We start from the raw sequence: 141,149 nt of genomic DNA, 5'->3' as shown, positions 1-141,149 counted from the left end.
GCCACTGGAGCTGGGAGCGGAAGGGCCCACTCCCCCACGGACAGCCAGGCTGGACAAGGGTAGGTATTCCAGGCCGAGGGAACAGCAGGTGCAAAGACAGCAGGGACCACAGGGCTTTGGTTTCATTATCCTTAAAATGGGGACATTGGGACATTGGGAAGTGCTGCCTCTGGGGGCTGTCGTGAGAATTAAAGTAAGAAGGCCTAAAGTGCTCAGCGCGTAGTAAGTGCTCAATAAATGTTGGGCCTGCTGTTATTATTATTAAGCTCTCAATTAACAGGGGCTGCTGTAATGAGCCCTGGGACCTGCCACCTTTCTCCCATGCAAGGACCCAGGGGCCAGGTGACCTGGGTTCCAGCCCGGGCTCTGTCCTTTGCAGCAGTGTGACCCCAGGCAAACCCTTCATCACTCTAGTCAGTTTCCCGGTCTGTAAAATGGAGATTGGCAGAGCGGTGCCGCCTCCTGGCTGGGCTGCTGTGTCCTACTGTGGGCGACAGTAGGAGCAACAATATGGGCGGCCCGTGTGATGGATCAAGAAGGCGCTCTGCAGCAGGCATCTGTCATCTCTTGTTTTAGTTCTTGAATTAACTTTATGGCGTAGAAGACTGTTATCACCCTGAGTTTCCGGATGGGGATACTGAGGTTCAGAGAGGTTAAACACTGTGTTCAAGGTCACACAGCTGGTCGGTGGTAGGCTGGAAAATAAGCTGAGGTCCACCAGCCTTCCAGATCCTGAAGAGGTCAAAGCCCCTCTCGGACCTCTCCATGCTCCCACCTCCATTCCTGCCCCTCCTTCACAACTCAGCCACCACCATTGGACCACATGAGAAAAACAGAGAGCGACCTTGTGCATCATCACACAGCACATGAAGGCAGTGAGTGCCAGAACTCCCTTCCTCAGCCTCCAACTCCAACCCCGAGGCCCGGGCACTCACGGCAGTGGACGTCCCCCTCGGAAAACGTGTAGTGGTAACGGTCCCAGCGGCGACGGCATTTGTGGTACTTCAGATGAGTATAGCAGCAGTCATGGGCATGGCAGCACCTGGAGGGAGAGGACAGAAGGTGGGACAGGCAGAGAGCACAGCTTCACGCTCCTTGGCTGACTCAGGTCTCTGGCTGCCCCTGCTCCAGAGGAGAAACCTTGGAAGAGCTAAGTCCTGCAGAGTTCTAGTCCTCCTTATGGTCATGCTACTTAACACTTATCGAGTGCTTCCTGAGCATCAGGCACCTCCTTTATGTCTGAACTTTCTCTCAATCCTCGCTACTCCCTATAATAGAGATGCTAGTATTATTCCCATTTCACGGATGAGGAAACTGAGACTCAGGGAGGCCAAGCCACTTGCCTAAGGTCACACAGCCTGTAAGTGGTAGATCAGAGAAGTGACCCTGGGCCTGGCTGGCTTTCATCCTTCCTCTGGCTCATTCCCAGGTTCGTTGTGAAGATCACATCAGATAATGGCAAAAAGAGGTGGGACTTTTTAAAGACAACATGCAATGGCAGTGGGGAGTGTGTGGGGGTATTCTATCTAGATTAGAGATTGGAGTGCAAGGGGGTCCTTCAGAGTCTCTGGGGAGCCCTCTAGAAGGCAAGATCCAAGAGAGATGGAACTGTGCCGGAGCTCAGCAGAGTTCCCAGCACAGAGTACAAAACGAATTTGTGGAATGAACAAATGAACAGAGAGGAAAGGGGAGAGTCCCGGGGAGGGGGCAGGACAGGATTGCCACTGTGGGCCTGCCTGCGAAGGGGTTACCAGTCCGTGGCGTCTTTGGGCTGGCCTTTGCCACGGAGTCCACAGTGACAGCCGTAAAACCAATAAGAGAAGAAGGGTGTCTTCCCGGTCACTTGGCGGACCATCTTGTTCAGGTCCAGAATTCCTCCCTGGGTTGGAATCACACCTGCCAAGGAGCCCAGCAACAAGGAGAGGACATGAATCTCAGGGGAGGCCAGTGGGCCACAGGCCTGGCACCTCTGTTCTGCCCAGCTCAGACTAATGACCTTGATTAATAAAATAACAACACACACAATAGATATTAAAAATATAATGACAGTTGGTGAGTGCTTACTATGGGTCTTTTCATGTTGTAATTTATTGACTGCATCAATCCCATGAGGTAAATTCTTTTTTTTTTTTTTTTTTTTTTGCTAAGGAAGATTCACCCTGAGCTAACATTCACTGCCAATATCCTTCTTTTTGTATGTGAGCCACTGCCACAGCATGGCCACTAACAGATGAGTGGTGTAGGTCTGTGCCTGGGAACCAAACTGGGGCTGCCAAAGTGGAGCATGCCGAACTTAACCAACAGGCCGTGGGGCCTGGCCCTAAATACTACTTTTTAAAAAATAAATAACCTTTTATTTTGGTGTATTCTAGATGTATAGAAAAGTTGCAAAGATCGTGCAGAGAATTCTCATATACCCCTCACCCAGTTTCCTCTAATGCTATTATCATCTTACATAATTGTGGTATATGGAGGAAAACTAAGAAACCAACATTGGTATGATAAATAATATTTTTAATCCCCATTTTAGAGATGAGCAGACTGGCGCTCAGTGACTTGCTCCAGGTCACAGTGGCTGGTAAATGGAGGAGCCAGGACGAAACCCAAGGCGGTTTGGCTCCATTCCATGTCTCTGGGCATTGAGTTCCCATTCTATTATAGGAAGGATAATCAGCCTCACCCTTCTTCCTACACTCCCCACACTCCCCCTCTCCCCCCTGCATCCCATAGAGAAGTCCGCTTATTAAAAATCGTGCACAACGGTCCTGGGAGGCAGTGTGCTTTAGAAATCAATCATTTTCATGGATGTTTTTCCATTTCAGTTATAGCAGCTGCGGTTAGAATTGATCATAAGGGAAATTTGTTTTATTGGGAGAGAGGAATGCATTATGCTGAGTTAGGAGGAATAAAGTATATTAAGTCCATGAATTCAGGGGAGAGTTTGGGAGAAACAGACAAGATAAGAAGGAGACGGCAATGTGTGTGTGCAACCACAAGAGATGATTCGAGAACACAGATGGAGCCGAGAGTTTCAGCGAGACTGGGCTGGGGAGGTCCCTAGTTTTGGAAGACACGCCGCCCCCCACCCCCAACCTCTGGGAAATGATGTTATAATGAAAGCTCCTCACACAAATGAAATAGGGTGAGCCCCACATTGGGGGTCATTGGGGTGGGAAGAGGGGGTTGGGAGGGACTCGTACAGTGGACTCAGGGTGAGATCACAAGCAGGTGGTCTCGAGCTGCACCTCCAGGGACTGGTGGTGTCCGGTACTTGCAGGCCTGTGTCCCCAGTGTGTCCCTTCAAGGTTAGGGAATACACGTCGTCACTCCTTTGGCTCTAGCTGCACTTGATATTAATGGAAAACCTTGCTAAGCTTCTGCAGTGCTAATGACCGATCCCAGGCCCTCTGGATTCCCAGATTCAGTGATAAGAAACCCAAAGGCAACCAATGGCAAAGAGAGTGACAGTCCCCTGTGCAGGCCAGCCAGGGACCTGGATTCAGAATCTTGTCTCATTGGTATTCCTCTACCCCCTTTTCTGCCCTAAATCTAGCCCTTTCCATTGCATCTCAGAAATACCCACACAGATAAACTCACACCTGAATGGTGCAGCTCTCTCTTTCCAGGCAAGCAATAAATTCAGCTTTGATTCAGAATACTTTAAGATGGTCTTATTTCTAACAATTTTAGAGTAGGTGAACCCAGCCCTGAGAAATTGAGGCACTCAATCTGTGGATATGGGGCCTTTGGGGAACTGGCTTAGCTCGTCAGCAATTCCTGTCTTGGTATTTTCCCAACCTTGGCTGCCATCGGAAGGGGATGGAGCCCCTTCTCCCAAGGGTTAGTCGCAGCCATGGGAGGCAACAGCGCTCCCACCTCTTGCATGTGCTGCGTGTTAAGCTATTGCTTGCTTAATATTACTCACACTTGCTAAACACTTTGTATATATTTTCTCATTAGAGTCCTTCTAACAATCCTGTGGAAAAGATGCTATTGTGCCCATTTTACAGATGAGGATATAGAGAGATGGGGTGACTTGGCCAAGGTCATACTACTCTGAGATGGTCGGGCTAGTGTTTGAATGCAGGTTCATCTCTGTATTCTATCTCTACACTGTATTGCCTCTTTACGTCTGAGAGATGAATTTCGGTAGCTGGATTGCAATTTTCCTAATGGTTTTTAGTGTAACCCTGGAGATCAGCTCCTCTCAAGAATTTGGGAACCCCAAGATAACATAAAACCACATTTAAAAATGTCAGTCCTTCCTAAAATCACATATTTTGAGATGGGTCAAGAAACAAAACTGCCAGCTTGCTAACAACCACATTCTTTTTTTTTTTTTTCTGCTTTATCTCCCCAAACCCCCCCCGTACACAGTTGTATATCCTAGTTGCACGTCCTTCCAGTTGTGGGATGTGGGACGCCGCGTCAATGTGGCCTGACAAGCGGTGCCATGTCCGCACCCAGGATCCAAACCCTGGGCCGCCGCAGCGGAGCGAGCGAACTTAACCACTCGGCCACGGAGCCGGCCCCTAACAACCACATTCTGACATTTGATCTGCTAAAGACCGAATGGACACTGCTCCATCTCCCTCTGACAGTCAACAGAGCCCTCTTCCCAGGGTCAAGGGGAAGAATGAAGACGAAAGGATTCTAGAAAGAGAGAGAGCTGTGCCTATGCCAAAGGTCGCTATTATTCAGTCAAATGAAGAGAGGGGTGCAGGAGGCGGTGGGAGATCCATTTCTGTAATTTGTGTCCGTGGTACTATAGGGATCAGCTCAGCAGGCCCCCAGTTTCTGAACCTCTAGCTCTCCCCTTCACAGCAGTCCAGGGGCATGCCACATAGCTTGGCTGCCCAGAGCTCTCTGGCTGGAGCCCCCATTCTAGGTGCCTGGGAGCCGCTGATGGCTCCTTACAGGAGGTGGAAGGGTTGAGGCCTGGGGGGCCAAGGTAGTGGGGATCGGAGCAGCAGCTCAGTCCAGGAAAGAGATAAAGGACCTCCTCACATCCTCCCTCCCCTTCTCAGCTGTGGGTCCTGCCTCCACTCACCAGCAAACACCACCAGCACGCACAGCAGGGGAACCTCCATGGTCCCAGCGCAGAGCGATGGAAGCAGCTGCTGGAAGTCCCCTTCTGTGTGGGCAGCTCCTTATATCAGCTGCACCCCCTGCGCCCACTCCCACTCGGCCCAGCTCCAGCTCTGGTGCAGCCCACTCCTGCTCTGTCTATTCCTCTTTTCTGCCCATTGGGAACTTCTTTCTTTTTGAAATATCTGGTTTCTGGGCTTTTAAAAAATTTTTCGATTACAAAACAAACATACATTCAGTATAGAAGATTTGGAAAACATCAACAACAAGAAAAAATTTAAAGTCACTGTGAATCCATTAAGCACCATTAACTTTTTAAAATCGAAATATATTTGACATATAATATTGTGTAAATTTAAGGTGTACAGCATGTTGATCTGATACATTTGTATATTGTAACATAATTGCCATGACAGCAACAATTAGCACCTCTATCACTTCATATAATTATAATTTCTTTTTGGTGGTTGACATGATTGACATCTAGTCTCAGCAAGTTTGATGATTACAATACATTGTTCCTTTGTTCACTGTACTGTGCGCTAGATCTCTAGGACTTATGTATTACTTGTTGCAAGTTTGTACCTTTATACAACAGACATCCTGTGCCCTCTCACCCCCCCCATCCCCAGGTAACCACAATTTTATTCTCTGTTTTTATGAATTTACCTTTTTTAGATTCCACATGTAAGTGATGTCACACAGTATTTGTCATTCCCTGTCTGACTCGTCTCACTTGGCATACATAATGTCCTCAAGGTCCATCCACGTTGTTGCAAATGGCAGGATGTCCTCCTTTTCATGGCTAAATAATATTCTATTCTAATATAGTATAATTATATATGTATATATATATATATATATATATACACCACACCGCATCTTCTTTATCCATTCATCCATTGATGTGCACTTAGGTTGTTTCCACCATTAACATTCTGGTGTATGTTCTTCTGGTTTTATTGTTGTATGTACAACAATATATATTTCCATACTTTTCCCTGACTAAATTAGGAAAATGTTATAGGTCTTTGCAGTCTGTCTTCTCATTTACCAATATATTGGACACATTTCTAAGTTGTTAAATATTCTTCTGCAGTAACATATTGAAAGGTAATCTTGTATTCCATTATACATCTATGCCATTCATTTAACAAATCCCCCATTGATGGATATACCTGTTGTTTTCGATTTTTCACTATTCGAGACCGTACAGGGAAAGGAATCCTTGAGGCTGAATCCAGTCCATTTCCAGAATTGTTTCTGTAGAATGTGCTACTGAAGCGGACTTGCTGAGTCAAAGCACAAGCCACTTTGAAGGCAATTGATGTGCGTCGACACCTTACTCTGCAGAAGTTCCGCCCCATTTCACGTTTAAAAATCCTGGTGAGGCAAACAGTGTGGACGCAGCCTAGCTAGGGTGGAGGTGCTGATGGCAGGACATACCGGCCTTACAAAGAGGCATCTGCCACAAAGGCTCCACAGGTAATCTTTCAAGGTTTAACAGCGAGTCCCTTGATAGCAGATATTGCTTTTCTTCCATGCCTGTTAGATGGCTGTTCAAGGACATGGTGCACAGGCTGACCTCTTTGCTTCCAGCTCATCGGTTCCCCCAAAAGAGTGTGCCAGCAAGAGCCCCTGCTGGGAGTTATTCCCTCTGTCCCTCTCAACTCTCTTTCCTCTCTCTGTTAAATCTCATTTTTGCCTTTATCCTTTGACTCAGTCACCAACTGACCACCTCATGTATGAGAAAACAATCTGCATACAAAATAAACAGCAGGCAAAGTAAATGTCTCCGGCATGTTCTTTGACATACCTCCCCCATGCACGCTCTTACCAGTGTAGGACCCTACCCTACAAGAGATCTTCCACGTCTGGGCCGTTGATAGGGGCACAGAGCTACTTCCCAGAGCCCCAGCTTCCCCTGATCTGGTACTGTTTGGGCAGGAGGAAAAGCAGCCAGGACCACTTGTTGACCCCAGAAGGATTTTCCCTAGGGGGAGAGAAGACAGGCTATGGATGCTGCAAAGGGACCTCAAAAACAGTTGTCCCTGTGCCTCAAGAGGCCCCAGGGCACATCTGAAAGGCTGGGTTTGGGCTCAGAGGGAACTGGTTCAAATTCCGGCTCCTTTTCAGACCAGCTGTGGGACCCTGGGCAAATCTCTTGACCTCCATGAGACTCGGTTTCCATATTTGCAGAATTGGGACAATATGGGGACAACAGTCCCTCCGTCCTCTGATTGCTATAGGGTTTAGAGGTCACATGCATACAGCACACTGCACCAAGCTTCACCTACACAGAGGATGCCATTGTGGTGACCACCACACGGGCTGTGAGCATCACGCGGAGGTGAAGAGGATGGGGAGGTGGGGGTCAAACCCAGGTCGCCTGGATTACGCTTGGGCTCCCTCCTTCCAGCTGCTTCACCTGGAGAAAGTTGCTCAACTCCGTCTTTCATTTCCTCATGCGTAAAATAGGGGTGGCATCAGTAACTACTTCACGGGCTTCTTGTGGAGATTAAACGAGATGGTATGTGAACGGGGCTTGGTCCATAGCTAGAGATCAATAAATGTTAGCTTTGGTTACTCCCATCGTCATCATCTTCATCCACACCATCACTGCTTAGAATAAATAGAATAAATGAGCATTTCTTCTGCGCTGCCCGATCTGCTGTTAATCCTATCTGCTGTATCTTTCATCTCAGGAGGTGTATTTTTTCTCTCTAGAAATTTGCTCCGGCTCTTTTTTACATCTTCTATGTTTTTACTTAACATTCTCAAGCTTTCCTCTATCTTCCTACATGTATAGAATACAGTTATAATAACTGTTTTAATGTCTTTATCTACTAATATTCCATCATTTGGGCCACTTCTGGGTCTGTTTCTAGTCATTGATTTTTTTCTCACTATGACTTTAGGTCACCAACACTCATTGCCATGGATAGCACTATGACGATACAGCTTTGTCTATTTTGAAAGGGTGGTTTCTTTAGGCTGGATTCCAGAAGTGAAATTGCTGGGTCAGAAGATAGGACTTGTAAGGCTCTTCCTCTCTCTGAAGTCTGTGGGAACTTAGACGCCCGTCTGCTTCTGCCTCCATCAGCAGCTCGTGGGTACTCCTTGGATGTGGTGGGTCCTTGAGACTTGTCAGCAAGTCTGTGTGTTTTTACTTCCCTAGAAAAAAAAAACACATGATGATACTGTTAGGCCACAATCTGTCAAGATCTCCAGGTAATGGATGGGAAGGAGCAGGAGGGAGCTTAGGTGCTGGAGTACAAATTCTATTAAGAATAGTCACGATCGGCTGCGCCTTGACCACATGTCCAACAGTGGATTGATTTTCACAACCACACCATGAAGGAGATACTGCTATTCCCGTCTTACAGGTGAGGGAACTGGATCTCAGAGAGATTGGAAACTTGCTCAGGATCACATGGCAGGTAAGCAGCAGAGTTTGGGTTAGAACACAGGTCGGCCAGAGCTCGCCCTCCCTCTGGGCTGGGCCTTGTTCTAAGTGGTCCCACATAGTACATGTGAGTAGAGGCTGCCCTAATCCCCATTTTACAGATGAGTCACTGTACCCAGGGGCTCTGCCAGACTTTCTTGCCCTCTCATTATAGATGGAGGTAGAAAGGAGAAGAGCTGGCAGAGCCTGGAAGCCTGCTGCCCCCATCCTCACTGCAGAAGAGAAGAAACAGGACGCTCATCATCGAGATACCCCGATGGGTGGGAGCGCGTCCTCTCAGCCAGCGGACAGAGTCCTCCCCCGACCCACCCCTCCCTGCAAAGCCCCATTTACTGGATGGTCCCACTGCCTGGACTCCGTGTATGACGTCAGCTGCCAGAGGGTATTGGAGATGAAGCTCAGAATTACTGAAGGTTTGCAGGATATGGGAAAGTAAAAGGAGCTGGGCTTCCCCAGGCGTTCTGAGCTTCAGATCTGAAACACGCTGGCAGGGGAAGAGGAGGGAGGAAGAGATTTGAGACGCCTCTGTGGAGAACGACCCACTTTTCTCCAGTTGCACCCAGGCAGAACCAAAGCCAGTGGGTTAAACAACCAGAAACCATCCAAATGTCTGTCACCTGCACAATGGATAAATGATGGCAGAGCCACTCCGCTCTTGCTAAGAGGGCTTTGGGGGTGCCGCTCATGTGTTCCTTTGACTGGGTGTTGGTTACACTGGGGTGTTCACATTGTGAAAATTCATCCAGCTATTTTAATTTGTGCATTTTCCTGTCTATATTTTATACTTCAATACATTTAGGTAATGATGACAATAATGATAAAAGCAAATGGGCTCAAACTTCAGCAGGAAGTATTTCAGATACCCTTCTAGATGATCAGACAGCCTTCCAGATTACAAACTGAGGTTATGTAGCAGAAAGAAAAGCCCAGCTTTGATATCAGGCGGATGTGGCTTTGAATTCTAGCTTAATAATGGCATCGCCTTGATTACATTACATTTGTCTCTCTGAGCCTCAGGTTTCCCATCTGAAAAATGGGGCAATGTTATGGATCCTCTGCAGGCTTGTTGTCATGATTTCAAGTGGAATGATTGGCACACTGTAGGTGGTCAGTAAATGCTTGGCACCTGGTGACCTCCCCCCCACCAGGAGGAAAGAGTAGAAAGTTCTGACCAAAGCAAGAGGCTGGGCCGGTGGACATCCCCCCCAGCCTCAGGCCCAGAGACTCTTGTTTCTGAAGGAGACGGAGCTGGTCCCCCACCGCAGGGGGATTTGCACTTTGACCTCTCAGTTCATTCAGAGGGATCCAAGTTCAGACACGAGGCCACAGAATGTACTTTCAAAATCACTTGACACTCCCACACCCTGCAGCTTCCAGATGGTCATTGCCCAAGGTTCTTCCTGTTTTGAGACGCCCCAGCCCGCCGCTGCCTTCCTCAAGTCACCTTGGGCTGTGAGGCAGCAAAGCCCGGGCGTTCAGAAAGAGACTTGGGGGTCAGACGGACCTGATGTGGACCCTGACTCCCCCTCTGCTTTCTCATTTGTTAAATGGGGTGGAGGAAAATGGGAAGGCCCAGTTGTGAGGACTCCTCTGAGGCTTCTGAGACATGGGGCAACATACACCGTGCTTGGCTTGTACACAGCAAGCTCTCAGTGATGGTAATGTGTGGTATTGTTATTAGTATTAGCTTACGGGAGGCAAAGACTACGCTTCCAAGAAATCCCACAGGAGCCAGCAAGTGATTCCATTCAACAGGCCTTTCCGGAGTGCCTACTACATGCCAGCCCCTAGGCAGACCCAGCACCCTGTGTACGGTGCAGAGAGGAAGCAGTCAGACCAGTCACTTTCAGGCTGGTTGGAACCTGGGCTGTGCAGACCCCCGGTGGCCTGTCCCGTGGGTGTGTGTGTGGGGGGGGGGGGCTCACACTGATTTGCACAAGTGGATTTGCATGGAGGTGGGTTGACCTGCCTGAACAGTCAGAGTGAGGGAATGAGTGTGGACAGCAGGATATTTGTCTGGTGGCTTTAGCCTGAGCCCTGCGGAGAGAGCCCTGTAGAAGCTCCAGGCACAGGCTAGGGTCACCCGGAGGGGCTCTGCAGGGCCCAGGGGCCAGCCAGGTGCAAACATGGCAGGGAATGGGGCTGAGAGCACGACCCTCCTCTGTGCAGAGCACAGTATGCTCTGAGGCTGGAAGGTGGGGGGATGCCACCAGGCCCCCAAGAGCCTGCAGCTTGGGGCGCCGAGTCCTCTGTGAGGGTGGGGGGGGGGGGCAGGGCAGAAGGCTTCTCCCAGGGCTTCTCTGCAGACTCCCAGAAATAACAGCAAGACTTTGTTTTGGGGGCCTAGGGGAGGTGCTGACTTGTGTGGGCTGGACAAGAACCCAGAGGTGTTTCTTACTGTGAATCTGATCCCCCGGGGGGCCGCAGCCTCTTGAGAGCTGGGAAGGGGCTAGCCGGGAGGGATACACCCCTGACTCTGCGGGAAACAACATGGTCAGGCTCACACCCAGCCTTTGATCTCACTCCCTCCTCAAAGCACAGCCTACACGGTGGTGGGTGTTATTTGTCACGTCTGCACGTGGGATTGGTGTGGCTCCAAAGGGTCAGCCACTGCTCAAGGAGAGGACCAAGCAGACTAAGTCTTCGCACTCCCAAGTCTGATTTTGGTCCAATGGGCCACAGCCATGGGCCATACGCCTATTGCTATGGGCTGAATTGTGTACCCCTCCCCAAATTTGTGCGTTGAAGTCTTAGCCCCTAGAACTTCAGAATGTAACCGCGTTTGGAGGATCTTTAAAGAGGTAATTAAGTTCAAATGAGGTCATTAGGGTGGGTCCTACTCCAGCATGACTCGTGTCCTTATGAGAAGAGGGGACTCGGATTCAGGTACGGAGGGAAGACCGTGCGGAGGAGACAGCCATCTACAAGCCAAGGAGAGAGACCTCAGAAGAAACCAGCCCTGCTGACACCATGATCTCCGACTTCCAGCCTCCAGGACCATGAGAAAATACATTTCTATAGTTTAAGTCACCTAGTCTGTGGTTCTTGGTTGTGGCAACACAAGCAAACTAACATAGGTGTTAAGAGAGCCCAGAAAAAATAAGGGATGCTCTGGCAGGCTTCCTGGAGGAGGTGAGCGGCTGTTAGTCATTGTCTCTTTCTTCTGCTTGCTCCCCTCCCCTCCCCCTCAGTGCACACACGGTCCCTGCAGTACAGAGACCTGGTCTGAGGGACTGGCCTGGTCTCTCGGGCCTCCTGACTCATGAGGCTGAGACACGTGGCTTCCCAGCTCGGTGCCTCAGTTTCCTCCTCCATCAAATGGCAATAATGTCCTTTGACGCCTCCCTCCCCCAGAGTCAACTGTTTAATGATTAGGAATTATTTGGCAAAACAATCATTATATATGTATATATAAAAATTTTTGTTATGAATGTTTTAACAATAGGTGTTTCTTATAAACCTGTTTTGTTTCTTTTAAAGTCAACTTTAGTGAGGTATAATTTATATAAAGTAAAATGTAACCATTAAAATTTGGTGAGTTTGGACAAATGTACACACTTGTAGAACCACTTGCCCAATTGAGATAGGAAACATTTCTGTTACCCAAAAAAGTTCCCGTGTGCCCCTTGGAAGCCAACTCTACTCTGAGTCCCAGCCCTAGGCAACCAGGATCCACTTTCCATCACTCTAGGTGAGTTTCACCTTTTTCTAGAATTTCATGTAGATGGAATCACACAGCACGTAGACTTTTGTGTCTGGCTTTTTTCACTCAGCAAAATTCATTTGCAATTCATCCATGTTGTTGTATGTAACAATAGTTCATTCCTTTTCATTGCTGAGTAATATTCCATTGTACGAATGAACTTAAGTTTATTTATCCTTTTTCCAACTGATGGATATTTGGATTGCTTTTAGTTTTTAGCTATTATAAACAAAGCTGCTATGAACATTTGTGAATGAGTCTTGTATGAACACATGCTTTCTTTTCCCTTGGGTAAATACCTAGGAGTGAAATGACTGGGTCATATGGTTGGTGTATGTTTAACTTTATAAGAAACTGCCAAACTTTTCTCCAAAATGGTTGTACCATTTTACATTCCATTCTCACCACAAAAATACAAAAGTTCTAATTTCTTCACCTTGCCACCAAAATTTGGTACGGCCAGTCTTTTTAATCTTAGACACTCTAACAGGCATGCGGTAGAATTTCATATGGTATTAATTTTCACTTCCCCAATGGCTAATGATACAGGGCCCCTTTTCTTTGTGCTAATTTGATTTATTTTAGAATTTAGACGTATCTTCTTTGGTGAAGAGTCTGTTCAAATCTGTTGCTTATTTTTAAAAATTGGGTTGTTTTTCTATTATCGAGTTTTGAGAGTTCTTTATATATTCTGGATACAAATCCTTTATCAGATATGTGATTTGTAGATATTTTCTTCTGGTCTGTGATTTGTCTTTTCCTTATCTTAGCAAGGTCTTTAAAAAAGCAGATGTTTAACTTTCACAAAGTTCAATTTATTGTGTTTTCCTCTTACATATTTTGTTTTTGGTGTTGTATTAAGAAATCTGCCTTATCTAAAATCACGAAGATTTTTCTCCTATGTTTTCCTCTGGAAATTTTATAAGCCTTGGGTTTTACATCTAGGTCTATGATCCACATTTTTCATATTTGTTTTTAAAAATTTTGGTAATACATAACAAAACACGTAACAAAATTTCCCGTCTTAACCATCATTAAGTACATTCACATTGTTGTGTTAGCATCACCAACATCCCTCCGTCCATGAGAGGGACACCTCTCATGGTGCAAAACTGAAACTTTGTACCCCTTAGACAGTAACTTATCATTCTACCCTCTTCCCAGCCCCTGGCAACCAGCATTCTACTTTCTGTCTCTGAATTTGGCTACTTTAGAGACCTCATATAAGCAGAATCATACATTATTGGTCCTTTTATGACTGGCTTATTTCACTCACTGCCCTCAAGGCTCAACCATGTGGCATGTCAGAATTTCCTTCCTTTTTAAAGCTGAATAATATGATCCATTTTTAAAACGGCCGTATTGAAATATCATTTGCATGCCATACCATTCATTCATTCAAGTGTAAAATTCTCATTAGATGGTTTTTTGTTTATTCACAGTTATGCAACCATGATCACAATCTAATTTTAGAACATTTGCGACATCTCCCAAAGAAACCCTGCCCATTAGCAGTCACTCCCCAAACCCCTCTTCCACACGCTCCCTCACCCTGGCCCTCGGCCACCACTAATCTACTTTCTGTCTCTATAGATTTGTCTATTCTGGACATTTCATATAAATGAAATCATACAATATGTGGCCTTTTGTGACTGGCTTCTTTCATTTAATTTAATGTTTTCAAGGTTCATCTATGTTGTAACATGTATCAATATTTTAATCCTAATCGTTTAATCCTTTTAATTGTATAGGTATACCACATTTTATGTATCCATTCATCAACTGATGGACATTTGGCTTTTCCCACTTTTCGGTTATTATGAATAATGCTGCTATGCACATTTACGTGCAATTTTTTTGGTGTGGATGCCTGTTTTCACTTCTCTTGGGTAGAGACCCAGGAGTGGAATTGCTGGGTCATAGGGTAACTCCACGTTTAACACTTTGAGGAACTGGCGAGCTCTCTTCTAAAGTGGCTGAACCATTTTACATTCTCATCAGCAATGAGATTTCCAATTTCTCCATATCCTTGCCAACACTTGTTATCATTTCTCTTTTTTATCACAGCCATCTTCCTGGGTGTGCAGTGGTATCTCATTATGTTTTTGATTTGGCCATTTGTTTATCTTCTTTGGAGAAATGGCTATTCAAATCCTTTACCTATTTTTAAATTGTGTAAACTTAACCGCTGCGCCACCGGGCCGGCCCCTCTTTTTGCTTTCTTGATGGTATAGTTTGCAGCACAAAAATTTTTAATTTTGATGAAGTTCAGTTATCTTTTTTTGGTCACTTGTGCTTTTGTTATAATATATAAGAAACCATTGCCTAACCCAAGATCACAAAGATTTACTCTGATGTTTTCTTCTAAGAGTTTTATAGTTTTAGCCCTTACACTTAACATCTATCATCCATTTGGAGGTAACTTTTGTGTATGGTGTGAGGAAGGAATCCAGCTTCATTCTTTTGCATATGGGTATCCACTTGTCTCAGCACCATTTGTTGAAGTCTTCTTTCCCTGCTGAGTTGCCTTAGCGCCCTTGTTGAACTATGATCCATTCTGATTAATTTTTGTATGAAAGATGAGAAATATGGATGGAAATTCTTTCTTTCCTTTTTTCTTCATATGATAGCCAACTGTTCTAACAATGTTGTTGAAACATGATCCTTTCTCCATTGAATTGCCTTTGCATCTTTGTCAAAAATAAATTTTCCATATATGTGTAGGTCTAATTATAGATCACCTATTCTGGCCCATTGATCTATTTGTCTACCTTTATAACAATCCACACTGTCTCTTACAGTGACTTTATAAGTCTTAAAAATCAGGTAGTGTAAGTCCTCAACTTTGTTCTTTTTAAAGTTGATTTGATATTCTAGGTCCTTTTCATTTCCATACGAATTTTAAGATCAGCCCATCAATTTCTACAAGAAAAGCCTACTAGGATTTTGACTGAGAGCGTACTGACTCTGTAGAGCAAATGGCAGAACTGATGTCTTAACGATATGGAGTCCTGATTCATGAACATGGTATATTCCTGCATTTATTTTCATCTTCCTTGATTTCTCTGAACATTGTTTTATAGTTTTCAGTGTACAAGTCTTCCAAATATTTTGTCAGATTTATGCCTAAATATTTCTTAGTTTTGGATGTTATTGTAAATGTATTTTTTTCAATTTCAATTTTCAGTTGCTCATTGCTAGCATATAGAAGTAAAATTATTTTCTTGTATTTTCAGCTTATATTCTGCATCCTCGCTAAACTCAGTTATTAGTTTTAGCAGGTTTTTTGCAGATTCTACAGGACTTTTTACATGGACTGTCATGTGCAGTTTCAGGTGTACAGCATGATTCGATATTTGTATATATTGCAAAATAATCACCACAGGAAGTCTAGTTAACATCCATCACCACACATACTTACAAATCTTTTTTCTTGTGACGTGAACTTTTAAGATCTACTCCCTTAGCAACTTTCAAACATACCGTACAGTATTATTAACGATGGTCACCACGCTGTACAGTACATTCCAGGAACTATTTATTTTATCTCTGGGAGTTTGTACCTTTCAATCCGCTTCGCCCATTTTGCCCACCCAACCACCAATCTGTTCTCTGTATCTATGATTTCACTTTTTTTTTTTTTTTAAGATTCCACGTACAAGTGAGATCATGCGGTATTTATCTTTTTCTGTCTGAGGTATTTCATTTAGCATAACGCCTTCAAGTTTCATCCACGTTGTCACAAATGGCAAGATTTCCTTCTTTTTTATGGCTGAATAATATTCCATTGCATGTATATATACATATATGTATATGTATATATATGCCACATTTTCATTATCCATTCATCCGCTGATAGACACTTACTTTCCTTCCATGTCTCGGTATATTGATCAAGTTCAATATAAAACCAACCTTTTGTTCCTGGGATAAACCCCATTGGGCCATGGTATGCTTTCCTTTTTACTTATTGTTGGATTCTGTTTGTTAAGAATTTTTGCATCTAAGTTCGTGAGGGATATTAGGCTGTAGTTTTCTTTTCCTGTAATGTATTTATCTGGGTTTGGTATCAGAATCATGGTGGCTTAACAGAATGAGTTGGAAAGCATTTCTTCCACTGAAATTTTCTGCAGGAATTTGTGTATAATTGCCGTTATGAACTGAATTGTGTCTCCCCCAAAATTCGTATGTAGGAGGCCTAAGCCTCAGCATCTCCGAATGTGACTGCAGCTGGAGACAAGGTTTTAAAGAGGTGAGTAAGTTCAGATGAGGTCATTAGGATGGTCTCTAATACAATATGACTGGTCTTCATAAGAAGAGGAAATTTAGACACATGAAGAAACAGAAGGGATGTGCATGTACAGAGAAAGACCATGTCAGGACACAGTGAGAAGGGGCCACCTGAGAGCCAAGGAGAGAGGCCTCCGAATGAATCTGCACCTGCCGACCCCTTGATCTTGGACTTTCAGCCCCTAGAACTGTGATAAAATAAATTTCTGTTGTTTAATCTACCCGGTCGTCGTCCTTTGTTACGGCAGCCCCCTAGCAAACTGTTACAGTTGGTATTATTTCTTCCTTAAGTATTTGGTTAAATTCACCAGTGAAGTTATCTGGAGTTTATTTATGAGAAGGTTTTAAACTACGCACTTCTTTAACAGACGCAGGGGCTATTTCCAGTTGAGTGAGTTTGTATCTTTCAAGGAAATTGACCATTCCATCTTCGTTGTTGAATATATTGTCTTACATTCATTTAAAAACAAAAAAATTACAAATAAGAAAATAAAACTACCAGTTATCCTACTGTCTAAAAATAGCCGTTACTAATATTTGGCTGTGTATCCTTCCACATAATATTTACATGTGTGCACACCAACCTCCTCACTACCCCCCCACCTTAATATCCAGACTTTTTTTGGTTTGGTTTTGTTAAAGCTTTGAAAACATGATTATGGATAGATGGTTAATAATTTGCCTAGCTAATTTGGGGGAGTACATAAAGAATGCCACAGTCTGCATCCTTTTTCATCTGTCTCTGGGAACAACTCAGGTTTGCATCTCGGTTTATCGTTCCCGAAGTGGAATTACTGGGTTGACCAGTTTACTATTGACTTCTGGTATTGAGCACCATGTGCCTGGTAGGGGGAGGGTGGGGAGATGGAAGAACGCATCCGCCCTCAGGGATCTACCTCTCTGCAGACCGGCCCAACCAGCTCAGCCAGCGGGAATGCGAGATAAGAACATGGCAACAGGGCTTCTCAAGGGCTCTCAGGGGTCCTGCGCTCCAGCCGTGCCCTCCTTGTCGTAGATCTAAGTGACTCCTGGTTACCTGCACGTTGGAGGCTGTATCTGCAGGGTGTGGGCTGTACTGGGCCCCACTTCTTGGTTCCTCCCCCTTTGGAGTGAGTGAGGTCATTAAGAGGCGTGTGGAAAAACTCAGGTGAAGACTGAAGCCAAGCTTTGTGCAGACAAGTGAAGGCAGAGCCCAGCCTTGCCCGTCCATCACTCTCAGTCCTCAGGGAGTTCCCAGTCTGACGAGGCAGGTGCAACCTCTGTCCCATGGGGAACCCCTGGGCTTTGGAAGGAAGTTACTGTCCCCTGTTCTCCGGGAGCCCCAGTCTGAGTGAAGTGTCAAGATCCACAAACCAAAATGTGTGCAGTCACCTACGAACGGCCGTACAAGCAAGCGCAGACTGACGCCTGCCGTGCAGGGGCGTGACTGCACGCAGGGGTGGTTTCCTAGGATAACTTCCTGGGAAAGAGAAGGGCCTGGCTCCAGAGAGAGGAAGCTGGGCGGGGGAAGGACGGGGCCTGGGAGAAGGGGGAATGACCGGTGGGATCGGCCACCTGGCTGTCTTGCCAGGGCCAGAAGAGGAAGTTGGGAAAGCTAGAGGGAGGATGGGAAGTCCCAGGGGGTCTCTTCTGTCCTTGTCAGCAAGTTGGGGACATTAGGAGAGAAGGGCCAGTGTGAAGGGGGGGATTGTTTGGAGTTTTAATTTCCAAGAGTACCTTCTCTCCACCTCCCTTGTTCCCCTTCCCACCACCTCAATTCACCTCAAGGCTGGAGAATGGGCTTACGCTCGACAACTATCAGATCTTTATCTGAACACCTACTCATCACAAGCCCCATGCCACAGGACACCTGCCACCTGTTAGCATAATCCTCACTCAGGAGGCCTGGTCCCATCCGTGCTACGGCGGAGGACACAGAGGCCAGGGAAGAGAATGATCCTGCCGGGATCTCACAGCCAAGAAGTAGGGGTGCTGGGATCAGAGTCCCTGCCAGCGCGACAGTGTGAACCTCCAGGGGCCCTGGGGCTCCAGCGCCCCCTGCTTCTCTCCTGTCTGTCTTTCCCACACACATGCCACCTGCCAACAAGAGGCAAAAGGCACTGACTCCCAGGCCACCAGGCTCTCAACCAGAGGCGACTGTGCACCTCAGGGCACATGTGGGCGATGTCTGGAGGCATTTTTAGTTGTCACAACTTGGAGAGGTGTGGGGAGAGAGAAGCATGGGGAGGGAGCTACTGCGGGGTCTAGTGGAGGAGGCCAGGGATGCTGCTCAGCACCCAGGATGCCTAGGACAGCCCTCCAACAGAGGGGTGTTGGGCCACAGGACAGTGGTCCCGGGCCCCTCCAGTCTCAGCCAGATGTGGGCACCAGCATGCTTGCAGATGTGGGCAGAGAGTTCTCTGCAGATTCTGGATTAAAGCCCTTCCAGATGTGGAGGGGTGCCTTACAGACACGGCACATCCACACGGAGGGCCTCCCTGACAAAGATTCTGTCCTGGACCACACTCTACTCAGGCTTCCTCGATCTCTTTTTCAATTAGGTCTCAACTTTTGGACTCTGGGTTCCTCTCTGCATTGTCTGATTTTAGCAAGAATCCTGCTGTCAGCTCAGCCAGGATCCTCCTCAACATCTGGTGGTGTTCTTCACTCGCCACCCACCGCAGGTGTTGTCTGATCACCCCGACCCACCACCAGCAGGAATCCTGGTGGGTGGGTTTAGCCAGAATCCCCTCTGCCACCGATGTTTTCTCTTGGTAGTTTTCTATCCACTGCCCCTCACCTGCTCCTTGGCTATGAACCCCCACTTTTCCTCGCTGTCTTTGGAGATGAGCCCAATCTCTCTCTCCCACTGCCAGACCCCGTTGTAGTGGTCCCCACACACATCCGACGGCCCCCCTTGAACAGAGTCTGCATCACTGTATTACTGTGCTTCAGCAAGTGTCATTGAATAATTTTTCTTTACCACCCCTTTCAGATGGAAATAGAGAGGCCTTTGGGCCAATTTCCTTCCAGATGCCCGGGGAACGGTCAACTCCTGGTCAGGTGCTTAAACTCGTACTCCCTGCAGGCCAGGGCACCCTGGTAGGACTGGACCAGGTCGCTGTGGGCAGGGTGGTGGTGGTGGGAGGAAGGGGGTGGAGCCTCCTTTTTTTAGGGTGTGTGTCACCTGCCTCCTACCCAGGGGCATCGCCCTGGCACTACTCTGCCAGTGTGCGTGGCAGCGAGCTGGGGCCTGCTCCCCAGGGCCTTCGGAGCAGATTGCGGACCTTGCAAGCCCTATGTTGCTGGCCTCTAGGAACCCAGAACATGGCAGATGGGGCGCAGGCCAACCCCAAAGGGTTCAGGAAGAAGGTGCTGGTTAGCTACCCCTCTGGGCGGAGGGGCCCAAGTCTCAGGGCCTCTTCGCCTTCGAGAACCTCCAGGTACGTGCCTGCTATCCTGGGACGGAACCTCCATAGAGTGGTGCAGGGATGGGGTGGGGAACTGACTCCCAGAATCCCTTTCTCCAGAAAGGAGAGCTCTGAGTTTCTGAGCGATGGCTAAGATATGTCACTGCAGCTTTAGCTCTAGAAGGGCCTTAGGCATCATCTAGTCAACCCTCAGAGGGCACTGGAGACCCAAAAAGGCTAAGGGATCTATCCACAGTCACACAGCATTTTGGAAGCAGAGCCAGGATTAGAACCCAGGGAACCGGGTCTCTTGGCTCCAGGTGCAAGACCTAGCCCCCAGATTGGGTCACGTGACTCCCTGCTACACATGTGGAAGAGAGGTTGGTTCCCATCTGCGACAGTGGCCCAACCCCGTGAGACAGTGAACTTCCTGTCTTGGACGCTGATGCACGGAGGGGATTCCTGCTCAGGGTGGGAGGGGAGGAGGCTCCTGGTGGCTCCTGGTTCTGCCATCCTGGGGGTGTTCCTCCCGGAGGTGCCGGGCAGGCGGGAGGTGCTCAGATCTTCCTGGAGGTGCTAATCACAGAGAGGGACAGCAGGGGAGCAGGACCCGAGGCATCAAGGGACAGCATTGATGGCACCTATAATGAGGCCCAGGAGGGAGCAGCAGGCCCACAACAGCAGGCAGGTGGAAGGGACCGACTCAGGACTTGGGTTTCCTCGTCTCTCAGATCTAGCCTGGCTGTGAAGTTCTGCGCCATTGCCCTCCTGGCCGGCTGCGGTGAGTAAAGGCTCTGGGGAGATTCCACCTCCTCTCCCCCCTCAGCCTTTCTCCCATGACCTTGGGCGCCCAGGTTCTCATTCCACTGACTGGTGGCAAGACCTCGGGCCTGTCGTTTCTCTCTCTGGGCCTCCACTTCCCCGCTCAACCCCTTGTCAGGCTTCATCCTCTCTCCGGGGCTGTTTACTCCTCCAGCCACCTGTAAACACGCCAGGGGCAGCCGGCTTTTATGAGCCTCAGGTGGGCAGGGCTCAGAGCTGAGCAAGCCTCATAAAGTGGTGCCATTCGCTGGGCGTCTGGGCACCACAGCAAACCTGGGTGTTTGCGTAGATGGGAATGCATGTTTGCATATGTGTGTTTGTGTAGACAGGAGCTAATGAGTCTGTGTGTGGATACACACATGTATCTATGTGTGAACAGGTGTGTCTGAGCGTATGGTGATGTCTCTGTGTAAACATGTCAATAAGATGTCTAAGTGTGTGTTAACTGCCGTGTGTATGTCTCTAGGGTGCATTTGAACCTAGCGGTGCACATACCTGCAGACAGTGTGCGTAGCAGCGGTGACTATGTGTGAGTGTACAAGAAGACGGTAGAGCAGGTCTGGGGACTCCTTTCCCAGGCGTGGTGCTCCCGGGCATGTGGATCCGGGAAGCTGAGGCTCCTGACACAAGTCTGACCCTGCCCACATCCAGATGTTCCAAAACAGGTGCCTCAGGTGGGCGCAAGGTGAACCGAGCCCCTCACTGACTTTTCACGGAGCCTGGTAAACATCACCGGAGCACGGCCGGGCTTGGGGGAAGGAAAGAAAGTCCAGAAATAAAAGAAGGTTAAATGTGGCCAGACGCGTTGGTTGAATTCAGGCAGTGTAGCCTGTTATTTACAGAATAACCACTTGAGTTCAGCCCAAACCACTGGCGGGGACAGAGCCTTCGGCCTGACTAGACGCAGATGTCATTCCTGTTGCTTGGAGTGGGAGTGCGGACGTGGCCTCAGCTTTAGGCCACGGATTCCACTCTGGGTGCTGTGTGTGTCTGTGTGCGTTTGTGATGAGTGTGTGCATACATGTGTACAAGTGTGTGGAGAGTGTGAGGTGGGTGAGAGTATGTTTATGTCTGTGTGCGTGTGTGAGTGTAAGAGCGTGTGTGCACGCATGTGCTCATATGTGTGTCCACCCTGTGTATGCCTGGATGAATTTCTTCTCGCAGCCTGGGAGCTGATCACTGGGGGACCCTGGGGGCTGAAGCTGCCCCTCGGGGGTAACACCTGCACAGTTAGCAGGTGGGTGGGGGGTCGGAGGTGGAGGGCTTCAGGCTGGGGGAGCGAGGAGGCCAGGACCTCACCGGGGGTGGTCCCTCCTCCAGGCACCCTCCCCGGGGTGCCCTGCAGGGGAGTGTCATTTACTGGCCGTCCTCAGACTTGGGAACTGAGGTCACAGAGGTTATGCAATGGCCCACGGCCTTAGGGTGCTGATGGAGAAACCTGTTGGTCTGCCAAACCCGGGTCTGTCTGCCTCCCAAGCTGCTTGCGCGTACATTTTCCTGCAGCAACAAGAGCCCCGCAGAGCAGGAGGAAAGGGTGGAGAGGAGCCAACGTGCCCGGGAGGGTCCCCTTGGCCCCTGTCTCCTTCTCCTTCAACAGCCATCAGGCCACATCTTCTGTGTGCAGCTCAAGACGCTCCGGCCCCTGGACGCAGGTCCTCTCTCCCTGCCCTGGACCCAACGTACACATTTAGATGGCTCTCAACCATCCTCTTTGATCTGTCATTTCTCCCTACTCCTGCCTCATTTCCTCTCTTGTTTGTTCCTTATTCTCTGTAATGATGAAAATCCCTAAGCCAACAGACAGGAAAACTCAAGTGGAGCAGGATTCCCAAAGTCAACCCACTGACAGGGAAGGCAGCCCTGGCGCAGGGTCTCCACAAACCCCAGGAGGTGGCGCCGTGGAGGGAGCGAGCATCTGGCCCAGACACTGAGCCGGCATTGGCCTGCCTGATCTCTGGCGGTCAGGATTGTTATTCCCATTTTACAGAGGGGAAAACAGAGCCCCCGGGAGTTTTAGTTATGGGCCCAGGTCTGTCTGACTCCAAAGTCTGTGCTCCTCCCTCTAAGGCATGTTGAGGTGGTGAGCTCCGCATCAAGAGAGATGTTGGACAACCACATCTCAAGAAGTGAGTCTCTGCAGTCTTTGGGGTTCTACCCAGATGCCAGTTCCTGAAATTCTTGGTTTCCTCCCTCTCACAGTACATTTCCTCTTTGGGGCCATGGAGGAGGGTGGGGAAGGTGGAGAGAGTAGGGGCCAGGATGCTGAACTGGGCACCGAGCCCTGTGCACAGCTGGTGGAGCCCCAGGGAGGGGGAGGCAGGAGGGAGCTGCACCACGTGGCGGTTAGCATCCCAGCCCTGGGGCACGCAAGCCAGGTTCAAGGCTGGGCTCTGCCACTTCCAGGCTGTATGACCTGGGCAAACCTTTACCTTCCTGAGCCTTAGTTTGCTCATCCGTAAAATGGGGCGAGAGAGGCTCTCCTGCCTGTGTGTGGGGAGGCCTCGCCCAGGTAAGGATCTAAGCACAGCCTCCGTGTTCACTCAGCAGTGAGCCAGGAGGCAATGTGGGGGAAGCACGGGCCGCCAGCCCAGGAGGCAGGGAGCAGGCAGGGGAGGCAGGCCTGCCAGGCACCGGGAAGCTGATTCTGCTGGTATGGGAAGCTCGGTTGCACTATTGTTTCCTGTGAGACGGGGACAAAGGGAGAGGCGTGTGTGCACGCACGCTCGTGTGTGTGTGGGGGTGTGTGTGTGTCTTCATTGAATGACCAGAGCATCCTATTGTCTCTAGATTAATCCTGAGATGCACCAGCCCCAGGACTGTGATGGGGACATTGAATCACCATGGGGGCAGAGGGACCAGGCCAAGCTGGAAGGGCCTAGAACAAGCCCCTGTGTTCAGAAGAGCACGTGGCCTTTGCAAAGCTCCTTACAGTTTACCGGGCTCTTGGGCTCTCTCTGCCCGGGTCCAAGCTCTGTCTCCACGGCTTTTGGACAATGTGTTCTTGAGCAAGTTACTCCGGGCCTCAATCTCCTCATCTGTAAAATGGAGGTGATAATGGCACCTGGTAGGTTGCAGTGAGTGCTCAGTGAGTTAATGCAGGAAGCGGCTGAGGACAGCGCCCGGCCAGGAGAAGCCCTCCCCAAATGGTAACTACGATTCCTTTCTCAGGGCCGTAGGGCTTAATGTGAGAATGTGGGTAATGCACCATACTCCATGCTTTGTAGGTTCCTTCCTTCCTTCCTCCTGCTCTGCCTCCCTCCCCCTTTCCCTGGCCCTGGGGTGTGGGGGGCCGGTCAGTGAGATGGCAGGGAGCTCACAGCACCCCTGTTCTCTTGCAGTCCTGCCCGCTGCCCACAGCAGCCTGCTCAACCTGAAATCCATGGTGGAAGCCATCACGGGGAGAAACGCCATCCTGTCCTTCGTGGGCTACGGCTGCTTCTGCGGGCTGGGGGGCCGCGGGCTGCCCATGGATGAGGTGGACTGGTAGGTTCCAGGGCACCTGGGCTGACGTTGGGAACCGGGTGGGGGCCGCGAAGGTCAGACTGATCTCCATCTCTAGGAGGCAGGAGAGGGCCCTTTCCCCAGAGGATGGGGCTCGTTCGATGAGTTAGTGACCAGGAGCCTGGCCTGTAGACACTTTCTGTTGTCCATCTCCAAGGTCTTGGGCCTGGAGACATTTGAACTCCCATTCTCATGGGAAGGAAACTTTGATCTGCTCCCAAACACATATGAGAGCAGCTGCCACCCAGCTCATGCTCCACGAAGGTGAAGGCTGTGATCCCCACCCCCTCCGACTGGAGGCTCTAGAGGGGGGACCATGCTTCCTCCATCAGACTGGGACTTCCCAGAAGCCATGGCTTGTCTTCTGCTCCTACTTCCCCAAAAGAAGCCAGCACCACGTCTAGATCACTGGGGCCTTAATAAATGCATGTTGACTAATTGCCCTCCCTCCACTGGAGGGGATGGGGACAGTTACATCACATTTGCTTCCTGTCCCCCACCCCCAAGCCCCACTCAACCCTCCAGACCTTCATCCTTCCCTGGCCATCGTGCACAGCTAAGCATGACCTCTGCAGATAGCTGGTCTCCTCTGATGACTTAACCCTAACCCTCCATCCCACCTGGACCACATTGCCTGACCTCCCCCGCCGCAGCTGCGGCCAGGGATCCAAGAGTTTATAAAGCTGGGAGCCTGGGCGTAGGACAAAGAGGCAGGATTGTGGACAAGAACCTGGAGCACAGGCCCAGCTCTGCCTGGCTCTGCGACCTCGGGCAAGCAACTGGCCCCCTTTGAGCCTTCGTCTGAAGGTCTGACTCATGAGGAACTGGAGCAGATGATCAGTATCTCTGCCCGTAGGAGAGGGGCCAGCCTGGCTACACCTGTCTGCTCTCCTCTACCCGCCCCCAGGTGCTGCCACGCCCATGACTGCTGCTACCAGAAGCTCTTTGACCAGGGCTGCCACCCCTATGTGGACCACTACGAGCACGCCATCGAGAATAACGCCACGATTGTCTGCAGTGAGTGTCCCGCAGCCGCCATCCAGTCCCAAGAGAAGGTCGTGGACCGCCAGCCCTGCCAGCCTGTGCTGGGGGCTGTGCGCAGGGTTGCCAGATGAAATACAGGATGCCCGGTTCGATTTGAATTTCAGATGAACAACAAAAAAATGTTTTCACATAAGGCTATCCCAAATATTGCACAGGACATACTTATACTAAAAATAAAATGTTAGCATAAAACTCATTAGTATAAAATTGAGAATTAGCATGAGTATGTGCGGTGCAAAATTTGGGGCGTACTTATGCTAAAATATTCATCATTTTCTGAAATTTGAATGAACCAGGCTCTTGTTTTGTTTATTTGTCTGCTACATCTAACAACCCTCGCCATGGTTCTAGCACTTCTCTGTGATGTGCTCTGGTCCTGCAAACTGAATTGGTACCTTGGTTCTCCAGTCCCCAAGATTCTTAAGCTTTGGGGAGCGATGCTGATTCAGCGGGTCTGGGTGGGCCCAGGAATCTGCTTTCAGCCAGATCCTCAGGTGACTCTGAGACTTTGTGACCCGCTTACCTGGGAGTCAGGAGACCTGGGTTTCAACCTGGGTCCTGCCAGCACCTCCTCATGTTGTAACCCTGGGCAGGGTCATTCCCCGCCTGGCCTCAGTCTCCCCATGGGTACATTGAGGGGGTGTGGATCAGAGCAGATCTGTCCCCTCTTCATCTGTCATTGGGGCCCCACCAGGCGGTAGCCCCACCCCAGGATACGCAGGGTCTCTGGGCATTGGAGGGATGGGAGCCCAGCCCGGTGGGGTCCCTCCTTTCCCACGAGCTCTTCATGGTCGTCCCCCAGCTGTGGGGTGCGGCATCCAATCTAATAGCCCAGGTGTCCCTGCCCTGTCTCTCCGTGCTGCCATGGGTGGCCCGGGGCTCCCTTTGTCTCCTTGTCTCTCTGTACGTCATCCATCCCTCACTGATAGCGAACAAGCAATGCCAGCTTTGCAAAGAAACTCTCCTGTTCTCTGGGAAAGAGTCTGGTGGGGAAGTGGGCACGCCTGGAGCTCCCTGGGAGCCAGGGCCCTGTGGTCTTCGTATTCTGCTGCTCGAATGTGGGGTGAAGGACTGGCTTGAGAGAGGGGGTGTCACCCCAGGAAAGCGGTTCAAGGAGAGAAATCTGTCCCCCGCCCCAGCAGGCCCTGGATGAACCCAAGAGTGGTTTTCATGCTGGTTCTGGGGATTCTGGGGCATTGGGTCAGCTGCTGCGAGATTGGAAGGGGTGTCCCTGAGTGGTCCAGTGGGCTCTGTAACATATACTATCGTTTAAGTGGCTTCTCTTTCTGTTTTATTTGATATATTAGCCTTACTGCAAGGAGTTTCGTTTAAGAGAAGGGATTCTGCTGATGGGAAGTTTGAAAAGTTGGCAAACCATGGGGCTAGTGGGTGATTCTCAAAGGGTGTTCCCCGAACCCACAGCACCAGCATCATGTGGGAACTCGTTAGAAATGCAGATTCTCAGGCCCTGCCCAGACCTGCCAAATCAGAAGCTCTAGGGGTACGGTCCACAGTCTCGGTCTAAACAAGCCTTCCAGCTGATTCTAAGCGCACCTAAGGATGAGAACTATCGGGTAGGTGATTTCTGAAGGCTGATAATAATACCACCAGCAACAGCAATGGCAGTTGCTAGTTATTAAGCATTTGCTTCATGGCAGGCACCGAGCCAAGCTCTTTATAGGTGCTTTTCTCACTCATCCTCACCACGAACTCCCTCCAGGGTGGGTGTTCTGTGATTTTGTGACTTAAGAGAGGAGGCCTGGGGTGGTAGAAAGTAACCGGCCCGGGGATGGGGCGTTCCTGACACCTGAGTTCCTGTCCCACCTCTGCCTGTGGTTCTGGGGGACATAGATAAACCCATCCTCCTTTCTGGGCCTCAGTTTCCCCAATTATACAATGTCCTGGTGGACTTCAGTGGTTCTCCAATTTTAACATTCTCCAGAGTCACCTGGAGGGCTACTGACAAAGACTCCTGGGCCCGGCCCAGAACTTTTGAGCCCCGCAGGTCTGGGGTGGGCCTGCTGATGCTGCTGGCCCCAGGACCACATTCCAAGGGCCCCTGGAACCTCAGGGTCCATGTGCTCCCCTCCCCATAGGTGAGCTCAACAAGACAGAGTGTGACAAGCAGACTTGCGAGTGTGACAAGAGCCTGGCTCTGTGCCTCCAGAGCCAGACGTACAACGAGGAGCATCGCAACTACCTCAACATCTACTGCCATGGCCCCACGCCCAACTGCAGCATCTACGAGCCGCCCCAGGAGGAGGCAGCATCCATACATATCTCCCCGGAGCCCTCTGCACCTCCCTAGTGCCTTCTGGGGTCTGAAGGAGAAGAGGGGTGGAGGTTCAGGCTCTGGAGACCAGAGGGATGGAGCAGGTGGAGTTGAGGGCAGATGGGGAGCCCACGGGCTGCCTTCACCTTGCCCTCTAGCGAGACCTGCCCCCAGAGGACTCAGGAAGGCCTGGGCCCTGACTGTGGCCTCCTAGCTCCTCCAGCCCAGCACTGGGTGTGGCTGCATCCTGGACTTGGCAGGGAGCGTGTGGCTTGTGTGGGTCTCTCCTGAGTGTGGAAGGGGAGGCCTGAGAGAGAGGAGGCTGGGGGCTTCTGTTGCTGGCCCTAGCTTGACTTGCTCAGCTTGGGCTTCAAGGTTGGGCCCTGGTGTCTTAGAGACCCAGACCCTGAGCGGCCAGCATAGGCCCAGAGCTTGGTGTGTCTGAGGACCAGGTTCCCAGGCACACAGACTGCTGGTCACGAGGCCTGGGTTCTGGGGGCCCCTTGGCTGCTCCTGCAGGATGAGTCAGGATGATCCCTGCTTTGGGGGCTTTGTGGCTCTTTTGAGCCCGATTAGACAGCAGGTGGCCTATCCTGGCCTTTGTCAAGGTGGCCCAGGAGTCCAGGTCCAGAAACCACAGGATAGCAACAGTGCTTAGTGACCCAGCTCTGCAGTCTGGCCTCAGTTATCCCAGTTATCTCAGAGCAGGCTCCTGGCACTGACGGAACCCACATGTGCACCTGTCGGTGCACAGGGACCAAGATGGGGCACACTCGCAGTGCCTCCCACACTCACAGGTCTTCCTCTGCCTCCCCCACTGACCCTCTCACATAAGAGTCACATCCTGGCCCTGCAACATTGCACTGCTCCGAGGGGCACCCCAACCCTAGGATTCCCGGGTCCCTGACAAACATGGGAGAGGGCAAGGCCCAGGCCCCTCCCCATGCACTTCTCCTCATGCAGCTGCTGGGCCAGTGGGTGGGAAGACCCCAGACTCTGCTCTCCCTGGGCAGGGAGAGGCGAGGCTGCAACCCAGCATCAGAAGCCCTCTCGACAGGAAGGAGGCTGAGGGCTGGGACCCTCCTCTGTGAAGAGGGAAGCAAAGCAAAGCAAAGAGACGGGGTCCAGGCAGGAGGCTGCATGGATGATTCAGGAAGGCAGGAGGGAGGGAGCAAGATGCAAAGAGGGAAGGGAGAGGAGAAGGTGGGAGAGAGGTGAGACGAGGTGAGGGTCGGACATCCAGACCAGAGTGGTCTTGGCAGGGGAAGCGGGGTAGAGGAGATTTGGGGGGCAGGGACCCCTGGGATTGTGGCCAGGGGTGGAGGAGGACAGGCCTCAGTGGGCCAGCTTTCTTGTCTCTGCCCAGCACTTGTTTCTCCAGGTGCGCCTCCCCCGTCCCTCTCGCCTCATCTCTTGACCTCAGGGTCTGTGGCCTCCAAGTAGCCAGTGTGCCTGCCTCACCCCCGCCTTCTGCCTTCATCTGGTGTCAACCTTGAGGACCTACTGACACAGCGCTGCGACCCTCCTGGACTCCATGAACAGCCACCAGGAAGCTCAGCCCACCCCGCCAGTGCCTCGTGGACCACTGTCACTGGGGGAGGGGCAGCCAAGAAGGACGGAGGCAGGGAGAGGAGTGGGGGTGGGGAGAGAACTTCTACGAAAAAGATGGCAGGACTGGACGGAAACAGAACACGGGCTTTGGGTACTGAGGGTGAGGCTGCTGGCTGACGTCAGCTGTCAGTGTGTGGGAGGAAGCCCTTCCACCGCTCACCTCCTGCCGGCTGGCCATGGTGGGATGGTTGGGTCCTCTATGTGCCCTGACCTGACCTGTCCAGTCACTGAGATCTTCTTCTTCTACCCTCTCAGGAGCCCAGTTAACAAACTACCTTCTTTTCGCCATTCTGGGCTGGCCCATCATCACTGAGCAAAGCCCCCACCAAGCAAGCGTGGAGCCAGCACCGTGCACCAGGCGTCCCCCCGGAGCAAGGACTGCGGAGGCCTCGGCCCCTCACCTGTGGGAGCCCGATTTCTGCTGTGCCCCTCCGCACGTGCACACATCCTCATCTCCTGGGAGTCTGGCCAGTGTGTCGGGATGAGACTCTGCTGCTAAGGAGTCCTGCTGGCCTGGATCTCACCCCAGACCCTCCCGGATGCTGCAACCCCCAGAGATTCTCCACAGGACTCGGCACCCCCTCCGCAAATGAATAAAGGCCTCCTGCCTCAACTCCCCACTGCTGGGTCCTCCTTGGCCTGCACTCAGTGGCCCAGCATCAGGGGAGGCTGCAGTGACTCCCTCTTGGGTCCCAGCTCCGGGGAAAGCAGGTTGGCTGACACCCAGCATGGCCTGTCCCCTCTTGTCCCTGGCCTGAGCGAAGTGGCCCTGCTCCAGCAGAGGCAAATGTTGGGAAGGTTGGAAAGTGGCACTGAGGCTACAGTCACTGTGGTCCAGCAGTCAGACAATGATAACAACTGCTAGGCTGAATGTTTGTCAGGCGTCAATCACCACAATGCTCTCCCTCCACCCCGCCCTTCGCTGTCGAACCCCTGAGGCCCAGAGAGGGAAAGTAACTTGTTCAAAGTCATACAGGTCACGTGTGGTGGGGCTGGGATCCGAATCCTCAGCATCGGACTTTGAACCGCCCCTCCTCACACCTTCATAATGATGACTTGGGCAGCTGGGGGCAGTGCCAGGAGTGACTGGGAGTCCAGCAGATCCTGGGTCCCAGTCCTGGCCCCTTCTCTGACTCGAGTCTCTTCCCTGTTATGGGCCTCAGTTTCCCCATGCGCAGAGTGAGCACAGCGGCTGTTTCAGATGCTCCCCAAGCCATGAGTTTCCCTGGAGACATCCAGGGGAGATCTCCGGGGAAGGGGAGGCTGAGCAGATGGGACCCTGCCTCCCTCAACTCAGCCTTCAGTGGAGCAGCCCTGCCGTCCCTGTCTTGTATGTGGAGCTTTCACCTGAGTTACTGTGAGAAGAAAAGAGACTCTTCAGCTAAAATTGTTTAAAAGTTTGAAAACCCTAGGACATGATTGATCATCCTTTAGTTCATTCATTCAACGGACCTCTATCGATGGTCTCCTATGGACCAGGCATGGTGCTGGGCTTCAGGGTGGATGCCACTAATCAGACACAGCCTCTGCCTGCGGGAAGCCCACAGCCTAGGGGGGGAGGCAGCCATGTGGACTGACAGCCTTGACACATGTGCCAGGTGGTGTCAGGGGAGCGCAGAGGATGAAGCCCCAGTGCATCCATGACAGTCCTGAAGGAGGTTCCTAAGAGGATACGGGGGGCGGGGGTGGGGGGTGGTGGGGGGGGTGGGTAGAGCTGGGATGGTGTATTGAGGTCCCTGGAGGTGGAGAGGAGGAGCAAGGGTCACATTTTCTGAGAAAGGGGGCTCTTTACTTCTATAGTCCGGGGGGCCTCTCCTTCCTCAGGGCTCCTTCCAAGTTAGTGAGATCTAAGGCATGAGTCTGTGCTGAGGCTTGAGGAGGGGGCCGTAGATGCTCTGGTCTGGGGGCTGCCGCTAACAGACTCCCTCTTTGACCAAAATTTAGTCAGGCTTCTCTGAGACCTTTTCTCAACTAGGCCTCAACCTTTGCGTTTCCACGTCCATCTTTGCATCACGCAGTTTTAGCAAGAATCCTGCTATGTCAGTTTAGCAAGAATCCCCACCCACTCTCTATATCTGATCAAATTCTTCATTCTCCATCGAACCTACTGCCTCCAGCAAGGATCCTGTTAGGTCAGGTTAGCAAGAATCCCCTCCCTCGTAGCAATTTTCCATCCACCAACCTCCCTCCCTGCTCCCTGGCTATGAGTCCTCACTTAAGAAAAGTCAGAATTTGGAATGGTTGTATTTGGGATTGAGGCCAGTTCTATATTGACCCGGATCGCAATAGTTCTTGAAAAAGATCTGTTTTTATCACTTAAACTAGCGTCCAGCTCTGGTTTTCTGAGAGTCATGGGCTGAGGCCCATGACTCGGCCAGGATCAGATTCATCACTGGCCCCCAGCCCTCTGACCCAGGACCCCAGTGCACATCTTTGACGCCTCTGTCATGGCTCCTGACTGACTGATCAGGGATCCCTTGATGAGTCTGACTCTGAGCCAGTGCTCTGGACAGATGTCTGCTGAGGCACCGTGAGAGCAGCTGTTGATTCTTGAGATTCTGCGTACACTTTCTGAAGCTGGGTTAGAGCTCCAGGCTGCTTTGTCTGAAAGGTATCCACTGGGCTGGAAGTCTTTCTTCTTGCCTCTGTCTTTTGAGTGAGGATTCAATTCCTGACTCGCTGGGCCAGAACAATTTCCTGGCTCTTTGGGAAGCCTCTGTTCTCTCTATTTGATTCGGTTTCTCCCGAGAGAACTTCTCGGCCGACTGAAAACCCTCTTCTCGAACTTCTGCTGAATTTGGAACTTCACTGGCTTCTTTGGGAAACCTGAGATCTCCCCAAAGTGGCTCCTGTAAGACCCCTTCCCTCCCATCTCCTCTGCTTACCACCTTCCACCTTCCCTTCAGTTCCCTTGAATCCTTTGATGTGGTGGAGGAGGAGGAATCTGAATCCTCGAGTCCTTGAATCTATCCTTTTCTGCCCCTGCCAGACATTTTCCCTGTCCGCTCCAGCCCCTCAACTCCCTACAGGCATTTGAACTCTAGGCTCCTCCGTCCCCCCTCAGGGCTCTCCAGGGACTCAGGGGCCCCTGAGAGCAACTACCTGAAGCTGAAAAGGGAAAAAAAGCTCATTGGAAACACATTGGATCCTGTGTCCACTCAGATGGACTTTGGAGACATCTGGGTGGCTGTTGGATGTCCCCTCAGTCCCTTGTCTCAGATGCAGGCCACAGCCTCCTTAAGGTGACCTATCAGGGCAAATGCAAATCTTAAAAGTCTCCTCCACAAATATTGGCACAAAGCTTTAGCCTCGCATTGAGTATGTTCCCTCAACTTGTCCCGCCTGGTAGAAACACAATTCAGATAAAAATATAAAGGGGAGCAAAGATGAGATCCAATTGTTTTATATAAACCAGTGAGTTTGCGTCACTCTGTTTTACTCATTCATGGTTAACATTTTAGAATGAAACCTATTCAATCTCTATTTGCATCTGTCAGTAGGCATATGTATATACGCATGTAACACATATGTGATACTTTTCTACTCAAGATTGTATTACCAAATTAATGTATGAAATCTCTTAAAGGAGTTCTATTCGAAACGGCTTAGAGATAAATAGCACTTAAATAAATTAAGTATTCCTAAAACACCCAGAAATAAGGAAACTAATCCAAATATTTTTCAAGTTCATGTGATTTGAGCAAATCTTTGATGAAGAAGACCAGTTTAACATCACTTGTTTAATGAAAACGGCTATGTCTTCTGAATTATCAGCATTAAAGTATCACGTGAGTACACGTCTTATTCTACTTGGGCTTAGTAACTAAATAGGGTAGTGTCACACCTACTAGAAGTTTACGATTATCCAAGTTATAAATTCAATCTGGGAACGAATGTAGAGACGAGGTAAGGCAGTAAAAATGAATTGCTTAACGTCCAACACATCGTACAGATCAAGCAAAGCGGTAAAACAGGAAATCCACGTCTTTAACTTTTTTTAGGTTTTTACTTTTATGAAACTTGCTCAACATGCGTGGGTTGTAAAAACAGGTAACAGGGAAATAGCCTGAGATGAGGGCTTAGCTTTGTTTAACGTTGTAATTATGTCTGCCTAAGGACAGTTTCCCAAATATTGTTAGTAACTCGCAACCCTAGAGTTGTGCTAAATTAAATGAAAATTAATATGAAATGAAAATTAAATGAAAATTAAATAAAGTAAATATTTATTACTTCATTTAATTTAGCACAACTCTAGGGTTGCGAGTTCTAGATCACTTCTAAGTAGGATAAACTACTGAAACAATAATTACTAAGCATAAGTTTAAGCTTACATACTTTTGGCTTCTTGTTTTTATATGGTATAGAGTAATATATTTGAGTATGTTAATAAACATGGAAAGTTGTACCAGAGGAAGCATTCGTTTCTAGAAATCGTGATATGGTATACCCATAAAACTTGCTAACTTACTATAGAATGTTGATATGTGGAAGACAGTTAGCAATTGTCTACTTTCTAATTTTCACTGAAAATTAAGGTTACTAAGGGTTAAGAATTCTAATCAATATATGTAAATGAAACTACAAGGAATAATAAGGATGAAGAAAAAAACTATATGTAAAATAGGCAAGAATGTAGGATATATTTTTGTTAAGAAAAAAAGAGTAATCTTGTCTTAAAGTAGTTGTTTAGAGGTTGTTTAAAAGTTGTTCTAGAATGAGAAAGGAAAATACAGGATGAAAAAATTTGAGTGGATATAGAAAATTGTAGAGGGTTTATGGAGAAAGAATTTTATGGGCAGTCAAGCTGGCTAAGAGTGATTTGTTTTTAAGGTTTTTAAAAATGAGCCTAGTAGCATACTGATACAAAACTAGAATTTGGTTTTCACTCTGTTAAAACAACAAAGTTTTCTTGGATTATTGGTCTGCTTTTAATAAGAAATTGCACAAGGTTTTTCTTTACTTTTTGATTTACTGCCTAGGACACAAAAGTTTTCTGTTTTAACAGATTAATTTATATTAATCATATCACATCATTGATTATTTAAGAAAACCCAGACTTCGCACTTTAAAAAAACTTGGGTTGGGCCGGCCCAGTGGCGCAGAGGTTAAGTTGTCACGTTCCGCTTTGGTGGCCCGCTTTGGTGGCCCAGGGTTTGCCAGTTCGGATCCCGGGTGTGGACATGGCACCACTTGGCATGCCATGCTGTGGTAGATGTCCCACATATAAAGTAGAGGAAGATGGGCACAGATGTTAGCTCAGGGCCAGTCTTCCTCAGCGAAAAGAGGAGGATTGGCAGCAGATGTTAGCTCAGGGCTAAGCTTCCTCAAAAAAAAAAAAAAAAAACACTAGGGTTTTTTTTGTTTCATTTTTACATCTTTGACAATTTCACCTTCCCAAAATCAAATCCTAAATGAAATCTTGATCTCAAACTGACCTTGATCTGGCCCTTTTCAGAGGGCCCCTGGAACATCTCAAAGGATTTGTTCTTTCACCTTGTACAAAGAGTGATGTTAAAAACAATTTAGTTTCCTTGACCTGTTGAATTGCATGACAGGCATTGTCAAATAAGAAGAGATTCTTAAACTTTTTCTGTTATATTTGCACGGGTAAATATTTTTAATTAATATAAATATTTTAGAAATTACATGAACTTCATAGAAACTTGTCAATGCCCTTGCTATCCATGAAATGTTCTACCATAATATTATCAGTCATAATTCCAGTTATTATCTTAATATGTTGTATGTGAGAGAGACAACCAAACTTCCTTGTCGATTGTATTGTAATGAACTCTGATCAGATCTTTAACCACAGCCATTTTAAGCCTTTTGTCATTCACAGATACTTACTGTTTTCCTCTGATGCTTTCCTGAAAACTAATGCAATCAGCTAGTTGGTAAAATGCTTTGTCTTCATCAGAAAGGACTATTTCAGAGACCAAGGGAAAGGACAATGACAGGTATTCTGGGGAACAGACTTCTGATGACACTGGATAACTCTGATCATACCATGACTAAGGATTGCTAGAACTAGTAGAGAGGCTAGTGGGTTTATAAAACTGCTAACCCAAGGTTAAGCAGGTCAAAAATTAATTACGTGGGACTGAATGAACCAATGAAGGATGATTTCAGTTTTGTGTGGAACACTGCTCATTCTTTAATGTTCTAGTGTCTGGATTTAAGAAACTCCTTTCCCTTTTATCTTAAGTTGTCTATAACTCATCAGAATTTAGTAGATTATACTTTTGTAAACATAAATGAGACATTTCTCTTTTCTCCCTGCCTGATCCCTCCAGAATTTGGAAACTCTTCTTGAGTATTCTTATTTTCACATCAATATAATTATTTGCATAAGTTCAATAAGAATATGCTTCCTTAGAATGTAATTGGAAACACTGATTGTGTTACCAAGGCTTTGACTGGAATATCATATTTGAAAATGATGTGCATGGAATATGATTTAAGCAACAAGGGTTGACTTTATGGCACTAGTGCTTACCAAGCCCTCTTGCAAAAACCAGCCTGGTATCTGGCTTACAGACTCCCAGCGTTACAGGTCAGGAAGGTCACTTCCTGGCCCGCCTAGGAAGGTTAGGATACCTTGAGGTCCTTGGGAGCAGAGGAATTCACCTGATTTATAGGTATTGCAAGAAAAATCAGGTGGTGAGTTCTTGGCTTGGCTTCCTAGCCCTGGGGGATTTTTAAAAGTCTAGTCTGAGATTCCTTATGAAAGGTTCCAGCAAAGCAAACTCAAAAAGACCTATGTGGTCAATTATCATTCTTACTGCCCTTAGGTAAATACTCATGCCAAATCTAGTGAGATTAGACTTATTTTGTAAACAGGAATCTAAAAGGGAGGTGATTATAGAGAGAAATTTTCCATTTCAAGGGGAAACTATAATGCACCCTTGTGGGTTATTAAATTATAGTCCTCTTCATTGTCTTTGAGCTATTTTTCACCTCTTGGTTAAACTCCATTCTCCTTTCTACTTTGTTATCTGCCTGTAAACTGGACTGGATCCTGCCGTCTTGCACATTTTCTCACTTCTTCTAGTTTCCTCCAAGATCTGGCTACAACTCCCCAAATCAGCATTTACAATTTTCCTCCCACCCTCCTGACTTGGAATCACTGAGAACTAAAACCCAACTGCCCCGATCCTTACTGGGACCATCTAAAGAGTCCCTATGAGCTGAAGCTGGACGCTTCCACATTCTTCTCTGAGAAACAAACCTGACTGTGACAATGATGACTGCGCCATCAGCAAAGACATTCCAACTACAAACCGGGAAGTCTTTTGGCCTGCCCCTGTGGTCCTCACTTCACCATCTAGAGATGCTTCCAGCTCAAAACTAGAAATCTCAACTGGCTGCCCTCTGGACTTAGAAACAGCAAGAGGGGGACTGAGAAAGACTCCCTCCTTGACCAAACATCAGTCAGGCTCCTCTGAGACCTCTTCTCAGCTAGGCCTCAACCTTTGGGCTTCTGTGTCCATCTTTGCATTGCCCAGTTTTAGCAAGAACCCTACCATTTATGTCAGTTTAGCTAGAATCCCCACCCACCCTCAATATCTGATCAAATTCCTCAACCTCCACCATATCTGGTTACCCTGACTTGCCTTCAGAGAATCCTGTTAGGTCAAGAGTCCCCTACCCTCTTAGCAATTTTCCATCCATTGACAGGCCCCCACGGCCTCCTGCTCCTCAGCTATAAAACCCCACTCTTCTTTCTTCAGTTCAGAATTGAGCCCGGTTCTGTACTGAGACCTCTTTTCCCCTATTGTGATAGTTCTTGAATAAAATCTGTTTTTACCACTTTAACTTCTGTCAGCTCTGATTATCCACAACATCGTCTCTGCCCAGGTCGAGGTCCTTCCTCTCCATTTGGAGAATCACCCCCCAACCCGGCCACTCTTCAGACCCCTCCAGGGAGCAGCCGCCAACTCTTTTCTAGAACTTGGGTGACACCTAGTGGTCATGATAGGTCACCACCAATGCTGTGATCCACACTTCCTACTCCTCTGCTTCTGGACCTAAAATGAGAGAACCCGCCCCAGGCTGGCAATGTGTGGGGAATGATCAGCGTCACCTCCACCATCTTATCATTGCCGCCAACATCGCCTCTCACAAAGAGCAGACTGGGTGCAACCTCTGCTCTGCCACTCGTGGGCCACGTGGCCTTGGGCCCCCACTTCACCCTCCCAGGCTCGGTTTGCCCCTTCCGTAAAAAATGGGTAATAATGAAGAGCACGGTGCACGGTTTGAGGATTACATGAGGCCACGGATGAGCACATCCCTAGCACAGGGCCTGGTGTGGAGAATGGAAACTGTCAGTGCTGGTGACTGGGGCCCTTGGCTGCATGTTGGGCCAAAGGTCCTCAGGGCCAAATTGGCAAACGGCGGTAGGTAGAAGGAAGGAGGAGCAGATGGAGGTGGACAGCCCGTGGCATTATCCCCAAAATGGGAACCTGGCAGAAGCTAAGCTGTGGTTCAGCGAGAAAATCTGGCCCCCTGCGGGCGGGTGTGAGGAGAGAGGCAGGAGAAGGAGGTGGGGAAGGAGGCAATAGGAGGCTCCAGGGGCACTTACCGCCCAAAACCCACAGCTGGGCACTTGGCACCTTGCCCACCTGGTCTTGGCTCGGCCGAGGAGCCGCCGCTCCCTTGCGCTCAGGACTGACTATGAATGCAGACAGGCGGCTGTTTCCTCCCCAGAGGATGGCACAGCAACACTGGCTGTCAGCTTCCCCAGTTGTGGTTTTCTAACAAACAGCTGATGCCACTAAGCGTGACAATAAGCAAAGTTGGGCATCAGGAGGCAGGGGCGTACAGTACAAAGGCACAGGCATGTGGCCCCGCCAACAGCAACCCTGCTCAAACACCCATGCTCCGCCCCGGCAGGCAGTCCTGGATCTCAGGACATCAAGGCCCAGTAAGAAGAGCAGGATTTGTTAAGCACCTGCTGTAAGTCGAGGTTTGTGTGTGCCATCTGTTTAACCCTCTTAGCAACTCCGTGAAGTGGAGCTATTAATAGTTTGTTTATAAAAGGAGGAAGCTGAGGCCCAGAGAAGCCAAGTAAATTACTCAAGGTCATGCAACGGAAGCAGAGTTTGACCCCCAATTTCAGAGCCTCGGTCTCAGAGAGCACCCAGTCAACTCCCTCATTTTGAGAATGGGGTTGGGAAACAAAGATTTAGAATCAGAAGACATGGGTTCCCATTCCAGCCCCACCTGCCCTCTTGGACCCTCCATTTTCATCTGTGAAATGGGGATGAATAATTCCTGGGATCCCTCTGATGACCAAAAAGACAATGAATGAGAAAGAAGGTCAGGAAGGGTTTTCTTTATGACGATGAGGAAACCAGGGCCCAGAATGAGGAGGGGACTTGTGTGGAGTGGCCTTACTCCAGCTTCCTTCACGGAGCCCTGGGCCTTCTCTCCAGCCTCTCTCTCCCCCGCCTCCCCCCTGGCCTCTGCTCAGCCCATTCCCTCTGCCTGGGGCACTCTCCCCTTCTCTCTGCCGCCTTGCCAACTCCCACTTAACCTTCAGGTCCGGAAGCCTTCGCTGACCAGTAGGTCTGGGTGGGGTGCCACCCAGGTGTGCCTGCGTCCGGGGCTTCCCAGACTGCACCATCATCACCTGTTTACCACTCTGTCTCCACCTGGGCTGTGAGTTCAGGCGGGGCAACCTCTCCTACTCCCACGGGATCCCCAGAGCCCAGCCCAGTCTTGGCACCCTGGATATTTGTGCAACAGGCGGATGAATGCATGAGTGAAACCACACAACAATTTAGCGGCTTAGCCAGAACCAGAACCCGGGCCTCCCTCCGGGGCAAGCGTTCAAAGCCTTGGAGCAGCCTCCTTGCTTACTGCCTCCCCTAAGACTCCCCAGTATTGGGTTCCTTCTGAGACAAGCCTGCGGAGGGGACTTTTAGCGTGAAGGGAGTCAGACAGTCTTGGACTCAAGTCCCTGCTCCGCTGGCTGTGTGGCCTGAGCTGCAGCAAACTGGGGGTTTTAACAGCACATGTCTGAAGATGGCTCAGGTAGACTATGTAGGAAGGTAGCCCTGTGCCTGGACAAGGTGAGTGCTCAGAATCTGGAGGCTGCTCCTTCCAGCAACTAAGGCTTGGGGGCGCGTCTGGACTCCCCTTCTCCCTACTCAAGTTCTCGGAGCCTGGACCCCACCCTCCAGCTCTCTTTGTTCTCCCATCTGGACACAGTAATGCCTGGCCCATCCCAGGAGCCAGAAGCCCGAGCACTCACTGACCTAGAAAACCAGTCACTTTCCTCCCTGCCACACCCCCGCCGGCCCCCCAACCCCTGGCCCCCGGCCCGCAGCCATGCCCAAGCTGCCTCACACCACACTCCCCACATCTGCTCATCTCCGTGCCTTTCATGGCTTTGCAGACACCCCAGGAATGGGAACGGGGGACAATGATTTTGCCTGCCTCAGCTCACATGCACACAGTCAGCCCAAAGCATGACAGCTTCTCCCCCATGGGGCACTGAGCCCAACACACCAGCCCTTGGTGGAGGTGCCCATCGCGCCTCCTCCCTCAATGCCTGATGGCTACAACCAGACAGCAGGAACCATGGCTGGTGGAAATCTAGAGAGCTGCTGTAGAAATATCTCTCCTTCAAAGGCTGTCCCCTTTGGGGCAGGTCGCACGAGCCAACAACAGTGCCAAGTGGCGAGGGGAATGAACATTGAGTCCCTATGATCGCCACGCATATTAGTTCTCACGTGCCGTGGTCTCAGCTTTCCGTTTTGCCCACAAGGATGCTGGGGCTCGAGGAGGTTGAGCTGCCAAGTTCACGCAGGTGGAAAGTGGTGGGCTCCTCAGAGCATGGGACCCCCACTGCTCCCAGGATCAAGCCAGACCTCAGAGTGGCCACAAGGCTCTCCTTGATCTGGCCCTGCCCATCCTGTCTCTTTGGTTTGCCCTAAAAGCCACCGCCCACATTTCGTGCTCTCCACTCTGGGCTACTTGCAATTCCTTCACATTCCACATTCTCTCTTGACCTCACGTCATTAACATACACGTCAGTGATAAAAGAGGACAAAGCTCCTCGCTCTCATGAGCTCATTTTCTAGAGGGCTAGACAGACAACGAACAATGAATACAAGTGAATGTATAGTGGGTTGGATGGCAGAAGAAAGAACTGGAAGGACAGGACGAAGGAGAGGGAAATGCCAGTGGAGGGTGGGCGGTATTGAACAGGGCGGTCAGCATCAACTTTACTAAGAGGGTGAGGTTTCGGCAAAGACTTGGAGGAGGCAGAGAGTGAGCCATGTGGGAAGCACCTTCCAGGCAGAGGGGACAGCCGGGGCAGAGTCCTCAGGAGGGAGACAGAATCCTCAGGAGGGAGCGTGCCTGGAGTGTTCCAGGAACAGCAGTGGGGGCCAGGGTGGCTGGGGGGAGTGAGCAACGGGGAGAGGAGGGGATGGGAGGGGAGGGGAGGGGAGGTGGTCAAGGTGCAAGAAGGCCTTCCGGGCATTAGACGGATATTGACTCTTACTCAGAGGGAAGTCAGAGAGTGTGAGTCGAGGAGTGGCAAGGTCAGACGTTGCATGAAGAGACTGCGAGACTGCAGGGTCCAGGTTGGACGCTGAGGGGCAGCCTCAAGAAGCAGGCACGAGGGGCTGGTGGCGCAGACCATGATGGCAGCCGTGAAGGTGGTGAAAACGGGTCAGATTCTAGATCCTTCCCCTCTTATTTTATTTTTTTAATGTGTACATTGTACTGTAGTATTTTATTTTTAAAACTTTTTAACATGTTAATATTTTATATTGACTTTTATATAAACATGTAGAGATAGACAATTAAATTGGAGTTATGCTGTAGTTTTTTAAAAAATCCTATTTCTGTCATTTAACAGTACATGATAAACAATTCCACGTGTTATTAAAAGTATTAAGAAATTTAATGCATAACTTTCCGGGTACAGATACACCACAATCCTTTGAAGGATTATTCTCTTTTTGGACATTTAGAATGTTTACAAATAACCAACTCCATAAATAACGATGTAAAATATTTCATCATTCATCAGCGTTTGATTTTACATATATTTTTCAATGACGAAAGCTTTTTTATTGTTATGGAAACCAGAAATATATAAAGAAGATCATTTTATAATACAATTAGAACGTGTTTTGATTCCATCTGGTTGATTTTTAAGAAGCTATAATTCTTGAAGGTAATGCTTTTTCCATTAACTTTGGGTTTTTTGTTTTGTTTTGTTTTTATTGCCAAATAATACACCACATTTTATTTATCCATTCGTCGGTTGATAGATGAAGTATTTTATAAATATGGAATCTAGATGCATTTTCAAGTTAGTGCCAACAGATTGAATGTGGGAGGCAGGATGTGAGAAAAAGAGTTTGACACGCGGGTTTGCAGCCTGGGGGACCCGCAGATGGAGGAGGCCCCTCAGCTGGGATGGGAGAGGCGGTGGCAGAGGCGTCTGTGTTTGTGTTACCTTCCATCCCCTCCTGGGAGGCTCTGTACACCCCACTGGGCCTTCCCAACTCCTCCTCATTTTTTGGAGGAGTTGTCAGAGCCCCCCATTCCTCTGGGAAGCTCGCCTGACCCTCTCGGATAGCGGTCATTTCTCCCCAAGTCCAGTTGCAGCATTTCCCAGGCTGCTGTGTAATCGCCTGTTGACTTGTGTGCCCCTTGGTCTGAGAGCAACTTGGGGCCGGATGCTTCTTTATTTCTCGGCTTGGAGCAGGCCCTCAAGGTGTATTTGAGGGGGTGAATGATGACCCTCCCAGGAGAGCAGGCTTTCCCAGTGGAAGTCAGTGACCCCACCTCCACCCCACAGTCCCACCTCGCTCCTCTCAGAATCAGGGCACGGACACAAGTGGGGCTTGGCTATCATCACGGGTCCATTTCCGCTCTTTTACAGATTAGGAGCCAAGGCCCAGGCAGTGGAAGATGGCCTGGATCTCACACTGGAAGCCCTGTCCCCCAGCCCCTCTCCCTCCTCCGTGTCAGTCAGCCAAATACCTCCACGGTCCTGAGCTGGTCTCTGCTGTGGCCAGGAACCCCCAGGGAGGGGAGGTGCCCAGCTTGGGCGCAGTCTCCTGGTTCCGTATCTGCCTTTCTGCAACCACTCCCCTCAGAGGCCTTTAAGACCCCCGTGGAGGATGCCCACAGTCCTCAAGCTTCCCTTCTGCACTTGCAGTTACTACAGTGTGCGGGCGAGGCAGGTGGCAGCGGTAAAGCAGTTCCCGCGTGGCCGTGAGAGCTGAACCAGGCAGAGCCCAGGAGCCCCGGTTCCCAGACCCTCTGCCGACCAGCTGTCTCTGGCTTCCCTATCTGTCAGCACGCCAGTGCCAGCATCACTCAATCCAGACTTTAAGTGTCTGCACTTGAACTTGTAACAGCTGTTATGGCTCTCAGTGTTCTCCCCAGGATAGTTAGATGTGATTTTGTTTGTTTTCTTTAAATCTGACTCCCTATTGCCCAGCACCATGCCCATTGCAAAGCAGGGGCTCAATTCGTGTTGGATGCCTGAGCGATTACAGCCCTCTGTGTGTTCCCCCTTATTACATGACTATGGCCTTTCTCCTTTCACATCTATAATGTTAAGGGGCAGGGGTCATGTCCACAGTGTTTCTACGGCCTCCAAGTGCAGCACAGTGCTGAGAACCCAGGAGTCTCAAGGAATAAGACCCATCATGTCAGTGGGTTATGCTGTGTAACAACCACACCAAAACTCAACACAGCAGCCTTTATTTAGCTCTCAATTCTGCAAGCGGGCAATTTAGCCTGGGCTCAGCTGGGTGGCTGTTTTGGTCTCAGTGAGGCTCTCTCCTGTGTCTGTGGTCAGCTCTGAGTTGGCTTTGCTGATCTTTGCTGAGCGCCCTCCCATGCCTGAGGTCTCAGCTGAGACAACTGGGCTGACGGACTCTGATCCAGGTGGGCTCCCTTCCTCCAGCAGGCCGGCCCAGGCTTTTTCTCACAGTGGACGTGGACGTCCTGAGAGAGCCGTCCCCTGAGGCCCAGGCTCGGAGACCGGTAGACCATCCCTTCCACTACATTCTATTGACCAAAGTAGGTCACAAGGTCAGTTCAAAGTCCAGATTCCAGGGGTGGGGAAAATAGACTGCACCCTCGATGGGAAAAGCTGAGTGTTACATCGTGAGAGGCGAGGATACAGAGAGGTAAGAACAATTGCGGCCATTTTTGCCTTGTGTATTTCACGGTCAGTCTCCCTCCATAGAATGCCAGTTGGGCATTATAAAGATCAGAATGCACCCAGGTTGGATCACTTTAATATTTATTCGAATTTAAGTCTGATAGAACCAGGAGCTTCTAGATTTGGACAGACATTTTGGATCCCTCTGGTGCCCTCTCCCACGCCCTCTTTCTCCATTTCTTTGACGTCTTCCTGGCCAGGACATCCACATGGCGGCAGCGGGTGTTGAGGTTCTCATGATGCTCTGTCTCCTGAGAGGTGAAAATGGCATCAGTTTTCTCCTACCTGAGGGTTTGCAGAAGGCAGAACTTGAGAAAATGAGAAGCAAACTGCAAGTGAGCCTCCTGGGTCCTCGGCACGGGTGCCGAGACCTTGTTCTCCGGGATGTCTGCCTGAGTCTGAGCTAAATCTGGGTCGTGGGCCTGGTTCCCAAGTGCGTCCTGCATCCTGATTTGGGGGTGGGGTGGAGGGAGAGTGTAGGGTAGATCCTGGGGCCTCTCTCCTCCTGGAAACTTCCTAGGATTCAAGCTGGGGACATCTCTCTACCCTATCACCTTGTTTGATTGCTTCCCAGCATATATTACTGGTGGAATGTATCATTTATTTGGGTGTATATTTAGGGTCAGTCTCCCTCCAGAGAATGCCAGGATTTTGTTTTTTCCATTGCTAATCTCCAGCCCTCCGATGCCGAGGGACGGAGGAGTACCCTAGGCCGGATGCTGAAAGGTGAGCTGCAAGAACTGGAGCCTGGTGGAAATGATGTAAGAGGCTTCCTGGAAGATGCTGGAGCAGGTGTGACCGACAAGGGGGCCCTGTGGCCTCCCTAGCACTGGAGCTTACGCCTGCCACACCGGGGCCGGCTGGAGAACTGCTTGAAGTTTTTCTCGTAGGTGGGCAGGCTCTCTTTGAAGCAGTATGCAGATCGCTTGTCGCACTCGCAGGCCCTCAGCCCACAGAGGCAGCCGACACCAGGACCGAGGGTACATTCACCTGCAGAGAGACAGAGGGTCACTGGGGGCTCCCGGCCCACCCCCAGGGTTTGGTCCTAAGGTTGGGGAGAAACAGGTTGCTCACTGCCAGGGATCAAGGGATGAAAACAGAAAGGAAAGAGCCTGGACATCCTTTCCCTTCACCCTCAAGCCCTTCCCCGATCACACGTGGACATGCCCCGGCACTGGAGTGAGGAGAAGCCTAGGAGGAAGCAAGAGAAAGGGGAAGTGTGGGCTGCACGCAGGGCGCCCTGAGCTCGTGCACCTGGGCAGCACACAGAAGAAGGCAGCGGGACCCATTTTCTCAGAACTCATCTCCTATTTCCAACAGCTTGCTTGACATCTCACTTGGACATCTCAGGCACTTCCAACTTAAGACGCCCAAAAGGGAACACTTGATGTAAATGCTCCCTCCACCCACCAAGCCTGTCCTTCACCCACACTCTCGGCTCTGTAAATGGCACCACCTCCTACTCGAGCCAGAAAACTAGCAGCCAACCTCGATTCCTCTCTCCTTTCACTTTTCACATCCTGTCCACCAGAGAGTTCCATTGATTTCTCTATGTTTAAAATATTTCGTGCTCTGCCCTCCTCTTGCCATCTTCTTGGCCACTACCCCAATCCCCGTCATCACCAGCTCTCCCCTCCCTGTTGCTGTCACCGCCGTGGAGTGGATTCCGACTCTTAGCGACCCTGTGGATGGCAGAGCAGAACCCTGCCCAGTCTTTCTGTGCCATCCTCTCACCTTCCAGAGCTATCAGACAACGCTCCGCTGCTGTTCACAGGATCTTCATGGCCAAGTCTTTGGGAAGTGGGTGGCCAGGAGTCTGTCTTAGTCTAGAAGCTCTGCTGAAACCTGTCCACCGTGGTGACCCTGCTATTTGAAATCCGGGTGGCATAGCTTTCAGCATCACAGCAACATGCAGCCACCACAGTGCGACAACTGACAGGTGGGTGGTGTGGTTCCCTGACTGGGAAACGAACCCAGGCCGCAGCGGTAAGAGCACTGAATCTTAACCACAGGCCACCAGGGCTGGCTTCTCCTCCCCTAATGGGAGGAAATAAACAGGGAGCTTCTTAAACTGTAGCCTGCATTAGCTCCACTCTCCTGCTCAAAGCCCTGCTGTGCTTTCCTCCTATTTGGGGAAGACATCCCAAATCCTTGCCATGACCTGGCCCTCGCCAACCTCTCCATCCTCATTGTCCTTCAGTCTCCCTGCTCCAGGCACGCTGGCCTCTTTATGTCACATGTCTTGCCCAGGGCCTTTGCACTTGCTATTCTTTGTCTGAAACATCTTTCTGGGATCTTCACGTGGCCGGGTCCCTCCCATCCTTTGGGTCTTGGTCAAATTTCCCCTCCTCAGAGAGGCTCTGTCTGACCCCCTATCTCAAGCTCTCTCCAGTCGCTCTCCCTCACGTCCCTGTTTATTTCATTCCGAAGACTTCACAACCTGGTACTTCTCTTGTTAGTTTACTTGTTTGTGTCTGTCTCTCCTCAACAGAGCGTACGCTCTGTGAGGCTGGGACCTTGTCTGTCTTGTCATCACAGTGACCCCAGGATACAGAACAAATGCTGGCCCATAGCGGGTGCTCGACAAACAGTTGTGAATAAACGAGTGAAGCCTCTATGGGCCTTTGGGATGTGGTGTCTGCCCTTTGACCACGTCACCACTACATGGCTTTACTTAGTGGTTAGAGCTGCAGCCCTGCCTGTGTGTCTGTGTGTCCGGGTGTCTGTGTGTCCATGTGTGTGAGTGTGTGTGTGTGTGTGTGTTTGTTGGGGGTGTCTAAAGCACACCTTCCTCTTTCTAGATAACTCCATGCCAGCTCCACTCTCTTTTGAGGGTCGGCCGTCAGGAAGGGAGGCAGCCAGAGTCCCTGGTTTGTTGACCTTGGGCAAGTCAGCTTCAGGATCCTTGTTTATAAAATGGTGATAAAAATAAAAGTGTCAAGAATAAATAACAGTTTCTACATCACAGGATGGCTGTGGGGATTTTCGCAGCTGTTTACAGATGGAGCTGTGGGATGGGCCCGGCACAGAGAGTGCTCTGGAAATGCTTGTCCGTGTTAGGATGGGGCACCTCAGCCACACACACGAGGACAAAGAAGAGCCTGGCTGCGGTCTGTCTGTCTGTCTGTTTGTCCATCTCTGGAGTCCACAGTTCCCGCAGGAAGCTGTCCTCCCACAGCTCCCAGGAGACCTGATTTCTCAGGACGTGTTGACACCCACCCGACGCTTCAGCTGCCCCTCCCCGTTCACCCTCATGAAATGTGCCAGCGATGTTCACGCCTCCGGCTCTCAGCTCCTGCAGCGCCCACTGTTCCCGGCGCCTGGGTCACCCTTGCCCGCGAGCTCCCTCTTCTCCATCTGTGGAAGCCCATCAAGCCCCACAGCCCCCATGAAGTCCCTCGCGGCCCCCGTCCCCGTCCTCTTCCAGGTCTCTCACCTCAGCTGTACCCAGCATGCCCTTTGCTTCCCTCCCTGGGCAGTAAGCATGGTGTGCAGGGCCCACTTGGTCCAGCGGCTGGTCCTCTCAGGGGACAGGGCCACCTGAGTGCAGGGTCCCACCCCATTCAACCTCGCTCTCCTCCCAGAAGGGCCTGGTGCCCCGTGCTGCCACTCACCAGGCGCTGTCGCTCTGGAAACCTGAGAGGAGATGCTCTTCGCCCCACCTCGGCCACCTCCTCTCCCTTCTTCTTTCTCGTCCTTCTCTTTCCGTTTATCTCTTTGTCTTCAGCTCCTCTCTTCTTCTTTTCCGTCTCAGTTCTCCAAACCTCCTCCTTGCTTTCTCTCACGTCCCTCTCCCTTTCTCGCTTTGTCTTCAGATCCTTTCCAGCGCATGGAGTATGATTCACTCCCGACAGTCAGCTCCACTTCGCGTGGCTTACCTGGTCGCAGACCTTCTGGGACTGACCTTGAGCAGTGGTCTGTGGCTTTGGACTAGCATTTCCACAGGCATCTGGAGCCGTAGGAGGATCAAGCCTGTCACTGCCTGGAAGAAGAGGCCGCCCTAGGCCAAGAAACACCATCTACGGAAGCCATCTTTTCAAAACAAGCCTAGGTCCACATCCTGCAGCTTCCAATTTGCTAATGGGGAAACTGAGGTAGGAAGAATAGAACTGACAGCCTCAGGATATTCTTTCTCATTCCAGGAAATATATTTCCTCAAAGGAGACAAAACAAGGTCTACAATCCTGCCTACGGCTAACCCAGACCGCCTGCCAGGCCTCTCACCGTCTGCGCCCCTGGCCTCCGTCCTGGTCTCTAAGGTCTTGTTCAGTCTCCGGGCCGTAGGTACCATCTGAGCACAATGACTCTCCAGTTCTCATCCCAGCCCAGACGTGTTCCTTGACCTCTAGACTCCAACACGCTTACGTCCACTGGACTCCCCCTGGGTGTCTGACACGCCACTCAAACTCAACCTGGCTCATGCCAAGCTCTTGCTCTGTCTTCACAGTCTGCTCATCTGCCATCCGCACAAACTCAGCGGGTGACACCATTATCCACGGCTGCTCAGGCCGAGAACCTCGGGTTCAGCCTCTCCTTCCTTCACACCCCACATCAGTCCATCTGCAGGCCCTGTCAGTTTACCTCCAAACACACGCAGCCTCCGACGCTTCTCTCCATCTCCACTTCACCGCTCTGACCCAAGCTACGCCCACTTCTCCCCATTGCCCACTCACGGCTCCCTCTCTCTCCTCCCTTGCTCCGCAACTGCCCTTCACAGTGGCCAGAGTAATCTTTCTAAAGCAAAATTAATGCATATTGCTCCCTGTTTCAAATGCTCCGATGGCTTCCCCCTACAATTGAAGTAGAAGGCAAGCTCCTTACCCGGTCAGCCCAGCCCCGCGGGACCCAATGGCAGCCCCCCCTCTTCCTGCCTCCTCTGCTTCTACCACGCTGGCTAAATGCCACCTCCTTCGAGAGGCCTTCCTCGGCCACCTAAAGCAGCCTTCCTTCCTTCCCCCACTGTTGTCATTGTTTAGCTTGTCACCTTGTTTTAGATGCTTCATAGCACTTGTCACGACCCAAATGTATCTTTATTTCTGAATATTTTATGGTCTGTCTCCCTCCTCGAACACAAGATCCTTCCTGGCAGGGAGCCTGCTTTTCGTTGCAGATCTTCAGCCCAGAACACACAGCAATCGCTCCCTCGCTATTTCTACTGCCTCTACTGCACTTACACGACCTGTGGGGCAGTGAGGGGAGCCCATCCCAGGAAAAACGAAGCCAGGCTTCAGTTCCAGATCTGCCACTCGCATGCTCTAGGATCTCAGGCAAGTTGCTTCTCTCCGAGCCCGTTTCCTCAGCTTTCAAACGGGGGTAAAGATACTTGCATTGACTGTTTCCTGAGTTTTCCCATTCATTCACTCATCAAACAAACAGGTACTGGACTCCTAACATGTGCCTGGGCTTTGGCTAGGAGGTGGGGGTAGAGGTCTGAGCAAGCGGACCCCACATTGCATAGCCCCAGGGCATCCTTCCCTGTGGGCCCTGTGAGCATGAGTGCCCCTCAACAAGGCAGGCGTGCTCCCCGCTCTCATGGAACTCACATCCTAGCTGGGGAGGGAGTCGATGCAAAAGTAAACAAGTAAACAAGATACCGTCAGCTAGAGATGCTAGGAGAGCAGGAGTGAACGGTCAGTGGGTGGAGGCATTGTGAAGAACACATTCAGTACAAAAGGAGAAAGATCTTTGCAAACTGCAAATTCCACGCGTTACCATGTTCACCTTCCCCCTTTGGCAGAGGGAGAAGTCACAGGCTCAGAGATGGAAGTGACAGTGGTACCGTTGGCTGGAACCCAGTCTCTGCCTCCCACAGCCGGGCTCCTCCCTGCACAACATATGCATGCATGTGTGGGTGGAGGGGGTGTCACCGCTGGCTGCTCTTAAAGTCCCTTGCAAATGCCAAGTGCTTATGTAAGCCCACTCAGAGGAGGCATAACAACCTCCCTGGGTGCCCAAGAATGGCCGTCCCCACCAGCCCCAGGGCTCGGGTTACAGGCCTTCCCCTGCACTGATCTCCCAGTGACATTTAGAGCCGTGGACAGACCCCACTGTTTTTTTCCTTTTCTTCCCCTGCTCACCAACTTCATCCCCAGCAGCCACTGGTTGCTAGGCAACCTGGGACCAGGCTTGGGTGCAGATTTCAGAATTCGGAGGCTGGGGAGGTGGTTAACCCTTGCAGGGCAGCTCTTTGAACGGCAGGGTGACTTGGGGTTGGGGAGAGGTTTCTTCTGTCATGGGTGAATGACATTAGCTCGTGGGGATGCGAGTACAGAGCAGGTGCTTCAAAGAGATCTCTCAACAGTAAAAAAAAGAATCCCAGGGCTTTTCCATCAAATAACGGGAAAAGAAAACTGAGATGAAGAAAGACATCTCAACTTCTAAAAGGAAGGGCACTAAGCCCTGCTATGGGCCAGACCCTTTGGGCAACCCTTCCAGGACCGTCTGAGGTGTAGATCATGGTCTCCATTTTACAGAGGAGGCTAAGGCCTAGGGCGGTCGTGCAGTCATCCAGCTGGAAGGGGGGAAGGTGGGATTTGGACCCAGCTCTGCCTGACTCCAAAGCATGTGCTCTCCCCGGGCCTCTTAGCAGGGCACCCAGAGCCAGAATAGAAAGATCTGGGGCACTACAGAGGAGCAAACTCCATCTGCCTTTCTCTGCCTGCCGCCTGGACCAGGGCCGAGCATCCTGACCAGCGTGCTGCAGACAGTAAACTCGCATTTGTCTGAACCCTCCGATCAAGCACATCTCCACCTCCCTCCCAACCTCCGCTGCCCCTGGGCAGGGTGGTGTGAGGCAGGAACATCAGCTCTGGGGTCAGATGACCTGAGTCCGAATCCCAGCTCTTCTTTCCCTGCCTGTGTGATCTTGGGCATCTCACTTAACCTCTCTGAGCCTTAGGGTCCTCTCTGATAATGGGGAGAATGATACCCACCTCCAAGGTTTACCACGGGGGTTCAAGGTGCGTGTGTAAAGCATCTGTCACAGATGCTCAGCAACCGCAGCTGTTGCTGCTGCACCTATTTTATGGATGAAGAAACTGAGGCCTGGAACACCCAGGCCAGGCAGGGTGTTCCAGAGCACTGGAAAGGCTCAAGACGCACGTGTTTTAATCTTGCCTGTTACTTGGATCAAACCCTTGCCGTCTCTGGCCTCAGTCTCCTCATCGCTACAATGAGGGGTTGGGCTGGATGGTCCCTAAGGGCGCTTTCAGCTCTGGAGAATGCCAAGGGAGCCGGGCCTGAGGCTGCTTCTTCTGTGCCCCTGGCCTCTGGCCCAGTGCTAGCCTTGGATGGGCACGCAAGGGACACTCAGTCAATACTGGGCAAGTGGACAGACATGTGCTGGTCTTCCTTGAGGTCTCAGCACATAGCAGCAGCAGACCCAGGATGAGAACCCAGGTCACCTAGCTCCCAGCCCTACTCCTGGGAGCAGGGGCTCTGCAAGGCAGGGGCGGGTACTCACTGGCTGGGTCAGCTGAGGAGGGGGCTGCTGATGTCCTGGCGGTGATGGGGAAGTGTCTCCCATGCTACCTTCCTCAGCGGGGCTCTGGACTCTGGGAGCCCCAGTCAAGCTTCAGGAGCAAGGGGCTGCTGCTGCTTGGCAGGGAGCAGCATCTGCAGAAAGCACCGCCCAGGCCACGAACCTTCTAGTCCAGCTTCCAGCCCTTGCCGGCACCTCTTGCATGTGCTGAGGTGAGGTTGTTTCCGTGTGCCACCTCCCAGGGCTCCAGGCTCTGCCCCAGGTCCCCCTCCTCCACCTCCTCCACCTTCTGGGGTCCTGGGCTATGGCTCTGGTCCCCACATGGAGAGTGAAGAAGGCTGATAAAGAAGCTGCTCCAGGCACAGAGTGGCTAGGCCAGCCCTCGTGAGCAAAGCCAGCCCGCAGGAGCTGAGGGCAGAGGCTTGGTCTGAGCCCCAGACCGCAGTGCGGGAAGCCCCGTGGCACCTACCGACACTCCATTTCCTTCCTCAGAGCACTCTTCCCTTCTTCCTTGGCCCCTGCACTTTTGGGGGGCGTCAGAGGAAAGAACTCCTTGAGTATGTTTTCTCTAAAAGTGATGCCTTTTCAACCATGTTAAGGTAACACCTGACATGACAGATGTTAAGATGAAGACAAAAAGAGGGGAAAAGACACCACGTGAAAGTGAGGGCACGAGTCAGGCTGAGAAGAGTTGGGGGTACCTTTGTTGCATGCCCCCTCCCTCACCAACCAACAGCCACACTGCCCCGTGCCCCCTTCCCCGCCCCCATGGTGCAGCTGAAGGGGTGGGAGGAGGTGGTCAGCACCTCGGTCCCTGGCCTCTGGAAGGCATCTTATGCATAAGGAAACAATACTTCGGGGACCACCTCCTCTAGTGCCTCCTCCCCCCCCCGCCTCTCGGCCCTGATCCCTGCCCATCTCCTGGACGTGGCCCTGGGGCCTCACAGAAGACACTTCGCTTTAGGCCTGAGGCTGGTCACAGCCAGAGAGTCCAACACAGGAAGTCTCCTTGAGCTCACACTGAGAAAAGGGGGCTCTCTTCCTGTTGACAGGGTACCTAGCCATGGGGCTGTGGAGGCCCAGAAGCAGAGCTGGGGCTGGCCCTCCTCTTGCAGGGGCCCGAGTCCTCAGGCCACCACATTTCAGGTCTCACCATGGGGACCAGCGAGACTGCACAGTCCTAACTCTTGGGGGGTCTTGGTGTGTCGTGAGCTGGAGCCCCGGGTGGGGCTCGCTGGGGAGACCTGGGGTCTGAGTGCTGAGCACCCATGATAAGGGGGGAGATGAGGGGAAGGGGGATGTTCCCGACCCCGCAAGGAGACAGATGAACCCTAAGACACACTCCCAGCTGTGAACAAATACAGCCGGGGGAAAGTGGTTTATGCAACTCCACCAGGCCAGACAAGAGGTGAGACGCACGCTCTAAGGGCATTCAAATCACTGGCTCCACTGGAATGAATGGCATTCACAAGACAGCTACGACCCAGCGCCTTCCAATGTGCTTGTCCCGCCCCCCCAGCCCAGCAGCCCAGAACAGGTGCTGGGATACTGGGGGCCACTCCCCATGTGCTGGACACTCAGTCCTTGCCTGCCGTGTCCTTTGCCCTCCTCCTTGCATGGCCTCGATGCCATGTGACTTGCCTTCCAGGGCACCTCCTATTCACTGGCATGCAGTCCCCTTCACAAATGTTTGTTCAACTGAAAGACAGCCGAGCTGCTTTGTTAACACATGACAGACATAAGGAGGAACGTTCTCAACAGCAACAGTTGCCAAGCGAAGCTGCAAAATTCAACATAATCTCAAGTCAACAGCTATTTATTGAACACCTACTATACGCCAGACTCCGTGCTCCCAGAAGGTGCTGGAGATACAGCTGTAGACAGGGGAGAGCCGAGGGAGACCAAGCAAGGACTCTCAGGAAGCTCTGATCCTTGGAAGTGGCCCATTCCATCCCAACACGGAAAAATCTCATTCCCTAAAAGTTCTCTGGGTCCACGGGGAGGCAGACATGAAGGAAAGGCTCAGGTTCAGAGCCATTTCTCCGCAGAGAAGGCTACTCACAGGCCACGGTCCCGTTGACGAGGTGGAACTGGTAGGTGTTCAGCACCGGCTGGCAGCCCAGCTGCTTCAGCTTCTCATAGCAGCAGTCATGCGCCAGGCAGCACCTGACGGCCAGAGCAGAGGGAGACGGTGCACACCTGGGGGCGGGCCCCTGGGGAATAAGCTGGAGGACCACAGGTGAGAACCAGAAAGGACTCACCTGCCTCCTCCCCTGGGCGAGAAGGCACTGCAGGTAGGGAGGTAAATTCCTGATCATATTAAAAATAGCAAAAACAACCACTAACATGGAATGAGCCCTTTCTGGGACCTCCTGCCACCCTGTTAGCTCCTCGCAGTAACTCTGTGAAGTGCTATCGTTGTCCCCATTTTCTAGGGGCAGCCACGAGATTCAGAGAGCTGAATTTCCCCAAATTATCTATACAGCTGGAAAATGATAGACTCAGGACCCAAACCTAGCTCTGTGTGACTCAGGCATTCACTTAATGACTTTTTACTGAGTACCTACTATGTGCCAGGCTCTGTGATAATTTCTCAGGAGACAACTGTCAGCAAAAACATACAGACTCCTTCAGTCCTCGCTCTCATGGCATCAGAGTCGGCCGGGGTCGGGAAGGGGGAACATGCAAGGAGAGAAAACAGCTGGGGAACAGCCTCAGCTCATTTCCTAAACCAGCACTCCAGGGCCAGGCGTGCAGAGACCTGCGACTGGATTCTAAGACAGAAAAAGAAAACATCTTCCTCTCTCACCATCTCCATGTGCAAGCGGGCTCTTTGCTGACTGTCGTCTTTGGCTAAAAGCGTCAAAATTCTCAGCAGGCTTTGGACTTAGAAGGACAGGCTCAGAGCATCAAATGGCCCAGACTTAGAAACAGGCAAATTCTTGTTCGAATCCTGACTCTGCCACTCAGGTGCTGTGTGTTTGGGGCTTTGCCACTTTGGTTTTGTGGGTCCTCATCATTGTCACCAGTGAAATGGGGATGGTAACACTGCCTCGGCCATTTGCTGCAAGGATTAAGTTAGGCCCTTTGTGCAAATTCTGGTGCTCGACACATGATGGGCATTTCATCAGTTCCCCTCCAGGGCTCCGGGGTCCTTCCAGCTGGAACACTCCACCGTCTCATGAGCCCAACCCAGAGGAATCCAGCTCCAGGAGTGGGCACATATTTATCCACACTCGATTTAGAGTGGCAAGGAACATTTTGCTTCTGATTTCTCCAAATGAAACAACATGCCAACTACCCTGTGTGTTCTTCCCCTGGCTAGATTACACCAAGCTCCACTTTTTCTAGAAACTCCCTCCCCTCTCCCTTATCCTCAGGAGGAGGCCTGGCAGCCGAGTCTGTGCTAGGTGACCTCACCCAGACGGACAACTTTTCCAAAGTGAGCCCCTTGGATTCTTTCTCCCGGAATTCGGAATCAGGACTGGGAGACAGCGAGTCAGCCTTGCTGCGCCTATATTCCTAAAGAATGGGGAGTTGAGAGAGGACCATGTTTGCCATGAGGACCGACGATTGAAAACGTTTCTAGAGCTCTGAGCAGGACTGACTACATAATTTGCACGGCCTCGTGCAAAGTGAGAATGCAGGGCTCCTTTGTTCAAACATTATTAAGAATTTCAGGATGGTGACAGAGAGCAGTCAACCACGTGTGGGACCTTAGGAATCCCAGCTCTGCAACTGCACGGGCCGCATATAAGGGAGGCCAGCCCAGGCCCAGGGGTCCTCAAGCCCCTCCTCCCACTCCCATTCAGTTTTTTTCTTACACTCACCTGAATTGGTTACTTGCCATGCAAGAGTCCCAATCTGTCGCTCTCACTTCAAGCATGGATTTCAACACGAATCAAATGACAGGAGGCCTTGGAGCCTCTGCACTCACCTGTCAGTGTCGTCCACGGGGGTCCCTTTGCCCCCAAGCCCACAGTAGCAGCCATATCCGTAATATGAGAAGAAGGCACTCCGCCCTGTGATGTGTTTGACCATCCTTTGAAATTGCCAGAAGCTGCTGTGGGTGGGGGCCATCACTGCCAACGAGAAAATAAGGAAGAAGGAAAGACCCGATGAGAACCATGACACCTTGGCATCCCCTGACCAGAGGGCTCTGCATTCGGGCCCATCAGGAGACCCCCCCCCCCCATACGGCTCATGGGCACGGCTGGGATCATCAGCCTCCTTAATGGAAAACAGAATCGGATCTACAGCATCACACAGCTGGCTTCTTGCTAGCCCAGGATGAGAACCCAGTTTCCACGATGTTCAGGGCAACAGTCTACTGTCAACTACAGTCTTCCCCTCAAAAGTAAAAAAACAGGGGGCCGGCCCCATGTCTGAGTGCTTAAGTTCACACGCTCTGCTTCGGCGGCCCAGGGTTTCACCGTTTTGGATCCTGGGCCCGGACATGGCACCGCTTGTCAGGCCACGCTGAGGCGGCGTCCCACATAGCACAAACAGAAGGACCTACAGCTAGAATATCCAAATATGTGCTGGGGTGCTTTGGGGAGAAGGAAAAAAAAAGATTTGCAACAGATGTTAGCTCAGGTGCCAATCTTTAAGAAAAACAAACAAACGAACACCATCTTAGGCAGAAACACCCCAGGTCTGATGAGAAAGTTTAACAGGAAAAGTTCAAAGCAGAAATGCCAGTCCTTACAGATATAATGGGGCATTTACAATCTCTCTGGAGAAACAAAATACTTAAGGGGCAGAAAAGATGCCCTGAGTCCATTTTTTTAAATGGCAAATATACATGGACCCAGCAATTTTTACTTCTACAAAATGCTTATGCAAGTGGGGAGAAAAAATATATATGAGGATGTTTGCTGCAGCTTACTTGTCATATCAAAAAACTGGAAACTACCCACACATCCACTGACAGGAGGATAATAACTAAATGATGTCTTAAAAACATATCTTTTAATAGCACTATCTCTAGGCAATGGGCTTAGGGAAGTAGGTGGAGAAAATAACAGGCAGCATTTATTTTATAAACTTTAATGCAATTTGATTTTTTTCTATACTGAGCGTGTATTACTTTTCTATTAAATGTTCGAAATGTGTATGTGCGAAGGCCTAGGGGCATGTATATAAACTCTTCAGAATGGCCACATCTGGGTGTGGGCAAAAGATTGGGGTCTGCGGGGGCTGGCCCCGTGGCCGAGTGGTTAGGTTCGCGCGCTCCGCTGCAGGCGGCCCAGGGTTTCGTTAGTTCGAATCCTGGGCGCGGACATGGCACTGCTCATCAGGCCACGCTGAGGCAGCGTCCCACATGCCACAGCTAGAAGAACCCACAACGAAGAATACACAACTATGTACCGGGGGGGCTTTGGGGAGAAAAAGGAAAAAATAAAAAAAAATCTTTAAAAAAAAAAAAGATTGGGGTCTGCGAAGGACTCTATAGTCACTTATTTGACTTTTTAATTACAAGCATATATATTTTGCAATAAAAATAAAATAAAAACATGAACTTGAAGAAGAAAACCAGAGACAGAAGGTTTGGGGAAATTTTCCCAGGAGCCTTCTCATCTCACACGGTGGTTCTGGATGCCTTGTCGTCACAAAGCACCGCAGAGGGGGCCGCAGCCCAGCAGTGGTCACTGCTGCCTGAGCAGCCCCTGGAAACAAAGTCAGGCACTGATTTTCAGGGCACATTGTGGGGGCTGCAGAGGCGGCTCTCCCGCCTACAGGTCCCCCCACACTATGATCGTGAAAACTTGAAGTCTACCACTGACTAAGGGAAAATAGGAACCCCATTTTTGACATTTTGACTTAGGGACCTAAAATTATTTCTATGCAGCCGAAACAGACAGAAAAATGCATTTAGACAAATCTCTACTAAACTAATAAAACCAGAGTCAAAGAGTTTCCCAACAGACCCAATACTGTTTCCTAGTAAGTTCTCTTTCACTTTGCAGAGGTCTGTAATCTGATCTCCTGGTAGCAATGACTTATAATTACCAATTATTCCATAAGTCACCGTGAGAAAGTCAAGAATTAATCATTCCTCAATTAGCTAGATACATGCTTGCGTTTCAATTCTAGAATCTACATTACTTTAAATAAAGGCAACCAGCATCCAAAGGACCAAAAAGACTCCGGAAGGGGCTGCGCGCGGTGAAACGGCAGTCAAATGCCCCCTTTCTAAGCAAACGGTGAGTAACCTTCGATTTTCCAAAAGTTCTGTGAGCTCCCAAGACTTCGAATCAGCCTATTTTGCAGAAGAAACAGAAGCAGGAGGACTCGTGGGGGCCTGTTCCACTTCTGATTCTCTTTTCAGTGACCCATGATTTTCCCTCACCCCATGCCGCCTCAGGAGGGGCTGCCCCAGACACTGGCACCCAGATGGCAGGAGGGCACCCTGGAGCTCTCCCGGCTGCTTGCCACTTACAGCAGGAGGCGAAGATCACGAGAACACCAATGATCTTCATTCCCGAGGAGACCACGGGGCCAAGGTGCCAGGATCACCCCTTCCTCTGCTCCGGAGGGGTCTGCCAGTTGAACTCCTGTTTGGGGAGGAAATGACCAAAATGAGGCAAGGCTGTGTGGATGCAAAGCCCCCACCACAGTGCAGGGCTTCTAAAGCCCCCCCGTGGAGGGCTCAGAGCAAAGAGAGCTTTCTCAAACTAATTGTCTCTGAATATGATACCCCTTCTGGTATTTAGACCTCAATATAAAGATAAAAAGGGCTCAATAGCTGGAAAAGTGCAAGTGGTTTTTTTTTCTTAAATTTCTTTCTTTGGCAACACTATCCCTTCACCTTTTTTTTCTTTTGAGGAGTCAGTATTCCCCCGGTTCCCAAGTTTAAAGGCGTATACGGTCAAGTGTCGCTTAACGACAAGGATATGTTCTGAGAAATGCATCGTTAGGCAATTTTATCGTTGTGGGAACACCACAGAGTGTACTTACACACAACTAGACGGTATAGCCTACTGCACACCTGTACTAATCTCACGGACCACAGTCGTAGATGCGGCCTGTTGTTGACTGAAATGTCGTTATGCCGCACGTGACTGCGTAGGGTTCGTCATGGAGATCCAGCACAGGAAAGTCCAGCCCCATTTGCACGTCGGTCCTCATGTTTTCCTTCCTTGATGCCCAGGCGTCTTGTTCATAAACCTAGCCCCTCTGAACCTCCGTTTCCTCTCCCATGAAGTGAGACTAAAATTACCCACCAGTAATTTCAAACATTTAATAAGAAATTGCTATACACCAAGTGCTGTTTTCTTTAAGGGCTTCACGGGTATTACAACATTTAATCCTCACAATAACTCGAGAAGCTCTATAATCATTTTAGAGGTGGAGAAACTGAGGCCCGGAGAGTTTGGACAACTTCCTCGCACTCACGTAGCGCCCTACTGCACAGACTTGGGGGACCAACTGAAACCACACAAGTAAACGGCTTTGTACTATAAATGCTGGAACAGGCAGACACACCCTTCTGATTGCCGTCAGCAACGGCAGTGGTAGCCGTATTCGGCACAGTTACCACAGGAGGACAGAGGAGAACGTGGGCTCCGGGTCCCACGTCACTGGGCGGGGGCCCCACGGGTCAGTCAACAGCTCTCTTCAAATACAGGTGGTCTTTATGCGCCCATCATACATCAGACTAAATCTGATAACTCAGGACTTGGAGTGTGAACAATGGCTCACTTGAGCCTAGAGGATTTGGCAGGTGCAGAGCTCCAGCTAGATTTACACTCTGCAGAATGAGCCTCCTGCCGCAGAGCCCTGGAGAGTTCATCAGACACCTTTGCTCTTTTTTTGCCCTCTTTGGCAAAATTCTGGTGGATGCTGAGCTTCTGGGCCCTGACCAGGCCTGGTCCCAGCCAGCCTTCATTTCAAATGCTGCGCGAGATGTTTCTAAATTAGGTTCCATCTCTACAGGCTGGCTTCCTTTTTCTCTTTTGAGTCTGAAAAAATAAGCATGTGACGGTTTAGTCCATGAAGAAGGGACGCACATCTTTCAAACTGGCAGGTGAAGACACTTTGGAGACAAACAAAGGGACCCAGGTGCGTTACCGGTAATGAAATTTTACGGGCTCTTATTAAGGACCAACTCTCCGCTCATCCAATGAGACAAGATTCTGGCCCAAGGAGGGCTTCCGAGCTGCTGGAGAGACGAAATGGGTCAACAGAAAACATGTGGACCACGAGCCCCATGCGGGCAGAAGTTCTACGTTTGGTTTTCCATTGTTTCTGGAATGCTTAGCACAGTGCCTCGCAGGTCCCCTCTCCAGGGCTGGAATATCAGCTGCTCCTGGGAGTTGCTTCTGCTCCAGGGAACAGTCTAGTCAAAGGTTATGACCCCTCCTGGTGAGGAGGGGAGGAGTAGCCAATGCCTGGCTGAGGCGAAGATTTAAGGCGCAATCCCTGCTCTCCTTCAGGACAGCTCTGAAAGGCCATCCCAGCCCCAGAGCTCCCTGGAGGACCAGCTGAGGCCTCAGCAACTGCCTCTGTGTGTCAGCTTCTCCCTCTGAGTGTCAGCTTCTCCCTCTGTGGGTCAGCTTCTCCCTCTGAGTGTCAGCTTCTCCCTCTGAGTGTCAGTTTCTGCCTCTGTGTGTCAGCTTTTCCCTCTGTGGGTCATCTTCTTCCTCCCCTCAATCTTGCCTTCCTTACTTCCTGACAGGTGTCTCTCCTGGAAGCTTCCCGGCAATATACTTCTTTGTCTCAGAGTCCGTGTCCAGGAAGGACAATTTAAGCCCGGGTAGTGATGAGCATTACTCTAGTCATTGTGTAAATAAATGCCTTTGAGCTCAGTGGAAGGAGCAGTGAACTCACCTCCAAAAGGATGCAGCGTTTGTGGGGGTCTTGAACCTTAAATTCGTGTTCTGCTCCTATTTACTCCTCGCTCCCACCTCACCACAAAAACACCCTACCAGGTGGGGACTATCACTTTCTCATTTGAGAGTTGAGAAACCAAGGCTCAGAGAGGAGAAGTGACTTGAAAAAGATCCACACAGCTACCAAGTGGCAGGGCCAGGACTCAACCTCGGGCACCTAACTGCAGATCCAGTGCTCTCTGCACCACGCCAGGCTCCCTGCCTGGACCTCTTGTCCGTGTGGCATTCTGAAGGTTGCAGAGCACTTTCACAGACACTGACCTTCACGGCTATGAGTTAGGTGAGATGAACATGGTTCTCTCCACTTGACTAACCATTTGTGGGTGCTTTGGATTGTGCTCAACCAAAACCGAGAGCACAGAGATGTGATGAGGGGTGAGAACGTGGTAGAGATGGGGGCATGGACTCCCCTAAACCAGCAAGTTGGCAGGTCCCTAAGATGCCCTCTCAGACTCATCAATCCATCTTATGTAGACAGTGAGGAATCACTGGTTGGCTTTTTTCCTGTAGACAAAATAAGGAGGAAAGAGCCTGCAAGATCCGTGGGCCACAGGTCAATTTATTTTGTCCACCTAGCATCTATCTAGCACAAACTAGTACTGATGATGATGGTGGGTAACACTCGTTCACACTTATTTTATATCTTGCACAGTTTCTGAGCATTTTACATACATTTACTCATTAAGTCCTTACATCCCCCAGCTAGATAGACATTATCCTCAATTTACAGATAAGGAAACTAGGCACAGAGAGACGGGCAGTACATAAAGGTTTGAGGAATGAATGAATGAATGATCAGAGTCCTATCATGCTTCAAGTTACAGAAATAAAAACAAAAATTACAACCTACTGAGAACCAGCACAGGGCTAAGCACAGCACATGGGTTATCTCCTTGAATCTTCTTTCAATACTCTCAGTGAGGAGTAGATGATCAACCCCAGTTTACGGATGAGGGAACAGAGGCCGGCAGAAGTTAGTACTTTTCTCTGCACATTGACAGAGACAGGACTTAACCCAGGTGTGTCTGACCACAAAGGCATCACCCTAACCCCTTGGCAGTCCTCCTGCTCACCTGCGGGTGGTGAGCCAAGCACTGTTCTTATCCAAAACACAGCTGAGAAACACATCCAAAAACCGAGCATGCAAGCAGACACCACAGCATCTTCTTTTAGACGCAATTCTAATGAGGCATAAGCCTCTTTTTCTCAGACCCAGAAGATGAACAGGAGTGAAGCTAGAGTGGCTGCTCGTAGTAGGAAGGCAAAGGGGAGGGAGCAATGATTAAAACGAAAACTGATCAAGCTTACAAACCCTGGGGCCGTTGAGTGTAGGGGCAGAGAGCTCCAGCCACGGCACCAGCCCTGCATCTGGAGCACAGTTATTGACTTCTAGTGACCAAGAAAATGTTGCATTGTGCAAGAGATTGCAAAGGTGGAGAGCAAATAACTCCGGATCTATATTAGAGAAGAGGGTTGGAGCAGAGCTCCATCACTTCCTGGCAGAGCCATTTATGCTCCCTGAGCCTTAGCTTCTTCATCTGTGAGGTGGAGACAATGACCCTGGCCCCCTACGGATCATAGGCAAGACTCAACAAGCTCCTGAAGGCGAAAGCACTTGGTCAACAGTAGCCAAGGTGAGTTGCGGTGTTTGATATGTTCTGCTTAAGAAGACTGGGCAGTAGGCAATATAGTTTGGATATTTTCTCACAAAATGGGGAAAATAATAAATAAAAAACTAACTGTGGTACTTCAAGGGGTAAGTTTCATTATCCAGAATCTTCCCCCTTGCAGGTCCCCTCGGGATGCTGATCCACCAGGAGGCACGACTAACTGTGCCAGCCTCTTGGCCTCTCTGCCAGAGTATCCATCCAGTCGACCTTCCGCTTGAAGGTTATCCATCATCTCAATCAACATGTCTAATGGGATCGAGGACAGACAGAGGAGGACACTGGGTATAGACTCCAAAATCTAGAAGTCACTAGTTCAAAAAGAGGCCAAATGCTCTTTGGGGACAAGCTGCTAAGAAGCTGACGCTTCTGCCTTCAGCCCGGCCTGTGGGGAGGTCATTTAGACTTCAAGCCAGAAATCCTCGTGGGGTCACCAACGGCAGCTTTGCTGGATCTCTCAGTAGAAAAGCCAGCTGTGGAATCAGCATCACCATCATCATAATTTAATTCTTATTTACTGAGCACCTACCACGAAGCAGGCACTGTGTGGGCAAAGCAGGAGACTCAGACACAGGCAAGTTCCCGCCCACAAGGAGACGGAAACAGGATGAGGATGAGTGTTAACCTTCACCAATCCTTTACCATGTGCCAGGCACTGTGCTAAGACCTTGACATGTTATCTCATTTCTCCCTCGCAACAATCCTATTCTTATCATCTCCATTCTACAGATGTGGAAACTGAGGTTCAGAGAAGTTAAATCAGTTACCCAAGGTCCTCAGCTAGCAAGTGGCGGAGCCGGGATTCGAACTCAAGCCTTGACTCCAGAGGCCATGGCTGCAACCCCTATGACCTGTGCAGCAGGCAGGTACAGATAAAGTCCCATGTAGGAATGCCGAGTGGGGACAGGGGTCTGGGATACAGGATGGGCTTTGGAATCAGCCGGGTGGGGTTCTAAAACTTCTCTACCACTCAGTAATTTGGGGGGCCCTGAGGTTCAGTTGCTTTCTTGGGACTGTTCTACTGGACCCAAAGGAACCGGGAAAAGCACATGAGTTTTGGGGGTACAGGGAGAGGGGCTGGTCAGAAACGGCCTTCATGAAAGAGATGACTTTTAAGATGGGCCTTGAAGGATCAGTAAGTTTGGATTAACTTCAAGGAAGGGAGCAGGGTGGGGCAGGAATGAGCAAAGACCCTGGAGATGGAAAAGCTGAGGGCCCATTTGGGGAACAAGGTGACTGATGCCCAGGGAGAGAGCTGGGGAGCAGAGGGAACCATGGCCGGAAAGGAGGGTGAGTCCACATCTAAGCTGGCAGAGCAGTGACCTCTGGCCACGTTTACTAAGAATCCACTGCGCGTGTGTGCCAGAGACCGGGCATTATCGGGTTCCTCCTGTGAAGACACCCTCTCTAAGGAGGGACAAGGACAGCAGAGTCAGCTGTCTCTTTAAGGAACAGGTGGGCACAGCAATTGACTGGCCAGCTTCCTTTCCTTCCCTCCAGCCGCCCCCGGGACTGTGCATTACGTGGCACCGGAGAGCAAAAGGCACATACTGCGGAATATTCAACAGGCCTCAGGCATAAGTACCATTTCACTGCATGCCCATGTGGGGACACACACACATACACACACACACACACAAAGGGGATGAGAAGCCAATTTGATTTTCCAGAAGATTGCATAATTCTTAGGTGATATTAAAATAGCTGATGAAGAATCCACTTTCATCTTTTTTGGGTGGGCGTTGAAAGGCTGAAGTGCATTGCTTAGATATTTCTGACAGAATCATTTACAAGAAATAAGCCACCAGCACCGAGCTGCAAAACCATCAGATCCTCAAACCTCCAGCTCCTGCACCTTCCTGGGGCCTCAGATGCCTCCTTGGACATCCAGGGTAGGCGAGGAGGCCACCCAGCATGAGCCCTGCCCAGCCCAGGCCCTCGCCAGCAGCTCCCACGGATCAGGCGCCTCCTTCCTGAGATGGGCGGAAACAACACCATTGAAAGGATTCTCTCCTTTCCAGGCCCCAAAGAACTTTCTGCCATTGCCAATCACTTGGCACATAATCACGTCCAGCCCGTGCCTGCTCTTCCACCCTTGGCTCAAATGTATTGAAAATACTCTGATTTGTAACCCTCTATGGGTATGAGATGTGTTTTCTCAACCAACTGTGAACATCTCATAGGAGGGTCAGAGTTGTGCTCTGTCGCAATCCTGTGTCCATGCGTCTGAGATAGACAAGACAGCAAATAGTTTGCTACAATTCCAGGTAATGAATCCTAATTCTTTCCTCTGATAATATGGCTCTTGAATGTCTACTAACATTACCTTTCAATAACATAGTCACTAAATTATGCATCTGCATATTCCAAGAATCTAGAACAGCGCCTGGCAGACAATAGTCCAGTTAGGACTCCTGAAGCCACCTTAATTCCATTTTGCAAGAAAGTGTTCATCCACTAAGTTGGGATCTGAAGGGCAAGTGGGCATTAGGCAAAGGAAGGAGAGGAGGGGTTGGGGGGGGTGAAGAAGAATCTTTTAGGCAAAGGTGACAGCAGGAGCAAATGCCTGGAGTATGGGAAGGGTGTGTGTACGTCAGGCCCTGTGGCAGGGAACAGGCTTCAGGGCAGTCGTGGACGAGAGTCAGTCTTGGACAGAATCAGAGGATGGTTCCCTCCCATTAGAACAGAGGAAAGGAGGAAAGCAAGGAAACAAAAGTAGACAAGTCTGTAAGTTTCCTGGCAGAAAGCTGACAGCCTTCCCATACGATGGCTTCCAGCTTCTCTCTGAAGAGGGGAGGAAGGATGCCTTCTGAATGGGAGGAGAGAGGGGGCAGAGGTGGGCAATTTCAGGAGAGAGGACAAGGTTTGAAAGAGCCACTGAGGAGAAAGGAGACAGAACGGAGCTGGGGAAAGTGGAAGGATTTCTGCATAGGGTTGTATGCCCAATTGAGGTTGGAGATCACGTTCCCGTTACCTCAACGTCTGGGGCTGGTCACCATTTCTTCAGCACCTGGGTGTAGGTGGACTGACTGGGGTTCCATCAGGCAGGAGGGATGGAGAGACAGCAGGACAAGGGCATATGGAGGATTCTTCAAGAGACTGGCTGAGGCAACCGACCACGGACTGGACAGGATCGGGGAGAAGCAGGCTGATAGGCAGGGAGAAAGCAGAGGGCCATGGACTGGAGTCTGGAAGATGTTGAAAGACAAATGAGGTGGAAGTGACCAGAGTTGCTGGAAGTACAAGAGGTCATGGTTGGAGAGTCAAAGCAGATGTGGTTGATAAGCTGGTTCCGGATGTGGCCTGGCAGCGGGAGGCTGATGTGGAAAGGAGGAGGACGAGGAACTGGTGTGGAAAGGGTTGCACTGAGGACAGAAAAGGCAGACAAGTGATCCTGAACTCAGATGCCCAAAGAGCAGCCACTCAGATTCCAGGGTTCACAGAAACCAGTCTAGCAGCTTCATCTGAAAGCCGGGGACACAAGAGGACCAGGGCCCGATTCAAGATTCAAGGTCACAAACCAGGTTTGAGTCAGGCGAGACTGTTCCCCTCCCTCAGGCCCCCAGGCCAGGGCTCTCCCCTCCTTGATGATCTCTCCCCTCGGAGGTGAGCAACCAGGCAGGCAAGCGAGACCAACTGGTGCCCTGTCGCCACCTCGGCCTCCGCCCCCGCGCCCAGCCCCCTATCCCTCCCCGCCAGGCCAGGCCAGGCCAATCCTGCCAGACCGGAAGCACGTGGCCCCCCACCAGCGCGGTTGCCCGGGAGACCCGGGCTGTTTACCGGCAGGACAGAGCAGGGCGACGGCGGCGGCGGATGGAGCCGAGCTGCGAGGTGAGCGCGGCCCGGCCTCCCTCTAGAGGCCTGGAAGGGTCCCAGAGAGGTGGATCCGAGCCCCCCCCCAACCTCCCCCGGTACATAGCCCCGATGGCCATCTCCAGACCCCGCCCTGTGGCGAACCCCAGGAGACAGGCGAGGGCCCGTGAGAGAAGTGGCTACTCCCCAGGGGCAAAGCCAGCCTGGCCAGAGCTCACCCTTGCTGGATTAGGACACCTGCTGCGCTCTGCGGAAGCCAGAGGGCCTAGGAAAGCGCTGGGCCATGCCCTCCTGGCTGGGCAGTACAGACGAGGGCACAGATCCAGAGGGACAGCAGGATGTCCTGTCACACGGAGAGACCGGAACCAGATCTGAGCCTCCCCCAGACCAAGCCTCTTTCACCCAAGGCAACTCTCACTTTCTGGATGCCTTTCTTGCCCTCCCCCAAAGCCGTCCTTCTACTGCTTAAGCTTGTTTCCTTCCAGAGCTGCCAGGCCGTGGAGATAATTGAGCTGCCCCCCCACCCTTCCACCTTTGGAATCATCCCCAGTTCCTTTTCCAAACCTTTGATCACTTGGTGGCTTGTGGTCCAATTTCTCCACTCCCCCTTTTAAATGTGGCACTCTGCATAGGACAGTGCCTTCTAATCATTAGCCCGGGTGGAACTGGGAATGGTACCAAAGTTTTCTCATTCTCAGGCCAGCTACCATCTCCTGTTGGTTCTTCTGAGTGTTTTCATCCTGAGCCTCACGAGGAGGAGGGGGCATTGGCAGGGGATGGTATTAACTGATGAACAGTTTTAAAAGACCAATTCAAATGCATGCATCCTTGGTATATACCAGCAGATGGGATGTGGGTGGGTGTATTTTATTGCATTTACTGTCAATTTAGATTTAGGTTGTGAGTGAGAAAGGGTGAGCTGCCCCTCTGGTGGGAGGTGGGTGCCTTTGGAAAGCAGGAATATGGCTTTAGCTTTTCCTATCAATGTTTCCTTCTTTCTAGTTGGTTGGGCAATTAGTCTGAAGGAGTGGGCACCTGCCCTTCTGGCGGTTCCTTGGAAACAGTTATCAATGTTTGTTTCCTGACTCCTAGCAGCCCTCGGGGGTGCAGCTATTATGTTTAAGTAAACAGGCCACTTGCCTCTTCAGCTGGCAGCTTGATGGATGCCTACGCCCAGATCTTGTCAAATCACTTTGTGGTTGAGAGTCTGCCAGGCCTAGAGGTGGTGAAATGAGCTGAGCAGGGACAGTGATGGGTGCTGTAGAAGCCTCCCTGGACTGAGGGGGGCAGGCAGAGTCAGGGACCCAAGGTGTGAGTTGGTCCAGGTCCCCAAACACCTGTTTCCGTGCCCTCCCCTCTCCGTGAGATAGAGGCTGGGGAGAGTTGGTGTTCCCTCCATGCAACAGATGGTCCCGCGCTCGAGAGGAGGCAGTGGGTTATGAAAGCAGGTTCGATGGAACGGTTTTACCTGAAGGAGGTGTTAGTCTCTAAATAACCATGAGTGGGCTTATAGGAATTAGTCATAATTGATGTTTTTTTTTTTTCCTCTGAGCCAGCTCCCAGTCATGTTATCTTATGACCAGGGTGTCTTGAATATGACACCCCCTGAACATGGATAATTATATAGTACCAAAAGGTATAGAAAGTACATGCACATACTCAAGTTTTACTGTTAAAAATAACCCCGCAGAGAGCCTATGAGAACACATGACTTTCCTTATCAAAGTTGTTAAGGAAGAGGTTTCTAAGTTACCAAACTTGCTGACAGTCAAGCCTTCCTGAGGCTTGTGTGGGAGTTGGAAGCCAAGTCTGTGATAATTCTGTCGAAGCTGTGGCAAATTAATAGCCATTCCCCGGGGGGGAGGGCAGGCCGAGAGGGGAGGCGCTTTCCCAGTGGAGCTTGTCTTAGCAGAACGGTTGGACAATTAGGACCTGCTCCTGCCGTCCTGAGTTCAAGTGCAGAGCTGCTTAATTGTAAGTGAGGGACTTTAGAACTCAAGTAAAACTAAAATATGTTTATAAAAAAAAACACATTCTTCACAGTTGATGAGAAAATAGATTAAATTAACAAGGAGCTGGGCAGGCTTTTTGGATGCCAAGGAGAAGACTCCTGAACTCGCAGCTGCCAGATTGGGTGTGAAAGACTGGGAGAAGTGGAAAATGTGGACAGACTCAGTCTGTGAGCAGAATCGGGAAACAGGCCTTTGAGTTAAGAAAGAGAGGGTGGATTTTGAACTGAGTAGGACTTCAGGCATGTGTAGGGCTACTGTGTGTTGTTTAGTTGTGGTTTTAGTGGGAAAGAAGAGGATGCTTCCTAAAATTAGGCAGTAATGATAATGTGCACAGAATGTAATGTTAGAGTGCAAAGCTAAGAGGCTTGAATGACATCCTTCAGGACTGGGTGATGGAGGTAGCTTGGAGTTAGTGAATTTGAGGTAAGTATAGGATTAAAGTGTGGAATTAGAAGAAATTTATTAGAAAGCATTTCTTTCGCATTTTTGAGGCAATTTCATAGGCAGGAGCTCGTTGAAACCAACCTTCTGGCATTTCTGCGCAGTGGGCAGGGTAGGCACCAGTGCCCTGATTTACCCATCTGGTTGGAGGTGACTAGGAATGCAGCCACCAAGGATGCCCTGGGAAAAAGCTCTGAAGCAACAAGTAAGACTTTTGAACCTAAAATTATAGAAAGCATTCAACAAACAGAAAAACAAAAACAAAAGGAAAAAAGCCTTACCACTTAATTAAGCCTTGGCTGTGTCCTAAGCCTGGTGCTTACAGCCTTACCTGCATTATTTCTTATTACTGTCTGCATGGTGCAGATAAAGAGACTGATGTTCAGAGGTGTTTAAATAATGTCTTCTAGGTGATATAGCCAATTCTGTCATTGAGGAAAGTGATGCAGCAGAAAGGTAGAATGATCGCCCCGTGGTCACATAGCTAGCTCTTGGCAGAACCTGAAATAGAACTCGGGTCTTATGACATCAGGTGCTGTGTCCTTTGCACCCAAACATGCTGCTTCTTGGGGACCATGAGGCACTGGGAAGTTACCAGAAGGTCTTTAGAGGGCTGGGAGAGACCTGGTCAGCTTGTGGGCAGAGAGAGCAGCAGTCACAGTAGTGGTCAGGATTCAGAGGGAGGCGGGAGCCCAAGACGTGGCAGTGTCCTGGGAAGGATGTAACCAGGAATGGGGAGGAGGAGCTGGTGGTAATCGTGTCAGTGAAGGGCCCACCAAAATGGCGAGGAAAGAGGGGGAGATCTCATTTGGCAGTTCTGGGCCTGCATAGAGAAATGCTTACGCCTCCCGCCACACTTCAGAACATGCTTCCATGTGATTTCACTGGTAATGAGCACCCTGTTGGGAGATCCAAGTCTGGAGGCCCCCAAAGTGTTTACAAGGTAGGTGGGAAGACAGAAAATGATAAGTGCTGGGGAGACACCAAGCCCAGTCCTCAAGAACAGGACCAGATGTCACAAGACCTGGGTTCTGTTTCATGCTCTGCCGCTAGCTGGCTTTGTGACCCTGGGGCAATTGCTCTGCTTTTCTGGCTCGCACATTTATAGAATTAGCCTGTGCCCAGAGTCCCCTTTGGAGCTGGGCTAGGACAGAGTTTGGTAAATGATGGCTCACCGCTCAGATCCAGCCCACCACCCATTTTTGTGTGGTTCGTGAGCTAAGAATAGCTTTTACATTTTTAAATGGTTGAAAAAAAATCAAAAGACGAATAATATTTTGTGCCACATGAAAATTATATGAAATTCAAATTTTAGTGTCCGTAAACGAAGTTTCATTGGAACACAGCCACACTTGTTCATTTATATACCGTCCATGGCAGCTTTCACACTACAAGGGCAGAGCTGAGTAGTTATGACAGACTATATGGCCCACAGAGCCAAAAATATTTACTCTCTGGCCATTTACGGAAAAGGTTTGCTGACCCCAGTCTGGAACCTGAGCATCTCCCTGAGTTCTGGCCAGTGGGCGGGTCCGCAGAGGGGCTTCCTGCTCCTCTCCCCGAAACCCGCCGGTGGCAAAGTTAGGGCAGTGGAGGGATGTTGCGTTAAAGTAATTTGTTCAGAGCCACCTAGCAAGGCTGAATGAAAAGACAGTAGGAAGGAACCTGAAGTAAGGGCAAGCTATGGGAAGATGGGGAAAGAGTCAGAAAAGGAATGAGGGAGAAAGGGAAAATGGGAGTCACCGAGGGTGCCTCTCCCACAGTGAACCCTGGACCGGAGCCGCTGGCAGTGCCTGTTTAAGAAGCTCCTTAGATGGGGTGCGGGGAGAAGTTGTCATCTGCCTCTCAGCTCTCGAGTGCAGCTGAGTCTGTTTCCCTGCCTAGTATCTTAACAGCGTTGCTTTTGCTCTTTTAAGCAAAGGCAGCTACCGGGAGCACTCCTTTCTCTGCCTCCATGTCAGTGGGAGGGAACAGGCCACGCATGGGGGCTCCCCACCCCCGGAGCCCGCAGATGCCTCAGAGCACAGCAAGCCCGGCTGTGCCTTGGGATTTGCCCTTGCTCTCCCCTCGCCTGGAAACTTGCCCCCTAGGTCAAGGGTGGGCAAACCATGGCCTGTGGGCCAGATTTGGAAATAAAGTTTTTTTTTTATCGGAACACAGCTGCAATCGTTAGTTTATGTATTGTGTATGGCTGTTCTTATGCTACAGTGGCAGGGTTGAATAGCTGGAACAGAGACCACGTGGCTTCCAAATCTGAAGATATTTACAGAAAAAGTTAGCTGACCCCTTCCCGTAGATTGGACCATGGCTTGTTCCTTTTCATTCCTCTGGTCTCTCAGCCTAAAGGAAGCTCCCCCAATAAGCATAAGAATTAGTCTCCCACCCTAGTCACTCTTGGTCCCAAGGTTCTGTTTATTTTCCTCATTCCTTATTACTCTTTGATAATATCGATTTACTTGTGGGTCTTTCCTCACTCGAATAATTTAAGTTGTAAGGACTTTGGTTCATTGGTAAATTCCAAGTGCTGAAATGAATGAATGAATTGCAACTGACACCCCTCTCCAGATGCCAAAAATCCAGAGAAGCCTTCTGCCACCGATAGCGGCTGGTTGGTTGTTGGTTATTCTGGCACCTGGAGAGTGAAGGGCTCGGACCCAGAAGTCCCAGAAAGTTTAATCGATGACCTTCTCTCTTTTCTCCTGCTTTTTTAGGGGTCTTGAGAAGCAATGGCCACAGAAGCTCCTGTAAACATAACCCCCCCTGAATGCGGCACTGTTATCAGCACAGCAGCTGACAGCTTCGTTTGGCAGCCAGACATGCACGTCATAAGGCCCAAGTCCGCCAAGGGACGGACGCGGCCCAGTCTGCACAAATCCCAGGGCGCAGAGGTGGGCTCTCAGCGCACACCGCCTTCCCTGCCTCCAGCCATTCCCTATGAGTTGCCAAGCAGCCAGAAACCAGGAGCCTGCGCACCCAAATCTCCGAATCAGGGAGCTCCTGAGGAGGTCCCGGAGCTGCCGCAGCAGGTGTCCTTCGGGGGTTCGTCTTCCCTCAATAAATACCCAGTTCTTCCTTCCATCAACAGGAAGACCCTGGAGGAGAGGGCTGTGGAAACCGTGGCCGAAAAGGCTGGCTCACTGCAGCTGAGCGGCATCCAGGCTCTGTACCGAGAGGAGTCCTGCACCAGGAAGACGAGCACAGAAGATTCCAGAGCCCGAGCTCGTTCCCCGGAGAGGAAATTCATTGTCCAAACCAAGAGACAGAACCCCTCCGGGCCTGGAGACCTGGAGGAACCATCAGATCAGGAGCCAAGGCTGCTGCTTGCTGTCAGATCACCCTCAGGTCGAAGGTTTGTACGCCATTTCCGGCCAACCGACAACTTACAGACCGTTGTTGCTGTGGCTGAGCACAAGAACAAGGCCAGCTACCGACACTGCAGCGTTGAAACAATGGAGGTGCCCAGGAGACGTTTCTCTGACCTCACCAAATCTCTGCAAGAGTGCAGAATCCCCCACAAGTCGGTGCTGGGCATCTCCCAGGAAGATGGGGAGGGGTGGCCATGAGTGTGCAGCCACCCAGCTGGGGTCCTGGGTCTCTGAGCAAGGAGCGTGCTCGGGTGCCATGGCCTCCCAGGCAGCTTGGTTCGAAGTGCCATGTGAACCTGGTGTGGCTGTGATGCTTGGGACTCTTGTCTTCACAGCATCTCCTTTGAAGCAGTGAAATTTGCACAGGCACTGGGTGCCTTAAGAAGATTCTCTTCCAGTTGTTAAATTCTCTCCACCACTGGGATGAACTGGCAAGTTCCCGCGGCGGTTCCTGAAACAGCTGCGACCAGGCCTTCTCCTTTCCAGAGTTTTGGGTCCCTCTGGAGCACCTGTTTGCCTTTACAATGAACTCTCACTCTCTTGAAGCCAATGGTTTGCCTTTCTGTATTTGATGCGGGATTAAACACTTCCCAGAGAGGATTCTAGTCTGGTAAATAACCAGGGTTCAGGAAATGTCGACGTGGCATTTGTATTTCTTGCAAGCATCTTTGAGAAACAGGCGGTTGACCCTCTCGTGGAAGGAGCCCCTTTGCTGGGCTCGACGTGTCGAGGTTTTTGGGGATTACTGTTTGTGTGAGGTGGCTTCAGAGGAAAGAGCAGCTCTTTTGCTAATACAAACACGCCAGCACATCAACATTGCTAAGTAGTCTGAGAGCTGGAAAGTCACTTGCTACCACAACTGTGGATTAGCCAGTAGCTACTTTTTAAGAGAGACTGACGAGATTTTACAACTTTTGGTAGGTACTCACTGTGTGCAAAATTTTTCCAAAGCTGAGAAAAGCCGGTGTAATCTGATTCCCTTTGCTTTTGTCAGTAATGGAATCTTTTGTTTTTAAAATGCACAAGGCTCTAAGTCTGTACAAGTTTATACTCAAGGCCTCCTTGGCTTATCTGGTTGTGGGTACATCGTGTTATCTCCCAGTTTCAGTGTCTCGCCTACTTCAAACACAGAGGCACCCCTGAAGCGACAACAGTGCCCCTGTTCTCTGATTTAGAATCCTCCGGAGGAGGACGGCGCCTCAGTTTGGTGTCACTTTGCTGTCCCTGTGCTGGGAGACCATGTGCCCGAGTCTGGTTGATGGGCGTGAAGTGCCTCTGACTGCCTTAGCCTGGAGCTGTGTTGAAGACCACAGAGTCTTGTTTTTCCAACTCTGCGGTGGTGACGCGGACAGTTTGCCAAAGTTCTCTTGTACTGTAAGTTCAGCAAGAGTGCCACCTCTCCTCTGGATCCCCTTTATGGCCAAATCACCGTTCAGAGTAGGGAACACTTGTCCCCCCAAGCTTAACCATCACAAAGCCCCAAGTACTGCTATGGACCCCACTTCCTGTGTACACAGAGAAGGCAGGAGTCCTTTCTGGGTTGCTTCCAGTGTTGCTGCCTCAGCAACAAGTGTATCTTGTGCATAGATAAGGGATGTGGTTGGAAATGTGACTCCCAGCAGATCGATACTTAGCCATGGAGATTAGTACCACCATCATTTCCTCTGAAGAAGGCTCTCCTTGTCCTGGCTGCATCCCACACCAGCCAGATCACTCTAGAAGAGATTATTCCTAAATGTTTCATGAAATTTCTTAATACCATCCTTCATACCACTTCTTAAGACCATTTGTTCAGCTGCTCCTTTGCCTGCCAAGGTCGGCCGGGGCTCGCAGTGCCTTGAGCAGGCCCACGCAACTGGCCACCTCTCCCAATCAGTGACCCTGGCAGAAGGGCCTGGTGGCTCGAGTCTGGTCCTCCCGGTACAGGAGTTCCACCTCCCAGCCAGGACTCAAGCTCCTAACTCTGCCTCTGAGGCAGGAGCAGGGGGAAGAGCCTCCCACAGACCCACACCTCCTGTGTGGTAAGAATAAACTCCCACCCACCTGGGACTCGGTAATTGCTCGAGGCAGGAAATCTTTAGAAAACTTCAGTGCAACGGAGCATGTTTGAAGGGGTTGGAATCTTCCACACTTCGGGGTTTGCTGCTGCTGTTTACCTTAGAATTTGGGGGTGGCGAAAACAACGGAAGGCATAAAGCATAGAAACATATTAGGATATGTGAATAAAGCTAGATTTGAACCACCTTAATAAACGCTTTTGGGGGGGACAAAAGATGATGATACTAACAATAAAAACCGGTTTGTGTGAAACTGAGTCAGTGGAGAAGCGTATCTTGTGTTTTAGCCCAGACTTCGACTGCCACACTTAGTGGTCAGAGGGGCTCGTGAGTCGGATCCTCAGGTTTCTCCTTGGCAAACCACTTGGCTCTGCCATTAAATCCTAGTCCTCTTGCCCAGGGTTGCAGATGCCCACTTTCCCCTATCTCTTGCTTTCCGCTTAGATCATAGCACCACGCTCGTCTGTGTGGCAAGAGATGCCTGAATTTCTCCCCAGAATTATTCCACGTACTCTCCTTTTGAAGTTGGCAAGAACAGACTATATCAGAATTTCAGAGTTCTTGGTGGCTCTGCACCAATTAGGCACCCTGGCCTACTGGGCTAAACTGGGCCCAGTGCGCTACTCTTGGTGGCCCTGGGTAGGTCAGTTTGCCCACTCTGTGGTCACAGACCTCAGTCATCCATTTAACCAACAGTCATTGAGGGCCTACCCTCTGCCACACTTGGTGTCAGGCGTTGGTGCCCTAGCAAGAGAGCATGGGCAAGAAAATCTGAAACACCTCTGGACTCTGAACTCAAAGCACTGGAAGGCAGTAGCTGGAGCTTCACCAGGAAGGCCCCTGGAGTGAGGATGAGGCTGGCTCTCTGCCCTGTCTTCTCCCCACCTCGTGGAAGTGCCAGGGGAACTTGTCTCCACCTTTTCTCGTGCTGGCACAAGAGGTTGCTCATTAGGGACAGAACTTTGCACAGGACAAAGCTTCATGACGAGTTAGTCCAGTATATCCCTGGGAAAGTCCACTAGGTAAACTAGTCCTGGCAGCAGGTGGAACAGCAGGAGAAATAAGTGACTCATCGAGAATCCAAAAAGTTTTCACCAACAGATGGCAGGTGGTTTTGACACAACAGTCCTTGCCCTGAAAGGACCTGGAGACCCAGCCAGCAGCCGCCAAGCCAGGGCAGTCCTGCGGCAGAGACCCGGTGAACCTGACCGTGGCCAGCAGTACCCCAGAGCTTCCTGCTGCGTAAGATGCTTTACAGACAGAGAAACCAAGTCTTGAGGCTCCTGCTCCAATTAACCTTACACACTGGTGAGAGATCACTATCACTGTCATGTGTCGCAAAAGTAGGCATTCCAGGCACTGAAGTTTGCTCTTGTTCATGCTTTCATCACCGTTTTAAATGGGTTTCTAACGTCATATAGAGCCAACCCACCCCGAGAGGCAAAGAAGTTTCTCTTTATGTGATTTTCTGTTGAGGTCTTCCTAATAAGGTGAGATCAAAAGATGCACAGTTTCCTGCGGTTTGGGGGTTATTTTAGATGAGCCCTTTATATGGTAAGATCATCTACTTTTCTACCTTTTAAATAGAATTGCGAAGAAAACGTGGTTATTTTACTTTAGCATTGGTTTGGAAATCGTTCTGAGAATTAAGCAGGACCATCTGTTTTCTTAGTCCCCTAAGGCAACACACGACAATGAAGATAAAAGTTCTCGAGCCTGTTTAGCCTCGCCCCGAAACCAGAACGAACCCAAACCCCACTATATCAGCAGCGAAGGTCAGAGGCCACTGCGGAGGAGGCAAGCCAAGTGGAGCGGACTTTCGGCGACTCGCCAACACACAAGACAGTAACTCATGTTACAAAAATAAAGTTGGGTGTTTTATTTTGTCTACACTGGTGATGTGACATTTTCCTCTCCTGATTAGGGCTGTTTCTGCCAGCCCTTTCTGACGTCCCTCTGTGCTGCTCTGCCTTGCGACAGCTTCAGAAGCAGCTGCGCTCCCAGGCGATGCAGAACAGATCTCTGGAGGTGTTTTGGGACACACTTAAATCCTACCCCAAGAGGTTGAACAACTGATGTGACAACTGCCGATGGGCACAATTAAGCAGCCTCATCCTGATGGTCCTGCTCAGAGGAGCGCTGGCTGCTGTGTTGAGTAGACTGTAGGGGAAAATGGAAGACCAACTACTGGGCCTTGACGGTAACCAGGGGAGAGACGATGCTGGCTTGGGCCAGGGGTAGCCATAGATGTCACGAGAAGTGGTCAGATTCTGGACACATAATCCATCTTCTTAGGGAAAAAAAAGCAAGCTAATTTGACAAGTTGGGATTTACCCAAGTGGACTTAGCTTGACCATATCACCAATGTGGACTTTTTCTGCAAAAACAGACAAACAAACATGACAGCAACAAGACAAACACGTAGTGGGCAGGGGAAAAACACTGCCCAGCAGCGTTGTTCATGGGAAGGAAATGCATGAAGGGTTTTGGACAGAGTGTACAGAGAATCCAATGCTATTAATTGCTTTAATTAAGAAGAAATGCAACTAAAAAGGTTGCTATTTCACTTAATGTGTAGGTTAAACGAAATCAATTACCATCTAACTCTAAGGGTATGACTACAGACCAAGGTTACTTAAGAAATCCTTCTTCCAGTAAAATAATACATTATTTATCTCTATCTCCCCTCTTCCTTCCCTCCCTCTCTTGCCTCCCTTCATTCCTTTGATTCAAATGCAGCATTGGGATGCATTTCTCCTCTGGAGGACAAATAAAACCGCTGTCCTTTGGCCTAGTTAACAAAGCTCCTAGTTTCATAATTTTCATGCGCACCTGTTCTTCACAATGAAGAGGTGTGTGCAGTAAAGGCCTTGGTGCTTTTTGTGACCAGCTGAGGACCGTGCCTCTCTGACATCGGCCCTCTGAGGAGAGGCAGGGATCATGGCTCTACTCTTTTGGGTGAGTACTGATGCAGGCTTGGCGAGCCGAGGAGTTGAAAGAAAGATTTCTGGGACTCTCAAGGTCTGGTAGCAGTGCTCCTTTATTCAGAGAATAGCATGGGGACAGGACCCATGGGCAGTGAAGAGCTGTAGGCATGGGGACAGGACCCATGGGCAGTGAAGGGCTGCAGCATGGGGACAGGACCCATGGGCAGTGCAATGGGTTGAGGGTAGGGCTAAATTTGTAAGGCACAGGTATGAGTTATTTATTTACAAGACAAAGGAAGAATCATGTAAAAAAGTCATTAAAATGGTATCGGTGCAGGTGGGGTCTGGTTATCTGGTGGTCGTATAACTTGGGATACGAATCAGGTCGCATCAGGCCAGGACGTCCTATACTTCCCGGAGGATGATAGATGGCATGTAGGCCAGGACGCCTTGGGCTTCTCTCCCTGGGGCAGTCTTGATCCACATCAAGTACCACCCACAGACATCCTGGGTCAGCTCCAGCCCCAGCCCACTGTTAACAAGAGTGGCCGGCCACCTGCAGACAAATCATAGGAGAAAGGCAGCAACTCTCATCCTCCCAACTGGGAAGGACAGTCTGGAAATCACCTGCTGCCGCCACCCCATCCCCGGCATCCAGCCCGGGGATACTGCAGTGTCAACCCAGACCAGACGTAAATGTACCATGCCCTGAAGATTCTGGATCCAGACTCTGCAGAGAGTTTGTTAGTTTCCCCAACCCAGGCCTGGACCTCAGCTAGCTCTTTTTCTTCTTACTGGAGTTCCCAGCAGGCTCTCATCTTATTCAGAGCTTCTGTAACAAATTCATTCAACAAATGTATATTAGGCACCTAAATGCCAGGCACATATCAGGCCTATCAGTGAACAGAGCAGACCAAAATTCCTTGCCTCTATGGGGGTTGTGTTCTACCCCCTACCGTGGGGAGACAGAAAAGAAACAATGTACATAATAAGCTATATAGTATGATAGGAGTTGTGGAAATTAATAATAAAAAAAAAACTTCACTAAATTGGAGTCAGGAAGGCCTGTAGGGGGCGTTCTTATACCTTATCACACATCGTGAGTTATACCAAACAGGAAGAGCCCAAGAGCTTGCACCTTGGACAGGAAGTAAAACTACTTTACTACTGAAGGAAGATTTCTCTCCCCACCTAGGAACAGCCCAGCCAATGAGAAAGCCGCAGTTGAGCCAATGAGAAGCTGTTTCCACTCTGAACTGTTACTTTCCCCCAATGGACTTTCCTTTAGAACAGCCACTCCCTATCCCCCCTTTTTCTCTAGAAAGGCAGCTCCCCTTCTTTGTCTTCTGTACTTGCCATAGGACGTACATCCTAAATTGCAATTCTGACATATATGCTCAAATCAGCACTCTGGCTCTGAGAACAGGCAAGGATAGAAGACGGAAGACCAAGTAGAAGCTATTACTTCTATAATCCAAGCAAGAAATGAAGACCAGAATGGTAGCCACACATGTCATGAGAAGGGCTCAGCTTCTGGGTGTATAATCCATTTACTTTTTTAAAAAAGTAATATTTAATTTTATTATAAAAATAGTATTAAAGTAAATACTAACCCATAATATGCATCATCATCATAAATTATTTTTCCAGACGGAAGAGGTTCCCAAAACAAAACATGTTTTTTTTTTTTTTTTTTTTAAAGATTTTATTTTTTCCTTTTTCTCCCCAAAGCCCCCCGGTACGTAGTTGTGTATTCTTCGTTGTGGGTTCTTCTAGTTGTGGCATGTGGGATGCTGCCTCAGCGTGGTCCGATGAGCAGTGCCATGTCCGCACCCAGGATTCGAACTAACGAAACACTGGGCCGCCTGCAGCGGAGTGCGTGAACTTAACCACTCGGCCACAGGGCCAGCCCCAAAACATGTTTTTTTTAATAGAAAACTTGGAAAATATAGAGAAGATTGAAGAGGGAAATAAAAATCGCCCATAATCCTTTCAGTCAGAAATAATCATTGTTAATATTTGGCATATATTGTTTCATTCTTAAAGATTAAATTTATTTACACATTATTTTCTTGCCAGTAGGCACACACGCATATTTTTAACATTTATAATTCTAGCAAACACAGCAGTTTTATATTCTTTTTCCAAAATTCAACAGTCTTCATAATTATTTCAAGACTGAGTAATATTTCCACATGTTGCTGTATTGTGGTTTATTAAACTATTTCCCTTTTATGGAACTTTACATGTTTCCAGTTTTTTTGCTATAGAAGTCAATGCTGAAATCTTCATTTATGTAGCTTTTTGCATCTTTAGAATTATTTCTTTAGGACAAATTTCCAGGAACAGGATAGGTTGGTCAAATTATATTAAAAACTTTATGGATTTTACTTTGCTTTTCAAAGGATTATATTGCAAGCACCTGACAGTGTCATTGCAGCATCTTCAGTTTTGAGGTTACTGCTTTTTATAATTTTCCTTACTTTTGTTAGTTGAAAATAGAAACTGAAAGCTTTAAAAAAATTTTTTCATGTCTTTGATTGCTATTAAATAGTAAGACTTTTACATATCTTTCAACATATTTTTAGTATTAAAATTAAAAACTCAAGGTGCAGTTAATTTGTTGTCATATTGGACACTCTATTCAAAATAAAACCAAGGAAAGTGGGGACTGATGAGGGGCTGACAGGTAAATTTCTGTGTTCTTAACATTCACATTTGTTGATATATGCGTTACACTTGATATAAGCATAGACTTTTCAAAATCCGTATAGTTGGGGGCCGGCTCCGTGGCCGAGTGGTTAAGTTCGCGCGCTCTACTGCAGCGGCCCAGGGTTCGGATCCTGGGCGCGGACATGGCACGGCTCATCAGGCCACATTGAGGCGGCGTCCCATATCCCACAACTAGAAGGACCTGCAACTAGGATATACAACTGTGTACGGGGGAGGGTTGGGGAAATAAAGCAGAAAAGAAAAAAAATCCATATAGTCGTGAACTGAACTGTACGCATGTTGGATTTTTATGAATCAAATCTTATTTAAATATCTATCTTTTCATTGAGCCAAAAAACTGAACATGCACATGCACCAGACATGGAGCATAAAGATGAATCAGACTGATCTTTGCTCTCAAGGAATTTCTAATCTAGTGGGAAGAGGCATGTAAATTAACAAATACCATACATGGTAAGTACTGAACTAGTCTTTTATCTCATTTCACAATCTGAAACCAACTAAGCAGAATAGTGGCAGAAAATGTTCCTATTGATCTACAACAAATAGTCTCAGAAGGATATCTGAATGCTCAACTTCACGGGAGCCTGGTCAAAGCCATGAACATTCAGTCTGAGGACCTGGGCTACCAAGCCACTGTCTTCTAGTGCCTTTTAATTTGGGTTTAAAAAGAGGGTGGAGGAGGTGCAAGAGGCAGATTGAGCCAAAGGCCAGTCTGGGAGCACTCTACAGACAGTATTTGCCCCCAACTGTCATTTATACTGGAGAGGGGCCATTGAGGACACACTCCCGGGACTTCCTGGAAATGCTCTTGAACTTGGTCCTGGCTGTTCAGGCTGTGCTATGCTGCTTAAATCATTCCCCAGGAGGCCAAGGTATCTGGTACCAACCAGTCTAGATTCCCCCAGTCCCCTCCTCCAGGAAGGCCAAGGTGTGAGCCTTCTGCTCTAGAGAGAACAAATCAACATACACACTCACCGCCAACTCCGGAGGCTATCCCTTCATTGTCAGGCAGAGGAGTGGGAAGAGCAGCGTGTAAAGAGGGGTGTGCAGCTGGCAGACAAGAGCTAGGCTGCAAGCATTGGGGAAAATGCAGACCATCACCAGCAAACCTTTGACTCAACATAACTACAAATGCCTTCTAAAAGGCGGCTGAACTCTAAGACTGTCCAAAAGGGAAAAATAGAATAATGGATTTTAAAAGGGGACTGCGGCATGCAAAAGGCTCTGGAGCTTTCTCAAAAGATCTGCCCCAGATCCTCTGATTTAAAGTTTCTGGAGTTGGAGCCTGGGGACCACCCTTTTAGAACTGTGCCCCTCCCCCAACACTCATGGGAATGCTAAGGGTCAGCTAGACTAAGAACTGCTGGGCTGAGCTAGGTCATTTCAAGGTCCTTCCAGCACCCATGGTCTATGGCCCTCTTCCTCTCAATCTCAACAGGCCAGACCAGTGACTGGCCCCCAAGCCTGCCCTGGGCCATCCTCCCTACCAACCCCTCACTCTGCTGGTCAGGAGCCACCTTTCAGTTCCAGCTTCAGGCCCAGCTGTCTCTCACGCTCTCTGCTGAGGGTGACCTCTCCCTTCCCTGGGTTCCCCCAACTCATTATTCCCTCAAATTCTCATAGAAGACACACTCCTGTGTGGAGTAGAAAGAGCAAAGGATTTGGCCTCCAAAGTCCCATGTTCTACTGGGTGGGTCATACTTTGCCCAAGCCTCAACCTTCCCACCCACAAATGGAAACGATTGCTTCACAAGGGGTTCTTATGAAGAACCAGCTGAAGTAACGTTTACTGAGAATGTTTTGACACCTGTAAAAATATGTATAAATGCTAACTTTTCTTTTAGTAACTACCCATCTTATATTGTTGTCATTTCTCTCTTCATTTGTTCCACAGACATGTACTGAGCGGCTGCTCTGTGCCAGGTACTGGGGATGCAAGAAGGAAGAAGTGCTCCTCACCCTCAAGGAGCTCCCCGTCCAGTGCGGGGAGGCAGATGGGTATGCAGAAAACCAGAACATCGTGAGATTAGCACGGCTGTCTAAACAGGGCCTGGCACACAGTGGGCACTCAGTAAGTGTTTATGGAATTAACAAATACATTAAAAGATATCATGGAATCACAGATGGAGGATGGGGGAAGCTTCTAGAAAGTAATATGGGAGCTGAGGCTCAGAGGGCTGGGTAGGAGGGAACCAGCCAAGGGAGGAGCGATGTCCTGGAACCAGCGTGCAGCTGGCCTCTTTTACAAGGCTTCCAGGCCCTTCAACACTGGCCTGTGACTCATTCCTCTTTGTGCTCCTCCGGGTGCCTAGGGTGCCTAACAATAGGCTCTGTACAGGGCAGGTGCCAACCTCCCGGAAATGAAACTGTTAAATATCCTGCTTTCAAAACAAAACAACCACTCAGCATCACAGGCATAAAACTAACTGGGGTCATTTGGGTCACCCAAGCCCTTCCTCCAGTTCACAGTGACATGTCTCACAATGATGCCATCCTTGGTGAGCTTGGCATGGTTTTCAAAGTCCTTGCAGTGCTCTGTGTAGAGCTGGCAAACACAAATTAATTCAGTCCATCTGCTTTGGTCCTCATCCACCTGTTTCAGAGCACGTCTCTCATTACCTTAATCAAGATAATATATTCTTAGCAGCGAGGGACCATGGAGACAGGTAGGTTCCTGTTCTCTAAATATTTTACATTTTCACAAGAACAGAAGCCCGATCTGCAGGTGAGACAGCCGCCATTTAAGTGCATGTCCCTCTCCGGGATCACGTTCCTGAATGAAAACGGACCTGGGCTCCGAGAATCTGTCTAAGGCAGAGCTGTAACGCTGAGGACATTGGGGGAATAGATTTTGGGGGTCCCTCTGTGATCTCTGTCTTTGGATATATCCAAGAAGAGAAATGGAGCCTTGTGACCAGAATGGTTTACATATTCTGTGTCTGAAGACAGGCTGGGCAAGCTCTCAGGACCCTTTCCATTCTGTGACTCCACAGCCCACCAGAAGGTGGGTCTTTATTGCTTGTAATGGGCGACTTTGCTAAAAGCAAGCACTACTGCTAAGCTGTAGCACAAACAGGCTCGTTTCTGCAAAACACTCAGATCTGAGGTTCAAGTTCCACAATTGCCATAGAGCCCTGCGACTCGGCCAGCTGCCCAGCCTGAACGGGGCTGCGTTTCTGCACCATCTACACCCAGGGCCAGGTGGGCAGGCGAGGCGCACAGGTGGCCTGACCATGCTCCAGAGCCTCTGGCACTTGGAGAACAAGTCCTCCCTTATTTAATGTATAACCTGTGCCTGAACTGATGCTGTAACAGGAAAGAGTGGCTGTGCAATGAGTGTGTGTAGAGGTTGCTGTACAAGTCAGATGGCTTTTCCTCCGCCTGAAGGAGATCACAGAATTAGGAAACATTTAGTTCAGAATTCATAGAGAAGGATCTGCCTGCCGCACCAGCGCGTTCGTCCCTCTCTCCCCTTCCCCTCCTCCATCTACAGTCAGTCTCTACCCCATGAACCTCATTAACCTGCCTTTCCTTTCCTTCACTTTTTATTATTACCTGAAATTTTCTTATTTATACACTCATTGATTAGCTGTTTTCCCAACCCCAATAAGTTCCACGAGAGCTGGGACCTTGCCTGTCTACACCCCTGGCTGGTAAACATGTAACAAATAAATGAGTGAATGCCCCATGGCCCAAGACCACACCCCCAGTACACTGGTTTTTGGCCTCTTGAAAATGGCAACCTAAAGTTACATCATCTAAGAGGCATCGGAACCCCCAGCTTCCTGGAAGAATCTTCTCTACGCGGTACTGCTGGCTTAACCTCAAAGACCTAGGGGGTAACATGAGCCACGTGAAGTTATTGAAGCTGCCAGGGCAAACTGAGCTTTGCGTGGGGTGGTGAGTGTTGAAGCACGTGACCCCTGGGGCCAGACCACCTGGGCCCACCTACAGCCAGGTCACCCCAGGCAAGTTCTCTAGCCTCTCTGTGCTTCAGTTTCCAGGTGCTTTTAGAGAGTAGTTAGTGTACTTAGCTCCCAGGGTTATGGGAATTAAACGGTTAACACACAGGAAGCACTTAGAATTGAGTGTGGCATATGGTCACCACTCTTGTCAACAATCTGCAAGGAAAACAGAGAGGGGTGCTCTCGCGTGTGCTCAAATGCAGTCTTAGAGTCAGAGGGGTGCCCCTGAGCAGGGCACCTGCACCTGACGGCTGGCGGGCCACCAAGGGGCTCTGTCCACCGCCAGCACAGCCCCGCATCAGCGGTCTGCTTCTCCCTCCCTCCCAAAGTGCTCCTGCTTTGGTCCCTCCACAGCGCCACCTGGTGTACTTTCTGGAAGAGCTCTGCAGCCATTCACAGGCCAACCTACACCCCGGTGATTAAATCGAGCGGACACATAGGACACTGGCCAGAAATAGTGGCTAAGGCCCCAATTCTTTGAATAATATGCAAATATGGATGCGAGCTAAATCTATGGAACCCTCGCCATCAAGTGTCCGTGGGTAGAGCTTTTCCCAAGCAGTAGAAAGAAGAGGAAAAGGGGCAGCATTTCACCAAGGCCTCCAACCCTCTGGCTTGACCGGTCCCTCTGTGTCACGGCTGCCAAGCTCTGAGAACTTCCTTCCTTCTAGGGCTGCCCCGTGGAACCTGGGGTGATTTCTGGCTGAAGTGAGGAAGGGACAAGGAGAATGGAACTAACTTGCTTTTAGTGTCCATTAAGAACTTCACAGATAGAATCTCATTGGCTCTTCAGTATATTCCTCTGAGGCAGACGTTACTACCTCCATTTTATAGCCGAGGCAGTGGAGATTCAGAAAGGAAGATTTGCTTTGCCGAGCATCCCGGTGTCGCAGATGATGAAGCCCTGCTCAGTGACTGGAGCAGAACAGGGGTGGCAGAGGGGTGGGCAGACAGGTGGGCTTGGCATCTGTATCCAATCTATGTAAGAAACCCCCATGGGTGACTCTGAAATACCTTGTCTCCCACCCCTGTTGAGAACCCCTGCTAGAGTTCACAGAACAGTTCCATTCGAAATCCCAGTGCTTCTCCATTTTGTTATCACAAAGAAGACGAGATGATTTAACAGTGTTTTTTATCCCCTAATCGTCAGTTACACAATTTCCATGTCTAGGACAATTTCTGGTGTAAATATTCACACTGTGTCTCCTAAGGAGGTTGACGTGGACAGCAGGTGACAAGTTTGGAAGCATGGTCCAGGCCAGGCTACACCGTTCAGCGGGACCCCAGCCCTGTGCAGAAGTGGGGATGGTGGGGGGCAGGGGCCCGCTCTTGAATACCAGGAAACGTCTCGGCACCAGCAGCAGGCTCCTGCTCGCAGAGGAGAGTGTGAACCTCTGCTGGAGAAAGTCAGGAAGGCCACCCAGAGGGGGTGCTCCTGCAGCTGGGTCTTGAATGATGAAACAGGAGTTTGCCAGGCGGAGAAGTGGGTAGGGGTGGCCTTCAGGTGGTGGGAAGAGCATGGGCAGAAGTCTGGAGTCAGGAAAGGGCCTGCCCTACCATGAAGGGTGAGTTCAGAGTGACTAGAGCGTGTCCTTCTGGGGATGGTGGGTGGGGTGATTATAAAGGGCTCTGAAGGCCACAATGAGGAGTGTGGACTTGACCTTGTAGGCAAAGGGGAGCCAGCAGAAACTTTAAAATAGGGGTGTATCATGACCCAAATCAGAAGATGGTTCTAGAAAGGCCTCTTGGTGGCTGTGTGAAGGGTAGAGGAGGGTGAGACAGCCTGGAAGCAGGGAGACCAGTTCCGAGGGCCTGAGCTAAGCCTGTTGCAGCATGAAGCATGGCCTTACTCCAAGCCACTAGCCAAGTAATAGGGTTCTTTATAAAGGACAGTGTGGAGCTTTTGTATTTACAACAATGCTAGCGGGTCAGCAGTGCTGTCTTGGCACAACCCAGATGGTTGAAATGCACGGGAGGGCTGGGACTACAGTGGAACAAGACTGACCAGCAGCCCACCGACGTGCAGCCTGAGCTCTCTCCGTCACTGTCCCTCCACTCAGCCTGGCCTGGAAAGATCAGCCCGAGTGTAGCTGAGACCTTGTGCAGTGGCCATGGGCAACAGCGCTCCCTGACCGCTGCCTCTGTTCCCTCACCCACAAAAAGGGACACATCTCCTCCCGTAATGTTGATGTGATGAGTGACACGGGCAACAAATACCCTCAACGTTTGCTGTGCACCAGGCACTGAGAACAAGCTTTTTGTGGATTCTCTCTTGTAACCTTCAACAACCCTAGGGGCAGGCCCTAGAAGAGTAAGCAAAACCCACCATGACAGAAGGGTCCTTGCAGGGAAGGAGAAACAGTCCAGAATCACCTGAACCCTGAAATCTCAAACCAGCTGCTCTTTGCTAACATCCGGTACACCATGCAGAGAAATCTCTTCCTCCTCTTTCTCTCATCCCTCCACATCCCATCAGAAATCAGGGGGCTTTTTTGAAGGCTTCTGGTAAACGCTCTTTGTCTATCAAAAATGTCTGCTAAATATGCATCACACTGAGGAAAAGCTCTTCATTAATTGGCGGGGTGGTCTTTCTTTGGGGATTTTCATTTCTACCCAGCCTGGGAAATGGCTCCAACATTTAATGAGGTGGTCTGTGGCTTTTACAGCGTGCTTATTAGTCACACTTCTCAATTCCTGGTTTAAAAAAAGACATTGAACTCCTCCGCACAATGAATTCCTTCACCCCAACAGTTACCCCGCTGGAATGAGGCCCCAGAAAGGGCTTGGAGGGGAATTGTTTCACGCCAAGCATTTGCCGCATGCAACAATATTTGGGGGTGCCAGTGTGCGCTACAGCTCGTCCAGCTGGCTAGAGATGAGTCAAAGCAATACTCTCCTGTTATTCACCTAGGAAGACAACTCAGCTGGCAAAGTTAACTAAGACCAGAAGGATTCCAGACCACTGCTTTTGCAAACTTTCTCACGTACCATTTTAAGAAATGCTCCATGACTAGCTGGGAACAGGTGTTTGTCATGGGTGGAGGTTTATGTCGCTAAGTTGAGGACGACAGTTCTTTGTTCTTCTATGAAAAGACCAGCAGAAAGTTCAACCATCACGAGGGTAGTATGCCCAAAAAGCTGCCCTACGCAGTGCCTGAGAAGGAGAGGGTCTCAGGGTCTGGTCAACACGTCCACATAAACCAGAGGCCAAGGGTGGTCGGGAAGGAAAGCAGCCTCGGGGCAAAGCTGCACCAGCCTGGGGACCAGAGAGTGGAGCTCCTGAAGTCCTTGGTAAACACAATTGTTGTTTCCCTGGGGAGCCGTGGGGATTTAGAGGGTGTAGTTTCCTCTCTGGTCTTGTGGAAGCAGAGTCAAGAACCACCTAGAGAAATGCCCATCAGGGTTCTGTGGCTCTGGCCTCAGGGACAGTGGGTTCTAGTGGGCTGGGTGCCTCTACGCAGCCATAGGTCAGGATCAGCCTCCCATGAGTTCCCAGGAAACCTAAAGTATTTCCTAGGATAAGGTTAACGAGAGATACCAGAAATACGCTTTCACCAGCACAACTGCCTTGTCTGACCCAGGCCGCTCAGAAGACCCCCCAACACACTGCGAGGTGGTAGAAAGACGCCCACCTCGGCCCTGGGAGACCTCCCTCCAGTCTTCACTGTCACGTACAGCTCAGCAAATGCATGTCCGGAGTCTTCTCTGGCCTCAGTTTCCTTCTCTACGAAGTGGAGCTGTTAACACCTGCCCTGCCCACTTTCCAGTCTGTTCTGAGGAACCAAGACAGAATGAATGTGGAAGCACTTCATCCACCGTAAAAGCTGGGGCTCCAGTTCGGAGGTCAAAGGTCTCAGTGGCTCTTCCCGACCTGAGCCTCTGGGCGTGAGCACCCGAGTGCTCCTAGGACTCGATCGCACACCGAGCTGGATCTGAACCCCCAAGTCTCCTGTTTCCCCTTGACCAAACCCCTGCCAGAATCGTCCTTAAAGCTTGGGTGTTGATCTTAATTTCAGGGTTCCCCGGATATTCATCTGAAACTGGTAAATCTTTCCAAGCGCCGTAGGTGCTGAAAGGTCTGCTCTCAAAAACAAAGAATGTACCACAGCTGCGACGGAAAGCATCCAGCGTCCTCAGAAGGTGAGAGTACAATACAGGCACCCTGTGGGGACCTAGCTTATAAAGCAGGATCTAGCCTCCCATCCCTCTCTCGTGACCATCAAGGTCAAGGTCAAGGTTAGAAGGCCCCTGAGCCGTTTTCTTTTGGAGGGAGGTGGTAGCCAAGACCAGCTGCTCAGAAACCGAGGGGAGTTGCAGGACAACCAGGTGGTCATCTGCCCAAATATAGAAAGAAAACCTCTACCCAGATTCTGCTTCCAGAAGGGATTCACATTTCGCACTTGTAAAACTATTTCCTGGCTGCGAGCTGACCTACATCGCTGTCCCTGCCCACACTGGTAATTGTTTACCACGGGGTGCCTGTTCTTTGGCCGCCGTCCTTTCTCTGGTTTTCAGTCTGTTAATTGGTTTCCAGTGGTTCTGTTGCACCAACTGTACCGCATCCTCCCTGTGATCTGTTCGCTGGCTTCCTCGAGCATGCCCAGGAAAACAGATGCCCCCAAAGGCATCACAGTGACCCCAAAGAGGCATCCCGCCCACAACAACCGTCTTTGAAGAAGAGGTCATTTGTTCTTGACAAATGTTTGTGACCACATGGGAGTGGAGAGGGGAGGATGCGGGGGGAACAAGAGGGAAAGGCAGGCAGGCGAACCTGATGGAGAGGGCTCTCTCTTCTCTCTTTCTTAGGACCAAAGAACGGTCAAAGCAGAAAAGAATTGCGAGGGTCGAGAGTGGAGTCGGCGTGAATGCCCCACTTAAGGAGACGCAGGGAGCTCTACTCGCTTGGCTGGGAAGCCGAAGATTCTAGAGTATAAGAAAGGTCACAAACCAAAGAGCCCTTAGATGGTCACAGGGGTGAGTCCTTGTCTGGGACCAAGTCCAATCTTTTCATTCTCCAGATGAGGAGACTGGATCAGAGAGGCAGAAGTGACTTAGCCGGTTAGTGGAAGCATCTAGACTAGCTCCTCAGACTTCCAAGCCAATTATCTTCCTGCTCATTACATCCTCACTCGAGCCCCAAGTGGATTTTTATCTGTTTTATTCACAGCTATATCCCAAGTGACTTGGAAAGTACTTGGCACATAGAAATCAATAAATACCTTTGGAATGAATGAATGCCCTTTTTAGCTACCCTGTCCCCTTAAGGCGGAGCGAATTGGGGTATATTCAGACTGTTGGAGGGCTCCAACCTGTAAGAGCACTGCACAGGGATTTTCTTTATATGCTAATCACAGTCCAGGCTCAGTAATGCGGGGAGGGACGGGGTCATGATGATCTGGGGTGCTGCTCGTCACAGCGTGGGTTATGCCAAATGTGGGGGTTGGCGGGAAAGGAGAGCACTGAAATCGTAAATTGTTCAAAGGTCTTTTAGCTAAAGGAATTCAGTGAAGAAAGGAGAAGAGCCAGCTAGTGCGGAACAACGAGGGGGCTAACAGCCTCAAGATCAAGGGCAGGAGAGGAAAGAAAGGGCTCCAGCCCGTGCGGCGGGGAGGGAGAGCTCAGCTCAGGAACACTGAGTAATGAGCTGAGGGCTCTGCCAGCATCAAGAGAAAAAGGCTTGTCAGAGATTTTCTTCTGATAGATGATTACAGAGGTTTGGGGACATATTGGCTTTGATGACATGCTGCTGGAAATCACGGTGATTCATTTGAAGCCACGACTCTGGTTAGAAACGCACCCCAATTAGAAGAGCGTTCCTATAAGAAAATATGATCGACATCCTGAAGGTCCTCTTTAGAGCCCCTTTTCCAGGGATGTGCTGAGCTGAAAAGTGGGACTGTCTGTGCTTCTACAGCTCAACAGACTCCTGACAGCGCGACAAAGCCCAGTTTTAACCAAGTGCTTTGGAGGAGAGTGAATTTTGGAGGGCAGGACAGTGACGGTGGAGAGGTGTCGAAGCAGGACCTCCCTTGGGGTGGGCTTTCTGTTTGGGGGCTGCCAGACCCAGGCCTTCAGTGCTGGGCATCTGTAGGCTGTTCATCCAGAGAACTTGGAACGTTTTTGCCCGGGGTGAACCAGGCTGTGCGATGCTGCTCTGTGACTCAGACAGTGCCCTGGGCACCGAAGGCTCTGTCAAATCTTGGCCGGTTCAGGACATTCCAGGCCACAGAAGTCCCTGAGTCAGATTCCCTGGGTTAGAAAAACAAATGGCATTAAAAGTTTCCCTTGCTCTAATTAGCTTTAAAGAAATTAAATGAAAGGAGTGAGTTTAACAGTTAAGAGCACACCCTTCATGCTCACATTTACAGCTCAGGACTCTGCCAGTGACCTTCAGTGTAAGGCAGGATGGGCTCATCTTGCCTGCCGGAATGATGGTCCGGGAGTCAAGGAAGGCCAGCCTCGGAAGGAAGGGAACACAGCCAAGAAAGCCTTTTGCTGTTTTAGGATATCCATGAGAAACAGGATTGATCCCAAAGCATCGCCATATGTTTCCAGTCAACATCTAGGATTTAATTTTGAAGGAATGAAATGAGGCATTGACTTTCCCCTCCCCCCACCCCCACACTGACACTGAATAATGCAGCGTGTGCTCCCCTCCACCATCGTGGGGAACACTCGGCTCAGGGTAGTGCCTTTTAGCTGCAGCCTGGCTGAGAAGCCCACATGTCGTGCACTGCGTCATGGCAGTCTGCGTTAACCCAGGTTGCGGCAGTCCCCAGAGGGCAGAAAACGAGGGTGCTGCCCCCGCCCCCACCCCCACACCAACCCCACCCCTCTTCTGGGATCTGGGGACCTAGCCTGGGCACCTGGGGACCAGGAACTTAGAGTTGTAGGGAGTTTCTAAAAGGTGGGAGAAGGAAGTAGGACCAGGGTCAGATGCACAAAATTTTCCTTAGCTGTAAATAACACGGGCTGGGAAAGACTGGGCCGGCAGCCCACAAGCTCTTTCTCTTCTCCACCCAGGACACAGGACACCTGTGGCATCTCCTGCTCCCTCACCCAGTGCAATGCACCTGGTCTTATCTTGTGCTGAGTTTCATGGCAGATTTGCTGGGAGGGAGAGCAGGGTGGACAACTGAATTTGCTCTGGCCTTGCACCCATGACTGAGAGAGTCCAGCCAAGGCATTCGATAGTGAATAACTGACACCATCTCTTCAGACGCTGGCCCCCGCTTGTGTTCACCTCCACCTCAGCAGAGGTCTGAAATGCCACTCAGCCAAAACTAGAAGCTCTTTTATCCTCTGGTTTCTTTACTGTGGTATAGTGCGGAGAATGCTGGACCAAGGCTCAAATGATGAGGCTCTGTAGTGTCAATGCGGCCACCAGCTGGCTGTGTGACATTCAGGAAATCCATTTCCTTCTCTGGTTATCAAGCTCCTTTGGTAGCAAATAAAGACAGCTGATTCTTTGGTCTATGGTTCTCCAGTAACTTAAAAAAAAAAGCGATGGAGCCTTTTTTCTTTTATCCGCTAGATGGCACTGTGCCTCCAACTGCAGCTGGCCAGGGCCTGCAGCACTGTGGGTGTCGGCTGCGCGGTTCGGCTTGGCCCAGCCCCTGAGAAGGTGCTGGTGGCAGCTGCTCCTTCAGGACCAGGCAGAGATGGTGCAGTCGGGCTCTGCAGGTTGAATCAGGACAGAACAGGAAATGGTCAGGAGCTTACACTTCAAAAAGCAATTTGGTTTTAAAAGGGTAGAGCTCGGGTTGAGGTTGGCCAGGACAGGCAGGTCCCTGGAGGCAGGGCCTGAATCGCCTGCGTCGCCCTGTTTTCACCAGGACAAGGTGCCTGAATCGCCTGTGTCACCCCGTTTTCACCAGGACAAGCCGCCAGAGGATTCTGGTGCAGGCTCTGTGCTGGACTTCCATTTACAGCTCAGCTTTTTAGAACGTCAGCCTCAGAGAATCAAGGCTCAGAAGCTTTAGAAAGACCCTTCGAACAAGACCCCTCTGCTGACATCTCTGGCCTGGAGTCCCAGAGATGAGTGTGCAGGTCACCAGTGACCAGTACCTTTCCTGTCCGTTCAAGTCAAAGATGGCAAGACTGACGTCTCTTTCTTTTCAGCCATAATCCTGATATCATTACTTTTTTTAGAGAAGTTCAAATAGTTCGAGTCAATAACTTTCCAGAATGACCATGTTTTAAAAGTAGTCAGTAAACCCTTTTTTTGAATATTTGAAACAATAGTGTATCGGGTAAAAATACTTATAGTCTTTTATGGGGGAGAAAACTGTATAAATATATCTAAAGCTAGATTATGTTAAATTTTGTGTATGTGTGAGCAAATATTCGAGTATAAGGAAAAAATAGAAAGATAGCTTGGTTTGTGGCATTTGTGTGATTATGCAGAATTTTTTTCTGAAATTTAGAATGTTCTTAGTTTTGCTATGATATTTGAAACAATATCAATAGCAAATCCGTAATGACCAAGATGTACTGACTTCTAAAAAGCTTCATGTATTTCCCTAAAAATGTGTTTCTGTTTTAAAACCCCTTTCAAGTTCTCTGCCCAAAGGTCAGAATTTCCATCCAGTGTGACTGGTCTTGAGTTATTCTTGAAAGTTCCTTTTCTGAACCTCACCATTGATGCTTTTCCCATTGATTTTTAAAAATGTACTGTTTTGGATATAACAAAATAATTCTTTGTTCTCTCTTTAAATTGAAGGCAACACAATATTGAAAAAAATATTTCCTAAGAAATAATTCATATTCTCACCACCGCAAAATAACTACCTTCAGGGGCTGGCTCTGTGGCCGAGTGGTTAAGTTCGCACGCTCTGCTGCAGCGGCCCAGGGTTCGGATCCTGGGCACGGACATGGCACTGCTCGTTAGGCCACGTTAAGGCGGCGTCCCACATCCCACAACCAGAAGCACCTGCAACTAAGATATACAACTATGTACCGGGGGCGCGGGGTGGTTTGGGAAATAAAAGCAGAAAAAAAAAAAAAGATTGGCAACAGTTGTTAGCCCAGGTGCCAATCTAAAAAAAAATAAAATAAAATAACTACCTTCACCATGCATATTCCCATCTGTATACGGGACACGTATACAGATATTTTTGTATAGTTGTAATCATAGAGTACATGCTATTTTGCAAAATACTTCTTTTTAAAGACTTGCCAAAATTTATCCAGTATCTGGCTGACATCGTTTCCAATGCCCAAAGTGTCAATAATCCAAAGATCCTTCAGCATGATATTGGATTAAGGCTAAAATGAAACTGGGGAATTACATGACCTAACTTGACCTTTTTAGTTCTTAGAGACAGTAATACCTGTGAGCTCTGATTGGTGTGAAAGGACCATGAGGCATCCACATATATGATTCTGCCGTCCTCTGCCTGATCCTGTTAATTGCCCCTTCCTCTGCGCTGCCCTGAGTCTCTCTATTTAGCACTGTTGAAGTTCTCTCTCGCTTAGTGTATTGTTTCCCTATGTGTGTGTGATAGAGCTGGAGCAGTGCCTCCTGATCTTTCCATCCGGGTCCATTGATGAGCACAGCACCTTACACTCTCAACGGTGTAATGAGTGGGAGATTCCTAGGAATGCGTCTTCTTTTGTCAGAGACAATGGGCTGCAATCTATGGCAGATATTGGACTTCTGAAAGAAGATACGAAATAAAAAGGAGCCATCCGTCAACTCCCAGCGTTAGGGAAGAGCTAGATATATTCGCAAATACCAAGATTCCGCCTTCTTTCTCCCAGCGGTAAGAAGGAATGGCACCAACCACCACAGTCACACAGGTTTATACACACCATTAGTTGCCCCAGTCTTTCTACAAACTCAATGCTATCCTTCACTGGTCTGTGCAAACCTAGAGAATCCAAAACCGCGCCTTTTCTCAGGGGGGTGCTGTCTGCTCGCTCACCCACACCGTGGGCTGTCTCCAGCTGCTGAGGCTTCCCCAGAAAGGGCCGGGGCCGTGTCAATTAACTCATGGCAGCAAAGGGACAGGGGAGTCGCTTCAACACCGAAAATATTTCTGGCCTCACAAAATCACTTTACAGCACAATAGCCTTGCTTTAATTACCTCCAGAACAAGTCAAGATCAGAGCTAGTGTTTAATTAAAACAAATACAAGATAAACTACTGGTGTGTCCTTAGATTTTGTTCAGAGCAGCCTTGCAAATAATGTAATGAGACATGGCAGGCCAGTCATTAGAATGTAGACTTTGCTTTCATGCCATTTACAGGGTAAGAATGGGCACGACATCACGACATGCTGAAACGCTTCCATCTGATGATAATTACTTGATACTTCTCTGCAAGCTTGTACTAAAGCATTCCATTGCAGCCCCAGAGGCCAGGACAAAAGAGATACCTTTTCACAAAGCTCTGTCACATAGTCATCTATTTATATTCTGCCTTGACTCAGACAGGATTTGAGGTATAACCAATAAAGACAATGACAATAGAAATAGCTGCCATTTGCGAGTAACTACTACATGTCAGATACTGCATACCAGGTGTTTTATTTACATTGCCTATAATTTTACAGAAATCCCTCCAGAAGAGATATTATTAGGGAGGCAATAGGCACAGAGGTTAAGAACTCAGGCCCTGGAGTCAGACTGTTTGGCTTTAAATCCTGGCTCCATCGCTTACTAGCGCAGAGACTTGCCTAACCTCTGTATGGCTGGGTTATTCATCTGCGTAATGGAGATGTTAGCAATTACTTCCTAAGGTTGAGGATTAAATGAGATGAATACGTGAAGTGTTTGTCATCGTGCCTGGCACACAAGAAAGGCTCAGTGAACGTTAGTAATGTGGCAGGGACTGCTCATCCAGTAGCCCATGTGTTCTTCTGAACGTCCGTCTTCTTGCAGTTAAACAAAGCCATGTGGTTAGTTTGAGTCAATGAAATACGAGTGGAAGTGACATGTATCATTTCTGGACACAACATTTAAGAGCCCGGGCCTGACCTTTTAGCTCTCTCTTCCCTGCTCAGTGACCCCAGAAGCCACATGTTGAGAGGGTGACAACACTAGATGGATGGCATCTGCCTCTCAGAGACACCAGTCGGAAGAGTGCCCACATGACACACATCACATTTTGCAAGAGCAAAAAAAATCCATTTTTTGCTGTGCTCAGCCAGGGATATTTCGAGCTCTACTTGTTACGGCAGCATAGCCTAGCCTAGCCTGACTAATGCCACTCCTATGGTTCTCATTACTTTCTTTTTATACTTTGAAGAAACTGAGGGCCAATTCACCAAAGGGAGAAGCTCCACTCAAACCCAGGTATCTACTGAACTCCAAAATTGCATCTTCACGTTAGCATTTGCCTTTTCTTGGATCCCTGCAAACTCTTGAGTGCTATGAAAAAAAGACATCCTCAGTTAAGCACCGATAAAGATGTCAGGGATGGAACTGTAGGAGAATATGTGTGTTCGCCTCCTCTGAATCTGGACTGTGACTACCTTTAAAAAGCACATCAGAAAACTGGGGAAGGACAAAAGCTTAGAATTGTTTTATCACTCTAAGGAGGGTGTGCGTTGGATCCTAAATTTGAAAGTTATCCTAGGTGGGCTGGTGTGCTGGAAATGCCAGCGGCATGAAAATCCAGGGGACTGGATTTCCACAGAAGAGGAGCTCGGATGGTCTGTTACAAGGGGATGCAAAGAGTCCTGGATACACTGATCTGGCGGGAATCCAGCAAGCAGGAGTTGAGGTCACTTTCTCCGGCTCCTCATAGCCTCCTACCTACCCCACCTCCAATCTAATCTGTAATAATTTATTAGACTCCCCCCTTTTTCGTTTGAAGGCCCTCAGCAGGGATAATGTTATATATTAAACTAAAAGGCCCCTCTGGAACATGCCCCATGCTAAACAAGGCATCTTTCCAAACGTTAGGCCAACTCAGTGCTTCACGTCGGTTTCTCCTTTGCCAGGTGGTGGACCGTGCACCGTTTATAAGGTCCTTGCCCAGCCTAAATGTCTGTGCTTCTGGGGATGGGTAACAGTGGCAATATGTCCTCACGTAGGCCCTAATTTCACAGTCTAAAAACATCAGTAGAAGCAAAACACAGTGTTCATTCTGTGCCTGTTTTTTTTTTTTTTTTTAATCCATAAAATCATTACAATTCCTGCTGCCTACCACACAGGGCTGGTATGAAAATGAGCTCAGCTGCTATAAAACACTTTAAAAACCTCCCATGAAATGTTATATAAGTGCTAAGCATTAATATCCAACAGCTGCCACTTGCTACCATTTTTTAGTTTAATGGTTCTACCACCGTCCCCTCCCTGAACCTATGAGATTTTGTCTTTACTTTTGTTAATAACACTTTTACCTAAATTGAAGTTATTAACGTGCACTATGAAAACTTAGAAAATATGGGGAGATATAAAGAATAAAATAAAAATCACTTACAGTCCCACTGCCAAGTAACAGCTTTGGTACAATTATCTGCTTGGCACATTGCCTTTTGGTCTTCATCTATATATATTTTTAAATTTAAGTCAAGATCAGGCTCACCTTACAATTTTATGTCCTAGTTTAACATTATATCATAGATATTTTCCCATGTCTTCCATTAAAAACTTTTTATAAACGCAACTTTTAAAGGCTGTATGAAACGCCCTCTTATGGCATGTTCCAATCTCCCTAACGACGTCCTCTTTGCTGGGCATCTCAGCTGTTTCCAGTGTTTTCCTATTGTGAGTAACGCTGAGATGATTGTACTAAGCTTTTTTGGTGTGCCTGATTATTTCCTTCGGGTTTACTTTCATACACAACTAGTTTGTACTAAAACAGTTTCCGGCAAGTACTCATATTGAAAAAAAGGAAAGAGAATCCAGCCATTGTATTTGATGTTACAAATGGCCTACTCAAGTAGCAGAGCTTTCTTAGGGAGGCCCTATGAATAGGAAAGTGATGGCTTCCCATAGAAAGATTCAAAAACAGAGTGACCCTACAGGTTGCTCTTAAACTGATGTTAAGATACTATTATATGGCACCTCTTAACCAGAGAGCTATTAAATCAAAATCAGACAGTTTAAAAAGTATAATATTTCTATTCAAGGGAAAGAAGCTGGCCACCCACATCTTCCTTATAATTCAACAAGCTCTCTAAAAAGCACATACTGCCTACAGACATGAGCTGAGAGACACAAAGAGGTCTTACCTTGTGTGCCCTCCACCTGAAGGCAGAGCTCTGGGAAGCTCAGCTCTGGCCTAAACTGTTGCCACGGATACCCCGAGTAGCTACGGAACCAAAACTCAATTAGTCCAAGTGCCTCCCTCAGTGAAACAGTTTTTCTTTTTGTTTTGACAGATGAAATCATATTTTTCAAACACAAAACAGGCAAGATACACAAGGAGATGTGGGTTTCATTCTTTGTGTGCGTTCAGCTACAAGTAACTACTTATCATGCTAGAATGTCTCTTTAAAAGAGACACCCCATCAATACACATGTTAACAACAACAGTAATTTGAGCTGCAAACTGTTTATCGCACCAGGCACTTGCTTCCACAGAACGGTGGGTACACAGATCAATCATAACCATTTTGGATGTGCAACCAGGATTAAAGCAAGTGAAATTCATGATTTCACCTGAAAACATTTGGTTTAGGAACAAACGTTGATTGGGTGGCTCCACGGGCCAAGCCCTCTGCCGGGGGCTTTGGATACATTTTCGCCAATCCTCACAACTACCAGGTAGGGAGGTGCTAGTCGTCCCATTCTACAGAGGAGGAAACTGAGGCTCTCAGAGGCTAAGGGGCAGACTGCACGCTGGTAAGTGGCAGAGCGGGGGGCTGAACACACGTTCCAGTTCTGAGTTCCAGGTCTTTCTTCCCACTGCCTTCTCTACTTCCTCAACAAAATTGGTAGGGTGACAATAATTGTTGGCCAAGAGCTGGGAAGCGGAATAGTGTGAGAAGGAGAGATCTAAAGGGACACAAATAACTGACCCCGGGAAATGATAAAGGGCAGGGAGAAGCGAGCAGCCAGGTTCTCAGGCCCTTTGGTCTGTTCCTTCCAAATTGGGGACCGTGGCACTGCCAGCACTAATGGTGAAAGAGAAGTGCTTGCAGCTTTTCTACTCAAGGATGGCCCTTGAGAACCCCTCCTCAACCGGTCTTCAAAAAAAGAACCGTTCCTCTGGCTCCAAGGAAGAGAGGCCAATTTTACTTATCCCTCTGAGGAATTTCCTAACCCTTGTCCACACAGAGAAAGCTCCAGAGCCTTTATATTGGAACCATTCTTGGGCCAAATCCTGTAAGAGGAGATTAAAAACAAACAAAGCATTCGCACTAGAAAATGTGAGAAGCGGCCCTTTTTTGAAGCTAAGAATTCGAAGTGACGGGGAATCTGTGAAGGAGCCAGAACCGTGACAGGTGGCGAGGACGAGGAGGAGAGACAGTCACACTTCTACTTAGGAAAAATGACTCCAAAGAGAATCACTTTACGCCGTGGGCCTGGTGGGTGATACTGTGATAGCGCCGTTTAAACCGGCTAGAGCCACCTACAGCTTGCAGACTAAGGAGAGTTTTCTCTAACATTTACATATTTATTCAGTGCTGTTAACTGTGGAGCACTGAAGAAGAGATCCTAAGAAAATTGGACTGGAACTCGGGAGTCTGGATTCCAGAAGCAGGTCTGCCAGTCATGCACTGGAGCTGATCCTCACCTTTACGGACGAGAAGAAGCACTGTAGACTGACTACCCGCGGGCCCTTCCAAGTGTAATTCAATATAATTTAATCCAACTGGGCAAACACTTATTCAACACCCACACTGTGCCGGGTATTATCTCGGCTTTAGTATGTAAAGACTTGGTCCCCGCCCTAGAGAAACTCGAAGTCTGGGAGGGGAGAAGGTGTGTGAATAAATCTGAGCAGTCCGTGCGATGAGGGCAGCAGGAGGCAGCACAGGGGAGGCACGATCCGTCCTGAAGGCGGGCCTAGGAAGATTCATGAAGTAAATGGTGTGGAAGCTGGGTTTCAAAGGATTAGGAGGCATTTCCTGAAGGGAGGGGGCGGGTTGAGAATACTGATACTTTCTAACCTGGAGAACACAGAGGTCAGATTTCTGTAAGCTCCTTAGGTGCAAGGGAGCTGACGGATCATGGGCCGCTGTGGTGCGCAGCCTCAGAAGAGAATCCAAGATGATTCTGCCAGGAGTAGTCCTGGGCTCTGTGGGCCAAGGGGCTCTCCTCTAGGGCAGGGCTGTTCCAACGTCCTTCCAAAGAGCCTTGGGGTTCCGAGATGGGCGGTGGGGGTGACAAGGGGATGGCTGAGTGAGCAGGACCTCAGCCCAGCCTCCACCTTTCCAGGTGGCATCCACATAAGATTTTACTTTCAGGTGGATTCTGCTGCTTAAAGGTTTTTTTTTCTTTTTTTCTTTTTTTGGTGAGAGAGATTGGCCCTGAGCTAACAGCTGTGCCAGTCTTCCTCTATTTTGTAATGTGGGACACTGCCACAGTATGGCTTGATGAGTGGTGTGTAGGTCCGTGCCTGGGATTTGAACCTGCAAACCCTGGGCGGCCGAAGCAGAGTGTGCGAACTTAACCACTTTGCCACTGGGCTGGCCCCTGCTTAAGTGTTTTTGAAAACCAGTGCTCTCAGGCCTGAAGTGGTTATCAGTTCACAACGATCTTCTTGCAGAAAGCCTTGGAAATAAAAACCATCTCCAAAAAAGGTCCTCTCCAGATTTCTCCTCTTGTATTTGGCAGCTCCTTCTTAGTTGCCTTGGCTGAGTCCTGATTCCTCCTCTGCTAAGGGACCATTAAACGCTGGAATTCTTCAGGGCTCAGCTCTGGATTTGAGCCTCCTCTCAGAGGAGGGAATCTCCTGCCCTGCAAGGGAATTTTGTGGAGCGCCAGAGATTTATAGTCTGCTGTTGGCCGAGGACTCCCACATCTCTAGCTCCTGCAGGCTCCAGACCCGCCCATCCCACTGCTCCTCATGATGTCGCCATTTGATGCTTCAAACTAAACACGGCCAAGACTTGAATCATAGTTGCCCCATGCCCACCCCCAGTTCTACTCTCTCCCCACCACTCCTAATCTCAGTAAATGGTCCCACCTTAAACCCAGTTGCTCAAGCCATACCTTAGGAACCATACCTTTAGGAAAGGACTACTCCCTTTCCCTCATTCCCAACATCCATAACCACCAATTCTTGCTCATTCTATCTTCTACATGTCTCTCACATCTATCCACCTCTCCCCACTCCCACTGTCGGCATCCTAGTTCAGGCCATCATCGACTTGCTCTTGGACCACTGTGAAAACCTAAATGGTCCCCCACTTCCCATCCAGACCTCTTCTCATCAGTCGTCCACATAGCTGCTGGGCTATTTCAAGGACACAATCTGATCATAAGAATCACCTGCTTAAAACCTTTTAATGCTGTCCCATTCCCTTATAGTCCAAAGTCCTCCGTGGAGCTTAAAAAGCTGTGTGATTGGGGACCACTCCAGCCTCGACCCAAGAAATCCTTCCCTTCTTCTCTCTGCTCCAGCGTGTGGGCCTTCTCTTAGCTCCTAGAACAAAACCTGCTTTTTCTCTGTCTCCTGCTTTCGTGTCCTATTCCTGTAATGGGGACTCTGTTCTGGCCCCTCTGCCCAGCCCTCTCTAGCTTGACCTTCACTTCTCTGCTTAAACTGCATTCCTCGGGAAGTCTGCAGTGTCCGTAAAGGACATGCCCACAGCACTCAGGATTTATGTTAGGCGGCACTTTGCACACTGTAATTTATTTATATTATTTACATTACAATATATTTACAGTTTATTGTCTGTCTTCCAAACAGTCACGGTTTGCTCATTGCCCTATAATCTATGCTCAGCATAGTGCCTGGCTCACAATAGGTGCTCAATATGTATTTTAAAAATATTTAGTTAAACCACTCATGTATTTGGCTCCCCTGCAGTAGCGGTACGCGCTGCCCTCGGATCGCTGCCTCCCTCTCCTCGCTCCCTTATCTCACCGCCTGCTTCCGGTCCTCAGGCCCTTCTGTTCTAACCCGGGCCTGGCTTCACAACAACCCTCACACATTGAGCAAGATGACTGCAACCTAGAAAGCAACTTTATTCTACACTGAGTAATGCCTACTATGTCAGAATTCTCTCACTATTGTTATTTTTACAAAAATAATCATCAAAACTCTAGAGTTCTGTGTCTAGAGTCCAGCATCCAGGTTAGCACAAAGAAAAAAAGAAGAAACATTATTTAAAACATTTATCTGGTTTTAATTCTCCCTGTTCCTTTTTCGGGTAGATACATATGTGTACTATGGGGGATGTGCTGGTTAAATGATAATTCTGCTTAGTCAGGATCTTTAGCTGTTATCTCAGAATATACGTGGTCAGGAGCAGGGCTAGGTGAGCAGAGCAACCCCCTCAGAAGTGTAAGATTTATAAAGCATCAAGCACAGAGAAAGGAGAACCTTGCTTTACAAAACCCGAAGGCTTTCCTCCTGCTGCAGTGCAGCCTCTCGCTGGCACAGGCGACCTGACCGGGACAGAGGCTGACTGGTTCAGCAAATTGTTTCAAAGCAATTAAAAAGAGAATGTCATCTCCTGTAGAGGCTGCAAACAAAAGGCCACGGATGCTTCTTCCTTTTTTAATTGATCTGGGCTGTCAACTACTTCATTAGCAACCTGATTAGGTGCTAATTAGCACCCTAATTAAGTGCTTTTAAATCAGAACCTGAGAGCAGAGTGAACTGGGAAGTGAAGGTGGAGGCAAGTTGAAGAGGACCACTTGCAAGAAATAAACGGGTTTCTTAACCCCAGGCAGTGGCACAAACTTTGTTCTTGCAAGTGGATTTCCAGATAGAGGGAGTCCTGTGAACATTTTATTTCTGAAGCGAATGGTTCAACCCCTTGCTTAGAAAGTCTCGTCAGTAAAGCACAAAGAACTAGCTGCTTAAGAACAACATGGAAAAATAATTGGAAAATATTTCACAGGCAGGAATAAAAGGAGAAAGCGAAACGGATGCTTTTGGCTCACAGTCTGTCCTCGAATGTTCTCTAGGATGACTTCCTTTGACCTTATGAAACCTTTGGATTCTAGGCAACCAAGAAGAATCTTGGAAAGACCTCTCAAACCTAAGATTCATGGAAACGCAGCCTCATTTTTTGCAGTGCCACATCGAGGCGAGCATAGATCCTAGCACACACTCCACTTTCAAAGTACTTCACATCTGAGATGTCTGTTCTCCGGCGATGGCCATTGTTTATTGCCTGTATGTTACTTTCACTGCCTATGCTCAGTTTCCATCACGCTCAGCTGAACAGACTGTGGGCCGGCGGCCAGGTCAGAGCCCCACAAAAGGCCAGCATAAAGCCTTGGGAATTTTATTCTTCAAAACCACAAGTATCAGATTTCAACTGCTAAGATTATTTTTTTAAAAAATCAAGCACAGAGGAAAGGAAACATCTTTATTTCTTGCCTAAACTCTCTTCTTCAAAACAATTTCTCCTTCTTTTCATGTCTTTGTAGCCATCATAAAAGGCCATCAAATAAGAAATGGTTCGGTAGGGCTCCTCACATAAGCAAGGATGTTTCACGCACGTGTGATGAAAGGATTTCACTGGCTGGCCAACACAAGGCCTTATCTTAGCACCCAGATATTAAACCCCCCCCCCCCCCCGCTTCTGGAATTTTCTAAGCTGGAGAGGAGATTGAAAGCAGCTTCAATCCATTTGGCTACAAGGGATTGAACCAAAGATAGTATGAGATTTAACAGACCTGAAGCTCTCCAAGGCTTTTCTGAATTGAGGGGAGTGTGTGCATAGTGTGTGCGTGTGTGCATGGAGGGAATGGATGTCGGACTTGAGGGAGGGGGTTATGAACTCATCATAAAACTTCAATTGGTTTGTGTTATAAACAAATCAAGGTCACTACTCAGGAATATCCTGTTTAATTGTGACCTTGTAGCACTGTCCCTACATGTCACAGGGTGAGGACAGAAACTGAAGGTGACCAAGGATCTTGGAGTTACAGCATCAGAGTCCCTGCTCCTCACCAGGCAGCCCTTCCAGCCCAGCGGGGTGTTTAGTGATGTGGATTAAGGCTGCCCCAGGTAGAGAAACCCAAGGTGACCTGACCTACATGTCCATCTATATGAACGGGTGGATTTTTATGGTGTGAATTAGGGCTGCCCCAGGGAGAGAAGCCCAGGGCATCCTCACCTACATGCTGATCTATGTGACCAGATTCATATCTAAAGTTATACGACCACACAATAACCAGACCCCATCTGCACTAACATCATTTAACGACTTTTTACATCATCTTTTCTTTTTCCAGTAAAAATAAGTCATGTACCCATGCCTTATAAATTTAGCCCTAACCCTCAACACATTGCTGCAGCAGCAGCTCTGACTGCCCATGCGTCCTGTCCCCACGCTATTCCATACTATTCTTTAAATAAAAGAGCACTACTGCCAGACCTTGAGAGTCCAAGAAATCTTTCTTTTGACTCTTCGGCTCACCGTCCCCGCATCATTTTGGACGTGGGCTTTGGGATCGGACGTCCTGAGGGTGGCCTTAGGAAGGATTTTCATGTGTTCTGAGTTCCTGGTTCCTGATCTGTAAATGGGGGCTAACAGACTCTATGCTCACTGAGGTTTTGTGGATATTAAATGAGTAAACATTTGTCAGGTGCTGAGCACATGGTAATGACTAATAAATGTTAGTTCCCGTCTCCCCTTTCTCTCCTCACATTTGTCTGCAGTATCCTCTCCTCTCCCGGGCCCTCTTCCTCTTCCTCTCCTAGAACCACATTGTTTAATCCCAATTTGTGACGTCAGAAAATATTTTCTCACTGACTTAGCTGTAGATCAATTGAATCCCAAATAGGCCATCAGTAGAATTTCTTTCTCTTTTTTTTTTTTTTTTTGAGGAAGACTTGCCCTAACATCGGTGCCCATCTTCCTCTAGTAGTATTTCTTGTATAGAATTTTCATGGATTTTATGCTTTCCTGGAAGTCTTGTAATTCGTACGTAAACAAGTGAGATTTAAGGTACTTAGTCTAAAAGTGAAGTCCTGAGAATAACAGCTCATTGTCCTCATTATTCCAGGAATTTCACAGAATCCCTTTACCCTGTCTCTTGTCAGAACTTCAGCCGGTCCTTCCCTTTCTCTCCGCCTCCTCTTGCCTTCTCTGCATCATCAGCCTTGACAATAGCGCTGCTGATTACAAGACAGGCAGGTGCCCTTACTCAAGGGCATAAGTTGCAAACAAAATCGCTAACACAATTCAAAACCTTTGACAGACTGACTTTTGGAGCAGCCAAAATGGGAAACACTCTGGTCATTCATGTAAATGACAGGTCTGCCCATCCTCCTGATAAACTGCACCTTTTAAAAAATACAGCCCGCTTCAAGGGCCACTCCTTGCACTCAAGGGCTTGCAGGCCACATCCGGCAGAGTGGAGGAGAGAGAGAGAGCACGGAACAAGAAAGGAAGAAGTGGGGAAGGGACAGAACCTGGAGAATACCCAAACTGAGAGGAGGAGGAGGAGGAGCCAGGGAACAAAAAGAAGACAAATGATGAGAAAAGTGGGTGAACCAGGAGAGTGTGATTTCGAGGAAACCAGGGAAACAGGGAACATGGAGTTCTCAGCAGGGTCTGCTACTACTGATGCCTGACATTTACTGCCCGTTACCGTGTGCCAGGCTCTGTTCTAAATGCATGACCCAAGCTACCCCCATTCCCACAGCTCATGAGATAGCTACTGTTCTGATGCCCGATTACAACAAGGAAGCTGAGGTTCCGAGCAGGTGGATCAATCTGCAGGATCACACCGCTAAGTGGTGGAGTGTAAGGTTCTAATCTGGCCCCCGTGGCTCATAGCCTTTCTCCATCTCCCTTTAGCAGGATGCAGGCTTATGCACCAAACAGGAAGGGACCAGAATATGGACAATTCCACTGACTATGCTTGCACTGAAGGCTGGATTCCCTGAGAAATGGATCTCGAGACAGAGATTTGTATGAGAAAGCTTATTGGAGAGTGTGCCCCGATCACAGCTGTGGACGAGTGAAGGCCGAGGTGCGGGCAGGAGAAACAGAACTGCAATGTAGTCACAGCCAAAGCCTCAGCCGATCCCACGGCGGGCCTGGCGCTGGGGTGGCCCCGCAGAGTCGTGCTGCACCGAGGCAGGCAGGCCAGCGGAGGGGACTCTGCTGAGAGCTGTCAGCCACCAACAGTCCCAGCAGCTGGAGGAATGAGTGCTTCAGTCCTGAGGAGGTGGGAGGTGGGAGGCGGGCGGTGGGCGGGCAGGGTGGGGTGCAGGGGAGGCCTGAGAATCTACAAGGAGGGGATGGCTTCCTAACAGGACGTTTGATGGGGGCTTGGTCAAGGGCCGGGGTTTGCCTCCCAGCTCGGTCACTTGTTGGGTATATAATCTTAGTAACTTGCTGAAATTCTCTGCTTCTCCATGTCTTCATCTGTAAAATACAGATGACAAAGCCTAGGTCATAGGATTGTTGAATAGTACAGGAGATAGTGTAGATAAGTCCATGCTACGTTTCCTCCCCAGTTTTGTAGAAACCTAACACTCCAGAGAGCAGGAACAAGGTAAAGGGCTGCTGTAAATTCACACAGGACAGACGCACGATAGGCCATTAGGGGGAACCCCAGGTTTTGGCCGTATAACCTTCTCCTTTTGAGGTTTGTGCCATGAAAAACAACGACTTCCTCTCTGCTGGGATCCCTTCCTGCGCTGTCAGGCAGGAAACAGAAGCAACAAGGAGGAGTGACGCTGGCAATTCCTACAGTCAACCTACCCTGACGTTCCAACGCACAGGAAAGCTGGCCTGACACAGCCAGAAAGAGTCAGAAAATGCCATGCAGGACAGACTGGTGGCCTCAGCAAATGTCAGATGTCATGACATCTTCTCTTGTTGCAATGGCAACAGGCAGAAAGCCCAAAGGTTTCTTAAAGAAAAAAACCAGAAAAACTTCGGCAGGCTATGAACCACAATTTGCTGGAGAATAGGAGAAACCACAACTGGTCATGGCACTCCTGACGTGGGAAAGATATTATATTCCCGCCACCTGGCCCAAATACTCATGGTCTCAGCCCAGGTCCTCCAGATTACATCAGTTTGGGGCAGGGTGGGGAGGCAGGATTGGAGGTCCCGTGTATGTGCCAAACTGGGGAGGAGGAGGGAAAGGAGAAAACCATCACTTAATGAGCAGCCAGCACGTTGAGAGGTACTCAAGCTTCAGCACATTTCATCTTCAGCACAACCCCGCGGCGGGGAGGGGGTACTGGCATCACCCCTGTTTCTCAGATTAGAAAAGTGAGGCACAGAAAGGTAAGTGTTTTCCCAAGTTTACTGTGCTAAACAATTTACTGGAGTAATTGGGACTTGAGCTGAGGCTTCTCTTTCTACCACTCCAGTGCCTGTAGATGTTCTATAGGAGGGCAGGGTGCTACTCCAGTCGATGACCCAGGACAGCCTCAGGTCCTGGCCCCTTCTGCCACCCACACCCCCCAACAGGCCCAGCCAGTAGTGCCTCCAGGGGGGAGGCGGCTGCAATGCACTGCCACAGCTCAACGTGCAGAGGGGGAAGCTGCCGCCGGCACGTGACTGCCAACTGCCAGGATCCCCACCTGCCCAGTTCCAGGCGCCTGGACCACCCCCTCCGCAAGGGTGTCCGGGCTTCTCAGGCTGCTGAGGATCTGAGTGACTCAATGAGCTCAAGGACCAGGAACTTGAAACAGAAAACCCGAGTAAGCACTCTGGTGCTCCTGGGCAGGCCCTGTCATCAAGCCTGCCGAAGCTGGACACATTTCTCTCATGTTTCTGGAGAAAGACTTGGTTTTAACCCTGTCTTGGCTTTAACCCTCATTAGATGTCCAGCCTTGGGTAAGTGATGTGACTTCTCTGAGCTTCAGCTGTCATCTGTAAAACAGGGTAATGACAGCTCCCTGCAAGCTTGTCGTGGGGCAGTGTTTCACTCAGCAGGAAACAGAGACGGGAAGTTATTCGGTGGTATATGGATGGGGCATTAAAGAACATGGAATTCCAAGAGAGAATGTTACTCTTTTCCCAGTTCTCTTTCAGTTGTTCACTTAAGGCCAGAAGAAATAGCTGTTTGGTTCTCGATGTCTGCAAGGCCTCTCCAGCACTTGCTAACCTCCCTTTTTAACAGAGAACAGGCCTCAGGCCCAGAGCATCATCTAGCGGGGACTTGACAAGCCTGCTTTGTTTTAATTGTACTTACTTTACTGGTCATCTCCTATTTATGGTAAACGATGCTGACTTTCTATTTACAATAGTGACAATTGCTTTCTTTTAAAACACATTTACTTAAGTAATAAGGTGAACCAATTTTTAAAGAAAATTACATAAAATAATGATAGAGGTGGTATACAGAAATAGCAAAAATTGTGAAGACAGAACACAAATGACTGAATTTTGGAGATCCCTGTTTAAAAGATTAGAGAATGCTGCCAGTTGCCTCGCACGCACCTACCGTACAGCGGGGGCTCAATAGATATTAGCTACCACATTATAATTTTTTTATTATTAGCCTTGGAGTGTAATTGCATAGCTCACTGCCAAAATACCCAGGAGCTCCAATTTCTTTTTCACAGTGCTCTGGCACTAACACAGCCTCCTTTCTAGTAAAGGAGGAGAGGAAGAAAAGGATATAGATTCAAAAGATTTGAATTCACAGTTCGGTTCCATCACTTACCAGGTGTATTTCCTTGCATAAGCGAAGTCAGCTGGCCAAGCTCCACCCTCCGTGATGGGAGCTCCCCTTCCTCAAGCACTTGGTACACGCCAAGGCACTGGGCTAAGGGCTCCCCATCAACCACCCTGCTTGAATCTCACAATGACCCTGTGGAGCGGGGACTATTATCTTCATTATACAGCTAGAGAAATAAAACTCAGAGAGGTCACTTGAGGTACTTCAGGTCACACAGCTGGTGAATGGCAGCACTAGTATCCAAACCCAGGTCTTTCCGACTCCATACCTACCTCCCAGAGCTGACATGAGGATTCAAAGATACGGTAGAGAGGATGTGCCATCTACAGAATAGGCATTGGATAGCGGCTGTACTGCAGGACATTGAGAACATCCCTGGCCAAGGCACCAAAGGAATGTTATTTTCCCGAACTGGGCTCAAGAGATGCACAGGAGGAAAGGAGGAGGCACCAGCTGCTGCTTAGGAGGAGTGAAGTCAGCGCACATCCGGCTTTTAGCATTTGCAGCAGGACTGGAAGTTGCACTCCGCTGGTGATTTGCCTTGAAGAAAGACAGCTAATGAGGACGAGGACGAGCACGGGTGGGTGTGCAGGGCGCCTGTGCACCTGCCGACCGCATGTTCGCTTTAACGCTCGGGGCTGAAAAGGGAGCACCGTGGGGAGGAATTACCCACATCCAACCCAGAACAGGGACCGACGTGTAAAGTGCTGCACAATGCTGGGAGGCCAGGAGAGGGCTGCAGTCAGAGCCAGGCATCCCCAAAGAGCGACGACAACGTAAGCACCGTGCGATTAAGAGAGTCGAGAGTGGTGCTGTTCACTGTTGTCTACACTCGACAAAGCACCCTCAGAAATAGAGAACGGCCCTGATGTAAGTGAAAAGTTAGGTTCAGACTGCTGGTCCCACGCATCAGGGGCTTGCATTATATCATTGATGACATCATTATGATGAGGTGAAATGCTTAAGTTTAAAAAAATCATCCTAAAAAAGAGTGCCTTAAATCTTTCATATGCTGGTGATGATTTTTCAGTTTTGCTGAAAACTAAGCTTGGAAAGGGAGCAAGAACGTAGTCCATTGGAGGGAGCACCCAAGGGAAGTGGACAGGACAGTGAAATGGGAGATGCGGGAAGGCCAGGAGGACCGGGGCAGCATGCGCCCGTTTCTCTACGTAGCTGGGGAGGGAAGATAGGAGCATCTTCACGGGAATGGGAGCGAAGGGAGAACCGGATGACTGCAGGCTCGCTGTCGGGGAGACGGGAGGAAGACCACGCCACGGAAGCACTCATGAGACGGCTCCGTTAATTGTGAAGGGCATGAGCTGATAAATGTTGATTGCATCGGCTGGTGTGTGTATTATGCAAATGAGCCCAAAGGGGACTGATAACGCTTCAGGGTCACCACCTGTCATATTCTAGTACCTCGCATTTTAAAAAGGGTTAAGAATGGCTGACTTAGTCCTTAGAATACCTGAGTGGGAGTCAACAGTTTTGAATACCATTATTTCAGATCTGACTCATTGTGGGTAACGTTAATTTCCTATTTACAGAAACCACTTGCCAGCACATGACAGATCCTATTTATTCAATTTGCCACCTACATATCTGTCAGATGTTACTGATGTCCAGAGGCTTTCCAAATCCTAGTCTTCCCCACACGTTTGGAAAAGCTATGCTTTTTCAATTATGGTCTGAAAACGATAGCATTCAATGTTTGTCTCAATCACATTCAATTAATAGATGGGCCAATGAATTGTCAAAAAGGCTTAACAGTGCTGGAGGGAAAAAACCCTGATCAAAGTAGGTCAATCCATCAGATGACAATCTTACCACAGGATACTCCCACACTAGCCAATCCCCTCTCTCAGCTGAGGTCACGACAAAACAATTCAACACTCTCGTTCACAAATATGTATTTAATGGTCTCTTGGCTCGATGGAGCTTTCACAAAGTTGGGAACTCAGTGACCAGCCAGCTCTCAAGAGTTTACACTAGAAGACAGACAATGGTTTAGGAGCTGCGTTTCCCTCACCTAGGAGACTATGCAGTAGAAGAAATGACCACAGAATAAAGGTAAATAAACATTATACAGATTCCTTTCTTTAGCCCCACTTTCCTCAAGCTCCTCCCTCTTAAATTGGATGAGTAAGGACTATCATTTTTCTTGTCTGGCCAATACTTATTAAAAAGTTCAACAGAGCCATGTTCTACTTTGTAATGTACCTCTTGGTGCTATTACAGAAAAAAGCCTTTCTCTCTTTTTTTTTCTTTTGACAAGTCCACATTTAGAGGATATAAGATAAACTGAAGACAATATTCACACATCTGCCAAGGGCTGTCTGCCTCTTTAAGAAGACACAGTAGACTACTATTTCTCCCTTTTTTTCTTCCTTATTGTTGCTGTGATATTATTTGTGGGCTAAATAAAAACCAAGAGAAAAGCAAAAAAGAATCTGGTCTTTTTTTAACCCATTTTTTTTTATAACAACAAATTCAGAAAGAATTAAATCATCCTAAACCCAGAGAGATTAACAATCCTGCCAAGTTAGCAGCCTTTCCTTCACAAACATACAGCAACAACGGCTCCTAAAATGAAACGATAAGAGTCTTCTTCTGAAATGGCAGAACGCGCCGATTTACGGTCAACGAGACAGGTGTGGTGTCCTGGACACCTTCTATCCGTCATAAGTCCTCCTTTCCCTCTGATTTCTCTCTATGGAAACAATTCAGTAGATCCACGTGCACCTTCAGCAAGCAGAGCATTCCTGTTAGAGACATTTATTGGTTTGGGGCCCAGCCTCCAAGGACCCTGCTTCCAGCCACAATCTTGTTTTCATTTGAAAATTCACTCCTCCTCTGTTCTCATTCAATGTAGTTTGGTCAGGGCTGACCCCACCCCGAGCTGGGGAAGGGGGGACTGTGAATTTGAACTAGGCCTAAGCCACTTGGGACACTGCATTCCTTGGGTGACTGGTCCTGAGAGGTGTACATGAACGAAACCAGGTTGTCCCAGCCATCAAGACTCAATTCTAGGATTGTTATTGGAGTCACTGGGAGAGTTGATGATGTTTTTCCTAGACTCTAGCTTTGAAAGACGTGATCTTGGAGCTGCTGCAACCATTCTGTCACCATGAGGGGAAGCCTGCCAGAGAAAGGAGCCTACTCAAAGGATGCAGAGCAGAGAGATTCAGAAAGAAACCAGTTACATCATTTGAACTGCTGGATCAAGCTATGCCTAAAGTATGCCCTATCCTTGGACTTTCCAGGTGTATAAGCCAATAAATCCCCTTTTGCCTAAGCTTACTTGGGATGAGTTCCTCTCGCTGGCAACTGAGAGTCCCAAAAGACATATTTCTCATGCCACTGACTTGCAAATGTTACCATTCCTGCTCAAAAAATACCAATGGCTTCCTATTGTCTGCAGAATAAAGTTTAAATTCCTTAGCCTGGCGCCTGAAGCCGTCCACAGATGACCTCAACTTACTTCCCCACCTTTATTTCGAATCCTACCTTATATGAAATTGTTCTTCTGTCAAACTGGTACACTCTTTGTCCCTGAATATGCAGAGCCATAGCCACCTCCGATCAAGTCTTCTGTTCTTCTCTAAGAAATAACTCACCTCCCCCACCCGAGGCCCAGTGATCTCTCCTTTCTCTGAATTCTCATCACATTCAACGTTTTGAGCTTTTCTTTGACACTTGCCATAAGCTATCTTACTGCTCTCGTTCTTTCAACCATTATTTAATGGGCATCTGTGTATTCTAGGCACAGTGCTGGGTGCTGAGGCAACGTGCTATCTGTTCTCAAGGAGCCTGCAGATTAACGGGCAAATCGATGACCAAATACTCGTGCAAAGAGTACTGTATAATTATAATTAAGATAAGGAGTACAAAAAAAGAGGTCAGGATTTCATCAGAAGGCATAACAAGGGAGCCTGACCTAAATAGCAGGGGGCAGGGAGGGCTTCCCTGAAAAAGTGACCATCGATGCACAAAAAGAAGGTCAGTGTGGTGGAAGGAGGTAACTGAGGGGGCAGCGGAAGGCGGTGGAGCTGGAGTCAGCAGGGGCAACTTACATGGCCTGTCTGAGGGCTGGGGAATGACTCCAAACCTTAATCTGCCAGCAAAAGCACTGGGGGATTTTCAGCAGGGAAGCGGCCTGACCAGCTCTGTACCTAAAAAGATCACTCTTGTCGCCACGTGGGAAATGGATTAGGGGAGAGGGCCGAGAGGCAGCTGTTACGGTGGTTCAGGGGACAGATGACCGTGGCTTGAACTCAGGTGGTATCACTGGAGGTGGAGAGAAGTAAGCGCTGTATGAGCTGTACGCCTTAGTGATCTGTTGGATGCGGGGAGGGCTTAGGAGAGAGAGGAGATGACAAGGATGAGTTCCGGGTCCCTGACTTCCCCACTCAGGGAAGACGGGGAACACTGGAGGGAGAGCAGGTTTGGAGGGCAAGGGGGCTGGTTGCAGATAAGCCTAATTTGAGGCAGTTGTGGAATAAGTGCATTTGCTAAGTAGGTGGTTGGATATATGTGTTTGAAGTTTCCATGGCTGAACGTTAGATATAAATGTGGCAGCCTCTGGCATGTAGTGGGTAAAGCCATGGAGGTGGATGAGTTCACCCCAGGAGAGTGTCAAGCCAAAAGATGACCTGGACCACACCCCAGAGAACTCCAACGTTTAGAGGTGTAGTTGTTGGCACAGAGGTGACACCAATAAGAGACAGATATCACTAGCTTCTCAGATCGACTGAAACTTCTTGAGAACAGGAACTCTGCCTCATCTATTCTTTGAAGAGACAGTGCTTTGAACTTAGTATGTATTCAAGAAATACTCATTGTGGACTACACCAAACAGTGGGCAGAACACTGGCTAAGAACCAGAAGACGCATATTCCGAAATTTTATGATTCTGGGTGAAAGAGAAAACCTTTAGTCCACACTCGTAATTTAACTGTATGTGACAGGCCCTCATTCATTCAACTAGTATTAAATAGAACCTATAGACACAAACACTAGATAGGACTGGAACAGAAAATACAAAGGTGGGGAGGAATGAAAGAAAGGTGCTTCCCATCTTATTTAATTTTCCCTACGTGCCTAGAGTAACAATTCTGCAGAAGATAGCTTTTACATGTGATAGCTGAGGAAACTGAGGTTCAAAAAGTTTTAATCACATAGCCAATAAGCAGCAAGACCAGAATTCAAGCTTATATCTGTTTATTTCCCAAACTTGTGCTTTTCCATTTACTGTACCTTGTCCCCAACTTCCTGCTCAACAACACACAGTTTATAATGAGAGTTAACTAACAAGGCAAAGTGGGCTATGGTTAAATGTCCAGATAAGAGCCGTGGACGGTGCATGTTACAATTTAAATAAAGGAAAGATCAATGTGATACAGATGATTAGGAAAGCGTGGTAGACCAGCTGTACCTTAAAAGAAGGCTAAAAGAGCTTAAGAGTCAGGAATGCATGTTCACAGAACACGGTAGCAAATGCCAAAACGGTAACAAGAGAAGCAAAATTAAGCCTCAGAAATTCTCCTTTTACGTGCCTGACACAGGTCCTTTTAGAATATGTTCCCAGAGTCAGGAGCACGTCTGTGATGATGGATAGTGGACCTGGAGCGGGTAAAGCACTTCAACTCTTCTTCATGACAACTAAGGGACTGGGAAAGCACGTCATTTGGGCTCTAAACCATGTTCACTGAGAGACATGACACCAATCATGAGTAAAATAAAACCACCAATAGCGTTAATAAAATAATGGATGTTGTCTGTGAAATCCCCATTTACTCCTAATTTAACTCTACTTCTATGAGATCCCCTACTATCTTCTTTCTCAATACAGTAACTCCCTGAGAGCACGGACTACATCAGAGTCCTTTTCTCATGTGCTGAGGGCTTGGCACAATACCCCGTCCAAGTTAGTTATTGTATAAACATGTTCGAAGCTACTAGAAAATAAATATTACACTATATGTCGACAAATGGAACACTGAGCCTTATAAATGAAGAGGAAGCAATGAGAATGCCAGGGGTGTTTTTCCTATTACTGGTTTTTTATTAACCAAACGGGGAAGGAAGGGAACAAATGTTCCATTTCAACATCAGCAATTTTCAACCTCCCAAATTAATTAGGAGACTGAGATATATTCCGAACCTGCCAGAGAACTACGCTCAGAGTGGTTACAAATTACCAACTCACTTTAACCCCTTTGAAGGAGTAGCAAAGATAAACGGCACAGCGACGGCGGCATCACAGTCACCTCCCCGCACTGAGCCCATCCTATTCTCCACTCTTCCCGTGACTAACTGGACCCACCGACAAGGAGTCCGGCCAGGGAGAGCGGGGTGACCCGAGGCCAGGAAACGACAAAGCCTCACCTCCTTCCTAATAAAAAGGAACCACAAACACGGATGGGGGTTCCTGGGAGCTCACATTTACAACGCGCTTAACGGCAAGCCAAGTGCTTCCACTCTGGGCATCTCGTTAATAAGTGGCACTCAGTGCCCGGTGAACGTCATCAGCATCCCCAGAAGGAGCAGAGTCGGGGGGCAGCCGCAGCCGCTCGCCCCCTGCAAGGATGCGGAGCCCAGGCCCAGGGAGGCAGAGCGAACTCGGTCCCTCCGGGTCCCCCAAGCGCGCTGTGCGCGTGCGCGGACGCGCTCCTCCTCGCGGCGCGGTCCCTTCTGCAGCAGCACCCCCCCCCCCGCCCCCCCCGCCCCCCCCGCCCCGCCCCGGCCCGGGCGGCGGCCATCCCTGCTTCGGGGGCCCTCTCGGGTTCCGCGTTTTCCAGGCTTGCTCTGGGTCCCTCCGCCCCAGCCCTGCGGACCTTCGCGGCCGCCGCCTGCCCTCTCCCACCTCGAAGGCCACGAACGCGGGTGGGGGGAGAGCGGCCTGGCTGTAGTACTGCGGGGCTGCGGACCCGGCGGCAATACGGACGAGGCCTCTGCGCCTGCGCAAGAGGCGCCTCCATTCCCGCCGGGCTGGGAACCCAAGCCGTAGACTTCAGTTCCGAGGCCAAACTCTCCCGGCCGTCCTCTCTGTCTCTGACCCTGATGGGAAAGAGCAACCGGCAGGACAGACAGACCTTCAGGTCACTGTTCCGACTGCTGGCTGGAAAAAGCAGGTTGAACTCTCGGGCAAGTGGTAGCTCCTGAAAAGGCAAGTTAAGAGCCAGACTGTCTGGGTTCAAATCCCGACTCCACTGCTTAACTACCTAGGTGATGTTGGGCCTCAGTTTACTCATCTGTCATGTGAGTTTTAAGTGTGTTAATGGACGTAAGTCTCCTACACCAGAACAGTCTGGCACAAAGTAGGCGTTAGATAAGTGCAAAGTTTTATTATCCCAAATATTTTACTGGACAGGTTGTGAATATCGCCCTTGAAATCGCCTTTTTGGTATGGTTAAATGAAGATTACGAAATTTTCCTTCCCCTCTCTTAATTACCAAGAAGTCTTCTCTCCTTTACCTGAATATTTCACCATCTTTCACCATTAGATTTCTCCTAATCTGCTGACCACAAGGCGCATTGCTCCAAAAGAGGGGTGTCTTAGGTTGTGCTTGTGTATAAAAGAAAGCTTGTAATTTTGTTGTATAAAGACACTGAAGTGCAGTTGTCACTCAACATTTGGCTAGTGATGGCTCTCCCAACATTTTCATCTTCTGTATAGATTTTTCAAAAAACGAAAAAGCCTTACTTTGACTTCTGCATCTGTGGACTTGCTTTCCATAATACCTGTGGTAGACTGCAGAAACCCTCCCAGCCCTGTGTGCAGTCTGCTTTGCAGTGTGTGTGTGTCCTGCATTTCCCATCAAGAGATGGAGTCTGGTTCTCTACCCCCTTGAATCTGGGCTGGCGTCTGACACGCTTTGACAAGTACAAGTCTCACCATGGAAGTTTCGAGCCTAGACCTCAGAGGCCTTGTGACTCCCACTCTCTTCCTTTCTTGCAGCTAGAGTGATCAACCATCCTGGTTTTCCCAGGCCCGAGGAGTTTCCTGTGATGTGGGACTTTCATTGCTAAAACCAAGATAGTCCCAGGCAAAGCGGTATGGCTGGTCACCCTACGTTTTGCCCTGAGGCTGCCGTCGTGCTTGAGGATGAGAGATCCTGGGGAGGGAATGGCCCAGTCATCATCCGGCACCACCAGCATTTGGCTCTTCCAGCCCTAGTCTGCTTGCCAGATGATAGCAGCCATGTGAGTTAATTCAGATGAGACCAGCAGAGTCACCCAGCTGAACTTATCCCGCATTTTTGTCCTACAGAATTGTGAGCAAATGTCATGGTGGTTGTTTTAAGCCACGCAGGTTGGGTATGTTATGCAGCAACGAATAACTGATACAATACTGTAACCCATTAACTACAGAGCCTTATGCTAAACACCTAAGGTCCCACCTATTCCAGTAAGAATCATAAGAATCACAGATTGCTTAACCACTCCTTCTACTTTGCCCGTGAATTCTCCCCATCCCATACAAGAAAGCTGTTCCCAGGTTCTTACTGAACCAACAGATAATTAATACACTAACTTCTAGGTTGTACTTTCTGAAGGGTTCTTCAGCATTAAATATTTCAGCATCTGATCAGCCATTCATTCAACACACAGTCCTGGGCACTGAGGATACAGTCCTGGACAAGATGAAGTCCCTGCCCTCATTGTACTGGAAGAGGCAGATACTGGAACAATTAACTCTGTAAATATAACGACAGGTGTTGATAAATGCCATGAGGAAACAAACAGCTCAATATGAAAATAGAGGGTGATAGGTAAAGGAGAGGGCCCTCCCATTTCAAACAACTGTGTTATAAGTGAATTAATTATTAAGGAAGAAACATTGTAGTCGTGGTCCAAAGTTCAGGAGATGCCAAGGAGCTGTTCTTTCAGCACCCTTAGCTGAACGCCTTCATTCACCCCAGATATTGGGCAGTTAGGTGCAGTGGGATATTGCTCTGGCAGAGTGAGAGGAGAGGAAGATCAATAAATCATGGACCCTTTTCCCAAGGGAGTTATATCTGGAAGCATCATAAAAATGCACAATACTATAGCACATTGACTTGGCTTAGTGCCATGACAGAGCAGGGAACCGTACAGGCGTGTTTCCCTGCCAGTGCTCTTCCACCGCACCTTTGCGCCCCCAGAAAATCCTGCTTTCTTTCAGTTTCTCGAATGGTCATGTCCTTCATGCCTCAGGGCCTTTGCTCATCCCTCAGCCTGGAATGCTCCTCTTCTCCTCCTTCACCCACTGAACTTGGCTGTTGCTGAGATGCCATTTCTTCAGGGAGTCCCGCCATAGCCTGCTTAGAATAAGTCAGTGTGTCACCTAACTATAAACAATAATGCTGCATAACAAATAGCCACTCTCAGCGGCTTACATCAATAAGTATTTATTGAACTCACAAGTGTGCAGGTGAGCTAGGTTAGCTGACCCTGGCTGGGATTGGCTGGGTAGCTCTGCTGATCTCAGCTGGGCCCTCTCATTCATCTTTAGAGCTGTGGGGTCAGGTCAGTTCATCTAGCCTCCTCTTAGCTAGAGTGGCTCAGCTGGGGCAGCCGTGCTCTATGTGTCTCTCAGCCTCCTCGTGGGGCCAGCAGGCTAGCCAAGGTGTATTCTCAAGGTGATGGCAGAGACACAGGAGGGCAAAAGGGAGCACACCAAGACCTGCCAAGACCTACCCTTGGAATTGGCTCACTGTCACCTCCACTTCATCTTACCGGCCAAAGTAAGTCACATGGCTGAGCTAAAAGTCAATGGAGTGTGGAAATATACTGTGCTGTTATGGAAGAAACTTCAAAGTCACATGACACAGTTGAAACTACAAGGAGAGGTAAAGAACTGGAACCAGTGATGCAATCTGCCGTCATCACGCTCCCCATCAGCTTCTTCATGGGGCTTGCCACGCTTAAAATCATGTTACAATATATGCATTTATTTGATCGGTGTTTTATTCTCCTACTAGACAGTAAACTCCACAAGGGCAAAGAACAAGTCAGAGTCATTCATTTCTGCATCTAACATGGTGCCTAACACAGTGCTGGGCATACAGTAGGTGCTCAATATTTGTTGATTGAATGAAGGTGTGGCAGGAACATCAGTGGGAGGTGTTCACAGGGAGGAGAAGTAATTTCTGAATGAATCGAGCAAGGCAAGCTTCTTGGAGGAAGTCTTCACTGTGAGTTAAGAATTAAATGCAGGGGCCGGCCCCGTGGCTGAGTGGTTAAGTTCTCGCGCTCCACTTTGGCGGCCCAGGGTTTCACCGGTTCGGAGCCTGGGTGCAGACATGGCACCACTCATCAAGCCATGCTGAGGTGGCATCCACATGCCACAACCAGAAGGACCCACAACTAAAAATACACAACTATGTACCGGGGGGATTTGGGGAGAAAAAGGGGAAAAAATCTTAAAAAACCAAAAATTAGAAATCATGTTAGATGCAAAAATACCTTTTAAAAAAAAAAGAAAAAAGAATTAAATGCGTTTCTCTCTGGCTCGCTTCTCCTCCCTTTGCCTGGTTTTGAAGCAGAGATTGGACTTTCAATTTCTTCTTTCCGAGAGCAGAGGGCTCTCTGCTTCCCCACCGCACTCCCTCTGTTGGTGGAGGTGAGGCCGTGGGGAGGGTCCGGATGCACAGCTGGCAATGCCCTGGGCTGGAGCCATGAAACCTCTGGGTTCCAGCACTAGACTTCCCATTCACACGCGCTCCGCTTGCCTCGTTGCCTTCAGCATCCCAACCCTGCAATCCTTCTTCCACGTGGTGAGTAAGCTGATTTTGTTAAAACCTCAGCATCGAAAGTCTTCCAATGGCTTCCCATTTTCTTTAGGACAGTGTCTAAAGCCTAGACATGGCTGACAGCGTTCTTGGAATGGAGCCTCTGCCTCCCACTTCAGCCCCATCTCCTGCTCTGTGCCCTGCCTTTCACCGCCTAAGCTCCAGCGGTACTGTATCATCTTCAATTTCTAGAAAACACCAAGCAATTTCCTGCCTGGGACTTTGTTCATATAGCCTCCTCTGCCTTGAACACCTTGCTCCACTCCCCACCACAGCCCTCCTTCCCCCGCCCCACCCCCAACTCGGCACACCCCCCTCTGCCTTCCATGTATTACATCTTCTGGAAAATCTTGCCTGACACATCTGTAGACCTGGTCCCTCCCTCCTTCATTTCTGCCTCTCAGATTTCTATTATGGCACATGAAATACTGTTTGAGAGTATTTGTTTATGGGACACAGTGGTTCAGATCAGGGATTCTGAATCCCAGCTGTGCTACTGCTTTCTGTAGCTGACAGCCCCTCCTTCACAACGTGTGAACTAAATAGGCTAAAAACACCTGGAACATTGCTGGCACACAGGTGAGTGATCATTAAAAGTTAGCTATTGTTTTCTTTTCTCTTCTTCCTCCCTTCTCAACATGCTTCCTTACTTGCCTTGGCTGCTAGGAAGCTCTGAGAATAGGCTAGTGGTTGTCAAAACATCTATAATCTCCTCCTTTGGAGAGTTTTTATCCAGTTAGGGGGATAGACATTAAATCAATAATTTCACCACTACAGTTGCAGTGAACTTCCGTGTTGATGGGCACCGTGAATAAGGAGGGTATGTACTAGGAAAGCACATAACATGAAGTTAACCTGCATGAGGGGTAGGCAGAATAATGGGCTCCCAAAGATGTCCACATCCTGATTCCCAGAACCTGTGAATGTGTTACTCGATGTGGCGAAAGGGATTTTGTAGATGTGATTAAATTAAGGGTCTTGAGATGGGGAGATTATTCTGGATTCTCCAGGTGGGCCCAATGGAATCAGAAGAGTCCTTCTAAGTGAAGGAGGGAGGCAGGAGAATCAGAGTCAGAGTGATGCATCGTGGGAAACACTTGACTGTCCATTGCTAGCTTTGAAGATGGAGGGAGGGGCCATGAGTGGAGGAACGCTGGCCTCTAGAAGCTGGAGATGGCTGAGAAGTGGATTCTCCAGAGGGAACACAGCCGTGCTGACACCTTGATTTTAGCCTGGTAAGACCCAGTTCAGACTTCCGACCTCCAAACTGTAAGATAGTAAGTTTGTGTTGCTTTAAGCTGCTGAGTTTGTGGCCATTTGTTACAGCAGCCACAGGAAACTAATACAGGTGGTCATCTGAACACCTTTTGGGAAGAAAGGAGGGAGGAAGGGAGGGGTGAAGAGAAGAATTTAAACCAAGGGAGGTTGAACCAGTTAAAGGAGGTGGCCTCTAGGGTCTAAACGCCTCTGATGCTGTTCACGGAAGGAAAGCCTTCAAAGTCAATTAACTAAGGGGGGTGTCTTGGCCTCTGTGTTATTACTTGCGCTGGTTTATTGCAAGTCACCTTTAGCCTTCATTTTAAAACACTCAAAGTCAGACACACTGCTGGCCCCAGAGCCCCTGCAAACATATGGAATGGAGATCCCCGTGGACACGATGGAAACATTTTAAATGTAGGTTAATATTTTAATATGAGCCCGTCTCCAGCACAGTAATCCTCCATGCCGTGTAGCAGACCATGGCAGAAACTGTGATTGGTTTGGTGGGACTGCGCAGTCACCTCTGTACACAGAGGTGGCCCGTCTGTGTTCTGCACTGCCTGGCAGTGGTTCAGACAAGAGAGATCCAGGCTGAACTTGGTTGCGGGGCAGTCAGAATTCAGGCAACAGAAACTCCAGTAACTGGAAACTATCGTCAAGGGTGGCCGACGTTGCTCTCTTCCTCGGGGGCGGCAGGCCTGCCTGACTTTTCCTCTGTCCAGTGCCACCCTGGAACCCTCAGGGTGGGTACTCTCTCTTCTTTCCTGAGGGTCACGGTCCTGCCCAGCGCCTGAGCCCTGAGCTGCAGACCTGCAGACCTACTTCCCACTGTCTGGAAGGGGACCGTAGCGGCCATCCTTACTACATCGTATTCTTGCTGCTGCCCTGCATCCAGTCTCCGTTCCCAGGAGGCCTTGTCCCCACCCCAGGAGTTAGCAAATAGAAGAGAAATGCTTCGACAACAATAGCGGAAAGAGCGTGTTGTGCTGGAAGCTTCCATTTAGCTCTGCAAACCCACTTTCCATCTTGCTCTCTGCCCCAGAAGGCTGGATCACGTGGACCATATCTATGAGTTTGGCCATTTTGGAGCTTGGCTGGCGAGGAAGGGAAGAAAGTAGGGAGGGGTATTTATTTCCCTGGCCCCCTTCCTGCAGCTTCACTGCCGCCTGGCTGGTCTCCAAAGGCCACAGCTTTTAGTCAAGCAGCTCTCTACCCACAGGCTGTTCTCTTTGGGTTCCTGCTAACTGCTCCCTGGCAGCCCCGGGGGCGGAGGGTGGAGGGTAATGGCTCCCCATGGTTTCTAGCCCCAGCATACTGCACCCTCTTATGTTGCCTCACACCCAGCCCACATCTCTGCAAATGGTCCTTTTATTAGACTCACCTCAAATTACCAAATTTGAGTGTGCTGTGTATTTCCTGCTAGCACCTGAACTGATAAAGAGGAACTTGTCACAGACACCCCATCCAGTGTTTTCTTGCAAGTTCCTGGTTCTCATGTCTTATACAACAGAACGTTTTCCTATAGTATTATAGGCGACACCAGCATCCTATAGTATTATGACATGAGTTAAGTTATAGGATCATTTTGAGACTAATCAGAGTTTAAGGAAAAGGAATTGAAGATTTTAAGTGTAGACATTATGAGGTCTTTAAAAGCCAGAAATTATTACAGATTTTTAAATTAGAAATGAAAAGGCCACTGAAGCATCCTACAGATTTTAATTTCTAATAAATATCACTCTCTAATATCCCACATAAGTGAAAAGCCCTTTGGAGTCCTTTTTTATTATTATTGAGGTTATAATAGTTTACAAACTTGTGAAATTTCAGTTGTACATTACTATTTGTCAGTCATCTTATAGGTGCACCTCTTCACCCTTTGTGCCTACCCCCCACTCCCCTTCCTCCTGATAACCACTGATCTGTTCTCCTTGTCCATGTGTTTGTTTATCTTCCACATATGAGTGGAGTCATACAGAGATTGTCTGTCTGGCTTATTTCACTTAACATAATAACGTCAAGGTCCATCCGTGTTCTTGTGAATGGGATGATTTTATTCTTTTTTATGGCTGAGTAGTATTCCATTGTGTATATACACCACATCTTCTTTATCCATTCATCAGTTGATGGGCACTTGGGTTGCTTCCACGTCTGGGCTATTGTGAATAACGCTGCAATGAACATAGGGGTGCCTGGGTCTCTCTGAACTGCTGATTTCAAGTTCTTTGGATAGATACCCAGTAGTGGGATGGCTGGGTCATATGGTATTTCTAGTTTTAATTTTTTGAGAAATTTCCATACTGTTTTCCATAGTGGCTGCACCAGTTTGCATTCCCACCAGCAGTGTATGAGGGTTCCTTTTTCTCCGCAACCTCTCCAACATTTGTTCTTTTTTGTTTTGGTTATTTTTGCCATTCTAACGAGTGTAAGGTGATATCTTAATGTAGTTTTGATTTGCATTTCCCTGATGATCAGAGATGATGAGCATCTTTTCATGTGCCTATCGGCCATCCGTATATCTTCTTTGGAGAAATGTCTGTTTATATCCTCTGCCCATTTTTTGATCAGGTTGTTTGATTTGTTGTCGTTGAGTTGTGTGAGCTCTTTATATAGCATGGAGATTAACCCTTTGTCTGGGGTCCTTTTTTTAAGACTAAAGGGGTATTGAGACCAAAAAGTGAGAAAATCACTGTGGTTTCTCCTCAGTCATGGTTGGCACATTTCTTGCTTTGCCCTCCTAGTGAGCCACTGTAATGAAATTGCAAAACACCTATAAAGTCTCTGGCCAGGCCTAGGTTTTTGGTTCTTATAACCCAGGAAGCTAACTTTTGGTGACCTGTAGCTGGACCACAGCCAGCTTGTTTGCTCACCACCCCCCATTTTGTTTATTTTTTCTTTTTTATCTACTCTTTTTTTCGTTATTATTTTTATTTCCTATTTCTTTCTTATTATTTTTTATTTTTCTTTGTTCTCCTCTGTCATTTTTAAAATTCTTTTTGTCTTTTTCTCATTTTTCCTTTCTTTTTCTCACTTTTTTATTTTTTCTTTTTCTCAATTTCCCTTTGTTCTTTTCTCATTTTTTCTTTGTTCTCTTTCTCATTTTCTTTAATTTTTTAATTTAGTATTGTTAGGACAGTTAGTATTGTTGGTATAGTTAGTAGTTAGCATGTTTAGTCAGTATTATTTATTTGCATAGTTAGTAAGCATAGGTGGCATTGTTAGTATCATTAGTTACTAGTAGTTAGCATACTATAGTTTTGTTTGTTAGCATAGTTAGTAAGCATAGTTAGCATTGTTAGTATTGTCAGTTAATGTAGTTAGCAGGTCACCATGCTTCTGGGCCTTGCAGCCACCTCTGCCAACAAGAAGACCTGTGTTAACAATTATGAGCTCCTCAAGACCATTGGAAAGGGTATCTTCTCCAGCGCGAAGTTGGCCTGGCACATCCCAACCGCGACAGAGGTGGCTGTTAAAGTCATTCGCAAGACTTGACACAGCCTCACCAGAATCAGGGAACTTTTCCGTGAAGTCCACAGCCTGAAGGCCTTGAGTCACCCCCATATTGTAAGGTTGTTTGAGGTGATTGACACGGAGGAAACATTGTTCTTCGTCCTGGAGGACGTTAGTGGAGGAGACACACTCGATTACTTATGAAACCACGGCGGCGTGCTGGAGGAAGAGGCCCAAGGAAAATTCCGGCAGCTCGGCTCGGCTCTCCGATACTGCCACCACAGAGGCATCGTCCACAGGGGCCTGAGCCTGGAGAACCTGCCTCTGGATGCTGAACTGAATGTGAAGCTGGCGGACTTCAGCCTCAGCAACGTGTTTGTCGGGTGCAAGCTGAGCGCGTACTGCAGTGGCCTGGTTATACTGCCTGGAGACCTTCCAGGGCCCAGGCTATACAGTCCCCCGGCTGATATCTGGAACCTCGGCGTTATTCTTTACGTTATAGTCACTGGGTCCCACCTATCCTGGGAGAGGACATCTGCACAGTGCAGCAGCTGGTGCTGAGCCAGCGATACCCGCTTCCCATGTTCCTTTCACTGGAATGCAGAAGGCTCTTGAAAGAACTGATGACCCTTGACCCCAGCAAGAAAAGGAGTTTAAAAGATGTCCTGGAGGACCTGTGGGTCAATATGGGCCAGGAGAGACTCAGGCCTTACCAGGAGCTGCCCTGTGACAACAGGGACTCCTGGGTGACACAGGTAATGATGAACATGGGCTTTGAGTGGGACAAGATCCAGGATTCCTTAACAAGAAGGAGGTATGACGATGTTACGTCCACGTGCCTGATGCTTAGTTCCAAGAAACCCCGGGTGGAGGGTCACACCGTCACTGTAAGGTCATTGACCCCAACAGCTGCAGCTCTTCCCAGACCTGCACGGTGCATCTGAAGGCCTTTGCACTCCCAGGAAGACGTGATCACAGCGAACATGGTTTTCGCCTCTGGCTCTGCAAGGCAGAAAATCAGCAGCCTGGGGAGAAACAGGGGTCAGGGCCAAAGGCCAAAGAGCCTGCCAGTACCCCGGCCAGCCTGGAGTCGAGAACTGCCACCCCCAGCCCAACCCTCCAGAACGGCCCTGGGGCCTTCCCCTCCACCCACAGCACCAGCAACAGTAGTGGCGGCCCAGCGGAAAGCAACTGCCCCCAGGGTGTGTCCTGCAGTGGAACCTTCCTGCACGCTGGCAGCGTGCTGGGGCGACCCCAGCCTCTCCCTCTGGCCCCAGCCAGGGCCCAAGGAGGTCCGCTGGTAGATTCTTAAACTTTATAAGACGCTTCTGTTTCTGTGTGCCCAGCAAGAACCGGCATGGCAAACACAATAGAGTGAAGCCAATTTGATCTCATGGCAGGGTCCGAATCAAAGATGGTGGGGAGGTCAAGCCAAACCCCTGCGTTTTAAATGGAGAGCAAGATGCTGAGCTCCACAGGCTGGCACAGTGGCGAGGGAGTTTGGCCAGAGGTGAGATGCATTCAGCTGTGAGCGGGAGCAGTGCGAGAAGCACACGCCATATGTGCACGGACATCCAGGTGAGAGGATTTGGTCCAGCGGACGACGGAGGTGTGCAAGCTGCTGCAGCCTCCTCCACACGGGATTCACATCAGACTGGCATCTGGCATCTCCATGGCCTTCAGAAGCATATATCCAAGATACTTGGTGAACTTCGAGGACAGCCTGGAGGTGCCTGGAGACACGAGGAGAGGCCACCTCGCTGCAGGTGTGCCCCTTGGCCCCAACCTGGGTGAAACTTCAGAGGCTGGGCTGCTTTTCCTCGGGCACTTCTTCCCTCTCCTGTCCCCTCCATCTCTTCTTCCATGTTTGTAGGGTAGAGGGACAGTTCTGGTAAAGTCCTTGGTCTTCCAAGTCTTGTAATCAACTGGATGCTCCAGAAAGGTGTGTCACAGTTACTTTTGCATTCTCCCTACACAGAAATGGGGCCGTGCGTGCTCCAGCTTGAGAAGTGTGTAGTGATGTAGTACTTGGAGTTAATCAGAACGACAAAGTGGAAAAATGACTTAGAATTATTATGATAACTCTCAGCAGCAATGAATGTGGTTCTGAAGGGAAAAGGCTGGGAGCCATGGTGCAGGGCAGAAAGGGAGAAACTGTGTACTAACGTTACCTAACATTTCCAGAAGGACCGAGGGAAACTTCCGATCCTGTGGCCTTTATTATCTACAACCAAGAGGTCCATGATAGGGGAACCAAGCCCCGTGAGCCAGCCTGTGTGGGGAGCCAGAGAAGTGGCACGGGTGTGGGCCCAAAAAGCAGCCTCAGGTCACTTCCAGGTACAGCTGAGTTTTCTGACTATTATGCATGAGTTGGGCCTGTCCCCTGGGATGATTTCTCCTTTTTATGACAGTGGCACAGAGCAGTCCCGCTGAGAGTCGTGACCGAGGTGCGGGCTGTTCAGCCTGCTCAAGGTTCCAGAGGAGCTCACGGGAAGCCAGACATCCTGGGGGGTCCAGAGGAGGATTCATCTGTCAGAGAGCTTCTGCCTGGCCTCCTAAGAAGCTGAGGATGTCCAGGAGGCCGCTGGCTGCTGCTTGCAAGGCGGGTGGCACTGTGTGCAGAGTCTTTCCACATTCTCACGAGACGGCCCCAGCACGGTCCCAGCATCTGAGCGGGCAGAGAAGATTTTCCTTCGTCCATAGAGAGCAGGGCCAGGGGAAGTAAGAAGAGGGCTGGGGATGGGCTGGGGGTCTTGTCGCTCCCCCTGCATGTCCCCCATTTTGGTTTCCTTTACGCCAAACAGCCCAATGTGTGATCCACCAGTGTTGCTCTGCTTGAAATCCGCCCAGGGCTCTCATTCCCTTCAGGGCAAGTCCCAGTGCCTGAGTGGGCTTTCGGGACCCTCTGTGACCTGTCCCCCTGCAGACTTTTTCGCCACCACCCCCTCCTTGCACTTTACTCACACTGAATTGTTCAGTTTCCCACAGACACTCTTGCCCACTAGCTTCACTCTCTGTGAAGCCCACATGCTGGGCACTTGACCAAACCCTGTCGGGCTCCCCGAGGTGAATCAGACACGGATCCTGCCCAAAGAGCACGGTCCAGCTGGGAAGACAAGATGGGGACTTCCCCATCGTACAGTCACCTGTTCACAGGTACAAAGGAAGGACATGCCCAGCACAGCACACGCTCGCTGCTGCTGGCCGTGTCAGGACAGCATCTTAGGGAAGTGGTGTCTAGCAGGGTCCCGAGACACAGCTCTGACCACAGGAAATGGAGCAGAGGCCTTCCAGACAGGAGCTAGAGTGTCAGGAGCATACAAGACAGAGGTGGGGTGCGAGGCTGGGGAGTGGGGCGTTGGGCCAGCACCCCTTGTTTCTGGGACCACTCCCCACTGGTGCATTTCTCGCTGGGTCTCCAAGCTTAAATATCCCCCAGCTCACGGCCTGGAAGAGCAGTCAGCTCTGATAACAGAAGGCTCTGCTGACGAGGCTTTCTCCTCCTCTTCTGTGAGCCTGGGCCCTGGCTGGCTGGGGCCGCGGCTGCCTCCGAGCTCCCTCATTAGTCCAAGCTCAGTTCCACAGCAAGGGCTTTGGGTTTTGTTCCAAGGAGCAGGGGGTCCAGGCACAGGGAGCGACGTGATGGGCTTCCGTTGGAGAAGACGCTGCTGGCTGCTCATGCACCATGGGCTCTGTGGGAGAGAACCTCAGAGTCGGTAATGGAGCCCCAGCAGCGATTTGCCAGCAAATCTAATGAAAAGCACCCACCGGCCCATGATTTTCAGCTGGTTCCTGAATTATGAGTGACTTAATGCAATTTGTCTGATGGACAATTTTTCATAAAATGTGAACTCAGAGTAGGGAGTGGTGGAGTGGTGGGAGGAAACATTAAAAGGGGTGTGGCAGAGAGGTCCAGGTGGCTTCCAATGGCATCGTCCACTTCTCAGAGCAACCAAACACCTGACTTTTAACTGGGTGTGTGGTCACCCATGACTACAGAGTTCCCAGCCTCCTCTGCAGCTAGGCTGCACATGGAGCCAAGCTCTCCCTCCAGGATGGGAAGGGAAGCGATTTGTGCAGTTTCTAGGATATTTCCTAGGAGAGAAGCATGTCCTTCCTTCTGCTTCTCCCTCTGTCCTTGCTCCCTCTGTCCTGCTCCACACTGATGAGGGCAGCTCCTCTGGGGTGACGGCAACAGGGAGAGGAGCCTCCCAGAGCAGCCCTGCCGGACCAGCCCTGGACTGTCTGTCTCCAGAGTGAGCGCAGGAGAGATGCCAGCTTCTGTGCGCCACTCTCCTGTGGGCGCCTTTGTTACAGCAGCTGAACCTTGTCCTGACCAGGACAACAGTCTCAGAGAGGACTTTCTGTGTGGTTCCCTTGGGTCAGGCTGCTCCCAGGGCCACAGCTGTCTGAAATTTTCAGCCCCCCTTTCCATGAGGTGACAGCCAAGCTCAGCTCCAACCCACTCCCCTCTCTGGGCGCTTCTCTGGAAATCTCATGCCTCTAGGTTGATGCTCCTAAGTAAGTCTGGGGCTGGTATCTCCCAGGGCATCCTCTTGTTCTGTCCTCCCGCGCTGTGCACCCTCACTGCTCCCAAAGGTGCCCCTTGTTCTGAAGTAGGCTGGGCTGACTCCCTGCTAATGTCTGTGGATTCTCATGAAATAACTCAGGGAACAGGCCGTCTCATGCGTGATGTAACTTGATTATTGCTAGAAAGATGAGTTTGGAAGCGACGAGCTCCCTGCTAAACTGACAAGATTAAAAGGTGAATTTGAAAAACCAGCCAAATGCCAGTCACAGTATGAGGGCGGAGACTCGGACTCCGTCACGCTTGGCCTGAGCCCTCCGTCTGGGGACACAGATATTCAGGGCTTCCCAGGGGTCTGGCCTTGTCCGTGTAATTTCTGATATGCCCTCCACTCTTATGGAGGCTCCAATTTCGTGGGGAAAAGGAAGTTCAATGTATATTAAAATATTAAACTTGTTGAAGATGTTGTAAAAGGGTAGATCATTCATTTATCCTTCATTTGTTTACGCTAAGTGCAAAGTGTCTTGAGGGCTGGTCCAAGACAGAAAGTATTAATGAAAAATTCGAGGTTCAGTAAGGCCAACAGATCAGGAGATGATGCCATTGACAAGATAGTCTGTTACTCACAGTTCCCAGAGACAGGGGCATGCCACACAGGGCCACACAGGGCCTCACGGGGAAGCACCAGGGTGGTCAGGAGGCAGAGGGAGCAGGGGGCCTGTGGCAGGAGACTTTACTGTGGTTTCTGCAGAAAGGAACAGTGGGGCAGGGTGAGCAGGCTTAGGACTGGCTGGCCTGAATAATTTCACAGGCTCTGGGGCGTAGGGGCTGTCCCAGTTGTCTGGTACCTGCCCTGGGTGATAAGAGCAGTGGATAGTGGCCCAGAATATGCGTGTCCGCTAGAGGAGGTGGTTGGGGTGTGGATGGACACTAGATTGGTTGGTTTGTATTTGAAAAATGGGTTGGTTTGTATTGGAAAGGAGGGCTCTCCCTGAGGGTGGGGCGAGGGGGCACCGAGGGGGGCAGGAGGCTGAGTGGAGGGGAGTCAGAACAAGGCGTGTCCCGCCTACGCACGCAGGACAGGTGTTAAGGCATCAGTTTTACAGAAGCTAGAAACATGGTCCAGACAAGGGCTCAGCTCAAATGTCACCTCCTCAAAGGAGCCTTCCCTGCCTGCTCCATCTACAGTGACAGCCTCCCCAACCCAGTCTCCCTACCGTCACCCGCCTCATTCCTCTCACAGCATTCGGGGCCTGACCCCTGGCTCAGCACCCCACGCTGACTGTGCCCACCCAGAAGGAAAGTCCTCACAGGAGCCCCCAGGCCCTGCACCATCCGGGGCCCTCCTCCTCACTCCTCTCCTCCCACCTCTGTGCCCCGACCCGCGCCCTCCTGACCCCTGAGCCTCGCTTCTCCTCTGTGGCACTTCTGCCTTCTTACCTGCTGTGCTCTCCTCACTCTTTGTTTCCCTCTGCGATGTCAGCTCCGTGGGGGCAGCAGAGTTTGTTTTCTCGTCTCCTTCACTGACGTCGTGCCTGCGGCCTAAGGCGGGGCAGGGCACAGAGCGGGGCTCCATAAACAGCGAGTGAGCCAGTAACACTGAAAACTCCCAGAAACGTGCTTGTTTGTGGTTGGCGGTGTTCACTTGCCCAGCGCACTCCACTAAGGCCCTACTGCCTGTGGGCCAGCTCCAGACACCGGGCACAGCAGAGTGAAGCACACAGAGGTGGCCATTCTCGTACAGCTGACAGCCTAGTGGGGGAGACAGAGAAAAAATAGGTAAAATATACAAAGTCAGGCGGTGATATGTACCATGGAGAAAAATTAAGTCAGGAAGGACGTTTGAGCAAATTCCCAAAGATGTTTAGGGAGCAAGCAATGCAGAGGGTAGAGTGTTCCAGGCTGTGAGACCAGCAAGTGCAAAGGCCCTGAGGCCACAGTGGGCTGCATGTTTGAGAGTCTTAGTTATTAGTGTGGATTCTTAGTTTTATCTCAAGTCTGTATCTTGCTTTTGTTTATAATCCTTGCTTTCAGCTTCCTACTAATTAACCTGGGTCCAGCAAATTCTATCCTGTTCCATGATTTAAAGTAGAAACAAGTGAATTTGGGTTAAGTCAGTATGCATTTATTGAATGGCCTCCCTGGGCCCAGCTGTGTCAGGCACCAGGCGGCTGTGAAATCAACACAGCAGTCTCCACCTTGATGACCCCAGTTAGTGAATGTCCTCAATGTCCTCCAGCCCCTTCCACTGCCCCTCGGCCCCATCTCATCTGGCTCTCAAACTCTGACCCTGACCATCTGTGGTGCCTTCACCCCCACGTCCAGCTCCTCCTAGACTTCTCTGTCTGGGTGTCCCCTGAGCTTCTCCAAGTCAGTTTGGCCCAGGTGGAGTTGAGTCCTTGCCCCACGACTCCCTTTTCTCCATGAAGCCCCGCTGGGTGAGGGAACCCCCGCCAGTGGGATCCTCTGCCCCCGGGCATGGCTCCTCCCCACCCCAACTGCCAATGCGTCCTGGCCCCTGGATCCACCGCCTCGGGACCCCGTGACCCTCTCCCTCCTGTCCTCAGCCTGGGGCTGCACACTGACCTCCCCCTCTTCACAAACCCCCAAGAGGCTGGTGCCCTTACACACAGGGACATGGAGGTGACACACGCTGGTGTGGCTGGGAATGACGAGCAGTATCCCAGAGCAGAGGGCAGGCCAGGGCTCCCGGGCGGCCAGAGCACGGCTATTGTGGCAGCAAGATGGCCATAACGGGGGTGAGTCGGGCACTGCATGGCAGCCCCTCCTCACATTCCCCAGGAGGCCCTGTGTTTCATGCCTTTGCTTGGGTGGGCTGCCCCTCCTTGCTGTCTGTTAGGCGGATGCCAATTCGTTCATTCACTCACTAATTCGCTCGTCATGTGTTTGGTTCCTTCTTGGTGCCAGGCCCTAGCTAGATGACGGCTCGTCCTTGGAGACCCAGCTCAGAGGTCACCTCCTCCATAAAGCTGTTCCTGATCCCCAGCCCCTCCTACGGCCCCCTCAGGCCTCACCTGGACCCCCCGGCACTATCGTCACACTCTGATGACCTCTCCAGCTTGTGAGCTCTGGGAGGGCTCTGGGCCAGATGCAGAAATGGGCTCAGAAATGTGACGATGGCTAAAACCCTGAATAGACGAAAGGATTACCCACGGGCCACATGGGGGTCAAGTTCACCCCCTCCCTCCCGCTCCGGGACCAGGGCTCTTTCATTATTGGGAACCTGAGCAACCTTCGCTCGCCATCTGCTCATTTAGACCATTAACAGTCTGGATTTTTTTTTCAATTTAAATTTTTTTTAAACTTTGAAGACATGTCATGAGGGTATCCCTCAGTAATGAGAAACTTAATTATCACTTCAAGGGAGGGAAGGTGTCTGTGGTGTCTGAGCCAAGACGGGACAATGTGGAACGTGCAGGACGATGAGGAGGAGCCGGCTCAGGGGCTGGGCCTCGGGGCAGCAGGAGGAGGGGAGACAGAGAGATGGATGGAGGCAGAGCTGCCAGGGTCAGGGGCAAGCCGGGGAGGAGGGGAAGTCCAGGGGCCTCCTCCCGCGTGAGCAGTGGCTTCCATTGTCCCTCTCTGTCACACACAAGCCGTGTTTCTCACGCCGCAGCCCCTCCCGGCCTTTGCACGAGCTGGTCCTCCAGCAGGAGCACCTTTCCTCTGCTCTCCAGCAGAGGGACAGCAGTGCCCTCACCCTGCGAGACTCTGCCCTTCTGGGCATCTGTTCCTCAGCCTGCCTGTCCAGTACCCTCGCCCCCACCATGACACACACACCCCGCTCTGTGCTGAGTTCACTTGGCTGTCATTGCCTGAGGCTGGCCTGTCTGCTTGCGTGACAGACAGGCAGCCCTAGCTTCTAAACGTTCTCAGTCTGTGTGACCTTGGACAAGTCCTTTGCCCCTTTGGAGGCTCAGCTTCTCACTATAATTGGTCTGGCAGTGGCCACCTCACAGTGGCGCTGTGCTCTCTGAGCTGCTGGAGATGGAGTGTTGGACGGGTGCCTGTTGCTGGTGCCCTTGGTGCTGACCCCGGGGTCACGGCCCCTGGCACGCCTGCGGTTTGCAGAATGCCTGGCTGCAGTGATGCACGAGGGAGCGGGAGACAGGCAGGAGGTTAGCGTGCAGCTTTGGAGTCAGAAGACATAGCGTTCCTTGAGGACACTTCCCAGGGACCCTGGTCCCAGACCTTACCCACCTGCACCCCTTCTCAGCTGCCTTCAGGGGGCACACGATAAACCCCTTACTTTGAGGGCTGCATTCCCAGTCCCTCTAACCCGCCTGCCCAGGCTGGACACGCTGTGGTCCTCATGTGCCAGGTGAAGAAGTAAAGGTCCACAGGGCCCCTGCATACCTGCAGTTTCCTGTCTGCACCTGTGCTCACTCTCTGCTCAGCATCTCTCAGTAGCTCCCTATTGCCCAGGGCCCGCCTTGCTCCAGGCATCTAACGGAATATGAGGCCCTGCCCACCTTGCCCCACCCCTGCTGTACTCATGCGGTAATGAACCACCAGTATCCGCCGCGCCTCTGCACCTCTGCGTGGTATGCTGTTCCTCCTGCTCTTCTGTTCCCTTGTCTTGGAAACCGCAGCTCCCTCATCCATTTCTCCTTTGTGGCAGCATCGAGTTGGTTGCTCACACAGCAGCCTTTGCCCACCTCACCCTGCCTTCCTCCTGGGGATGCTCATTTTGGAGGAATCATGACTGGTCCAAGCCAGTCATGGCAACTGCTCCCCTTCCCCTCCCCCACCTCTGGTGATTGGTTGGGGCAAGGACTTGTTCTGGCCAATGAGATCTTAGAGGAAGTCTATGGGGGCTTCTGTGAGAGATTTTCCTTCCTGAAAAGAAAGAGATGGGCAATGAGGAAGGTACCCTCTTGCTTCTGGCTTGAGCACTAACTATGCAGATGTGATGGCTGGAGTGGAAGCAGCCACACTGCAATCACGAGGGAGTGACACTAACATTCTATTAATGGTGGAGTAGAGAGGTGGGTGGCATCTGAGTCACCGATGACGTTACTGGGCCACCAGACCACCTCTGGACTTCCCATCTCTCACATCATCTTTAAACATTAAACATTAGATGCCTTTGTAGTTTAAGCCACTCTTAGTAAAGTTTTCTGTTACTTCAGCCAAACATATCTAACTGGTACAGCCTTCGAGTCTCAGTGAAAAATTCCCTATCCTTAACTAGTTCCCCAGCAGGCATGGGTCTCTGCCCCAGCCCCCACCCTTCACCCATGAAAACAGCCCGTGAGCTCTGATTCTCTGTCTGCCTGGCTGGCTTGTCCATATTTGGCTTGTGAACACCTCTGGGGCCGGCTTCTGCCCTTGCTTCTCTGTGCACCCTGAGCCTGCACACAGTGGATCCTCAGACACTGCAGGGACCTCGCCCCCCCCACCCTCCAGCATGGCCAGAAGGCCCCAGCCAGCAAGAAGCCTTTGGGGTCACTTTGGCCTGAGCACTGCTTCCGGCCCTCGGGGCCTCCACAGCCCCTTCAACTGGTGTGTGAGGTCCCTTGTGAACAGCGCTTCCCAGCGGGCAGCTCTTGCCTCACAGGGGCCCCAAGTGCGGAGCTGTTGATGGACCGTCCGCCTGGTCTCTCCCGCGACAGCCCCGGAGGCCACGATGCAAAGAAAGGAGGACCCGAGCTGCGTTTCAGGGAGATGTGGAAAGGGCGGTGATGGACGCATCCCGTTCCAAAGTGAGCGAGGTTCTCTGCGTATTCTGGAAAAGACCTCTGGTGTGCAAGTAGGGAATAGGGTCCCCCAAGGCCCAAAGGAAGGAGGTGTCCCCAAGGACGGGGGTGGGTGAAGGCTCCTGGCCTCCCCTGCAGCAGCTCCAGACACTGCCCGTTGTGGTCCCGTGAGCATGATTCTGCCAAGCAAAGCGAGAGAAAGGGATGTGGGCATGGGGGAGCTGGGAGGGCTTGTGGTGCCGGTGAGCCAAGGTTCCCTTCCTCCCTTCAGTGCGGACTGCCTGACGGGCGCGGGGCAGCCACCAGGTCTCAGGCACTCACGGTACGCCACACGTGGCACTGGGTACCTTGGCCGCACTTCCTCACTAGAGTCAGTTACCTCCCTTTTCTGAGCCTCACTCTTGTCCTCTAAAATGAGGATTAATTTGGGCAACGTGAGTGGCCCAGCCTGCAGCAGGCCCCCAACAGATATTGCTCGAGTCCATTTGGATCTCCAGGTTAGAGCGGAGTCTTGCAGTATTATCTGGAAGTTCTTCCTTGAAGCTAGCCTAAATCCTACATACTGTTGCTGTTCCAGAGTGCTCCGTTTAGCCAGCTGGAAGAAACAGATTTTTTTTTCTTTTTTTTTTTGAGGAAGATTGGCACTGAGCTAACATCTGTGCCAATCTGCCTCTGTTTTGTAGGTGGGACGCTGCCACAGCGTGGCTTGATGAGCGGTGTGTAGGTCCACATCAGGGATCCAAACCCACAAACCCTGGACCACTGAAGCAGAGTGCACAAATTTAACTGCTATGCCACTCAGCCGGCCCCCAGAATATTTTTAATAGACAGTGACAGAAAACCCAAAGTGGCTTGAACAAGCAAACAGCAAAGCAGGAGAGAATGATTTATGTAACTAAGAAGTCTAAAGGCAGACAGCTTCAGGCAAGGCTGTACCTGGGTGCTTGATGCCGTCAGCAGGAATCGTCTCTCCCAGCCTCTTGGCTTGGCTTCCTCCCCTCTGTACTGGTGTCCTTCTCAAGTGGGTTTTCCGTTGATGAAAGCAAGATGGCCACCACCGGTCACAGGCCTCAACAGCCCAACGGAAATAGAACTTCTCTTCCCCAGGATTCCAAACCTAAGTGCTCCCTGTTTCCCAGGTGGGGGATGGTGTGGTGCCTGGGAGAGCAGGGCCAAGGGTCCAGCCACCACGCTCCTCTCTACCTGATTTCCTGGGATGAGCCTACTCCCATGGGCTTCCCGCTCCCCACTGATTTCTCCTTACAAAGGATTCACGGCCGCACTTCTTCCCTCCCTTGCCTCCTTTCCAAGCCCTGCTTCACTGGTAGCAAAGAGGAGCGGGACTTCCTGCTGGAAGACAGGATTTGGGGTCCACTCCCAGCTTCACGGTCTGCTTTTTGTGTCCCATAATAATCACTTATTCAGTCCACAAATGTCCGCTGAGCACCTACTGTGTGCTACTCTGAGTTTCCAAGGCTGTTAGTTGTTCCAGGCAGGGGCCATCGCCCAGGAGCCTTCTGAAGGAAATGAGTTCTGTCCAAAAGCTAGCTTCCAGTCCCTCTCTGCCCCTCACTGTGTGACCTGAGGGAATTCCTTCCCCTCTCTGGGCTTCTGCTTTCTCATCTGCAAAGCAAAGTGTTGGGGAAAATGAGGTCTTGGAGCCCCCTTAGCTCTGACATTCTGTGGGTCAGTCCTACAGCGTGTCTCCAGCTGTGAGGCACCCCGTGGGCGTCACGGACAGTGACCACGATGCTCCAGAGGCGGGCTGGGCTGAGAGGAGGCCACAGTCACACTGTTGCGCATCTGACCCCTTCCCCTTTGGGCTGTCGGGGGCACCCAGGGCAGAGGAGGATCCCGGGCTTTCTGAGCCTGTGCAGACCCTGGGCTCCGAGTTTCTGTGAGCTGCCCAATGCTGCTGCTGAGACAGAAAATCTCTTTTGGGGTGTTTGTGACTTCCAAGCCCGCCCACCACGGATGGTCAAGCTGTGGACTCTGAAAGGGAAATGCAGGGAGGCCAGGAGAGGATGACATAGAGGTCCCACAGAACCCGTCCATCCTCTGCCTCCCTCGCCTTCCCCCTCCCTCCCGGCCCACCCTCTCCTCCTCTGTCGCAGCTGAAATTGGCCATCTCCCTGGAGGAACTGAGACCCTGAGGTGTGGGGGGGTGGGGGGTCCCTCTGAGCATGCCCAGTGGGGAGGGCGTCCTTTTTCTTCTGGGGACATGAGTGAATTCCCCTGGTCACTCTGTCACTCATTTGTCAGTTCACTCAGCACTCATTGCCTTCTTAATCCATTCATTCCCTCCTTTATTTAGCTCATGTTTTCTTTTTTTTTAAGCAAGAGGGAGAGACTCATTAGGAGAACACAGGGAACCCCAGAATAAGCAGAAAACGGGCTAACTGGTCTTCACGAAAGACCAGAGCCCGCAGCTGGTAAGGCATGAGAAACCGAGCCTGCTCCGTTCCTTCCCCCACCCTGGGGCCACGTAGCCACTCGTCTCTGCTTCCCTTTGCACGTCACTCGACCCTCCTCTCTTTTTAATCTGTTGGTTTCTCTCCATTTCCTCTGCCATGACCCTGGTCTAAAGGTCTGTCCTTTTTTTGACCTGGAAAATTGAAATGGCCTCCGAATTTTCCTCCCCAAATCCACTCTTGTCCATTTCCAATCTGTTGTTCTCCTCGCTATGGCCAGAGTGACTTGCTACAAATGGAGAATGTATTCAGTGGTTGTCCTTGCTCCTACGATAGTCACCAGAATCGTAAGCGTGGTGTGGAACTGGACGACGGCTCGCCCACCCTCGGTGCCCCTGTGGCGGCCCCTCCATGCCGGAGGATCCAGCGGCCCTGCTCCTTGTTGCTCTCGGGCACGGCAAACGGGCTGAGGAACAGCGAAGAGCCTGTGTGCGCTTTACCACTTCTTCTCCTTCTCCCGGGGCAATGGCGATATTGCAGACAGGCTGCCCCACAGCCTGAGTCCAGAGGAAAGGCGACAAGCAGCAGAGCCACATGGACACAGAGCATGAGAGATAGACAGACCTGATTGGGGGCCCTGAGATCTGGGGACTCATTTGTTGTCGGCATAACCCAGCCTCCCCTCACTGGTCCCCGCGGTCCACGAGCTCCCGATCACTGCCCCCACTGCCCCGTCTCTCTGCTGGAGCCTTCAGTGCTCACACGAGCCTCTCCCTCCCACCTTAGATCGTGGTCTGTTCTCTCTCCTTGGAAAGTTCTTTCTACTCTTTTCTGCCCAGTTTATATTTACTCACCAGTGAGATCTTGGCTTAAATGCAAGGTGCTCAGGAAAGGATCGCCTGATCTGTGTGCAAAGTACCCTGAATTTACCTTCTTAGTCATTATATCTCTTTCACTGAGCTATAAATTCCATGAAGATACAGGCCAGGTATTTAGCTCATGCTTTTTTTGAGGCCCTGCTCCATCCTCACTATGTGCCAGGGCCCGTGCTGAGGAGCTGGAGGTAACGGGGGTGAATCAGCTGTAAGCCCTGCTCCCACAGACCCACCCCAGGGCAGGGGAGACAGACCTGCAAGCAGCAGCGTTCAAACCCACTGTGATCATTCAAGCAGGTATATAAGAGTATAATAAAAGTATATGAAAGAGGCCAGAGGGAAGGCAAGGGAGACTGCCTGGAGGAGGAGGCATCGGAGTGGATTTGAGGAGGCGTTGGAGTTGTCCGGGTGGGGAACTTGCTGGGGGAGCCTGGTAGGAGGTCCTAGAGCCAGAAGCAGTGTGCCCAAAGTTTCTAGGGCTTGAAAGAGGATGAGCCAGGAGGAGCCAGGACCAGAAGTGAACACCTGGCATCTGTATCCCCCTGGACACAAGTGTTCTTGTTTCCACGCCTTTGAAAGTGACAAGTGGCGTGCAGTGATTGCTCCTTGGAGTCCACAGTGATGATAACAGCAGGTTCCAGACCCTGCCACACAATGGGTGTCAGTGGTAGACTCTGATTGGGGGTCCGGTGGGCCACATGTGGGCGAGTGCTGGTGCTTTGTTCCAGGACAAAGCAGCCAGAGACACCTTCGTCTCCACTCTGGAGACATCAAGATGCCCTAAGCTTCTGTCCTTGTCTTCTAAGAACCCGCCACAGTTCTTCTAGTAAATCAAGACTTCCTGAGCACACAGCCCCAGCAGACATTTAAAATTTGCACAAGATGAATAAAATGGAGGAGAGAGGAATCACCGAAAATACCATGTCACTGGATAAAACATCTCTTGATATGATCTCGTTGCTGAAATAATCTGCAGGAGCAGGACACTCGGGGACTCGGGACTGGTCACTCAGTGGTCCCCGGCATGGGGGAGAGGAGGCACATCCACGCGGGACTAGGGTTTCAGGGCCCTGATGGAAAAACTTCCTGGGGTTCCCAGGAGGTGGGCAGGTGGGCAGTGATGCTAAAAAGTCACTCCCCTTTGTGGCCCTGGCTTTCTTGTTGTCATCATGGGAGTGAAGTGTGGCCCTCACAGCCGACTCCACTGGCTGTGACGCAGATGTAACAGGCAGAGAGTGTTTGGAAAAGTCCACTGATCCCGAGGAATTGTTGTTGTTCCCGATGGCGTTATTATTTTCATGCCAGTTGTGAGGCGGTCTCTGAGGGGCTCCCCGAAGTAGGGGACAGACACGCACAGAGCCTGGCCCCAGACACAAGTTCTCCGTGAGAAAGCTGAACTGTGGCGTGGCCGTCTACAGGAGGGGACGCTGACCCCGCTGGGGAGGAAGGAGCTGGGGCAGTGTGACCACGGAGGGGTCCTGTGAGCTGAGGCCTGGAGGGGAGGGAAGATGGGGCCTCCAAAGGCCTGGAGGCCACAGGAGGCAAGGGGGTGGGAAGAATGCCGTTCTTCTGCAGGGGAGGCTGGTTGATAAGGCACAGTGGGCATTCCCTGTGCCCTCTGGGGCAGAGGGGGACGATGAGCTCCCACCCGGCCCTCTGTGCCAGTTGACCTGTTGTCAAGTCAGCAAAGTGCCCCAGCATAGGGTAGACCTGAGCCTGCCCACCCGACAGGTGGGAGCACAGAGGCCTGGAGGGATGGTGGGTGGGCAGCAGGGGGCTCCAGGAGACTGGAGGCCATGGGGGTGGGCGCTGTAGAAGCTGAGGTTCCACCTGCCAGGGTCTGGCCAGGGCCAGCCCCAGAGCCAGAGGCTGCTCCTTGAGAGGCACTGCCTTTCAGAGTGCTGGCGCCTGCCGGCCTGGCTCCAAAACTCCCAGGCCAGAGCTGGATGGACTCTCCAGGCTCAGCAGGGAAGTATCACTGAGTGTGCCATCTCTGACCCACCATCCCTGGGAGCCTGCTGTGCCAAGCTGAGAAGGAGTCCAAAGCTGTATATGTGCTCAGCATGAGAGAGTGCTGCAATCCATTAGTAATGTCTGCAATAGGAGGGGGAGACCTCTGCCACACATGCCAGCCATTTGTCATTCCTGGTAATAATAAAACTGAGGCCCAGGGGAAGGAACGCCCTCATCCAGTTTCTGGTCCTCTTCTTCCTCCTGGTCTGACCTCCCTACAGACCTCTGGGTACCCTTGATGACACAAAGTGAAAACAGTGAGCTGTGTGACAGGGACATCACACTGGATCTGTCTGGATCCACACAGTGTTCCTCCTCTTTCTTCTCCTCTGCCTGTATCTTTTTGATATTTAATGTGTTTTTTACATTATGAAGGATAAGAAAATTATGAGCATCTGTGAACACACCACTCGCTCCAGAACTGGAACCTTCTCAATAACTTGAATCTGTGTGTTTGCATCCTGTCCTGCCCTGGAGGTCACCACTGTCCCAAATGTTGTGTTTGTTTATCATTCTCTTGCTCACAGGTTTACTACGTAATTCCAAGCAATATTTTGTTTTGTTTGTTCTTGAGCTTTACAAAAACGGTGTACTAAGTATGGACTTCTAAGATTTGCATTTTTCACTCAACATTTTACTATTTCTAAGCTTTATCCATGCTGTCGTGTATAGCTGTAGTTTATTTTTACTGGTGTGAAAATAAATGGTGTGACTATTCCACAGTTTATTTTTGCATTCTCCGGTCCATGAGTATTTGGGTCATTTCCGTTTTATTTTTTTTTCTGTTATTAACAACGCTGCTATGAGATCTTCTTGTACGTGACTTCTGTAATGCCTAGGGGTGGACTTGCAGGGTTAGAAGGTGTGTGAATGGTCAGCCCAACAAGAAAATGCCCAAGTGATTTCCTAAGTGGTGTACAGTTGACGCTTTCATTAACACTGTTCGAGGTGGTCTCTACCCTCTCAGGCCCTTGGTGTCTTACTTTTGGCCGGGCTAGTGGGCATCAGATGCCAGCTCACTGAGATCTTAATGTGCACGTCCTTGTACGCTCGTGGATTTGAGCCGCTCTTCCCCTGTTCTCTGTGTACCTGTGTTCTCCTCTAAGAAACACCTGCTGCAGCCTTTCTGCTCATTGCTTCTCTGTCTCCTTTGGATTTGTAGGAGTTCTTTACTTCTCTGGGTACTAATCCTCTGCTGGTTTTGCATATTCCAAATGTCTTCTTGCCATTCGTGGTTTGTCTTTTCACCTGTCTTCTGGTAAAAGGTAATTCTTCCTTTTACTCCAGTCAAATCTATCACTTTTTTAATGCTTAGTGAGCTTTTTGTTTCTTGTTTAAGAAATTGTTCCCAACCCCAAGTTTGAAAAGATCATCCCCCATAGAAAATTATTCTTAAGTTTTAAAAGTTTCCCTTTCAAATGTAGGTTTTTAATGTGTCTGGAATTGGTTTGGGGATGTGAAGTGAGGTAGGGATCCAACTTCATTTTCCTATATGGATACCCATCTGTCCCAGCACTGTTTGCTAGATGGGCTCCTTTCTCCAGTTGTATATCAAGGAGCCTTTTTAAAAATTGTAAGCGTTGAGGGGCCAGCCCCATGGCCGAGTGGTTAACTTCGCGCACTCTGCTGTGGTGGCCCAGGGTTTCGCTGGTTCGGAGCCTGGGCGCAGACGTGGCACCACTCATCAGGCCATGCTGAGGCGGCATCCCACATGCCACAACTTGAAGGACCCACAACTAAAATATACAACTACATACCAGGGGGCTTTGGGGAGAAAAAGCAGAAAAAAAAAAAAAAAGGTTGGAACAGTTGTTAGCTCAGGTGCCAATCTTTAAAAAAAACTTTTAAGCATTGAGGCCCTCAGGTCCTTGATAATTTGCCTCCTGTCTGTCTGCTCCCCTTCTCTCTCTTTCTACTGCTGCAATTTCTGGTACGTGCAAGTGCCCTGGGAGGCCCTGTGTAGCCATCTGTGGATGTTTTTGCGAGGACAAGGAAGCGCAAACACTGAGGAGGGGCTGAGTCTGTAATGACCGTGCTGGGGTGACCCCGACATGGAGTCTGGCTGGGCTCCCTGAGGGCAGGGTCTGTGTTCCTTCCTCGTAGTGTCGGCTACACACAGGAGGGCTGGTGGGTGGGACCTGGGTCCCTGAGGCTGCAGCATTGGAATCGGACCCGACAGCCTGCCTTCCCATTTCCCTCTATGGGCTCCGCTGAGCTGGCATGAAGACCATTCTGGCACATTTCTCCCAAAGGCCTGAGAGGCGCTTGCTTCCTCTTCGTCTCGTTCCCTGCCTCATCCCCCCAGTGTCATTTTGACGAGGAAGCACCTGTGGTTTTGTGGACTCCCTTCTTTCACTCCTTGCCGTCTCCTTGCCTGGTCGCCAGATGGAGACCCTGGGAGCAGCACCGCGATGCCCTCGAGCCTGGAACAGAGAGCCGTGTCCTGGCCAGGAAGGCTCCACCCCTGCTGTGGGGCTGCAGCGTCGTGGTCTCTGATCATGCGCTCCCCCGGCTCATCCCTACCTCCCGGGCCCTTGACACAGGCCCCCTCTCCGAGGTCTTGAGCTTGGAAGGGAGGTCTCCTCCCCGCCCCCTGACCTGTGACCACTAGTAGGCACTTGGTCTAGCCCCCCAGCATCTCTGCCCTGTCCTTGTCTGGCTCCCAGACTCCACCCCAACTCCCACCCCGGGGGTCCATGAGGGCCTGGGTTCCAGGACAGTCTTGCACGGGGAATGGCCGTTGGAGCCTCTTAACTTTCACTGTGGCTCCAACCTTCACCCTGTGATGAGAACGAGGATGATGACAAGTTACCCCCATAGCTCTGGTGTCACGCCAGGCCCTGGTCTGAGCATTTCATGGGGTCCTCGCAACCCTGTAAGGACACACTGTTTTCATGCACATCTTACAGATGAGGAAGCTGAGGCTCAGAGCTGTTATGTGACTTCCCAGGTCACTCAGCAGGTCAGTGAGAGAACTGGGCTTTTGATCCAGGCTGTCTGGTCCAGACTCCGTGCTCCTCACCATAATGCTACATGGCCCCTTGGACCCCAACAGGCCCCCAGCTCTGCCTCCTGCCAAGTGATCTGAGCCCCCAGGGGAGCAGGGAGTCCTACGTCCCAGTTTCAGAAGTCTCTCTTTTGCAGGCTCTAGCAATTAGGAGAAAGGCCCTGAATGCCAGGCCCTCAATTAGAGGATTTCAGACAGCAGGGCTCCTGGGTAGACCCTGCATCATGGGGCCTCCTGTGTTCCATAGAACAGACCTCTAGGGCCACCTTAAATCAAAGTATTTTTGACAAATGTGTCACCCGCAGGGGGCTTGTAAGCAATTATGCCACGGCCATAAATCTGGACTTGTGCTGCTGAGTAAGACGCCAGCTCCTAGAAGTGGCTGAAGCGCGTCACTGCCAACAGTGTTGCTGGTGGCTGTTGGGCAGAGAGGCTGGCTGGCTGCTCCCGGGATGCTGGGCTCTCGTCAGCCGGCTCTGTGCCCTGTAGGACCCGAGACGGATCCTCTTCCTCACTACCCCACCCTCCCTTCATAACCCTCATTGGCTCCCACTGGAGGTCTCACAACGTGGACGTTGTTGTGTCAGGTCGTGCTGAGCAGTCTCAAAAGAAATAAAGCAGGAGG

At 49.8% G+C, this 141,149-nt stretch overlaps 4 protein-coding genes and 1 long non-coding RNA gene across 23 annotated transcripts in view; 3 read left to right on the top strand and 2 right to left on the bottom strand.

Annotated features, from left to right (window-relative positions):
• Positions 1-5,202, bottom strand: part of PLA2G2D (phospholipase A2 group IID) — a 7,160-nt gene extending 1,958 nt beyond the window's left edge. Inside the window, exons 1-3 of the mRNA XM_014854769.3 lie at positions 5,051-5,202; positions 1,752-1,896; positions 936-1,042 (exon numbers count right to left, since the gene is read on the bottom strand). Coding sequence (XP_014710255.1) covers positions 936-1,042; positions 1,752-1,896; positions 5,051-5,090 — 292 coding nt within the window. The 5' untranslated portion in view covers positions 5,091-5,202. The remainder of the gene's footprint in view (positions 1-935; positions 1,043-1,751; positions 1,897-5,050) is intronic.
• A 14,536-nt stretch (positions 5,203-19,738) lies between these two features.
• Positions 19,739-30,857, top strand: PLA2G2F (phospholipase A2 group IIF). The gene is made up of 5 exons (XM_014854771.3): positions 19,739-19,969; positions 20,668-20,717; positions 24,097-24,241; positions 25,167-25,276; positions 27,400-30,857. Exons 1-5 carry the CDS (start codon positions 19,854-19,856, stop codon positions 27,609-27,611), a joined length of 633 nt encoding a protein of 210 aa, XP_014710257.1. The 5' UTR covers positions 19,739-19,853; the 3' UTR covers positions 27,612-30,857.
• Positions 30,858-43,458: 12,601 nt separating this feature from the next.
• PLA2G2C (phospholipase A2 group IIC) lies at positions 43,459-113,426 on the bottom strand. Of its 15 annotated transcripts, none has more exons than XM_070510862.1 (7): positions 65,811-65,882; positions 65,465-65,589; positions 57,315-57,429; positions 54,810-54,954; positions 52,935-53,038; positions 44,233-44,382; positions 43,459-43,643 (listed from the first exon to the last, which is right to left on the bottom strand). In XM_070510862.1, the coding sequence occupies exons 3-7, from the start codon at positions 57,352-57,354 to the stop codon at positions 43,627-43,629; spliced, it is 456 nt and encodes a 151-aa protein (XP_070366963.1). In that variant the 5' UTR covers positions 57,355-57,429; positions 65,465-65,589; positions 65,811-65,882; the 3' UTR covers positions 43,459-43,626. The 15 variants fall into 15 exon arrangements, 13 of the variants coding, with proteins under 13 accessions (XP_070366963.1, XP_070366964.1, XP_070366961.1 ...); XM_044769877.2 differs by lacking the exon at positions 65,811-65,882 and adding an exon at positions 54,293-54,394 and having other exon boundaries at positions 43,475-43,643; positions 65,465-65,630; XR_006527559.2 differs by lacking the exon at positions 65,811-65,882 and adding an exon at positions 54,293-54,394 and having other exon boundaries at positions 43,506-43,643; positions 44,099-44,382; positions 65,465-65,630.
• Positions 65,137-75,002, top strand: UBXN10 (UBX domain protein 10). 4 transcript variants are annotated; one of them, XM_014854772.3, is made up of 2 exons: positions 65,137-65,264; positions 70,411-75,002. In XM_014854772.3, exon 2 carries the CDS (start codon positions 70,426-70,428, stop codon positions 71,260-71,262), a length of 837 nt encoding a protein of 278 aa, XP_014710258.2. In that variant the 5' UTR covers positions 65,137-65,264; positions 70,411-70,425; the 3' UTR covers positions 71,263-75,002. The 4 variants fall into 4 exon arrangements, with proteins under 4 accessions (XP_014710258.2, XP_014710263.2, XP_044625806.1 ...); XM_014854777.3 differs by lacking the exon at positions 65,137-65,264 and adding an exon at positions 67,105-67,220; XM_044769871.2 differs by lacking the exon at positions 65,137-65,264 and adding an exon at positions 67,789-67,904.
• LOC139045357 (uncharacterized) lies at positions 75,982-87,978 on the top strand. 2 transcript variants are annotated; one of them, XR_011503592.1, is made up of 3 exons: positions 75,982-76,079; positions 86,766-86,889; positions 87,556-87,978. It is a non-coding gene; the product is annotated as an uncharacterized lncRNA (long non-coding RNA). The 2 variants fall into 2 exon arrangements; XR_011503591.1 differs by lacking the exon at positions 75,982-76,079 and adding an exon at positions 81,344-81,450.
• Positions 113,427-141,149: the final 27,723 nt, after the last annotated feature.

This window comes from Equus asinus, chromosome 5 (assembly GCF_041296235.1).
Source record: "Equus asinus isolate D_3611 breed Donkey chromosome 5, EquAss-T2T_v2, whole genome shotgun sequence".
Lineage (NCBI taxonomy): Eukaryota > Metazoa > Chordata > Mammalia > Perissodactyla > Equidae > Equus > Equus asinus.
The sequence above is the reverse complement of the archived record's forward strand: the minus strand, read 5'-3'. Positions and strand labels throughout refer to the sequence as shown.

Bases quoted from the DNA above. Each gene is read 5' to 3' on its own strand.
- PLA2G2F (XM_014854771.3), top strand. From the start codon at position 19,854: ATGGCAGATGGGGCGCAGGCCAACCCCAAAGGGTTCAGGAAGAAGGTG. The intron at 24,242-25,166 runs GTAGGTTCCAGG...ACCCGCCCCCAG, and splicing joins CCCATGGATGAGGTGGACTG to GTGCTGCCACGCCCATGACT. The intron at 25,277-27,399 runs GTGAGTGTCCCG...CCCTCCCCATAG, and splicing joins TAACGCCACGATTGTCTGCA to GTGAGCTCAACAAGACAGAG.
- PLA2G2C (XM_070510859.1), bottom strand. From the start codon at position 57,354: ATGAAGATCATTGGTGTTCTCGTGATCTTCGCCTCCTGCT. The intron at 54,395-54,809 runs GTGAGTGCAGAG...CCCATTCTTTAG, and splicing joins CCCGTGGACGACACTGACAG to GAATATAGGCGCAGCAAGGC. The intron at 44,383-52,934 runs GTGAGTAGCCTT...GTCTCTCTGCAG, and splicing joins CGTCAACGGGACCGTGGCCT to GTGAATGTACCCTCGGTCCT.
- UBXN10 (XM_014854772.3), top strand. From the start codon at position 70,426: ATGGCCACAGAAGCTCCTGTAAACATAACCCCCCCTGAATGCGGCACT.